Below are 144,179 nucleotides of genomic sequence, written 5' to 3'. Positions count from 1 at the left end.
GGACCGTGGGAGGAAACCGCAGCAGTGGGAGGAAACCCATGCGGACACAGGGATAACACACCACACTCCTCACAGACAGCCACACGGAGGAAACCCATGCAGACACAGGGAGAACACACCACACTCTTCACAGACAGTCACCCGAAGGAAACCCACGCAGACACAGGGAGAACACACCACACTCCTCACAGACAGTCACCCAGAGGAAACCCATGCATACACAGCGAGAACCCCCCAAACTCCTCACAGACAGTCACCCGGAGGAAACCCACGCAGACACAGGGAGAACACACCACACTCCTCACAGACAGTCACCTGGAGGAAACCCACGCAGACACAGGGAGAACACACCACACTCCTCACAGACAGTCACCCGGAGGAAACCCACGCAGACACAGGGAGAACACACCACACTCCTCACAGACAGTCACCCGGAGGAAACCCACGCAGACACAGGGAGAACACACCACATTCCTCACAGACAGTCACTCGGAGGAAAACCTTGCAGACACAGGCAGAACACACCACACTCCTCACAGACAGTCACCCGGAGGAAACCCACGCAGACACAAGGAGAACACACCACACTCCTCACAGACAGTCACTCGGAGGAAACCCTCGCAGACACAGGGAGAACACACCACACTCCTCACAGACAGTCACCCGGAGGAAACCCACGCAGACACAAGGAGAACACACCACACTGCTCACAGACAGTCACTCGGAGGAAACCCACGCGGACACAGGGAGAACACACCACACTCCTCACAGACAGTCACCCGGAGGAAACCCATGCAGACACAAGGAGAACACACCACACTCCTCACAGACAGTCACTCGGAGGAAACCCTCGCAGACACAGGGAGAACACACCACACTCCTCACAGACAGTCACCCGGAGGAAACCCACGCAGACACAAGGAGAACACACCACACTCCTCACAGACAGTCACTCGGAGGAAACCCTCGCAGACACAGGGAGAACACACCACACTCGTCATAGACAGTCACCCGGAGGAAACCCACGCAGTCACAGGGAGAACACACCACACTCCTCACAGACACATTTACATATTCTTTACAGATGGCTAGTGATAATTAACAATAAACGCAATGTGCAGAATTTCCTTATCTTTATATTTTTGAGCATTCGGAGGTACACAAGTTGCCAAAATTCGGTTTAATGAGAACAAGCACTTTTACGTGTTTTTATCTTATCCCTTGCGTGATGGAATTGTAGCTGCTGACTGTGTCCTAGCAGTAAGTTGGCACAGTTTTGCCGCCTAAGTGAATTGAGATGGAGGTCTTTCATTACGTTTTAATTTGTTTAATTAATTCCAGCATTGAGAATTCCTCACTGTTCGTCATTAATATATATGATATGGGTGATTAAAGTTCATTTTATAATATGATAACGTAATGCCCCAAGACTCCACTTAGTGGAATGCCCCTCCCCTTCGCCTTCTCACTTACTCCCACACATACACACCGCCTTCCTTTTGCCCTCTTTTCTCCTGTCTGCTTTTCTCTGTGTATATCCTCCCCTGCTAACACACACACACACACAAGCCACCCACACACACTCCCTCTCGCCATCTTAAATACACACATTTTCTCCCTTTCTCACTCACACACACTCACCCACACACACACACTCACCCACACACACACACACACACACACACACACAGGGGCCTGGCTAAATAAAGGAAGACAAAGCGTTTTTTGAGAGCACCTCAGCATAGGACAGCGCTGCGATCAATAGCGTTTCCACTATAGCTGAAAAGCTCTCAGCACTCGCCTAGTATTGGAGTGTCAGCATCCCAGCGTCAAGGAGCTCTCCCTCCTTTCTGTTTCTCTTTTTTCTCCTTTTCTCCTTCCATTTATTGTCCCTTTTTTATCATACAGCCAAAAAGACCAATCTGTGGTAGCCCTGAACTTACCTCAGCTTTGACTTCGACGTCTGTGGTGCTGTCTTCTTTAACATCCTTCTGAAAATCTACAATTTCCAGATGAATCTTCAGTTCTTGCTCAGTTAGAGGCATTCTTAAAAGACACTAAAGAAACCAACAGACAAATAAAAGAAGCTGATATGCCAGACATTTCAGCACATACTTACCTCAGGCCAATCCTGAATTTTTGTCTACACTTTTGCTGTTTTTGTAGATAATTGTATGTCATACAGTGTCAGAAACCAAAAACCTATTCAGCGAAGACCCCCCCCCCCCACAACCACCCCCCATATTCCTTTGACTATAGGGCCATGTATGCATTGGAGAAATTAGCTTCTCCAAACAAATATCCCCAAATTTAAAACCCAAATCTCAATAGCTTGTCCTTTTAACAGGACTCGTGGGCTAAGCAGGGGCTTGGAGTTTTTCTCTGTGTGCAATAATCAGAGCTGTAAGGCTCAGCAGTTCATCATGTTAACACCGTACATCATTAATAGAAAGTGCTCTTATTTGGGATCGATCCACACAGGGTGTGTGCTGATCATGCTAATCTGGGCAGGGGCCACTTATTACACAGTAATCCCTCTAGATTAAAGGGATGCTGCTGCCAGATCTACTAATGGTAGCTAACAGAGGATGGAAGCTAGCAGGACACAAAGGCCAGAAGTTAGAATTTTCCTTTAAAGTGAAGCCAGTGGATTAAATGTAGTATGAAAGAAAGTTAGCATCAAGAACGCAAGTGTGATTTTGGAGGTTGTTTTATGTAAATTGATACTGTTGTGTTTTATTAATTATGGAATTAGTTAATTCCTGAATCGGGGCGGCACGGTGGCGCAGCAGGTAGGTGTCGCAGTAACACAGCTCCAGGGACCTGAAGGGTTGTGGGTTCGAGTCCCGGGTGACTGTCTGTGAGGAGTGTGGTGTGTTCTCCCTGTGTCCGCGGGGGTTTCCTCCGGGTGACTGTCTGTGAGGAGTGTGTTGTGTTCTCCCTGTGTCTGCGTGGGTTTCCTCCGGGTGACTGTCTGTGAGGAGTGTTGTGTTCTCCCTGTGTCTGTGTGGGTTTCCTCCGGGTGACTGTCTATGAGGAGTGTTGTGTTCTCCCTGTGTCCGAGTGGGTTTCCTCTGGGTGACTGTCTGTGAGGAGTGTGTTGTGTTCTCCCTATGTCCTAGTGGGTTTCCTCCGGGTGACTGTCTGTGAGGAGTTTGGTGTTTTCTCCCTGTGTCTGCGTGGGTTTCCTCCCATGAGCCAAAAACGTTGGTAGGTGGTGACTCAAAAGTCCATAGGTGTGTGTGTGTGTTGCCCTGTGAAGGACTAGTGCCCCCTTCGGGATGTGTTCTTGCCTTGCGCCCAGTGATTTCGGGTAGGCTCCGGACCCACCGCGACCCTGAACTGGATAAGGGTTACAGACAATGAATGAAAGAATTCCATGGACTATCATGAAATAAAGCAAACAAGAAGAGTAGAAGTAGAAGCACTATTCCCATCTCAGACTGACTGAAATGGAGGTACTGATCAATAAAAATCAGAAAATATGAAGCATCTTCCACCAGATCTTGTGATATATTGTGTATATTTTCAGTCTGTGGAAAACATGCCGATGGCAACCGGAAGAGCAAGAGAATGAGAAAATAAAAGAAGACGTGTACTCTCGACCCTTCTTGGACTATAAAAACAAATCCAGCCTCTGCTTCTGTGGAAAGTTTCCGCCCGCCATTACAAAGTGTGTTAGCGACGGAGCTGCTTAGCTGTCCTTCTCCAGCTGCCGTTGTTCATTATGAGTCCAGCCACTGCCTCTATTTTCCCTTTCTTCAAGTAGCCATGTTTGGTTGGCGTCCCTGGTTCAAAGGTGCCATATTTGCATTGCATGAAGCTCCAGTGCCCCCCTCTTTTTCTCGTCCCAAAGGACACAAACCGGCCGCGTCCGACACCAGACACACACACCGCTCTGTGTCCCCCGGCCAATGGGACGACCCAGTGGGGAGCGTTCCTATGGCAACCGAGGCAGCCCATCCCAGATGGGCTCAATGTTGCAGACACAAAAAAGGGGATGAAGAAAGAAAGAAAAGCAAAAAAAACAAGAGGGGATAAAGAAAGTATGTAGGTCTCTTATTGGTGCGATTTAGGACACTGAGTATATTTTATAGGAACTTTTAAACTGCTATGGACTGTATCACTGTCTTCTCCAGTGAAGCCTAGTGAAAGAGAAAAATAGCTAATAAAAAGAATTGGAGGGGCTCGTCATGAGCTTTCCTTTTCTTTAAAAAAAGAGTCCAATTACAATATATATCACTGTTAAAGTTTCTGAGCAAATCGTTCACCCCTCAGTCCTTACAGTCCTTTAATGTGAAGCTACCAAAACAGCCTCTTGTTTGCCCCTTTAAGCTCAACTTATTAGGATTGTTTCAGGATTATTTCAATTATTGTCTCATTGCTACTTCTCAAATGAGGCACAGTCGGCACATTCCACCAATGAGAACAGACGACTTATATTAGCCTTTAAAGGCATTAAAGTTGCCTGCTTATTTCTGAAGGAAAAAGTGAGTTTGGAGATTGATCGTGTAAAAATGAATTACGATGCTCTTGGTTCATGAACTATGTCAAATATATGGATCTCAGGGAAACGGTGTATAATAACGAGAAGCAGGATATGGGCCCTTCCTAAAAATGCAAAAGAACTCAGAAGTCAGAAGTGTATGAAAGGCAAACTCAGTTTGTGCTCTCGGTTCAAGTGTGTGTGATACGTCTCAAAGACTGAAGACACATGAGCTACGGATGCTTTTTGTGTGTGTGTGTGTGTGTGTGTGTTTGTGTCTGTCTACAGAGGTTTTCAGTTGACTTTGCTGTCTTTTTTTGTGGTGCAGCACTGTGTGGATTAACGTATAGAAACCTGGCTGATGCAATGCATTGACATAGACACATGAGTGTAGAATCAAACAAGACTCAAACCTGCAGCCCAAAAAAAATCAGCTTTGCTTACCCTGACAACGCCTCTTGCGCACTCTCTCTCTCTCTCTCTCTCTCTCTCTCTCACTCTGTCCATCTTAATTTCCGAGCCAGCGATGGGCTGCTTATTGTATGTGCTGAGAGGCTGGTTAGTATTCTGAGTCCGACATCAACAAGGGAGAGAGAGAGAGAGAGAGAGAGAGAGAGAGAGAGAGAGAGAGAGAGAGAGAGAAAGCAATATTATTCACATATCCATTCTCCATACAGAGGGGTAGAAAAGAATGTGCTTCTTCTCTTCACTGCTGATACTTATCCTCCTAAATGAGTTTGAGAAGAAGAGAGAAGAAAGACAAAAATAAACCATTAGCCCTCTCTCTCTCTCTCTCTCTCTCTCTCTCTCTCTCTCTCTCTTAAAAAATATAACGCCATGCAATATAACAAGAGAATGAATAATCACACATCTCCATTGATTTTATGCATAAGTCATTGACTACAATTTTTGATATTGATTATGACAAATATGACGCATCCGTCGCCGGCTGCTCGGCCGCATACTGAAGAGGCTCGTTTGTGCAGTTTAGCTTTGCTGGGTGACTGGATGAGACGATGACCATCAGAACCAGCAACGTGACGTGGCCATCGGTGAAAACCAGTGAGTCCGACTGCTTCTACCTATCGGCGCTGCTGATGACAGACGGAATGCAAATGTGTCATAAAGGAGCATTGTGATGTCACTCCATTGTTCAAACCAATCAGAATCATACTTTCAGCAGCACAACACACAACTCTCAGCGAGAGTCAATGTTTATGTATCTGCGTTTGGCATGTCCGCATGTTTGTGGATGTGTTTGTGTTTGTGTGTGGCTGAGACTGTGTGTGTGTGTGTGTATGTGTGTGTGTGCATGAATATAAATGCTCTACGAGCCAGGAGGAATCTGAAGGAGGGGACGTGAGAACCTGTCTGCTGCTGTTTCCATAGCAACCCAGCCAGAGCAGGGCCAGAAAAGTGTGTGTGTGTGTGTGTGTGTGTATGTGTGTATGTGTTGGGGGGTTGCTCACAGCTTCTGGAACATGGATGACTCCAACGGAGAGAGAGAAAGATGGACAGAAAGAGAGAGAGAGATTTCCTTGCACTCTATAAGTGCTTAACTAGAACTGTTATACTATTGTATTAACTGTCAGAAATGTTTCATCTCAGTCTGCTATTGGCTCCGCTCTGTGCCTGCTAATGAGATACTGTTACAGTCGCAACAGTGCCATTCCTATGGAGCATTTGGTACAGTGCGCTGAAAGCATACATATTGAATGTCTATGTGAATTACAGACTAGAAACTTTCCTGAAAACAAATACATTATTTGGGGAAACACAATCCAATCCAAGATCAGTCCGAATATTTGTTCCCTCCTAATATTTCCAGTAGAGTTTTTTTGATCTGAGCTTTTGTTACAAAGTAAACATACTGTTTGTCACTAGCCATTCACTCTGTCTGCAAAGGACTAATGCTAAATATTAAGCTCCATTGCAGCTGGCTTCAGAGCTACTATACGTGATCAAAGATGAGATTTGCGATCTTAATCCAGTACAAATCTAAAATGCCTCTTGTTTATACAATTTAATGGTACGAGTGATTTGCTTTTTGTAATCGGCTGAACCCTAGCACTGTCAGTAACAGTAATCCTCTTCAGATCTACCACACACTAATGCAGTAACCAAACCTGGCGTGATTCATGCTGCCATTGTTGTTGAATTGAGTTGAACATCCAGGCTACGATGTTTTAATAAGAGTTATTTGAGGCGATTATGTGGAATTGGTCTCATTTGAATAGGCTAGTTAAAAATATCCTTACATATTCTCATTAGAAAAAACACATCTAGCTTTAAAAGTGTTTCACACTGCATCTGTGTTTCCAGTTTTGCACATTTGTAGCATTCAGGGCATTGTATCTACGTTTTGTAACATTCTTGAAACATTTGCCATCAATGTCCATGCAACCACACATTTGGTTTGTATCCAAATATGAACATCTGTTGACACAGAAACTGCAGTAATGTCTATTAAGGGCCCCATGCTTGGCCCCTAAATGCAAAAATCTCTATTATACAAATTCTAGAATGCTATATTTTATATACTGTATTATAAATATATATGTTTATGAAGGTGAAGTACACAGAATTCTTCAGATTCATCTGTTTTATACCGGTATTACACAAGCAGTCATTTCTGACTGTACTCGTGGTATTTCTGGTATATCCAGTGAACGAGTGTCATAAATAGAACGGGATTTTGCAGATGTTGGTGACTGAAGCATGTCGCTTGTACAGAAATGGTGGGAGGTGGCGTGGATAAAATAAACATAAACACACCACACGCACCATGCAATGAACAAGAGTGTGGGCGAGCGAGTGTACATTCATTTTGTGTGTGTGTGTGTGTTTGGGCATGATCAAGGATTATAGCCTCGCACACTGTCCCTCCAGCTGTGAGGCATTTGCTGTGCAGCTGTGAACACACATGCGAGGGTACTCACACACACACACACACACGCACACATTCTACGAAAGCGCCAAAACAGAGACGTCACGGTGTGTCAAGCTGTCGAGGGGGAAAGCTGCTTATCCTATAAATAGAGGTGGATTTCTTTGGAAATAGGGAAAGACCAGGCTTCTACCACTTTGTGTCTTTGCGTGCACATTAATGATTGACATCTCCATACTTTCTTCTTCATTACCATGCTAAAATCATCAAAGGACATACTGGCTGGAAAACCACATCTATTATCTTATTTAAAATGGTACAAAAACGCTTTACACAAATATAGTAAATGTATTTTTATCAGTTGGGAAAGCGTTGGTGCAGTTTAGGTCAAAAAAGGTGTCTTCTTTAAGTCAATACAAAATAAGTCGGTGGAGAATCATAACAAGGGCAGATGTTTCGTACAGGTGTGCTGCATGACACAATTAAGCTATTTACATCCTACAGTGCTCTGTGGCATGTGCATTTACAAATGCGAAGGAGGCCTAATTGACCTTGATTATGGTTCACGATTGCAAGAGGAAAAGGTCTAAGTGATTCTAAAAGAGGAACCCATTATTGGGGCACTCTGTCAGTCACTAAGGCTGAAATGTGTATATATGGTTCGTATAAGTATTGTAGCATGAAATGATATAGAATGCTCTGGAGAAGCTGCACATGAGCTTAAGGTCACCAAAGGTCACCATGATCAATGCCGCTTTGCCTAGAAGGGTCAAGATAAAACTTGGAATTACCCTTGCGACCCCGCCCCTTGGAGCACCAGTCAGTAACTTTGGGAGAAGTTGGACTTGTTTCGTGATCCACAGTCAATCCTGGCCTCAGAAATGCTGTGGCTGAACCCTTAAAATCGAATCGACAAAGAAATATTCCCACGTCTAGCCTCACATGATACACTGGGACCACAACACCCACATTTATTAAAAAGAGTCAGTGTATATAGAGTAGAATGTGTGTGTGTGTGTGGTTCACTGAAACAAAACAAACACCCACAGCAGTTTAAACATTTCACTGGGAGTGTGTCCTGCACAGGAAAGTTAAATAATTCACCCTCACTCACCACTGCTGAAGTGGCAAGAGCCTGCTTCTTCTGCCTCTTCTGCCTTGGGCAGTCAGAAACACACACATACGGCGCATGTGCACGAGCACGCACACACAAAACAAACACCCACACACAGCAAAATGCACACAATTTATCAAACTCCCACATCACCCTCCTTCAGCTCTCTCCATTCATTCTGCCAACTTGGCTTCTGTCTTATTCTCTCTTTCTCTCTCTCTCTCTCTCTCTCTCTCTCTCTCTGTCTCTCTCTCCTGTTTGGGCCTTGTCACATACAAATGACAGTCACATGATACTAAAGGGCAAGAGAGTAAAAGTGTATTTGAGAGAGAGAGAGAGAGAGAAAGAGAGAGAGAGAGAGAGCAGCTGCATTTTGGGGGCTAGTATCAGGCTTCAGGCCCCTGAGCTTAGTTGCATTCACCCCTGCACACGCACACACACACACACACACACACACAGCATTCCACTTTTCCACTTCAACCCACATTTTCGTGCACCCCCCACCACTTGTATTTCCCAAGCAAGGGCTACAAACCTTACTCTCAAGGTTTCACTCTCTTCTCTCTCCTGCTCTTTTTTTAATCTATTTTATTTTAAGTCCTCTATAACTTCATTCTCTCTCTCTCTCTCTCTCTCTCTCTCTCTCTCTCTCTCTCTCTCTCTCTCTCTCTCTCTCTCTCTCTCCTGTACACTCAGTGCTAATAGGAATAGATCGGCTGATCAGAATTGAGACTGATGTGCCCTGACTTCTCTCAGTACCCCTGTCAGTCACTGATAGTCCAAATTAACTACCTTTGGTCAGAATCTCCTATTTTTGCTGATCCAGGACCAGCATTTTCCACCCAATCCCTGCCATTAACCTCTATAACAAACTGTGAAACTGGGCTGAAGTCAGTGCACAAGGCCATAGTCTGCTACCACTTCATTAACCTAAAAACGAGCTGCACAGCTGCCCTGTGAACTGCCTGATTAGAAACAGCTTCCAGACATAAAATTCTAAAGTAGAGACCCACTTTGGAAATTTTAAGCCCATCCAAAACAAGCAAAAATTATTTTATAAATTCATGTCTTAGGAATTCAGAGAGGGTTTCTCCATGCTGAAACACAGTGAACTGGTTCAAGTGTGAGGCAACGTTTAAGCAAACATGGTTGGGAGTGGTCGGCAAATACTGAAGTGTTTAGGTATGCTTACATGGCCTACAGTAGCCTTAATCTACGGTATACAGTAATATGCACACATAGGCTGTAAAATGTGGTAGCTAATGGTTACTGAAAGTGCAGTAAACAAACAGGCATGTGAATATGTAACAGTAACCTCTAAACCAACTGTGACACATCTTTATAATGTCTATATCATGTTACTACAATTATAACAGAACTGGCCTATGGCCTCCACAACAAAAGCATGAAAGAACAGCAGAGGTGGGCAGTAACTAGCTCCACTTACTCAGTATTTCAAGTACTGTCTTTGTACATTTGAATTATATTACTACAAAACTCATTCCAAGTTAGCCATAAATATTTTGTTTCAGTTTTACTGTACTGTTATTGTCCAAAGACCTCTGCTTTCAGATTATGATTATGTAAACATGGGTAAAGCGAGTCATTTATGCACAAATATTTCACAAAATGACTTTATAGATACAGATGAATGGCAGCTAAAAAGCTAATTTTATGCTAATAAATGCTATGCTAGTAATAAGGAATTCCACTATAGCAGTTATGTTAATAAGCAACTTAAAAAAATTACATTAAGATGGTTCTTAGCCTCTCTACCCATCTCTGAAGGACAGACTGGAAGGGAACTAATTAGGGAAACGATTCTAATTTTTGTCATCTTTCTCTGAGAGCCTCTTCATTGACAAGAGCATAGCTTAAAGTGCTGTTCGAACAGAGGCTTCATTGTGGACACTTGCAATCCTTACCCAGAAAACGGCGAAAAAGTAGAATACAGGGACACTGAATAACTGTCCTATCTTTTTCCTTTTTTCTTTTTCTCCGTCTTCAACAAGATATACTCTAGCCAGACGAGGTGGAATCCAAGGAATCTGTTCTGGTGCCAGGAATACTTAGAGCAACACATAAATGTAAAAATGGTTCTTTTTTACCGTAATGGAGTTTCCATATTTCTGGAAGGCAGATATCAAAACAAGCACTGAAATAAGGGATTGTTGTGTAAAACATCTAGGTCCATGAGTTGTACCTTAAGAAAACTCTGCTGTCCCAAGTCCTTGTTTTTTTAAATGATAATGTTAAATATTAAAATAATATTGTGATGTCTAAATCATTATTTATTCATTCATTATCTGTAAGCGCTATCCAGTTCAGGGTGGCAGTGGGTCTAGAGCCTACCTGGAATCATTGGGCGCAAGGTGGGAATACACCCTGGAGGGGGCGGCAGTCCTTCAAAGGGAAACACATACACTCACACATGCACTCACACACTCACACCTACGGACACTTTTGAGTCGCCAGTCCACCTACCAACGTGTGTTTTTGGACTGTGGGAGGAAACCGGAGCACCCGGAGGAAACCCACGCAGACACAGGGAGAACACACCACACTCCTCACAGACAGTCACCCGGAAGAAACCCACGCAGACACAGAGAACAAACCACACTCCTCACAGACAGTCACTCGGAGGAAACCCACGCAGATACAGGGAGAACACTGAGCAGCACTGAGGTAAATAGTTTCACAGGGGACATTTTTCATTGCTGCATTGCTAAACACGCATGGAACGGAACGCAAGTTGTTGAGCGCGGTGAAAATGGACAGGGGAGGTTCTAAACCAGAAGTTGTATCAGAAGTTGTAGAAGAAGATGACCAAGAAGAACTTTTGCCAACAAATGGAGCTGTGTCTGTTGTCTGGAGGCAATTTGAGTTTAAAATGTCGGACGTGGACCAAACAAACACTTGCAAATGCTGTGGAGCTAAACTATCAATAGTATTATTGCAGGGAGTTGCACATTGTTGCTATTTATTATTATTGTTATTATTTATTTGTTTAAATATTGTTATTTAATGAAGATATTTGGGACTTCTTCAGTGTAATACAACCATTGACACGCCCTGGCTACTTTATATCTAAATACCTCTTATTTGTTTAAATATGTTATAAATTAATGAAGGTAATGTTTTCTAAAACAAACAAGCAAAACTGGTGAGAGATTGATAACATTAACAGAATGTAGCTGGTTTATTTAAGTTGCAAAAATTAGCCTATAGTTTTGAAGTTGTCTGAAAAATGTGTTAAATAAAAGGTTTTATATTTTCACTGTAACTGTGATGCCATATGATTTCTTCACTAATTTAGTGCCACCCTCTGAAAACTGATTATGACTATGGGGCCATGCAAACCTGTATTACATGTAAAACTAATGTGGAAATATCTTTTTTGTACAATATACATCTCTCATAACAGTGGAGTAGGGTTCTCTTAACCACTGTACTGCATAAATTCTTCTCACAGTCAATGCGGTTAACGCGTCATGCATGGAAAAAAACCTCAGTCAAATACCGTGAAGCCGATATAATATTGAAAAATACTGTGATATAGAATTTTTTTTTTTGGTATCTTGTACCTGGTTCGTTTTCCATTACCACAGCTCCTACACAAAATGTACCTCATAATGTTGCAAAACAACATCTGTAACAGAAACAGCAGGCTTTGGAAACCACAACATAGGTGAAGGAAATATGAAGTATTGTTAACTCATTGTATATTCATATGTTGTTGTTTCGGGACTAAACACGCCTCCATGCATCAGTTCAGACAGTTCAGTAGAGTTTTTTCATTCCTTGTTGTCCCTTTTAGCCATGCAGTGGAAAAGCACCATAACTGCCCAGCTAGCTAATAGACCCCCACATTAGCTATAGCATCACTTGGAGTGAAGTGGAGAGGGAGACCCACCTTACCCACCCAGTTCTGCTGTCTGAAACTCTAGGGATTGAGCTCTCATTCTCTTAATGACAGTTGCACCATTCAGGGGCCCATTTTTTTTGTTTAGATGTATTTTTTTAACATATTTTAATAGCTAACACGAGAATTAGGAAGAGCTAAACTTCAAGAATGTTAATAAACATGAAATAGCTCCCGTAAGTGAGGGAAATGTAGCATAGGGAGGATTTATTTGTTTTCATGCAACATCTTGAGCCATTTTGTGGAGCCAGGCACAGAAGTATTACAGTAATCTATTTGCAGTGAGCCATTGTTGTTGTTGACAATGTTGTGTTCCCATTTCAGTGTGTCTCACAGTGATGACAGCTAATTGATTCTCTAACTACAGGATGATGGATTGCAGTTGCGTTGAGGTCAACAGGTTTCCTCGCTGACGCTTATGAGCTGATGGTGTTGCCATTGACAGTAATTGCAATCACACTTTGCTAGTCAATTGTGATGAATGTGAATTTGACCAACAACAACAACGTGTCCTTTAGTTTTTGAAAAATGAGTGTGTACTACAGTGTGCTGTAACAAGAGAGCTGGTGTGGATGATGGGTGGCATTGTTCTCAAGTTTTCTCTGTCTTTGGCTTGTGTTTTGTGGGCATTTTATAGACAAGAACATCAAATATGTAATGTGGTTTGAGTTTCTTGATGTCTAGGATCTGTAGGCATGTCAGGGAATGCTGTCCTAATGGTCAGAGGAGCAGGTTTGGGTGTGGGAGAAGTAAAGGAACAGCGCTGTCTCCTTCCTCAGCATCCATGGCTGAATTTCTCCTGAGGCAGGACACCTTACCCCCAAGTGCTCTCCAAACTGCGGATGGCTGCCCACAGCTTCATGTGAGTGGGTCCTCATTGCCCCTAGTGCACTAGTGTTTGTGTGTGTGTGTGACACAGATGAGTTAAATGTGGAAGAAACATTCCATTATATGTTGTACGGTGACAAGTAATTATGTGTTCATTTATACAAGATGAGGTTTTGTAGTACTGATTAATGAAAGATTTTCAGTTTGAAGTGGGCTTGATTATAGAATGCAAAAATGTAGTGTTAAAATGGTGCACTAGATGTTTCTGGCTAAAGTGTGTAAACAAAGTGTGTCCCTGTTACATCAGAATGAGCAAAGTCCTGAACAAGTTGTTTTGAACCCGACTCAGATTTTATTAACAGTCATGAAGTTACAAGGCAACTCCCAAACCGAATTAATAACGGCCTAAGAGTTCAGCATGAACCAGGTTTGTGTGTGTTATGGTACGATAGCTAGGTAAAATTGTAGTCAAAGCTAATTGGAATAACATTTTACAAAGTTTTTTTTTTTGAAAATTACTATAGTTACAAGGTGCAGGGTCCACCAAAATAAAGACTCGTGTGCAGGATTCAACTTGCTCCAGCTCCAATGAAACCACACTGGTTAGCATGGCTACTGATCTTTTAAGCCTATGTATTATCCACATGTGACAGAAGAACTCGGGGTTCAGGCAGAGTTTCAAAATGGCTGCCCTCTAGGCATTATGGCTCTGACTGACAGGACTGTGTGGGTGGCTGCAGTTGTCACTCAAGCCTGTAGGCCAGAGTGCAACTGCTGAGGTTCTGAGCCATTCAAAGGAGCGTATCATGGGTTAGGCCAACCTAATGCGGCTTTTTAACTGTGGTGATTATGTTAAGTTTGCGTTTATTAAGTGTGAAATATTGAAAGAAAACAGGGGATAGAAGCGATTAGCCATATTCTGTTAGCAGCAGACGGTTGTTTGTTTACACAGTTACTTGTGCAGTGAGTTAGTTGCCCATGTTAGCCTTCCTTTTGCCTCATGAGCCTCTGGTAGTCCTTTTGAGAACAGCCTTGTAAGGCTAAGCATGAAATCACATATTACACAATAAAACAGGTATTTAAAACCAATTAAGTACAGGCTCTTTTTTGTGTGTCTGTGTTTGTGTATGTGTGCACAAATAGCCATTGTTAGTGAACGGGTGAACAGCTTGCTCGCAGCTTGGAATCACAGCGCATTGCTTGGCTTCTGATTACCATGGCAGGAACGGCAGAATGACGACAGAAATAGTGCACAGAGGAGACATTTCAGAAGCTCAGAATGGAGTCAACTGACACACACACATTGAAATCGAATAAGATTAGGAGGGAAAGAGGCATGGGCAAGAAGGTGAAACAGTAATTATGTGTACATGAAAAACAAAAAGATTTTAAAGGGCTCTTATGACTGAAAGCGGAGAAGTGTGTAGCTGCTTCAAAATATAATCATTCCTCAAATCAACAATTCATTAGAAACCAGTCCCTTTCTTGCTTCTTATATAATCCGAGTAATTCCAAGCATATTAAGTACTTCCAAAAAGCTAAGGTTTAAACTAATCAGTCCATACCTTACTCCTGCCTCAGTTGTTCAATTTGTGGTGCACTTTTTCTTCTCAAATACACTTCATTCATTCATTCATTCATTCGTTCATTCATTCATTCATTCATCCATCTGTATCCACTTATCCAGTTCAGGGTTGCGGTGGGTCTGGAGACTTCCTCACACATTCATTCACACTTTTGAGTCACCAATCTACCTACCAACATGTTTGGAGCGTGGGAGGAAACCCACACGGATACAAGGAGAAAACACCAAACTCCTCACAGAAAGCCACCCAGAGGAAACCCACGCAAACACAGGGAGAACACACCACACTCCTCACTGACAGTCACTCGAAGGAAACCCATGCAGACACAGGGAGAACACACCACACTCCTCACAGACAGTCACCTGGAGGAAACTCACACAGACACAGAGAGAACACAACACACTCCTCACAGACAGTCACCCGGAGGAAACCCACGCAGACACAGGGAGAGCACACCAAACTCCTCACAGACAGTCACCCGGAGCGGGACTCAAACCCACATCCTCCAGGTCCCTGGAGCTGTGTGACTGCGACACCTACCGAGCTGCCCGACACACTTCATGACAAAGCCAAAAACCTGTACATTTTCAAAGTATCATGTAAACTGTATGAGCTTTGTTTTGTTAAATTATACCAATGGGTTATGTTTACTTTTCATTCAAACACTACTAGCCTATAGGTTAACAGTAGCTACTCAAACTGTATGTTCCTTCTAATCAATTTCACTAGCACACACAGCTTGTTGGTTTGCATTGGGAATGTTTGGGATTTCCTCTCTGGTGAATCCTATCTAGTTAGAGTTGTGTGTCTTCATTTTTCTGTGTATTTATTGGTTTTTGTCATTTGTATATATTGTTTGTTCTAAACTTGTCCCGTTCTGTTATCTTTTCTTCTTTAACATGCTGCTCTTTTGTGTTTCACCGTGAAGAACGACATTTCATCACAATGTTTACAAGTAATATTGAGGAATGGCAAAAACAACTTGGCGTATTACGTCAGTTCAGTGCGTGGCATTGTAAACTTGTATGTAACAAACTTCATGTTTGACATGTTGAAAATTAGAAACTCCAGTGACATTTGTGGGGAAAGGTACAGGGTCTGGAATCTTCTTGTGGAACAAAAGCTTCTTCTGAAAGTGTAATTTATTTTTCCCTTTGAGAAAAATAGTTCTGACCTGCATTTCTAAATATGAACATAACATAGACTATAGAATGATGAAACAAACTGGTAATTCACCTATATCAGTTTTAAAGGCACAATAAAAAATAATGTGTCTTCTTAAAAATGTGTAAGCAATGGAAACATTCATGTAAAAATGATTAATGGCTTTTTTTGACCCACAGGGATATGATAAATAGATCCCAAAGGGGAAAAAATAGACACAAGGAAAATGTAGGATGTGGCCCCTTTAAGACTGTGGCTAAATAACTCTGAGGTACTGGTAATTAAGAGAGACCTAGAAGACTGAACCTAGAGAACTGAGCTCAACACAGTTTATTCAGTCTCTCTCTCTCTCTCTCTCTCTCTCTCTCTCTCTCTCTCTCTCTCTCTCTCTCTCTCTCTCTCTCTCTCTCTCACTCTCTCTCTCCTTAACATCTTTGGAACTCCTGTTACCATACCAACAATGTGCTCCATTCTGTGGTCAGACTGGGTTGTGTGGCAATAGCCTTAAACCACTGTATGCTACAACAAATAAAGCTGAACTGAATTAAACTGACCTACCCTGCACACTACACATACAGGCACACACACACACACACACACGCACACACACCCACACACTGTGCGCACACACATAACAAAGGATGTGTGTTTTTTTTTTATATTGATGCTCATCCATACGTCCTGATGGGATAATTTTCCATTATGTCTTATGAAATATAAGAAGATTCCAGGGAGTAACTGCAGTATATTTTAGTTGTAGTTGGAGAAGTAGTAAAATTGCACAGTTGTACACAAATTCCGCAGAGGTCTTTCAGCTGTGCAAGCAAAGTGCTTCTGAGGCTCTAATAGATCAGTTTATATTCAAAATGTTCAAATGATCAGATTCGTATCAAGTGGTGGGTGGCAAAGTGGCACTGCAGGTAGTGTTGCAGTCACAGGGCTTCAGGGTCTGGGTCACTTTCTGCAAGGAGTGTGGTGTGTTCTCCCTGTGTCTGCATGGGTTTCCTCCGGGTGTCTGTCTGTGAGGAGTGTGGTGTGTTCCTCCCACAGTCCAAAAACACACGTTGGAAGGTGGATTGGCGACTCAAAATTGTGCATAGGCGTGAATGTGTGTGTGTGTGTTGCCCTGTGAAGGACTGGCGCCCCCTCCAGGGTGTATTCCCACCTTGCACCCAGTGATTCCAGGTAGGCACTGGGCCCACCGCCACCCTGAACTGGATGAGCGGTTACATTTTAATACAGAGTCTGTTTCCTTTTGTAAAGAACCTCCAGTTATCATCAGCAATGCCATGGTAACTGCACTGCTTGATGCCTGGAGAAGTAAAGCATGGTCAAATGGTATATGCATATGAGCTAATTCTTTGCGATGGACTGGCACACTGTCCAGAGTGTGCTCCTTCCTTGCTCCCAGTGATTCTGTTTAGGCTGAGGATATATATTCAAAACACCCACACACCATCTTTTCATTCTTCAAGTGTTCATTTGAGTATTTTGCCTTGGCCAGATTTTGAAACCAGAACTTTTATGAACCCCTGCTAGTCACACTCTCATTAAACAAATGTAGAAGCAGTGTGCAGTATACATTAGGAAAGAGATGTGTGAATATTCTCATCCTTCATTGTTAGTCCTTTGTCTCTTTGTCCTTTGTGGGGGGGTTGTGCGTGTGTGTTTTACTTCACCATGTGAGCCTGATGAGCCGATCAGTGCCACCGGCAGAGACAAAACCCTAACGAGAGCCTGATTCATGAGGGCACACACAAGTGGGAGTTATAGGGGAGGTGAGTAGAGAGTAATAGTCCCAATACTGTTCCTTCGATAAGGACACTTACCCGGAGTGTGAAAATCCACACTGATGCCACTGAACATGAAACTTTTTCTTTTCCTTCCCTTTATTCCAGACTGTGTGTGTGTGTGTGTGTGTGTGTGAAGGGGGTATGTGTGACGTGTTTTCCTGTTTACCGTTTCACTGGGTGGGTAATTTGTGCAGTCATCTGGCTTCTCTCTCTCTCTCTCTCTCTCTCTCTCTCTCTCTCTCTCTCTCACACACACACACACACACACACACACACACACACAGAACCTCCCTCTCCTTCTCACCCCTCATTCTGCAAGGAGAAATCACATTTACACTAAATCAGTCCACTCCAGCTGCTGCCCTAAATAATAGCCACCACCAGTTGTTTTTTCTCTTATTTTTCTTATTCTTGTTCTTTTCTTTGTTTCTGTTTCTCCTTTCGTCTATCTGTCTCTCTCTCTCTTCATTCTCTCCTAGCGCTCATGCCTCTCTCCTCTCTCTCACCCCTTTTGCTTCTCACTCTCTCTCTCTTTCTCTCTCTTCTCAAGAAAAATGAGGGAGGTAAAGAGAGGAAAGAGGGAGGGGGTACAGGCAGCACAGGACAAAAGCTAAACTGGACCAAAGGCCAGAGAGAGATACAGGATCTCCCCCCTCTTTCTCTCACATTACACCCGTGTATTTTTTTTTTGAGAGAGAGAGAGAGAGAGAGAGAGAGAGATAAGGAGATTGAAGTGAAAAAGGAAATAGAGCAGGAGTATAAGGAAGATGAGGGAAGAGAGGGAGGGGGTGAGGAGCAGAAAGGGAGAGTGTGGTCTGTGTGAGGAAGACAGAGTGAGTGAGTGAGGAGTGAGAGAGAGAGAGAGAGACGGAGAAAAAGTCGGTCAGGCCCCCTCCTCAGCAGGAAAAGAATGCAGGGAGGTGGAGGAATGTGGAATGGGTCTCATGGGAGGTGGGGTATAGTCGAGATGTAAACAGTGTTTGTGTGTGTGTGTGTGTGTGTGGCTTTGTGGCTTTAGTTGGTTTTCTCTGTGTTACTGTAGCTATGTGTAACTGTAGCTGTATCGTATTGGCTATGTGTGTGTGTGTGTGTGTGTGTGTGTGTGTGTGTGTGTGTGTGTGTGTGTGTGTGTGTGTTTGCGCTCTGTAGGTAGGCCAGTTCTCAGGAATGGCTCCCCTTCTCTGATGACAGCTTTGGGCCTATGAGGTAACATGGAAAAGTACCAAGATCTTATCTTCACTGATCTAGGACCAGCTTCCCCTACCACAGTGCCAACCCTCCGCCTTCATAGGGATATAAGACTCTGCCCTCGGATCTGTTAACCCATAAAACCAGAGTGCAGGAGCCATACATTCTGCAACAAGAACCCACATTCTAATGTTTGCAGTTATTTAAAAAAAAATGACAAGCCAAAGAGTTAGTGACATTCAGGTTTTTTTTTATTTCACTGTTCAGAGCGAACATACATATAGGGAGAACATTTAAGAAAAGTGTGAATATGAAGAGTGGTTAAGAGCAGTGTGTAAATGATGAGTGTTTTAGAACAGTGTGAATATGACGAGTGATTTAGAACAGTGTGAATATAAGAGTGTTTAAGAACAATGTGAATATGAAGAGTGTTTAAGGACAGTGTGAATATGAAGAGTGTTTTTAGAACAGTGTGAAAATGGAGAGTGTTTAAGGAAAGTGCGAATATGGAGAGTGTTTAAGAACAGTGTTAATATGAAGAGTGTTTAAGAACAGTGTTAATATGAAGAGTGTTTAAGAACAGTGCGAATATGAAGTGTTTAAGGACAGTGTGAATATGAAGAGTGTTTAAGGACAGTGTGAATATGAAGAGTGTTTTAGAACAGTGTGAAAATGGAGAGTGTTTAAGGAAAGTGCGAATATGGAGAGTGTTTAAGAACAGTGTTAATATGAAGAGTGTTTAAGAACAGTGCAAATATGAAGTGTTTAAGGACAGTGTGAATATGAAGAGTGTTTAAGGACAGTGTGAATATGGAGAGTGTGTAAGGACAGTGTGAATATGAAGAGTGTTTAAGAACAGTGTGAAAATGGAGAGTTTTTAAGAACAATGTGAATATGGAGAGTGTGTAAGAACAGTGTGAAAATGGAGAGTGTTTAAGAACAGTGTGAGTATGAAGAGTGTTTAAGAACAGTGTGAAAATAAAGAGTGTTTAAAAACAGTGTGAATATGAACAGTGTTTTAGAACAGTGCGAGTTTGGAGAGTGTTTAAGAACAGTGTGCATATGATAAGTGTTTAAGAACAGTGTGAATATGAAGAGTGTTTAAAAACAGTATGAATATGAAGAGTGTTTTAGAACAGTGTGAAAATGGAGAGTGTTTAAGGAGAGTGCGAATATGAAGTGTTTAAAAACAGTGTGAATATGGAGTGTGTTTAAGAACAGAGTGAATATGGAGAGTGTTTAAGAACAGTGTGAATATGGAGAGTGTTTAAGAACAGTGTGAATATGATGAGTGTTTAGGAACAGTGAATATGAAGAGTGTTTAAGAACAGTGTGAATATGGAGAGTGTTTAAGAACAGTGTGAATATGATGAGTGTTTAGGAACAGTGAATCTGGAGAGTGTTTTAGAACAGTTTGAAAATGGAGAGTGTTTAAGAACAGTGCGAATATGGAGAGTGTTTAAGAACAGTGTGAATATGAAGAGTGTTTAAGAACAGTGCGAATATGAAGTGTTTAAGGACAGTATGAATATGAACAGTGTTTTGGAACAGCGTGAATATGAAGAGTGTTTAAGAACAGTGCGAATATGAAGTATTTAAGGACAGTATGAATATGAACAGTGTTTTGGAACAGTGTGAAAATGGAGAGTGTTTAAGGACAGTGCAAATATGAAGTTTTTAAGGACAGTGTGAATATGAAGAGTGTTTTAGAACAGTGTGAATATGAAGAGTGTTTAAGAACAGTGTGAAAATGGAGAGTTTTTAAGAACAATGTGAATATGGAGAGTGTGTAAGAACAGTGTGAAAATGGAGAGTGTTTAAGAGCAGTGTGAAAATGAAGAGTATTTAAGAACAGTGGGAATATGAAAAGTGTTTTAGAACAGTGTGAATATGAAGAGTGTTTAAGAACAGTGCGAATATGAAGTGTTTAAGGACATTGCGAATATGAACAGTGTTTTAGAACAGCGTGAGTGTGGAGAGTGTTTAAGAACAGTGTATATGAACAGTGTTTAAGAACAGTGTGAATATGGAGAGTGTTTTAGAACAGTGTGAAAATGGAGAGTGTTTAAGAACTGTGTGAATATGGAGAGTGTTTTAGAACAGTGTGAAAATGGAGAGTGTTTAAGGACAGTGTGAATATGGAGAGTGTTTAAGAACAGTGCGAATATGGAGAGTGTTTAAGAACAGTGTGAATATGGAGAGTGTTTTAGAACAGTGTGAAAATGGAGAGTGTTTAAGAACTGTGTGAATATGGAGAGTGTTTTAGAACAGTGTGAAAATGGAGAGTGTTTAAGGACAGTGTGAATATGGAGAGTGTTTAAGAACAGTGCGAATATGGAGAGTGTTTAAGAACAGTGCGAATATGAAGAGTGTTTAAGAACAGTGTGAATATGAAGAGTGTTTAAGAACAGTGCGAATATGGAGAGTGTTTAAGGACAGTGCAAATATGGAGAGTGTTTAAGAACAGTGCGAATATGAACAGTGTTTAAGGACAGTGCGAATATGAAGTGATTAAGAACAGTGTGAAAATGGAGAGTGTTTAAGTACAGTGTGAATATGGAGAGTGTTATGGACGGTTTGAATATGAAGAGTGTTTAAGAACAGTGTGAATATGAAGAGTGTTTAAGAACAGTGTGAAATTAAAGAGTGTTTAAGTACAGTGTGAATATGGAGAGTGTTTAAGAACAGTGTGAATATGGAGTGTGTTTAAGAACAGTGTGAATGTGGAGAGTGTTTTAGAACTGTGTGAATATGAAGAGTGTTTAAGAACAATGTGAATATGGAGAGTGTTTTAGAACAGTGTGAATATGATGAGTGTTTAAGAACAGTGTGAATATGGAGAGTGTTTAAGAACAATGTGAATATGAAGAGTGTTTAAGAACAATGTGAATATGAAGAGTTTAAGAACAGTGTGAATATGGAGAGTGTTTAAGAACAGTGTGAATATGGAGAGTGTTTAAGAACAGTGTGAATATGGAGAGTGTTTTAAAACAGTGTGAATATGGAGAGTGTTTTAAAACAGTGTGAATATGGAGAGTGTTTAAGAACAGTGTGAATATCGAGAGTGTTTAAGAACAATGTGAATATGAAGAGTGTTTAAGAACAGTGTGAATATGGAGAGTGTTTAAGAACAGTGTGAATATGGAGTGTGTTTAAGAACAGTGTGAATGTGGAGAGTGATTTAGAACTGTGTGAATATGAAGAGTGTTTTAGAACAGTGTGAAAATGGAGAGTGTTTAAGGACAGTGTGAATATGGAGAGTGTTTAAGAACAGTGCGAATATGGAGAGTGTTTAAGAACAGTGCGAATATGAAGAGTGTTTAAGGACAGTGCGAATATGAAGTGATTAAGAACAGTGTGAAAATGGAGAGTGTTTAAGTACAGTGTGAATATAGAGAGTGTTAAAGAACAATGTGAATATGAAGAGTGTTTAAGAACAGTGTGAATATGGAGTGTGTTTAAGAACAGTGTGAATGTGGAGAGTGATTTAGAACTGTGTGAATATGAAGAGTGTTTTAGAACAGTGTGAAAATGGAGAGTGTTTAAGGACAGTGTGAATATGGAGAGTGTTTAAGAACAGTGCGAATATGGAGAGTGTTTAAGAACAGTGCGAATATGAAGAGTGTTTAAGGACAGTGCGAATATGAAGTGATTAAGAACAGTGTGAAAATGGAGAGTGTTTAAGTACAGTGTGAATATAGAGAGTGTTAAAGAACAATGTGAATATGAAGAGTGTTTAAGAACAGTGTGAATATGGAGAGTGTTTAAGAACAGTGCGAATATGATGAGTGTTTTAGAACAGTGTAAATATGATGAGTGTTTTAGAACAGTGTAAATATGGAGAGTGTTTAAGAACAGTGTGAATTTGAAGAGTGTTTTAGAACAGTGTGAATATGAAGAATGTTTTAGATCACTTTGAATATGGAGAGTGTTTCAGAACAGACTAATCAGACCTAATTCAGTTTGTATAGTTTGAGCAACAGAATTTGCAAATTCCAAGAACCAATCGAGAACTGAACTCTCTCCAGCACGTTCAGCAGTAAGCCGTGTAACAACAGGATTATAATAAGCAATGTTCTTCATTTTGTCCACAATAATATGAGTATTAAATGAACCCAGGACAGAGAATCAGATTGTGAGCTGAGAGTATCTTCACACCCCTAGTGAATCCTAGAGTTTTCATTTTCTTCATATGCAGACATTGGTCCTGGATAAATATGGCAAAGATGGGATATATAAAGATATATAAGTCTGGGTGCTGAGCCTCAGGCAAGGTTGAGCCAAGGTAGACTTTTCTGAGAGGTGAGGGTGTGTGTGAGAGCACAGTTTTGGGATTTGCAGGGGATTGAATGTGCGAGTGTCTGATGGTGTTTGTGCAGCGGTGGAGCGGTCAATAGATATTAGACTCAGGTAATAAACAAGGCAATAATGGGAGAGACAGTAGGAGCTGTGTGTGTGTGTGTGTGTGTGTAAAAGAGAGAGAGGCAGAGAGAGAGAGCATTAGTGTCTTTGAGCATGGGTGCCCTTCCCCCCCACTTGTCCCTACTCTGTACGCTCGCGGTTGCATACGTGTGTGTGTGTGGTGTGTGTGTGTGAGGAATATTTTTAGCGTGTGCTCTCAGTGTGAGAGGGTGTGCTGGTGGAACTCTGTCCCGGTGTATTTCGGGAACAAACACCACAGTTAACCACTTAACTAGCTGGAGTTCACACACACACACATACACACACACACACACACACACACACACACACACACACACACACACACACACACACACACACACACACACATATATATGCACATACACAGGACAATGAGGTTTCCTAAAAAGATTTGAACATTTTAACAGTGAACTCTTTTAGGGCCTTAGTCTTGTACCTACCTTTTGCAGCGCTGAGGTGCATCTTTAATGGCTTGCAATTTTTTGAAATCCATGTGAATTGGGTTCACTTGAGTTAATTTTCTAGGCTCCGGACCCACCGCGACCCTGAACTGGATAAGTGGTTACGGAAATTGAATGAATGAATGAATGAATGAATGAATGAATGAATTTTTCATAATGCATATGTGTCCTAAGGGATCTAAGATTAATTTTTAGTGCTTTTTAGTGTTGCTGTGATTTTGATACATATTTGAGATGCACATGTTTCTAGAATTTTCATTCTAAATGCTCGATTCTCGGTCGTCATTCTCGATGCTGACAAGAGGTAAATAAATAACACCAAACTTTCATAACCTTCCAGACTTTCTAAGAACATTTTTTTAGTGGAGAACCCAGAGTTTCCTGGATAACCACAAGGATATTTCAAAGTGCTATAGTATGCTAATAGCCTTTAACCATGTTGGTATGAATCCAGAACAGTGGTTGTGATTGTTTTGCAACACAGAAAGCCTGGAGACATCCAATTACGGATTTGCTTGTTGTAGGATCAGTATCCCCAGCCTACATCCCAACCTTTACAACTGCAGTAGAGTCTGCAAAACTGGCCTGAGGTCAGTGTGAAAGGGCAGACGTCTACCAATGACACACGTTGCTCTCTACCAGCTCAAGGCCACGGGAAGCTTGTAAGCATTAACCTTCGACCTCATTTCCCTGGCTATGCTCAGAATGGTTAATTATGCGGGTCTGGTCAAGCTCTGAGTGTGTGTTTGAGAGGGAGAGAGAGAGAGAGAGTGAGAGAGGCCACAGACAGACAATCAAGCTCCTTGCAAGCTCTAAATAAGCACTAAATCACAATGATGTCGGAGCAGTCCATAAACAGGGTCACTGCAGGTCACTCGCACTCTAATATACATTTACAGAGGTCCTCCGGCCCTTCACCTCGACCCACGCCGTGTAGTGGATCCCTCATTCGCTGCTTCGTTTCCATGGCGAAACTGGCCCCGCCTCCAGACACGCAGGCAGCTCCCTGCCGCTCTGTTTACATCACATTTGCATATGGACATATCATTGCCTCTTGTCACTGTCACAACAGACGAGTCGGGCAGTGGCTACAGTGCCAGTCCTTAAACACACACACACAGACTTCCTATTGTCTAACATTGTCTGTTGCATTTGATAAAGTGTCATTAAATCTCTTTGCTTTGATCTGATAAAAGAGATTTGGTTATGATATGAGCATCTGTGAGACTCAGCAAAATCCTCATTTATAAAGTGCCATATATTGGATTATTAACACTTAGAAGCTTTTAGTGTTGATTTGCTCTTAGACGTGAAATGATACACTTAGTCCATGGTTTATTTGATACTCTATCTTCACGAAACAGTTTTGAATTCTTGAGAGAATATTTTTGAATGAACAACAATGATATGTCATTTTGTTGTGGAACTACTACGACTTGAGAGCTTTGAACAGCTGAGCTGTTCAAACATTCATTCATTCATTCATTATCTGTAACCCTTATCCAGTTCAGGGGCGCAGTGGGTCAAGAGCCTACCTGGAATCATTGGGAGCAAGGCGGGAATACACCCTGGAGGGGGCACCAGTCCTTCACAGGGCAACACATTCACTCACACACTCACACCTACGGACACTTTTGAGTTGTCAATCCACCTACCAACATGTGTTTTTTGGAGGACACCGGAGCACTCGGAGGAAACCCACACGGACACAGGGAGAACACACCACACTTCTCAAAGACAGTCACCCGGAGGAAACCCACATGCACACAGGGAGAACACACCACACTCCTCACAGACAGTCACCCGGAGGAAACCCACGCAGACACAAGGAGAACACACCACACTCCTCACAGACAGTCACCTGGAGGAAACCCACACGGACACAGGGAGAACACACCACACTCCTCACAGAGAGTCACCTGGAGGAAACCCACACGGACACAGAGAGAACACACCACACTCCTCACAGAGAGTCACCCGGAGCGGGACTCGAACCTACAGCCTCCAGGTCCCTGGAGCTGTGTGACTGCGACACCACCATGCCACACTGTTCAAATTGAACTGCTGTTAAATATCATAAACAACGGCATGTTGATCCTCCTGGATACATACTGTCACACATTTGCTTGATGATGTCACAATGACACATTGTATGGTTTCTCCAGTTCTTGTGACACTCTGTGCCAACAATTGTTCTAGCCATAATGACATTGGTCAATTTGGATTGGATCTGTAAGGTAAACTAATGAAATCATTGAAATTATTGGACTGATACTTGAATCAGTAATACTTTCTTGAACAGCAGTAATCAACAGACTAAAAATGGTATTAGTATGAACATGTATTTAATGCCTTAACTTCAGCACGAATAGGTGAGGCTAAAAGGCAAATATATGTAAATGCATTTGAGATGTCACAGAAACAGCAGATTCACTGAGGGTTATTTTACATATATGAGCTGGAGAGTCTGGTGGGGAGAATGGCCCGTTTTGAAACTTTGACAATGTTTACACACTGCATCAAACTCATTTAAAAAGGGGAAAATTGACAAGGATTTTTATGAAATTAAAAAAGGGTAATTATCCTTATATGCTCTCAGCATTTCAGGAAGGCTTTGATTTTGTTTTCTAATTTTTGTGTCCACAAGAACACAAGCAGCCATCAGTATTCTCTCAGTGAGACACTAAAGAGTCAGTTCCACAGCCTGCAACTGAAGCCACTAATGACATTTCAGCCGCGCCGTCACACTCCCTGCGTAGCGTGTGTGTGTGTGTGTATGTGTGTGTGTGTGTGTATACACAGTCTCTCTGTCTTTGTTTAACCGTGTAGGTATGTGTGTGTATGTGTGTGTAAGTGTGCACGAGGGGGAGGAAAGACATACACCAAGTCAATACTGGTGTGCATAGCTGAAGAGGGTTTGGAGAAAGGTATTGATTTCCTAATTACACCCCCCCACACCCCCACCCTCCAAACGCCACCCCCCCCACCACCTCTTAAAAGCCAAGTGCAGCAGCCGCTCTATAAAAGCTGCTAGAGAGGAGAGAGAAAATAAACCTCATTGATATTCAAAAGCTTCTTTATCAGGGGGATGGAGCGCTGGCACAAAGTCAGAGCAGAGAGAGAGAGAGAGAGAGAGAGAGAGAAAGACAGAGCAAGACGGAGAAAGGGAGCGAGCGTTTGAACATTAGGACAAACGTCCAGACTTTCTAGGAAAAACAAAGAAAAGCAAGGGGACCATAATGACCATAACATTATGACCAACTTAGCAGGTATGATTTGGGTGATGGACCGTTCTCAGTGCTGCAGTGACACTGACGTGGTGGTGGTGTGTTTGTGTGTGTTGGGCTTTGTAGGATTGGATCAGACACAACAGTGCGGCTTGAGTTTTTAACTCCCTCAGTGTCACTTCTGCACTGGGAGTAGCCCACCAACCAAATGTATCCAGCCAGCGCCGTCCAGTGATCCGTGATGTAAAACTAGACCACAGCAAAATGTGCAGCAACAGATGAGCTACTGTCTCCGACTTTACATTTATAAAGTGGACCAATGAGGAAGGTGTGTCTAACAGAGCGGACAGCGAGTCGATACTGTGTTTAAAAGCTCGAGTAGCACTGCTGGGTCTGATCCACTCATGACAGTGCAACACACACAAACACACCATAATTACGTCAGTGTCTTTACAGCACTGAGAATGATTTATATATATATCATTATGTTGATGTGTGTGTGTGAGAAGTTTTCATTTTAAAAGCCTAAATCTCAACACTATCAGTCAAATTATCAAAACTAACTAACTTTTTAGACACTTATGTTCAGTAAAATCTATATTTTCCTCTTTTCTTACATTCAATTTTACATTTAAGTGTCTGTTTCTTTACTGGACACTAAATAAATACATTCTCTCTCAGTTTTTGACTTTTTGACTGTGATATATGTCTGACACCTTGTCTTGGTATAAAATCAAATGTGTGAGTGCACAAGTTGTACATGTGTGGTTTTAAGTAGGACCTTGTATCAGTGAGGGGTGGGGGTGGTAAGTATTAGAGCATGTGTCTGTTTGCTGCACATTTGCTGTGTTAGTGCAAGTCTCTGTGTGTGAGTGTGTGTGTGTGTTAGCAAGTTTCTGGCTGTGCTATGGGTTCTGGCGACACTCCAAGCGGGTCGAGGGGCCCAGCAGAGAGCAGACTGTTACAGAGCTTTTGGGAGGAGCTCAGCTCCCCCCTTCTATCGTTTTCTCTCTCTCTCTTCTACCTGCCCCTCTCTCTGCAGGACGCCTCACTGTTTTCTCATTCTCTAAAGAGGAAACTCGACTGCCAAGCACTTCCCACACTTTTTTTTTTTTAATTCTCCTGACTACTGACTACTACTCTCTACCCTTCCTTCTGCCTTCCTTTACGAGCCGCCTCAGTCCGCCTCCCACTCTCTGATTGGCAGGTGCTGGCTCGGGGATTGCTCATTGAGAGGTAATGGCTTCTAGATTGCTGTGGATGGAAGCCAATGTTTAAGCTAAATAATCCAGGCTAATGATCACACTTTTCCCCCATTATTTATGATGCTCCAGCGTGCTACTTTCGGCTCTGGTTGGCTGGGCTGGCCTGATGACCCACTGACTGAGTGGCAGCTACGCTGACTGGGCGATTCTGCCCTCTCTGCTGAGTCATTCTGCTTGTAGCCAAGTTTGGAAGCATTCTTTGCTGATCCAAGACCTGTTGGCACCATTTCTGACAGACTTTAAGCTGACGTAGGATGTATTAAGCAAGATGGTCAAAAAAAATAAAATAAAAACGTCCTGGAAAAGCACATTATGCCTGTGTTCTCAAAGTGCACGGATACACACTGGTATCTCATAGTTAGCATTTTCCAGAAAGCTTGGATAGGACCTCACTTAACCTGCACAGTGTATCGTTTGCTAACTCTCGTAGTGACAAAAGACTTTGCAGAGGACTGCAGTGTACAGATGAGTTCAGAAGAATAAAATCCCATTTGTATATAATAATGCAGGCAAATCACATACGTGTGGTTTAGTAGATTGTAAAGCATATGAACACCAAATATGGAACAGTATAATCATGTAATTGTATTTTGTGCATAGTGCACAGCGAAAGTTGTGACCCACACATGGCCAACTTCACCTACCAAAGTTCCATCCATTTTACGTTAATTAACATGTGAAAAGGGTGAATGTAGTAGTTTATTGCTGCAGGCGCTCTTGGCATTTGCACTGCAACCAAGCATCATAGCACCAGCTAGACTACCCCACACCAAGACAGTGCTGACATTGTGAGTAGTAAATTATGTCCAGTACCAATTAGGAGTATATTGGAGCCTCAAGGCCTCAGTTGCTGAGCCATATGATCAATTCAGTGAACGGTCCCCGCCATTACATACAGCGCTTCTAAATGTAATTGGGACTCGTACGATATCTGCTCCACTATGAGACTCCAAATTAGATTCGCCCACTAAAGTCATCCAGTCTTGTGACGATAAAAGAGAAATTCACTCTAGTAGCTTATTGGCTCAAGGCAGGGCTGATTTCTGTTATTTATATACTAATATACCCTACGGTGTCCTCCTTCTCTCCATCTCTCAGCCTCTGTTGGTAATGGCAGGAGTTGGGTACACAAAGCATGTGACTTGGTTACTTCAATAAAATTAGTCTAAGCACAGTGTACAGGGAACTGTACAGAGGAAATAATGTGTATTGAATTCTCTGCACTGAGGCTTGCTATGTAGATCTGGATACGTCTTACAATGCCGGTGTTTTTTAAGGGTAGCACAGTGGCACTGTCAGACAGCTCCAGGGTTCTGGGGTTGTAGGTTCTAACCCCACCTTGGGTCACTGTCTGAGGTGTTTTCCCTGTGTCTGTGTGGGTTTCCTCCAGGTGCCTGATGAAATGATTACAGAAAATGAACAAATGTTCTTTCACATTTTTTTGACAGAAACTTGTGGATTCTTCTTAAAAAGGTTCTAACACTTGCACACCTCATTTAAACCATCGACTGAAATGCACGTTACAGAACCAGATGTGGACCTTCTATAACATTGCCTCAAAGAACCCTTTTTGGGATCTTTACGTCTGAGTGTATTTAAACACTCATGGTTATGCACGGAATCCTTGGAGATGCAACTTGTCAAATTAAGTGCTTGCTACTTTGTGGTTGTCCGCACATTTTACGGTTACAGCAGCCAATCATCTTCTTGTCAAAATCAGAATACTTTCCGGTCTTTTAGCAGGCTCTTGTTTCAGATTGTTTTCTGTTAGAGTGAGGTGAAAAAGAAGTGTGTTCATGTCTTCAGAAATCTCTACCCACTTTGACTGCTCACCACACACCACAATAGCTACCCTAAGAACCACAAAACACTGGCAAACTACAACAGACTGGTAGAGTAAAGGACAACTTAGCTTTTTAAATCTGATTCCAAAAGATGCTGGATAGGATTGTGGAATTTTTAAGCCACACCAATATTTCAGTCTAGAAATAATGATGAGTTTAGGCTAATGGCTGATAACTCACTTGCATTTTGCTGGTAGTCTTGTTACCACATTTAATATACTGTATATAATATAATAACGTACAAAACTTAAATTAAGTAGTAGGTCGAATAATTCCTTAATTGTTCAAGGTTTTAAAGTCTTTAGGTTTTGCTTAATCTTCTAGTAAATGAGTTGCACTTGAGGTTGATAGTAAAGGTCAGAACACTTCACTTTGCATAGTGTGTACTGAATGAATAGGAAACAGTTTGAGATGAAAAGGAAGTGCATAGAGATGTTGGTCTAAGTGATAGTTTAACGTTAGCTGTAGTTCGCAAACGTTATTCAGAATACAGTTTGCTTAAGACTTGAAAGGTTTTCTTTACTCCACCTTTTGTACGTTAGCCAAGATATTATTACTGATGTTTACTTATTTAGTTTTGCTCAGGAGCTGTGAGGATAATAAACATGGACAAAAGAATGAAAACACCTTAGGCTGCTATTACTGTTCCGAGTTATGCCATAAAGGCTTTCATTTTCCCATTTTGTGGATAAGAGAATCTATTCAGAAACCATAAAAGCAGGTCTATCTGAGATGATAACACAGTTTGAGGCAAGTGTGATGAATAAGGCATGCAGTTTGTACAGTGCTAATTGGTCTACATAAGGTTCCATTATTTATTCACTACATTAGTCTCACAGCTCTAGTACAAAACTAAAAAGGCAAATATTGGACACCACACACGTCTTGGCTGACTGACTATGTTTGGGGTAAGTGTAAAATGGTTCTTTTGATTTTATTCCAAAAATATTTTTTTCCCCTTCTTTTTCCCTTTTTTTAAAAAAAGGTTTTACATGATTTAACTTGTTCTAGAGTAGATGTAATTGGGCCGATGGATACATAACTGGACACAGAAAACCTCAATTATTAATGTTTTTTTGGTTGTAACAGGCATTAATTGATATCCATCCATTATCTGTTACCCTTATCCAGTTCAGGGTCATGGTGGTCCAGAGCCTACCTGGAATCATTGGGCGCAAGGCAGGAACACACCCTGGAGGGGGCGACAGTCCTTCACAGGGCAACACACACACTCACTCACACCTACGGACACTTTTACTAACGTGTGTCACAGGGAGAACACACCAAACTCCTCACAGACAGTCACCCGGAGGAAACCCACGCAGACACAGGGAGAACACACCACACTCCTCACAGACAGTCACCCGGAGGAAACCCACACAGACACAGGGAGAACACACCACACTCCTCACAGACAGTCACCCGGAGGAAACCCACGCAGACACAGGGAGAACACACCACACTCCTCACAGACAGTCACCCGGAGGAAACCCATACAGACACGGAGAACACACCAACTCCTCACAGACAAGTCACCCGGAGGAAACCCACGTGGACACGGGGAGAACACACCACACTCCTCACAGACAGTCACCCGGAGGAACCCCCCGTAGACACAGGGAGAACACACCACACTCTTCACAGACAGTCACCCGGAGGAAACCCACGCAGACACAGGGAGAACACACCACACTCCTCACAGACAGTCACCCGGAGGAAACCCACTCAGACACAGGGAGAACACACCACGGTCCTCACAGACAGTCACCCGGAGGAAACCCACTCAGACACAGGGAGAACACACCACGGTCCTCACAGACAGTCACCCGGAGGAAACCCAGGCGGACACAGGGAGAACACCTTGATGTTCATGTGTCTAAATCTCAGTCTATGTTTTTCAGTAAATAATCACTGCCAGTTCGATGCCACAGAACCATTGTTGCTTCTCCAAATAACTTACATCAGTAATGCTTTAAAGTGTGAAGAACCTTTTAAAATGTAAATGAGAGTTTATATGAAAGATTTATAGTTATTAACAGGTTTGTTAGAACCTTAAATCCAGACTAAAGGCAATTTAGGAACCTTTACCTTGAAATATGTACCAAGAAGTCATCCCTTTATACCATTTTGAAATGTTCTATATGAAAAAAAATATTTTTGAAGGAAATACACCATTGTTCTTCACTCCGGCGTCTGGGATTCACCTCTGTCTGGAAAACTGGCCCTTTGTGTTTCTAGCACTGAATGATAGATGGCAAAAGGGACACCTGCATCTTTAATGTGATATAAGGGTAGTATGCAGGTATACTTTGTGCCAAGGATCCACCAGCATATTCAGACAAAAACCCAGCTCAGTACATGACATCTGCAAACCTCCCTATCAACAAAGTTGAGGGTGGTCTGGTCCTAACCCACAGCTGAAGGAATAGGAGATCCATTCCTGCGCCAAGGGGAGGTTGTAAGATAACATCTCATGGCTTGGGAACAGGCCTTAGTGGTTGCTGAAAGACCACTGAGTAGGTGTTGGAATGCTACATGTTGTTTAGGATATCTGCTGCAAGTCCATGCACACACTGACTATTGAATTACTGCCATAATGCCTATTAAAAACACTTTGTGGGTTATGTTACCATACAAAGACATTTGAGAAACAAATATTTGAGAACTCTGTAAATATGTGTAGGTCTGGACTAGTATTTGTAGCATTCCTTATGTATTGTGTCTCCAATGGTTGTGAATGTTTGAGACCAGTCACATCTGTGATTACCGAAGTTCTTTGTAGGTGGCAACACTTTTGGAACTGTTTTGCGCAGTATTAAATGCATGTTTAAGACACAAATCATGGGTCAAACATAGTTGCTACAACACCTTTAGATGGCACTCATGAGTAATATTTGTTTATGGGAGCGCTAGATCTTTCTGTCATCAGTGGGATGGATTGGCTGACAATAGGTGTTGTATTAGCTGCAAACAACAAACCAAAATTATTATAAATTTCCTGATTGTAACAGGTGTAGCCAAGACATATTTGGTTTTTGTGACCTTTAAATCCAGTATAGCTTAGTAATGGAAGCACACACCACACCAGCTAGCACTGTGCAAATTACATGCAAAATTCATTGCTCATGCCCACTGTGAACTGTGTCATGCTGTAAATAAAATGAGCTTAGAGAGACTGGTTTCCACACTAAACAACACACTGATATCTACACAAACGTACGTCCGTTCATATCTAAAAGCAGTTGTATGAGCCGTACTGAACAATTAATATTGTCTGTGCATTTGTCTATTGGAGTAAATGGAAAACTGTCATATAAGTTTTTCACTGAAATATTTTCTCATATGAAATATTGAAGTATGCGGTGCCTCAGTAATACACATGATTCCGACTTTCAAAGAGTGTGCTGAGTATTTATTGAACTGTGTGTGTATGTGTGTACCGGAGGAAGAGAGTGATGTTTTCTATTACAATGACTGAGTATCCAGCAGCGAGGAGAGAACGAGCGAGGGAGAAATCTGAAGACAGAGAGGGAGAGAGTGGGAGAAAAGACGGAGGGAACAACTGAGCTATGAATGCTGCCAAAATTGTAGAAAATTAATTAAAGGAAGAGTGCAGTCCCAGCAGAGGGAGTTTGTTTTGCTGTGACGTTTGTGCGGAGTCCGAAAGATCTTGTGTCCTGTCGAGGCGGATATAAACATGGCCAAAAACAACCCCAGCCAGTCCCCCTCTCCCGAAACTTTAGCCAAGAACAGAAACTGTTTAAAACAACCCCCTAAATGCAAGAGGTGCTAAAATACAGCAACGAGCTACAAACCCCCTCAACAGATGCATGGTTCGCATTAATATTTAATATGTTCAATTGCCAGCTAAACGTTATTCACACACTCAGGTTAAGTGAATGTATGATTTAAATTTGTAAACAGCAATTACACACTAATTCATATTGATCCTCTTTATTTTGTAGTTGCTGTTGTTGTTTTTGTTTTTTTATTCATAGCCTCAGCATGCTGAATAAATTATGGGGGCCTGTTTAAATTGATTGTTATTAGAAGGCTTGCTGATGACAAGCTAATTGATGTCTTTTCAATTCATCAGTGCATTTCATTCAGATGATGTGATAGTAATTGATATCTGACCCCGGAACAGACACAGGGAGAGTGAATGAGCTCTTAAAAGAGGAAAGGAGAGAAGAGCTAGAAGAATAAGAAGAGGGAGGCCTTAGAGCAGTGTTTTGGGGGAAGATAGATCACATGCTTAATTTCTATTAAAGGCCTTTCAAAAAAATCTAGGAGTGTCTGCATGCAGTAGTACATTCAGATCAGCCACAAGATTAAAACCACGTAGAGGTGACATAAACAACACTGATTATGTTGTTCCTGTGGCACGTGTCTAGGCACGGGACATGTTACACAGCACTGAACAGTCAAAGTAAAACAAATGGACGAACCCTGAGGATCTGAGCATCGTGAGCCAGTGCCTAATAGTGATTGTCATAATGTTTTAGTCAGTACATCTACAAAATGGCAGGACTTATGGGGTAGAATGAGTGTACAGTGGTGAGTATCTACCAAAATGGCCCAAAGAAACACAACCAGTGAACCAGTGACAGGGCCATGGGCCAGGGCCAAGGCCACCTTTCTATCAGAGCCACCATCATCTCTATTAGCAGTTTGTGCTAGGGTAGCGCTCCTGTTGGTTGAGACCAGATGGGCAAGCCTGGGCTCCCAACACACATCGGTTAAGCACACAATACACTGGTTGTCCCTCCTTGAACCACTTTTGGTAGGTAGCCAACTGCAAACTGGGTACACCCCACAAGACCTGCCATTATAAACATGCTTTGACAAACATAATCTTCACAATTTGGCTTTTGTCAAAGTTTCCCCGATCCTTACGCTCGCCAGTTTCCTGGCTTCAAACACAATTACTGCAAGACCTGACTGTTCAATTGCTGCCTAACAGATCCCTTTGACAGGTGCCATTGTAACAAGATAATCAATGTTATTCAATTCCCCTATCAGTGGGATTGACGTTGCGGCTGATCTGTGTATGCCTTTCCTATAAATAGTTAGTGGAGGAGCGAGCTGAATACAGTATTTTCTCAAGTCAGAAATTAGTTTCCTTTGTATTGTATCAACTTGTGTTATTGGTAGGGTAAGCAGAGCTCTAAAACTCACAAATAAATAGATATATCTCTTTAGACATCGGCATCAATCAGTTTTCCAGTGGACTTCAGGCCGCAAGACTTATGGCTCATTGGCTGCAAGCTTCAGGACATGAGCGCTGGCCAGCAGGAGTGAGAATAAAGCAGTCTCACTGGCCGTGTCTCTTTTCACTTTTGCTACGCGAATGTCACCACTTGCTGGGGTGTGAAACATGAAAAACATGGAACTAGTGTCCTGAAGTGGCTTGATGCACTCTGGGCAAAGTGCTGGCCTTTTATTTAAACTAGTCTTTTTCTTCCCTGACCCAGACTGTAGTACTCATCACTGAAGTACTCTGTAAATGCCTGGCCTCTGTGACCCACTTCTTGGACCTGTATTCTTATGGACAGTGATGATTCCTTTTTAAACTTTGATCCTAACTGGCTGGAATATATTCTGAAATGTTGGGTAAATTTCTGAAATATTGAGAATACACATTTCCCAGTACACACTTTACAGATCAAATCACTTTACAGCAACACCTATGCTTTTTATTTTTTACCTTATTACAGACATGATTCTGTATTTTATTTTAGCAGAGAAGTAAGCTCAGCCATTAAAGCCAAATACTTTAAAATGTTACCGTAAAAACACATCATTTGTATTGTATGCATAGTGTGACAGTCAATGGTTTCTTGTAATGTTAGGTGTCATTTTGTTCATGTATCTGCCCACATTAAGCCTCATCCTTAACTGTACTTGTTACAACATAATATCTTGTTTTCCTGTAATCCTTCCTTGAAGTGTGTTGACTTAATTAGGGTGACCAGACGTCCTCTTTTACCCGGACATGTCCTCTTTTTTAGACTTAAAAAAATGTCCGGGTGAATTTCACAAACGTCCGGGATTTTGTTTTTCTAGAGCTTACATAGAACTTCGAGAAGCGTTTCGTTCACAAACTAGTCCCGCCCTCCCCTACTCCGATTGGTTCACTTGAGTGAGAAGGGGGCGTGGTGAAGTAGCCTAAAGTCTTCTGATTGGACGGTCTGACTGTAGAGCTACCGTTATTGGTCGATAACTTTCTCTGTAAACATTTAATTGGTCAGTCTGCACGTCAGTAGTCCTTGTTTACGTCAGGCAAAGCTCATGTACCTACCCTCATATTGAGCAGCTATGCCGAAACGTAAACGTAAAAAAAGAAATTCCCATGTTTTGTGTAGCAACTAAAGAACCTGAAGGCACACATAGGTTCAGCTAAGCATACAACGGCAGCGAGGGGCGAAAGCTCAACATCGGTTTTAAAATATACAGATATTGCCACTCAGACTGGGTTAGAAAGGATCTGTACTTATATGCAGACTGGTCTTTATTGGTGAAGATTCTTTTCACATAGAAAACATGAAAAAAGGAGGCCTTAAGCTTCTATAGCCATTTTCCTCTATGTGGCAACACTCCGTTTGCTGTGCTTATATGAAAGATTCTTCTGGAGGCGCAACAGCAAACGTTTTCATTCCTCTCTACAGGGGAGCATTGTTTGTGTGTATTAGTTCTGGAGGAAAATGGGAGGGAAAAAATAGATGCTCTGTTTCCTTTTCCAATGTGTTCTGGGGACCTGGCTTGAGAACCAGAAAAACGGGTAAAAATGGCTAGAGCAATTGCTGGGAAACGTCTTGGGGAATAGAGTATACCCTCAGATGGAGGGAGGAGAGGGAGAGAGAGGCTGAGGTTGTAGTTGTTTTTAGCTCTCTTTCTGCTATGACTGTCTCTCTCTCTCCCTCTCTCTTGGGTGGTTGTAGCAGTAGTAAGGGTTCATGTTCAGGATTAGATTGCAAACAAATGCAGTTAATCCCTCGAGTCTCACCCCCCCACCATGTCCTGCACATTTAATATGCTGCACAACACACATTTTCTCCTCTACTCACACACACACACACACACAAACAAAACCACTTATATGGACCCCTCTGTTACTTTTGCTGGTGGCAAAATTAAAAGAAACATATTCTCTTTTTCCCCTGCTTTTTTATTTTTTTTTTTGTGTGTGAGCACTATTTCTGGCTTGGACTAAACAGCAATATCTTGTTGTTTAAATAAGTAAACACCTTGCCTCTGTTTTGCTTTGCTTTGCTTTGTATAGCTTTTATTTACAAAATCCTATTGCCTTTTTTTAAACCATAGCTTGTTTTTGCTTCTTGAAACGTTTCTGTTATAAAATCATCTCTGAGGAATAGGGTGATGTTAGGATTGTGTTTCTCCGGTAGGTGCTGAAACAGAGGAGGGGAAAATGATTTTCTGTGGACTTGCTATTACTGTGTGCATGAATGTTAGTACCCTTATTCATTAGATGTGTTTGGGTTAATGTTTATTAGATCATTACGGTAACACAGTTACAGAGTTTAGCCTTATGATTGTTCATGTGCATATGATTGCGTTTAAGGTGACCTCATGTTGCAGTACAGTACAAACAGAGCAGGTATCACACTCAAAATGAGAGTAGTAGGCTATCACACACCACATGCCATTTTCCTCCTCTTTTACCTTCCTCAGGGGGGAATGCACTGTTTGTATAACACTTCTATTTCATGGTAGGCTTTTCTTGAGAGGGAATGAATTTCTCAAATCTGATTGGCTAGTGAAAAAACGTTCTGTATAACTGCTATAGGCCTGACAAACTGATTACACAATCATTGCCTAATATCCATTATTTAAGTTGACAGCAATTAATTTTTAATGCCATTAGTTGTTTCAGAATCATATTGTATAACAAGCAGAATGAGAAATTGGTGTATTTTAAACCAGTTTGGCTGAAAGAAAAATAGAAGCAGAAAACACATTCAGATGGGAGATCTGGATCTGCATGTGTGTGCAACCTAGGATGTTGTTTTTTTTTGTTTTTTACAAAAACTATTTTTGTATACTTGCAGAAAGTGTTTTTTGCAAATACTTTAATGACTACATAATTAAAGTGAAGAGGATGTTTAAAATTCTTTTTTGATAACAACTAAAATTGACTTGTATTTTTTTATTCAAATATGCAGTTATTTTCATTCATGTACAAAATTCTAGTGCTCTAAACATATCATACACCTGTAGGCTGATACCGCAGATGTATATTAGTGGTGATATGCAGATAAATAGCAATATTTTAGGGCTACAATTCTCTAGAACCGATATAGCCAGTTAGCATTATTCCATATTGACCTTGGATCGCTGCTCCCGAATGGACTAAACCATTAGGGGGTCGAAAGGGGGGGGGGGCCCTCTCACATCTGCAGCTATTGTAGGTAATAAAAAAAGTCTAACGCTAATTTCTTTTACTCCATATTTCCTAAAATGAACTACAGATACTACTCTTTGTTAAAACAACCTTGGCAGGACATTTCGAACTTTTCCTTTCCACCTTAAATGGATCAATGTTTGAATTAGAACGCGAGAATGTAACGTTAACTGCTTCATCGTTTAAGGTGGAACGGAGCATTCTAATAAGAAGCTGGCTCACACGGTGCTGGTATCTCAGCAGCATTGAGAAAACTGTCCAGAGCAGAGGAATTGCTTTGGACGAGTGCCTCTTTCGTCTCAAATCGCACGGTTTGAGAGCCATTCCTCTCTAAACATGAGGGGACAAGTGTGTGCGCTGTGACACGAAGCCCTGCCGTTGCTGCTAAATGAATAAATCACGCTTTCTTGTTGGTCAGGAGCTACTGCCACAGGGCTGCAAGCCTGCTGCAACATTACTTGATCTGTTGCTATTTATAACAGCACGATCTTCGCCGGGCTGGTATCACCTATCTGTGGCTGTTGAATACATTGCCGACGCAGATAAACAAACAAATAATAAAAAAAAACGTGTGGACGCGTTCGTTTTAATGAGCTGCTGTTGGGCTGTATACATTTATCAGTGGCTCAGGATCACAGCCATTCACAAAAGCGTGTGGTTCTCTTTCTCTCTGTAGCAGTGAAGCACCCCTCCCCCAACCTTTGGCGAAACAGGAACAACTTCTTTGAGAGAGCGAGGAAAAAAAAAAAGAAAAGGGCTCCACAAGTTTTGGGACGTCTTGGAGCAGACATGTAGCCCTGCTCGGGGTTTTTTTTCTAGTCGGGAGCTGAGATTTTTTTTTAGCCGTTGGATTGAAGCTGGCCTTTTGTTGCGGAGAACTGCAGTGTGTCCAGCGCCTTCAGTCTGTTTTTCTTTTCTTTTGTGGAAAAATAAGATGTGTTTCTCTCCTCGAGGATTATAATCAACCGCTGGGAAAGCTGTGTGGAATACTTCGCCCCTCTTTCTCTGCAGAGAATAGATTTCATGGAGAACCCACTTTAGTCTGGACTCTTCTTATTTTCTTGTTTGTGTTTGTGTTTTTTTTGCGGAAACCTTTCGGAATGGAAATACGTGTACACGCAGTCGGTTCACCGCTGGCTTGGTAAGGGGTTTTCGCTTTTCGTTTAAGCGTTTCTTTTTGGTTTAACTGCTAGCTGTAACTTTTTCCTCCGTAAACACGTCTGGCTTCGCTCCCGTTCAGCTCCTCAACCTTTAGCTGCCTTCACGTCCCGGCGGAGAGCTGTGGGTTGTGTCCCCCGGTGAACGAGGTTTCCGAAGGAGGACGTTAATAGACCTGGCGTTTAATGGAAAACACGTTTTTCCTTCTCTAATAGACGTGGTATTTATCAATGGTGCTGTTTGTGTAAACCCCAGCGACGTAGCTAACATTTTTAAATGACAAAAGACGACTGTTGAAAGTGGTCTTTTAATGAATTTGGACCGAAATGACTAAATAAATCAGTTCGGTTATGAAAAAAAACCCGAACTAAGGCTCCACATCCAGTTTCTTAACCCCTGTAACCCTAGACTGGTTTTTAAAAATTAGAGCACGAGTGTGGAGATTAAATGGGAACAAAAATAACCAAATGATGAATATTTACAGACAGTTAATGTCTGCAAGTCACCAAATACGTATTCTAAAACCCATAGGTTGTGTTGGAGTACAAGTGAGAAGCTATTTCTTGACTCTTTAGTGTCCAAGGCCCTCTCTGGAGAGAGTAGTGTGCTAAGTGTAGCCCGGAGAAGGCAGTAATGGCTGGATGCTAAAGGAAGCTCGCCCCGCCGTTTTCCCCTTTCCTCGTCTGCCTTGTTCTTCCACAGCCACCGTGAGAATAAAAGACATCCAGACTCAATAAACCCAGTGGAATCGGGGGTTTAAACCGTTCAAAACTGCCGTTCTGTGTAATTATCGGACTGAACTTCTCCCTCTTTTCCTCCATTCTTTTTTTTTTTTCGTCCCGCTTGGAGAATCCCTCAGGTTTTCAATAGGAAGTTGATTTGAGGCCATTTCTGTTTTTTTATTAGTTATCGCTCTCCGACGCTCTATAATCACCGAAATCCGCATGTTTTTAAAAAGTTTAAATTGTTTTAACGACTTCAGTACAAGTCAAGAGTCAATAAACCGAGTTTTTAAAGACTCGGACATACTCTGGGAGCTATCTACCTCTCTGAAGAACTAACGTGGGTTGACTGAGGCTAAGTAGTGCGTTGGTATGCTATTGCTAACCTCTCGTGTTTACCGTGCCCTAACGTCTACCGTGAAAGACACATCCAGGCATTTTCCTAGATTAAGTGTCATATCTTAAAACTGACGCAGTCCTGAAAGAGTAGTTTCTTGCCTGTTGATTTTTGGGGATTTCTTGTTAAATAGCCAAAGTTGCTGGCTTGTGTGTAGTCTTGTAAATTGGCCACTTTAGTGAAGCATAGTCCAAACACCCCAGCTCCAACTCTGTTCTGTGTAAATTACAGGCGTGTGTTGCAGCCTCCAGTCATCATCTTGGTTTGGTTTCCCCAAACAAAAGCTGCAGCACAAAACTGACCCAGACAGTCACAGCCTACACAACTTTGACTTCTCATCACATGGTGGAAAAAAAGACTGGACTAAAGGGCTAATTTCTGCACCACTTTGGCTCTATCACCTACATCAGGTGATATAGCTATAAAAGGGCATTCTGGCCTAAAGCAAGAGTTCAGTATGTACCTGTGTTATGCAGTCAACACCTTCTCATCCTTATTGATTTGACTGAATATATAGTTTAATTGCTTTCATGTTTTCATCAACCATTGGTCAATTACTATAATACCTAGCATTTTATAGGTAAATAGCAAATTGGCAGCCATTAGGAATCCTTGTGGTAACAACCAATCCTGACTGCAACTCTAGCTGTTAATCAGTAGGCTAATGAAGCCAGCCAGTAGTTATTTCACTCCTGATATCACAGAGGATTTTGCACTGCGGTTCTGTTTTGACACACATTCGAACACTTGCAGCCTGAGAGTTTGACCTAACTAAAATGTCTACGTTATCAGGTAGCTACATTGTTAAACATATGGTTTTGTTTTTCCCCTCTGAGGAGTGTTTTCTGTTTTTTGTGTAATGCATTCTCTCCAGAGAAAGTACTTTTTGAATACAGGTATTATATTGATATTGTCTGTGTTGTCTCAGTAACAAATAACAACAAAACTCACAGCTTGAAAGCCGAGGTAGCTTCAAAATGTCCAATCACAAGGATGTTTCTCTAGTGTTCAAACCCAAAATTCCCACTGTAGTCTCTAGGCATTGGTTAAGCTCGTTCTTCTAGTTCAGTGAAACTACATGTGAAAAGGTGATTTATTTATTTGCTTTAAAATTGAATCCGTTTAAAGGTCAGCTTGGAGACAAGTTGAAAATTGAATTTTCCTTTTATAAGAAACCTATTTTAATGATCAAGTGATTTAAGCTTTTTAGTATCTTCTCAGTTTGCATCATGCACACTTCATACATACATTTCCCACTGACTTAAAGCAGCTTTAATATACAGAATGGTATTGGTAAATGGTATGGAAACTGGTAGATTTTGCCCCAGACTTTTTTTAACAGTTCATTCTTATTAGACTACACAAGGTTTGGGCGTTTATGAACAAAACCATAAGGACTATCTTTTTCCTTTGGTGTGTTTGTGTTGCTGAATGGAATACCCGCTGCACCTATCCACAACATGAGTCATGTAATTGCTGCCATAGCTTTTGGTTTTGAAAATTAGCATGTGGTGGAATGCATTAAACGGGTTTGACGAAGGGGGTTCCCTAGGGTTTTCTACTCTTTGCTCTGGCTTATGTCCTACAGTTTGGAGTTTGTTTGGCTGCTGTGTGCAGCATGTTTGTCATACATTTTTGGATTAAATGAGCGTTGGTGTTTGGTCTCCTTATTTTTAAAAGGTTTCTCTATATCCAGCATCTCTTCATGTGCAGTGAAATGTGTGTAAATGTTTTTTTTTGGATTGTTGTGGTAGTGAAGTTAAACACTCTCTCGTTTTCTCATATTGTTACTGGGGGGTATTTAAAAAAAAACAAAAAAAAAGTATTTATAATGTCATGTTGTGATTAGTGCCTTAGCTTGGGGCTAACATTATCATTTGTTCATTTGTTTATTTATTTATTTTTTGCACCTTTAGAAGCATTTTAACATCTTACATTTGTACCAGAAAAAGGTGAAAACACCGTTGGACGTGTACATTACCCAGTTCTGAAATTTTGCCCTTTTATAGTTGAATGCTTTATAATTTGAGATGTGATCATAGAATATATCATCAGTTTGAAATATGAATTTTATGAGTTGTCTAACACCTTGATTTATAGTTATTGCTAACCACTGGCACCTTTCATTTGTTCAAACCTGAGAAACGCAAATATTTTGATGCAGGTTGTAATGCCGTAAAATATTATGTTGATTTATTCTTGCCTTATTGTCTGCCCGTAGAGAGAAATGGCTGATTGTGCATTTATTTTATTTATTTATCTATTTATTATTATTATTATTTTTTTTTTTATCTCTGCAGGTTTATGTATGGATTTGCTGATTGTCTCTTGAGTGAGAACCCATAACCAATGCTCTGAAACTCCCCCCTGGACCCTATTCCTTCAAACACACTGTGTACACACACTGGTGTAACCTACTGGGAAAAAGAGGTGGCTATATATACAAGCATACGTACGCGGAGACACAGACTGTAAGGGGATCTATTTCTTCAGATGAGGAGGAGCCGAAGATTCTGAGGGACCTCAGGGTCATTCAAGGTAGGGTTACCATGACAACACACTCGCACACGGTAATACGCTCCACACGGGTCTAAATATTTTTTATTTACATACAAACAAAGTTCAGTAGAGGAGAAAGTAGGTGATTTAACGCAATGTTTATGGATTAGGTGGTGGTGTGTTTTCGTAGTCCTTGTGACTGTATGCATGTGACATTTACATTGTCTGACCACTGGTGGCTCATGGCACATTTCTGATTTGAAACTAATTTTAACACTAAATGGTTCAATAAGAAATATATTTTTGGTTCGAATGTGGATATTTATACGTAGGAATGTTTAGGTGAATGATCAACCTAACTGTTTTACATTTTCCCCAAAGTGAAATCGGTGAAACAAGACGACTCCTTGTTATTGTACTGGATGTATATGGCTAATGTAGGTAGTAAGTAATAAAGGCTTATGTTCCTTTTGTACAGCACCAAGATATTTGCTTAAAACCCTGTCAGGTTAGCAAGTCATGTCATTTACCTTTGCTTATATGAATGTTAGACACTGTTTGACATGCTGTTTAGTTATGTACCAAAAGGAAACTCCAGGCTGAATGTAAAAGTGAAATTTAGGACACACTCACCTGTAAATAAACAAGAACAGTTTACAGAAAATATAACTTTTTAAGATGATCATGTTATGTAAATGAAATCAAGCATCTTTGACATCAAACAAAGGTTGGTTATCAAGGCAATGCATTTTTCATTTTTTACTACTATCTTGCACGTTCACAGTGTTTATGAAGTCTTTTCAAAAGCTGGCTACAGATGGCATCAGCAGTCCCCAGCTGGGACTTTTCTGACTGCTGCTGTTTTGCTAGGTTCAACACGTCCGGTGGGATGTGCTTTTTCAATGGTGTCAAACCTGTAGTAGAGCAGATACTGTGTGTCATAAATACCTCTCAATAATTGACATGAGCCAAGGTTATAAATCACGTGTCTAATGTCCCTTGTAGAAAGTGTGAAATAGATACATGTGGCCAACTTTTTCACTGTTGCTGCAGCCAAAACTGTTGGAACTTGTCTGAACGAAGGCAATGACTGACTTTTTTACTGTTCTGTATTATCAGTGCCATTTAATATTTCTAAATGCAGTTTTTGGCATGTTGTTTTAGCCTATTTCTTCTTTTGTTTTCATTAAAAATAGTTTTAACAGAGAATTTATTCTCACTTGATACTGTTACGTTTTAAAGGGGATATATGGAAAAATAATTCTCAGTGCATTAGCTCATTAATTTGGGGATCTGTCAACCGTCATCCCATTTAGGTTTTTTTTATATCTGCCTTTGTCAGTAAATATGGCATTAAACAAGCATTTCTGATTTTCTGAGCCTGTGCAAACACTGGAGAATTGTCTTGCTGCTTTGTCTAAATATCTCCAATCACAGCGTGGGCCTGTGTTTTCGAGAGCACCAAGAGGATGTTATATGGAGCAAAACAACCACAACTGGTATGGAGAAATAAGAGTACTAATTAAATATGGAGAAGAAAGAGAATTAAGTGAATAAGGCTAAAAAACAAATCTTCTGCTCCTCACTCCTCGTACCTGGCCAGTTAAACTGTGACTTATAGTGAGAATGTGATCAGAATTCCCTTATGTACAAAAATGAAGCTGGGTTTTTGAGGAAAACAATGGAAAACAGGGATTTGCTTGTTTTTATTTGACTCAATTTCCCTTTGTTTTTATGTTTTGTGCTCTCTTACTCTTACACTCTCTCATATTTGGCTAATGTTAGGAGTATTCAATGTCATTGTTTTGGCTGTGGTTGCTCTTTGTGCTGAGGTGAATGATGCTGACTGTCTTGAATCTTTGGGCTACAGATAAACAAAACATGGTCTAAATTTTTAAGGGTTGTCAGATTGTGTGATGAAGATGTAGATTTTAATACTTCTAGTTTAGAAACAGAACATAGTGTGAGGTTTATTACACTTTGTATTACATTTTAATGTCTGCATTGTCTATAGATTAGTGTTGCACTGACACTGACATCATATCGGGGTTGACACCGATTCTGGTATTTAAACAGTGTCTGTATTGTCTAGAGAGAGCACCGATACCATGGGAGTGTTGGAAATGACCCACTACTCACTATTCCCTATATGTAGTACACATGGCACTTTTTGGGACCCACCCCATGAAGCAGATGCTGACGTGCATGCACGCCACTTGATGCAGCTCAAATTTAAAGTCGGGGCAGATGATAAACAGACTGGATATTTCACACTACATGACTGTTTTTGTCGATTTATACAGAGAATGGAAAAATTTCACACACACTACATGACCTCAAACTCCTCAAGCAAACACGTAACTCATGTTTCCTAGGAGACAGATAAATATGGACATACAACTATTGTTTGCGCTGCTCTTTGTGTAGATCGACAAAGATAAAAAAAAAATGAATAAAAATGTCTTTGGGTTGTGGATGTGTAGACTTGGTCAGCGCGGTCTCTATGCACTGCAGCGGAAGCTTGAGATTAGTAGAATAGCACATAGTTTTGGCTATATTCCACCTTAAATGGTTCAGAAACAGTGGTAGCCGTAGCGCTCGCCACAGTGTTACGTTATTTAAACGGAATAGAAAATTTGAATAAAAGCTTTAACAACGTGTTGTGTGACGCTCAGTGTTTTCCTACAGGTAATACTTATTATTTGGGGACATGTGCATCCAGCACTATGTAATGTCTTGTAGTTTACCATAGTTTTATTCTTTAATTCGTTCCCCAGTGTAGAGTTCCACCGCAGGCGCTTGTGTTTACTTTCTGTGCTCTGTCCTCATTGGCTGTTGAAAGGACTCGTTCATTCTTGAGTTGGCGGAGAGTTAACACTATGTGATCACGCCCAAAAAAATAAAATGCTGCAACTGGTCTGAAATGCGATTTTGAGGCAAAAAAAAGTAGTGTAACCCCAGCTTAAGGCATGCCAAAGGACACTTCATTCAAGTAACCACAAAGAAGCACGCTAATACAGTCAGCAGCAGTCCTTAGAAAGTGCATTGCACAATCGTGACAAATATCCTCATGACAGTGTAAAAAGCTGTTCAGTCAGACAATACTATGTCTTCTTACTTGTACTTGTTACTACATTGTGGAAATATTCCTTTTTTTTATGGCTCTGAAACGTAACATCTTTTAACGTGCAGATAATAAAGAAGTAGCTGTTGTTTATTAAAGCTTACTATATCTTATTAGCAATACAGAACACTGCTTTAACAAAATTTATAGGCACCTATCTAGTAGTTAAGACAGATAGAGTTGGTATCAGTACCAGTATCGGCAGATACTTTAACATGAAATATCGGTATTGGTATTGAAAGGGGAAAAAGTGGTATCAGTGCACCCCTCGTTTGTATATATCGGGCATCTTTCTATGTGTACAAATATGTAAGGACAATTGTGGTATTAGCAGATATTTACTTCAAAACATTGGCATCAGAGAGATGTTTAGATTTGACTAATTGCAAACTGAAATGTATTAATGCATTTAATGTAATTTATGATGATTTTTGGAATGCAGCATATCAGCACTGAAGCCATTCAGTAGACCAGATTACAAGATGGCACATGATTTGGGGACAAATGCAGCACTGGGTATCTCTCTTCTTGCTTGTTTATACTTTTACTTGTTAACCAGAAGCTTTTCTGCTTAAGTCATTGTCTGTAGATATAGAAAATAGATTTTATTTGCACTTACATGGTCTGAAGTCTCTCTGAACACCTTTGAATCTGGTGGGAATAATTTGATTGCAGTCTCAATACTATGTCCTCAGTGTGTTTCCTCCATCTTGCTTTTCTTGTGCTGATGTAAAAAAAGCTTATTCAATAACTGAAAGATAAGGAGGCATCAAAATGTGAAAGGCAAGTGCTGAGTCCAATACTAATGCATAAACACAGATATGCTACATCTGCCTGGCTAAGCATTATAAAGATGTATAATATTTATTTTTTTTATACTGGATTACTGACATGGTAAAGTGAATAATATACAGATAGTTTAGCGCCTTTTAAAGATGTTTCACTCTGTTACAATATTCAATAAAACAAAATATTGTTATGCATGTTATGGGTCGTGATGATTGCAGAAGCACAATGTTATTGTTTTCAAGTCAGTATCAGCAAACTGCTGCTTGACGTGTAGATTTGAAAGATGTCAACTGTTGCGCATTATTTGTACTATAAAAGATGATTACACATTGGTCATTCTTGCATGTGGTTAATTTCTGTAAGCATTATGATGTTTTTTTGTGAAATACTATCCCTGTGGGGTTGATATTATGAACAATACGAAGAGCTTAAGGTCTTGCACATGTCTGTATTTGGACGGATCGAGGTGTGTATGTGTGTGGGGGAATGTGGGCAGTGCAGACAGTCCCTGGCTGCAGGTCAGTCCCAGGGCCTCAGCCTCTCCCCTGCCTCCATTCATTACTGTCAGACACACACACACACACACACACGTTCTCTCTTGCAAGACAGAGCTGTAAACACTGCTACCTTCCTACTTGCTTCACCCGCCACTAATGGTCCTTTATGTGCTGTGTGTGTGCATCCTGGATGGTGCGTTATTCTATCTGTGTGTGCATGCATGGTGGGAGGTTGTGTGGTGTGTGCTAATTGCTTGCAGTTTCCGTGTGACAGCGAGCCTCATTTGCCTCCATGCTCTTTGATTAGCTACATCTCTTCCATTAAGGTGTTTGTGTTTAGGTTGCGGTCAGCAGTCGGCTTTGGTACAGCCGATAATTAAAGGTGATTATAATTAATGTGTGGGAGGGAGAGCTTTATTAACCCACCGGCTAGAGTAGGGCTTAAGTTCCTGCCCTTTAACAGCTCAAGTCAGTGCTTTAATCATTGGATTTCCTTTGTTTGTACAATTTCTGCCTTCGTTATTTCACCCACCCATAACCACATAGCCTATACAAGATTTCCTCTTTTCTTTTTTTTCAAAATGACATAAATGTTTTCTTGGGCTCAATTAAGCCAGCATGGCAAAAACTAATTAAAGAAACAGACTTATCAGGTTTTGCTCATAATGTGCAGTCTTAAAGGTCGGTGTAAGTCTAAATGGCTAGTCACACTAAAATTAACCAATTTCTGCTGGAAGACTGGAAATTCCACTCATAAAGGCTGACTCAGGCTTGAAGCAGCTTTTCAGGCTGTGATAAATTCAGTGCGATCGAGCTACAGGACGGTAGGGAAGACCAGCCAGGAGGCTTTGCTCAGTAACCCTGGAGGGGATTTTAATGTCATAAAGGAATATCATAATGTGTTCCTCAAGGCGGAATATTTAACGCAAAGTTGCTTTATGTTAATGTGTGTTTCTTGCATTAGAAAAGGTGACATTGAGTATGTTTTTAACTGCTGTGTGTGCGAGGTAAATGACCTGACCATGCTTGACCTACAAATGTATTCTGTTACAAGGCTACACAAGCTTTAATTAATATTTTCTCTTGGGCCTCAAAAGGAGAAAGTTTGGGGACAACCGTGTTCAATAGAATATGGATATATCACAAGTTAACAGGTTGGAAAAGACCACCCCCCCTCCCCAACCATCTGTGATTTACAGTTCCGATCACATTTTCTAATAGTGCTGGGCGATATGAGCACAAATCAGTATCATGATTAATTGTACATTTTACAACGATTACGATTAATGAACGATTTCGTTTTTGTATTTTTGATCCTCATAGTTCAGTGACGAGGTTTGTGCTGTAAATATGCTCCGGTATTAAAGCTGGGATGATTTGCGGGGAGCTTGTTCCTCTCGTATTCTGAGCACTGGTTATATTTGGTGTGCGATTGTGCTTTGGTCGCTGAAACTCTCAGCGTTTACAATTGACTTCTTTTTGTTCAGTGTCATCTTAATTATAGTCAAAACACAGCACGTCCAAACCACAGACACTGTGTTTTATCTTTGGTACGAGCTACTCAAGTCGCTTGGTTGGCCTTGGCATTTAGGTTGTATGCACTATGTTGCAGATAGGGGCAGAATCATGACTGCAGCATGGTGCAGTATTAAAGGGACAGTACATAAATACATATTGGGGACATGACAAAAAATTTAAAAATACAAATTGATATAATCTATAGACAAGATTATGTCAATTAAATGTTCTGAATGTCGATTACGGTTAATTTTCTATTAATAGCCCAGTCCTATTTTGAATATAACATTTAACATTAGTACATATAGAAGTTGTCTGAGGAGTCACTTAAATTTAATGTTCTCGAGATGCAAAAAAGACAACATATCTTAGTCAGAGGGAACGAGATGGAGGGGAGCTAGACTGCCAACAATTAAGAATTCTTCATCTCGCTAGCAGCAATGCAAAGGCAGCAGTGTCTAATTTGTGAGCTCTGTGCTGCACATTCTAGACAGGTATACAGAATATAGCCAGTAAAGGGTAACGTCTTGGCCGTTTATTAAGAACTGTAGAGAGAGTTAGGTGCACACCCAACTCCCCAAAATCACATTTGTTTTTTTCCGACGCAAAACTGCAGCTGGTAAAATTATGCAGTGTCTCCGCAGAGGTTCAAATGCTTCTTGGATTGGTGGCAGATGCAAAACACCAGTGAGTTGTGGACCTGCAACCATGGGGACATGGAGCTGCGATCAGTTCCAAGAAAAACACAAAAATGCATGATGGGTAAACAGCACTTAACATTACTGCCACCATTGTTGTGGTTTTCAATGTCCACAATTCCAGTTAGAGATGGTATTTTGAGTTGAGTTGGTACCATACAGTGGAAAAGTGATGCATATCAATTAAGGCAAACTGTCTTTTAAATGTCTGGACTGTGATAGTTATGAATGTTAACAGTACAAAAACAGTTTGAATGTTAGCCATGGCTGCTGCTTGCCAGCATGTTTTATTCCTCCAGGTCTCTCAATGGTGACCAACTGACCCTGACCTGGCTTAGCCTCGCCTCTTCCCTGGAGCACTAGGCCATCTGTCCCCATCACTGCAGCCAAACAGAAGCACTTTAGGGAAAGAATTTTTTTTTTCCGCCGTCTTACAAAATGTGGTGATTTTAGCTGGTTGTAACTTAATATTAATTGTGTGCTTCAATGTGCACTAACAAAGCTGTAGAACTAGCATCCACTTCTAATTAAAGCGATGATATAAAATTAAGCTAACTGAATTTTCCCCTTACTCCCAAAGTAGTTTATCAGTCAAAACATTGTCTAATTTAGCTAACAGATAAAAACACATGATAATCAGTTAGCTTGTGCAAGCTGGCTTCAGCTGCTGATTTTTATATGGCATACTGTTGTGCATTTTTATTATGCTCTATGTAGAACCCTGTACACAGTGTAGTTTATTTGGATGTCTAAGAATTATTTTCTCCTGGGCTCATTTTTACCGCACTGTCCTGTGATTTTAAGGTGGAGGGAGGTGGGGTGGTTTCCCACTCTTGTCAAAAAGTTACATATTGCAGGTTGTGCAAGGCTGAACCCGGAGTAGCAATGACACTACTCCGGGTTGCAATGACACTTAGTTCTGTTCTCCCTATCACAGTTCAGTTCAGTGGAGCATAACAATCAGCATACAGTTTGAGCATGCTTCACATTTTTAACTGTATTTGCATTGATTTATTGATAGTTAAAAACCTTAAAATCCAACTTGAGTATATTGCTCCAGTGACACACAGTTCATGTCAAGTCTCAAATCTCTTATGGTTGAAAAACATGAATGCTAATACATCACTGCATTGTTATTTATTATGAGTTTAAATCATGTACTGTACTGTTTATTTTACACACTACAATATCAAATCTGATCAGCTGTATGATCACTTTTAAAACTATATTTCAATGCAATGTGTAGAAACCCACAAAAAGTTTACAATTCTATTTTTCTATTTTTTTTTTTCCTGCTCTACAAGATCCATGGAGATGTTTGTGTATAGCATCAGTTGTGATTAATTATTACCTGGCTGTGTAGCTCACGTATCTCATGCCTAATGCTTTTCAGTGTTTGAACAAAAAAAACTATTGTAAATGGAGGTCTGTGCAGGACTATGTTTTAATCCCGCTTTACGCGACTGAGCAATAGAGATTACTGCGCATGGCGAGGTGCCTCACGGAGCACGTCTGATGGAACGAAAAGAAAGCTGTGTTTTGCCACGTGTGCCCCACGTTCTGACTCTCACGGAACTGTGGAATAATCACAGAGAGAGATTTGTGTGTGAAGTCTCACCTGGGGAATTAGCACTTGGCTGAGTGCGCTTTGGACAAGTTTGGGCTGCACCACTGCGAGTGGACCCCTGTTCGTAAGTGAAAAAAGTTATTTTCTCGAGTCAATTTTCCCCATTTTAAATAATGGAAATTAATGTGTTCCAGCCCCCTGAAAGTCACCCTTTTTGCTCTGATATATGTTTATAAAACCCTCAAATTAGTAAAAAAAAATACATGTAGCGTTACTAGAAATACAGTGGAAACAGTAATAAAAAAAGAAAAAGTTGTAAGTTGTTACACATCGCTACCTTGAAGACGTGACGACTGGCTGGAGGAGTAACACAGGCACTGGCTGTATGACGGGAGGTGGGAGTGGGTGGAATAACAGAGAGTAGGCGGTGAATGTGGGGAGACGAAGCGTAGATACGGCTTAACTTAGCTCGAATTTCGATGTCTGTTATTTACAGTAATGCTAAATTGCTAAAGCTACATTTTAAGAGCTACTAATTTTAAGAGCTCACTCAAGTCTGGGCGCTGGGAGACTCGCCTATTGGGGTCAGTGGCCATTTCCAGCCGCCGGCTCGGTGGAGGCTCGGGTTCGTTTCTAGAGTCATGGTTCGTTGGTGGAGGCAAAAAATATTCAAATGCCCGGTTCGTATCTTGGAAAGTTTGTTAGTATAGGCGTTCGTTAGTATAGGCGTTCGTTAGTAGAGGTTCCACTGTAATTACAAATAAATAAGAAGCCTATAGGCTAATACTATAACTAAATATCCAGCAAAATGTGACCAATAATTATTTAAAAAAATTTATTTTGTAACCAAATTAAACGCCAAAAGGCTCAGTTCCAGCGGTTGAATTTGCTGCTGCAGTGTTCAAAATATTGATATCTGTGACTGCGCACATGCACTTTGTTGCATATGGCACGGAAGGAACTGAACGCTAGTCAAAAAAACAAACACGAAATATATACATATACATTATTACACACAGATTGTTCACAATTCCCAGTTGAGTCTGAGTCACTTGAAGGTGAGTCTCAAGTCCGAAGTCACTGTTTGTGCGACTTAAGTCAGAGTCTCAGATTCGAGTCCATCTCTGGTTCCTGTTAGTTGTCTTGTTTTAATGCTGGTATCATCTTCCTTGTTTTTTTAAATCTAAATTAGCATTTTTTTGGTCTGCATTTTCTTTCCTATTTAATAAGATACTGGAATAATTCTGATGCTCTTCTGTATTTTAATTCCACCTTCATCCATTCTTCCTTTCTCAAATAAGCTTGTTTGCTAAGGAGAGGCAAATTTTTCTCTTTCCCAGTTTCCCCTGGCTCCATTTATTAAAAAAAAAAAAGCCCTGTTGGAGGGTTGGCAGGAACGTACGTGTGTGTGTGTGTGTGTGTGTGTGTCAGCCAACCTCTCTGGGTTGTGGAGAGGTCCAGCTGTGCCAGCGTGTTTCCTCCATGCCAGGAGCAGGTTGTGTCACTTCACCAGTGTGCCAGCAAGACTGTGTGTGTGCGTGGCATCTTTGCCAGCGTGCTAAATGGGCCAGAGCTTAACCGATTCTGCTGGACTTCAAAGTGTGTGTCTCTGAGTATGTGTGTGTTTAATTGTAAACACTGCTGTCTCTTTATAGAGGCCATTGCTGGAATGAACCAGTTGGCTCAGTAACTCCTGCCAGCCATCGTACTGAACTCTTTCTGTCTCTGTGTCTTTTCTCTGGGTCATTCACTTTATGGTTTAAGGAAAACTCTGTGGAAAACCTTAACCGTCTTGGCCATGTCTGAACACATCCCCTCTGTTCCCATGATAAGTTTTGCTGATACTCTGTGTGTGTGAGAGAGTGAATAGAGCTTACTGTCATACGGAAAAATCATAGCTCCTTTTTTGATGTACGACTCTTTTCCCGGTTAAAGAGCATAGATTTTCATTAATTGTTGCAGGCTAGTATTTCATCATTCTATTTTCCAGTACTGTCAGTGAGAGAGATCGTGAAACCGAAACCTGTCTTTTCATCTAAGGATTTGGAGACTGTCTTGTTTTTTGTTTTCTCGTGTATTGGCTCTTTTACCTCCCCTTTACCTGAGAATTTCAGTCAACGTTATCTTGGTTAAGCTGGTCCAGAACACAATGGCTAGGCATCCAACCCGTTCTTGCTGCCCCACACTGGCTGCCAGTGAGAGACAGAATTCAGATCAAGGTTCTGCTATTTGTTGCCGATGTCTTTTGCACACTCTTAATTTCAAGAGATCCACAAATCAGTTGCTTTTAACTGTCTTTGCACTTGGTTGAAATTTAAAGTTGATTTTTTTTTTTTTTTTTGTTGCAGCTTTCATATAGACTTCTACGACAGACTTCTTTGAAATCTAGTCTGAAATCCTACTCGTTTTCGTAGGCGTTTTTTAAGAATGCAAATTCTTTCTGCTCTTTCATCTGCAGATTTTCTTGTTGTCATTTGTTTGTTTTTCCTTTGATGTTTGGGTGATACTTATTGCCTTTTTAAATGGGTTGTAAATATGAAGGTGACTTGACCGGACTTGTCATATAAATGTGAACATGTAGTTGTCAGCCCCTGGTTTTAAACAAAACCAGGCTCTTACTTAGTGTATGTTTAATATTGACCTTCAGGTTCTAAATAATCACAGACTAATGTCTCGTTTCATTGGTGAAAAGAATGTGTTCTTCTTCTGTAATATTGCAATGATATACACCGTGATTCTGACAGACAGTGGTGAACTAAATGCTGGTGTGACATGACTTAATTTTGAGGGAGATGTTGCTTATTATAAGGACATATCCTGTGTAAGACACACATGAAAGGTGTACAAAACTGTAATGTCTGTTTTGGAAATTGGATTCCTGTTTGTGTGTGTGCGTGTTATCGCACGTGTGCACCCTTACGTGCCACTGCACATCACCCCTCTCACCAGCTGGTTGTCTGACATCATGTCCGCACGGCGCCAAGCCTTTGGCAGACAGTCCTGGACTGGGTGTCTGTGCCAACTCTGGTAGCAGAGCAAGAGCTAGTGCTACATGAGTCCCACTGACACTTGACCAAACAAAAGAAAATACTCAGCCAGGAGTATAGCCATGTGGTGAGAGGGTGTGGGGAGGAGGAGTGAATACTTGTCTGCTATTAGGGTCACTGGGTTCAACCGAGGCCTGTGCAGTTTTCAGCAAATGTGTTTGGAAAATCTCCGGGCGCAGAGGCTTTATGAAGCAAGCAGACGTGAGGATGAAGGCACTGGGAATTCTGTCATCTTCGGCATGTTACACGGAGGAAGTAACTGTAAGAGAATGAGAGGGAGAGAAAGTGGAGCAGCAGGGTAGAAGCTGCTTTCCACCTTTTTTTTATGAACTGCTACACCACCTGGGAGATTTTCTTAACGTGGATGGTGCTACATAAAAACACACAATTTAATGAAATGCTTCAACCTTCTGTTTAAAATTTTGTCACAGTAAAACAAGTGGCACTGACTGTTGCATAACTCCACAAAGGTTGGGACTGGCGTATATATATTGGTTGAGGATGTGTGTTTATTATAAAAATTTGCTAGTTGGTACTTTGTAGGTATCACAGCCTGTGGAGGAATCCAGTGGTGGGTGTAAAGTACAAGTAAAACCTCCTCCGATTATATAATTGTAGATCTTCAAAATGTTGGATTATCCTCGTTTGGGCCGTGTACACTGATTAGATTTAATATGGGGGAGAAAATTGCCTTCAGCTATACATACCTTCCGTTTGGGTGTTGAAGTTTGAAATGGCATGGTCATATGAATATGGATAAGTACGCCCCTTGCGTAGCTATTATATGTTGCTTGGCCTGGCCATCTACTCTCTTAGATATGTTAAAAATTGTGAAAAGAATTTCTTGTAGAAAGATTATTTTTGATGCAATGTGTTGAACTCTATCCAACTCGTAACTACTATACCAACAATATTCTGAATGCTCATTTGTTCCATATATAGTCTATATCAATAGTACAAGGGACAGATGTTTGGACATATGGACTAGCTTGTTAGGATTCTGACTTAAATTAGAGTACATGTTTAATGCTTTATGTAATGACATCAGAAGATGCATATATGGATACCCAAATCTTGGTTTGCCAATACTGTCTGATATTAAGAGTCCGTGCATTTATCAGTGTTGTTGAAAATAGCTCATTTCTGAAGTCTTGAACAGTATCATATTCTTAGCTCACACATTACAGGAACTACTTACTAACTTTGGTAGGAGAAACTAGTTGTCAGAGTCAGTTATAAGATGCTGACGAGTGTTGTAATATTTTGCTTATGTGTTTACACTTGTTGTCAATATAATCAAAGTGGGGCAGGCTCTTTGAATTATGGTGAGAGGGCTAGGAGTACTGAAGGGAATCTAAACACAAGAATGCACAAAATTTGGTAGTTGGAATTCTTGGAATAGGTAGGATCTGTAATTGATCACAGAAGTTATCTTTAGTTGTAGCTTTATTATCTACACTTACCTAGATGCAGATGCCATGGGAGCATGGAATGGGAGGCCACTTTCAAGGCCGCTTCATGCCTGTGCTCTTACTCACTCTCCCTCTCGCCCTCACTCATTCACACTCTCTTGCTTGGCTTGGTCTTGCTGGACATCAGGCCGTGGGGGTGCATGTGTTTGTCTGGAGATGGCTAGACTGGGAAGAGGAGGAGGTGATGATGAAGATGAATGTTGGCTGTCCAGTGGCCTGACAGCCTCCACAACACAACTCTAAACTGCTGTCAGGCCACAGCCTGATCTGTCAGTTTCTCCTCTTTTAACTGACACCATGCACAACTCCTCACCTTTTCGCCTGCGCTCATTTCCTCTGCCCTTTCTTCTCTCCATCCCTAGCCAAAAGCTTTTTGATACTTCCTGTAAAGACAGAGTTTGTCCAGATAAATAAAAAAATAAAACAAAATCTTCAAATCAAATACATGTTTACACCAGTACTATTGGGGCTTTCAGTTCCATTCTGATTGGCTACATACGTATTTCTGCACAGCAAGTTTTTGTGACAGATTTGAAACAAATTCTAACTGTCTGCTCTGTTCACCAGGATAATGATACTCAGAGTAATAGCTTGTCTTTGAAATTCACCACAATGGTATTTTTCAAAGTAATTGAAGAGATTTCTTTGAAGCATAATGTAGCATTGAAAAAAAAATTAAGATATCCTCTCAAACTTGCAGATGGATGCAAGTGTGTTTGTTTTGTTTGGAGTGTGTCATTCTGACTGCACTTTTAAGTGTTTTTTATTTATTTATTTATTTTTGTCCATGTTAAGGAAGTGCATCAGAGACTGATGAAAGTCAATAGATTTAGCTAATACCCCATGGTTTATCCCCAGTTTCCAGTTAATTAAAAAGACAAAGTTGATGTAACACTGTGGTAAACATGCCAGCAACACACCAGAAAAAAACACTGAAACAGAAGCATCCGTGTCCAGATTTGTTTATAGTTACAAAATTAATTCAAGTTGGTCAGTGAAAACATTGGAAGCATTTTCTTTGTACATTTCTCAATGATTCAAGAGAATAACCAAATCAAAGATTGTTAGCCAAATCAGATACTGGGCGGCACGGTGGTACAGCAGATAGTGTCACAGTCACACACCTCCATGGACCTGGAGGTTGTGGGTTCGATTCCCGCTCCGGGTGACTGTCTGTGAGGAGTTGGTGTGTTCTCCCTGTGTCCGCGTGGGTTTCCTCCGGGTGCTCCGGTTTCCTCCCACAGCCCAAAATTGGATTGGTGACTCAAAAAAGTGTCCATAGGTGTGAGCGTGTGTTGCCCTGTGAAGGACTGGCGCCCCCTCCAGGGTGTATTCCCGCCTTGCACCCAATGATTTCAGGTAGGCTCTGGACCCACCGCGACCCTGAACTGGATAAGGCTTACAGATAATAAATGAATGGATTTGTACTTTTCAGGGTGTTCATGAGGAACTGTTGGAATAGGTTGTCTTCTGTCTGTCTACGCAACCATTCTTATCCCTTCATCTCTCTTTCCGCACCACATTTAAGAAGAGCGTGCGAAGAGAGAAAGAAGGATATTCTGTAAAAGACATGTTCTGCTACTGTTTTCTCTTGCTCACACACACACACACATTCTGTCTGTCTCTAGCTAAACTGGTTTTTTGAATGTGTGGAATGTTGTTGTGAAGGTGAAAATATGCTGGAAATTAACCTATGTGCACCTTCTCTGGCCAATAATTTTTTTTTTTGCCCTCCCCACAAAACCTTTGTTTATGCAGCCGCATATGTCTGTTATGCTGTCATGTGATTAGGTGTGGTCTGCCTTGTGTGCGTGTATGAATGAGCCATCACCTGTCTGATTCTTACTGGTTAATGTTTTTAATTGGAGCTGTAATATATTTAGCATGCTGCTAAGGTTTTATTCTTAGCTCACGGGCACTTCACAGAAGCGAGGAAAGACTTAAGTTATATGAATTAAGTCAAGTCATTAAGTGTAATGTTTACCACTTTCACCTTCCCTTTCATTAACACTTCTTTTTTTAAATAATTTGGCAACTGAGGAAAATCTCCACTTTTTTTTTGTGTCTTCAAAACAGGTTTATATTTACTAGGGATGCACCGATACGACTTTTTCAGTTCCCGATATTGATACATATAATTCACGTATCGGTCAATACCCTAAATCGATTAATTGAATGAATGAATAACCCTATACCTCAACTTGTGGGAGAGACTTGGGCATAAGGATTGACTTAAACATTACTAACAAAATATTAACAAAATATAACAAATTAACCCATTCTTGTCTGCTTTTATTTGTCTCATGGCACCTATAGTGTCCAGCTACTGTAAGTCAGCTTTGGCTAAGGCATGAACCATGGCTTTACGTTTAGATTTATTTTGTTTGAGTTTTTCTTAATGGCTCCCTATCTACTTTTCTCCATATTACTAATTATACAGTGCACTTTTATCAGAAACTATATTCAGGAGGGTAGTGAAGGATTTCCGACACTAACTCCTGCAGGTTTTTACCAAACAGCGCCGTGCATTATGGCCAGATCTAGCCTCTGAACCTGGTCATTTAGATAGTCACTTCACTTTGCTTTATTTGCAGGAAGTTGTAGAAAAACTCATCTTGAGTTGTTTGTTGCTTGTCACTACATCACAGCTACAAGCCTCTTACTTCCCCAGGATTTTCCGTTTTGCCTGTAATTCTTTTGGCTGTTAATGTGACGAAAACACACATACACAGACATCATGAGTGATGGCTGGGCATGGTGTTAATTATGTGCTTCATCATGAAACTGTTAGATGACCATTTACCGTTCTGTATTATTTTTTCCTTCCAGAATGTGATGATTCAGCATCTTTGTGCATATTGATGGATTTGCATTATCCTGAATCCTTCTGCAGATGTAGGTTGATTTGTATATTGACAGTAGAAGGAGTGGGATTTATTGCTCTTAACTGTATTGAATTAAAGCAGGATTTGTGATTGTGTAGTGCCTAGTGCAATTTGCCTTTTCGCAGAATGATACAGTGAGGAAACATTTTGTTTATTTAGTCTTTAATTACAAGACTGGATAAGTTTGGAGACTGCACTGAAAGGAAAAATTTGTTTCTCTATTAGTTTTGCATGGTATACTGATACTAGAAGAGTATCTCAATACATTGTCATTAAAAACATTACAATACGCTATATAATTAGTACCAATACTTTAAGAATAAGTGTGTTTTAAAATAAGAGCTGTATTTCCCCTGCAGCTCTTTGCCTCCACTCCCTCCCTTAACCCTGATTTTGCCATTAGTTTTAACAACTTTTCAGGCCTTCTAGCGAGTTATTTAAAATACAAAAAAAAACAAAACCTGACTAGCACTAGCGACTTTCTGTACAAACCTTAGCTACTTTTTACAGAAGAGATTTGCCAGTTGCACAACTCATTAGAACACCAGGACTGACCGTGAGCGGGAGATAAGGCTCTCTCTATGGTTATTCTGATCCCAGAGATGGAGCTGCGGGAGACACTGCTCCCTCAATGCAGCTCCTCTACTCGAGAGACAGGAATGCAAGGGACACTGCAAAAGTCAGTCCGCACAGATCAGCATGAGCTGCGAATGTGCAAAAAGCACTGCCAAAGACACATTTTCTTCTTTTTACGTTGAATCGATTACTTTTTCTGGAATCCTGAACAGAGATCACATAATTGATTGAGTTATTCCGCTTAATTCAAAGGGTAAAGTCTTATGAATGTATGACACGGGCCGGAGGTGCGATTGGACCCAGAAATGGTGAAACGTCCCGCATGGTGCTACGCTTAATAAGTAGGTGTCAGTGATTATTGCCTACCACCCTCTGCTTGTAGAGAAAACACATTACTTTTCCCTGTTCGGCATTGAGAGGTTTAGACAGTTATCGTATCAAAAGTCATAATTGGTATTGTGACAACACTATTCTCCATACAGAATTCTTTCATGATCTCTAAGGATTAGGTATTTATTTAATTTTCTCGTATAGTGTTTTAATCGCTATGGTGTTTTGTATACAGGCCGTATAACTCCGTTCAATGCTGTGACTAGAGAAATAAAAATAAATAAATAAAAAATTAAAATGATCAAAAATGTTTTTACTGCTTCAGATAAATTTTGCTGTTAACAGCACATGCCTTTCAGGATTGACAACATAGATTTTCTTCTGAAATGTCTCTATCTTGTTGGAATTGCTGTCTAGTTGTTGTTTTTGCATCTGTTACTCCAGTGTGTAATGAAACGATTGATTCTTTATACAGGAGATCCTCGGGTTACGTCAGTCCCGAGTTACGATGTTTTGTGGTTACGACACATCTCCCATTAACTGTATAAAGCCTTGTTTCGACTTAAGTGGTTTTGAGTCGTGAACGTCGTAACGCGAACTTCGTGTTTGGTGTGCGCGGCGGAAGAATATACGGTTACGTGGCTCGGGGCCGAGGAGGATAGGATAAGTGCTTACAGTATGTTATTTACGTACAGTATGTAGGTATGTTCCGACTTAAAACGAAAATTGTTTTACGACGCGACATAGGAACGGATCAACGTTGTAAGTCGAGGACCCACTGTAGTCTTAAAATGATGAAATGATGAAACTAATGAATAGCTGGTTGATTTCAGTGTTGAAATACTGACACCTTAAACTCTTAACTGAGTCTTTTAGTGTTCATATGCATCTGTTTTGTGGAATTTATTAATTTTTTTTTGTTTTTGTTTTTTTTGTTTTTTTATATATATATATATATATATATATATATATATATATATATATATATATAGCAGTTGCCTGATTTATTTATTTATTTATTTATTTATTTATTGATTTTAAGGTCATTTCTTTGTTTATGACATACCTGTATTTAATGAAGTACATGTCACTTCTGAGTTTTGCCCAGTGACACGGCCTTTCTTGGTTAATCCATTGGTTCTTAAAGCTTTATGTGGCTCAAAAGGGGAAATATGAACAAGAATCCGACTAACCTTTACTTTGCTGCTGAGGTCTTCCAATGACAGTAAGTTTAACAGCCAGTCCAAGCTTTGAAGATTGTATTCTCCTCTGGGCAAATTTTGCTTACTTCCTGCTTTGAATTTTTAGAGTTTTGAGGTTTGTTTATGGAGTGTAACAAATGTGTCTGCTATGGCTTTTTGCATGACACCCAAAAATCATGTCTGCTCTGAAATGCTGTTTGTTTATTTATTTATTTTTGGTTTATTAATGTAGTAGCACTGTTGGTTTAATCTCTCCCTCTGCCTCACCTGTGACACTTTCTCTGGGTTACTACCTGGTTTTGTGTGTGTAGCCCTCAGGTGCTGACTGTTGAGTAATCCACATGAGACGCTTAGCTGAAAGTGGGAGAGAGCAGCGCATATCTGATTTCAGAGTTCTCATGTGTCTGTGTGTTGAGGTGTGTGTTGTGCTGTAGTTAATGTTTGCCCATATGTAGTCTCTGTTCCTACTGCCATGAAAATACTAAGTTTTAGAAGTCCCAGAGATTAGTTTGTGAAGTTAGAAGTTAGTTTTGTTGTAGAGCTGGTCTTACCTTCAGTGTTCTGTGTATTGTAGTATCCATATAGCTCTAAATACACAAAAAAAGAACATTTTAAAATAACATTTTTAATCAACTATAACCGTTTGTAGGTAGCCACTTGTCATTGTATGCTGTCCTTTTTAGGTTGTCCTCAGCTGGTAAGTTGATATTTGCACTTAAGGTTTGAAGACCGTGAAGATGTTTGTTTATTGAAGCAGAAAAATGTTTTGATGAAACCTGTAAAGGTTGTTGCAGAGGGAGAGTTACCATCGGCTTTAGGCTTGCTGAAAGGTGAAACTTTGTGCTAATAAGACTAACATTAGCAGTGAACATTAGATAGCAGTTGGGAATTTGAGTCATTTGGGATACACCATCAATAAATATTTGTCAGAATCGCTGCAGGCTTTAAATGATTTGCATGCTTTGCTTATTTTATGTTTTTGTCTACTCTTGGGGTTGTTCACAAACACCAATAATATATGCATTTAAACCTGACAGGCTTACTCCATTTAGAGGCATTGTTGCCATTGCTTCATCAGATAATTATCAAACCCTTTTATAAACTGCACTCTTGAACCCTTGAGGTGGTGCTTTATGGCATATGTAAAAACCAGCAATATGTAAAAGCACAGATATTACTGCAGAGTATTACAGTTTGTATTCAGATGATTTTATGAATTCAGTCATTGAAATGCATATTTAGGAATATTTTCGTCGATTCTGGTTATAATAAGTTCACTATAAATAAAGTCTGTTATGTCATTGGTCACTGGTTGAGTCTGATATGTCATTACATAATAATAATATTAATTTAATATATGGACCAACAAAATGGTCCAGAGTTTCTTTGAATACATTTTTGTTGCATATATTTCCAATAAACTTCAGAATGATTTAATACGATAGCCACCCTATAAAGGTATTTTCTCTCCTTCTGTTTATCTGTCTCAGGTTTTTGCGTGGTGTCCAGTTGCAGTGCAGAGACAGCCATGGCCACGGCTATATCGTGACACACAGGGACATGGTGAGTACTGCCGCTGCCACCAGCAACATGGCCGACATCTCCAGGGCCGTGTCAAACAAGGGTCCCTCTGCAGGGGGCTCTGGTATGAGCGAGCGAGAGCCATGTGTGAGAAGGGGGAGGTGGTGGTGAGAAAAGGAAGGAGGAGGGAAGGGATAAAGAGTGCTTCACTGTGTAAAGGAGATTCTATAGTCCTTGAGCGCACTCAACCAACACATGTTTTCGGTTTATCCAGGTCCCAGCACAACCTTAGCCAGGTTTTCAGTGTTGTATAATACCAGTGTGTTGGCAGTGATCTTATAGGAGCTGAAAGAATTTGTTCAAAATACATTTGTCTTTCCTTATCACGAAATATACAGTCTGTCAGATAGTATATGTTTAGCTGACTAGCTTTTTAAGCTTTTTAATAACAATGATCAATGCTCAAGGGTTTGTCCTTGTTTTCCTAGGTCAGATCGCTTCCAGGTGGATTGTTAAGTACAGTGTTCCCTCTTTTATCGCGGGTGTTACGTTCCAGGACAAACTCGCTCTATAAACCCTCCCCCACACTTTTTTTTTTTTACAAACCTTTCCTATTCCCTTAATAACCATTCCTTTCCGAGAGTAAATATACACTATTTACTGTACTTCGTAATATTTTATGATTTACAATATTACTTTAGTGTTAGAATTAATAATTTAAATATATTTTTATACATTTTGGGTTTTAGCGAAGTGACGAAGGACGACTGTAATCTGAAATAGGACAGACACGCCGATCTATAGCTAATAGTTTGGTTTTGTTAATTGGTGCGGTGTAAACTTTCATAACTCTTTAGGTTCATCCTTCTCAAAGCTCCAGTGCAAATAAAAATGAGCAGTTTTGACATAAAACATGAGTGGGCTGATTGACTACGTTGGTGTGAAAGCTGTAAAACAAATTTTTTATTTTGGAATTCTCTCTGTCATGGAAATCAGAGCTGTTAAACTGAGGTAAAGTGTTCGAACAGAGAAAGTGACAAAAGCGTGCACCCAAAGGTATGTTAAATTAGAATAGACCCTGCTTAAGGCCTCCGCATACTCAGCAATCCAAAGACTGAGTGGTTTACATTGGGAAGGGAAAAGAAGAACTTGGTGCATGACAGAAAATAGATGACTTATGGAAAATCTCTAAATGCTTGGCCGCCATGTCTGTACTAGGCTATATGCCGCCTCTCTCCATTGCTGCGAGAATTCTTTTCTACTCTTTCCTGGCTATGCTTGAGGACACAGTTCAAACAAGGCTGGAATGAGCGGCTGTGCTTGTTCTGTGTCTTTGTTGAACTTTGTGCACAGATCTAGCGTTTGTACACACACACATACACACAGATGGCTACAGCAAAAAGCCCTAGATTACACAATTTTAGAAATTAAACCTCAATGTTTTTATCACAGTAATTGAAATCAAGAGTATTGATTGGGAGGTTGGAACCAGGTTTGCTGCAGTAGACCTACTATTCTGGGAAGTCTTGAATCTATATAGTGGACTAATAGCTGGGAGAACTTGAATGCCTTCAGCCATAAGAACCTCAGTGAGGTAAACTACTGATGATGCATGATTAGTTTTGGTCAGAGCTGGTAAATTTGGCTCCTGAATTTTACAATCGTTTCCAGAAAATTGTTTCAACTTCCGTGACACCTATGAGGCTGGCTTGATAAATGGAGAACACAGGTTGGAATGAAATCCTGGAGAGGATTTTAACTTTCACTTATTACTTTTGCCACATTGTGTTCACCAAAACACAGAATTACCGTGCTCCATCACTTCTCAGAACACAGTTCTGCTGTTCCACAGGCCAGTCTTGTGGGAGCTTATTATGGTTTTGGTGATTTTGGATTTATGCAGCTGCACAAGAGCTTCCAATTATATAGACAGTGCTTTTATATGAAAATTATACAAGAAAATGTGAGGGGAAAATGTTTACTATCTTGTGGTGATCTAATCTGCTCCTTTAGCCACAAAAGATTTCTACATTAATAGTTGCACATAATGAAGAAAATAGTGCTGTGCATAGTAATTAATCTTCACCTAAAATGGCGTGATGGTGACAAGCCTATTGGAAGCATTAGGCTCTGAATCTCAGTTCTGATAGCATTGTGTGAATACTTGCCCCATCATGTATAGCACCAAAACAAATGCTTGAAAACGAACTGAATGTCCTACAGAAGGCTGTGTTTTAGAATTAGAATCGCTTTATTGACCACTGTGCTTGCACATAGAGGAATTTGTAGCTGATACTGAGGTGAGTTTGGGCCTTGTGCTTTGGTTGCAGGAGGTTAGCCAGTGGCCATTTTGTGGAATGTGCTCAAGGAATCTTTCTAGAGTCAGCCTCACTGGTTGACCCATGAAGTCGAGCTGATCAGAATGCATTGCCTCTGTTGATATGAATCCTGCTCCGAGCTCCCTAAAGCCATAATTATAGTCCCAAACCCGAACTCGTCTTTTTCAGGCCCACCAGGGCACGCAAACCTGTGGGAGTTGGTAGCATGATGGAGCAAGCTTTGCTTCTGTTTTAGTCTGTGTCCCCCTCTCTTGTCTTTTTCTCTCTGTGTTTTTCTCTCTCCCTCTCTGATCTTTGCTGTGTTCTTTTTCTGTCTTTTGCTCACGTTGATTCCCCTTTAAATTGCAGTTAAGTTGAAATCCCTTAGACGCTTAAGAGCGAGCAGAGAGTAGTGAGCGAGAGAAGGCAGCACAATTGGATTTAGCTGGAAATGCCATTTACTATATACTAAAGGTTTTTATCTATAGTTTCTACAGTCCAAAACGTTCAGGCTTTTTATACGACTGTCTGGTCATTTTTGTACTGTGGAATATATCCTTGAAATTGTGATTAATGTGGAGTTTAGCAAAATGATTTTAGTACTATCAGTATTTCATGAATTCTAGTGTATCATGAAGCCAAATTGTATCATTACCTAATCTTTAACAGATTCATACCAATAGGGAAATGGCTTAAAATCGTTATCCACAGGTTAACAGACTGGTCAATATCATAGCCTGTATACACCATTTTGCTGATTATCAGAATAAGGACATGAACATGTTTCCGTTCTGTTACAAGTGGGTTTTGTTATCTATGTGATTATCTGGTGCAAACATGGATTAAAAACAAACATGCACACACATATACTGGCTCATACTTGCAGCGCATGGTCAAGTAAATCCAGACTAACATGCTTCACTGTTTTTTTTTTTGTTTTTTTTTTGTTGTTTTTTAAAGAAGCATGGAACTAAACATTTGCTTCCCACGCGAAAGTACTAGCTTGCTAACAGGTGGCATACAAACCAGTATGGAGAGCTTGAGCATGTACCAGTACGTCCATGGTGCCTGGCACTCATAGCTGGCTTTACAGACAAGCTTCCAATCAGTCATGTCCATGTGCGAGTAGGTGTTGTAGCTTCCCTTCACACATTTTTAAGTGCGCATACAAGACTTAAACACGAGTAAGACTAACACTAAAAAACTAATTTGCTTATTATCAGTTATCCTAATTTCACTAATCAATTGTATTTAAACATTGGTTAATAGAATCATCAAATAGTCATGTCCGCTTAGTTGTAATGTAATAGAAAATAAGAGCTTCTCTGGTATCCAATTTTCATGCGGTATGACAAGTTGTGGGTATTTCTATGAGATTGATGAGCTGTGACTGTGTTAAGAAATGTGTTGAGTCTTTTTAACTGTAGTTCATAATCACGTCACACTATATTGATCTAAATAGATTTTACCTTTATGACACTTGTGCGGCTCAACCTTAATCTTAGTGTGTTTTCACACCTATAGTTTGTTTGCTCTGGTCTTTATTCAATTCACGAGAATATATTCTTGGAGCGTTTTCCCTAAGTTTAGTTTGTTTTCACACAGCGATAAAGCAAAGCACACCTAAATGTGTCACAACAAACCACGTGAGAACATCCTCTTCTCTTATTGGTCAGACCTGTATGGGGCTGGAGCAAGAAAGTTCATGCAGGAGGAAGCTCCTATGTTGTGGAGTCGTACATGATGCAAAACACACCTGGCTGTGGGAGACATTTGGCTCAAATTTGAGAAATTCACTTGATGTTTGGGTCGGATCGAGGATGCAACACATTCTCACCACAAACAGACTGCTCTGGAGTTCGTTTTGTGATCGAACCGAGACCACCAACTCTCAAAGGTCTCAGTGCGGTGTGTTTTGTTCGGCTTCGTCAGATGTTTGATGTTAATTATGCAGTAAATAATTTAATCTTAGTATGCAATGTAAAATTTTAAACATTAAACCTTAAACAGACACAGAATAAGCACATGCATTTTGACGATTGTTAGTAGTGTATTAACAGACATATATATCCCCTTTGACCCGTGCCTGTGCATCCCTACTGACTGTTGATTTAAGTTCTTCTCTTGACAAAAGAAAACAAATAACAGTACATAAGGTTTTATTTTATTTTCACATCTGGAAAATAATAATCTTAAATGGATGCCCAATTGCAACAATACGTTTTTGCACACTATGGGAGAGCATGTGCCCAGCGTAAGCCTGGGTTGACCTGGTAGCAGACGTTAACCTTGATATGCAGCGTAATATACCGAGAATTTCAAAAATGACTTATTTATCAACAAAACAATTGTTCTGTCTCCAGTGAATATATAAATATTAGAATCTCGCCAGATATTTACTCCAATGTGTACTCTAATAACCAAATCTGTGCACACACACACACAAAACAGCAGACAGATTAAACATGCATATTTATACACACGAATGTGTGTTGTTTATTGTCGTTTGCCTCGTGAGGGTTCCATCACCCTGCAGCCAGTCAATAATCCAGAGACTTTGGGCAGACCCATGTGCCTGCGCCTGCGCGTGTGTCTTCTTTTCCCTGCAGGCAGCCAAGCACAGCAGACAGAAAGGGGGAAGGGGTCTGTGAGAGAGAGAGAGAGAGAGAGAGAGAGAGAGAGAGAGTAGTAGTTTCTCACTGATCAGTGGCTTAGCTTCAAAATGGGATTTACATAATATGCCTGGCCTTTTAAAAACTAGCGCAAACAAAGAGGATATGGTGGGTGGGTGTGGGGGAGGGGCGTTTATTTATGGTGGTCTGTTTGGTTAATGCCAGCATTGGCCAGCTCACTTGTCTCACTCTTGCTCTATTTTCCTCTCTTTAATTCCCTCTCCTCTCCCTCTAGTTTATTTCTACTTCTACTTTTTTGCACATCTTCCAACAGAGCTTTAAGTTAAGATGTGGGCTGTGACTGTGATTCTAAACCAGTAGGGTTCTAATGATATTTTGTTTTCAAGATTTTATTTTGTGACATTTTTGGTGTTCTCTTGGTCCTTCAGATCTCTAATTAGACTTCCTTGATTGGTTTGGCTCCGATAAATGCAAGCTCAGAAGGAGATTTTCAGTGCCTGCTGCTCCTGACCTCTAAAGGCCAAATTATCAACAGATTTTATGTCCCAGTGAATACATAAATATTGAAATCTCACCACGTATGAACTCCATCGACACGAAACATGATACTGTTGTAGAACTACAAACAGGCAGGCAGATAAAAGTCAATTTAACAAAATGAACACCTAGATCTGTCATTTGAGCCTGCTTTTGTCTCTAGCATTTACCTTGCCCCTCCACACTTTTTATTCCAGTAGGATTCACCCTGATGTCTAGTTTTGATCACTGACTGGTGTATCCTTGGAAGACATTAAATGAGAAGCAGAAGGGTGTAACAGCCAAACAGTTTTAAATTTCCGCACTCTGTTGTGCAGATTTAGTTTGTCGATGCTTTATTGAAATTGTTACGTTCTTATAGGTCACTGTTAAATCTCGAGAGAAATTGTATGCCTCCCACATTTCCTCAAGCCGCTGGATGATTGTGTTTAAGGTGAAGAAGTGAAAACAATTTGGAAAGGCTCAGCCTCAGATAAGTCTCTGAAATAAGAAACGTATGAATATGAATGTCCTTTTTCTCTGTTTGGTTCTAAGGGCAAAAGGCTTTCAAAGTCAAAGCAGCTTGGGGTTTTTATGCGGCTGAAAGATTTTTTTTTTTTTAATGTTGATGCGACACTAGCTGAATGCGTGTGCACATACACGCACGCACAATTTGCCTCTTTGGAGTGGGGGTTTGCAGCCCTTAAGCAATGCAAAATGGAAGTGGGAGTCAGGTCTGTGTGTTTATTTTGCTTTAACTGAGTAACGGAGGCAGGACCTTTCCCTGTAAACAGCCCATTACACAGTTCATAACGCAATATTGGCCCTGTGGCACACGAGGATGCTAGGAGTGGTATGTGTGGACGAAGGCATGAATACTACAAAAATGGTCCTGAGCATTAAGACAGCAGGTATCGACAAGTGTATATTCACATAGTGAAAAATGTTAAAATCCAGTACGTTATTACATATTGTTAGATGTGAACTGTAAGTTCTGAAATGATAACGTTTTTGTAGTTTTTTAAACTCATAAATCAATTTTTTCATAAACTGTTAGATGAAGTGGGGAAAAAAGTGTTAATTGTTTTTTTTAATGATAATGGCATGCTGGTTTAGGTAATTGTTTCATATTTTTGTTGTTACTTTCAGTGTGATTTTGGTTCTGTTCAAACCTACAAGTTCAGTTTGTAAAGATCTGACTCATCTGTCTCTGTAAAAAAGCATGGGGTCATTAAAATCACCACAAATAACAATGCATATTTGTGTTTTGTGTGAAAAATACAATATAGTAAAGATAGATTTGGTACTTTACCAAGTCTTGCACAGTTGTTAGGAATCTCATTTTCCCATTCTCTTATTATTAGCTATTTTTCAGTTTCAGTTTTGGAAGATCACACGCTGCCTGTCTACTGCTACCCAGCCATATGTTCCTGGTAATTCCATGTAGCTGTGCTGTGGTCTGACTATGTTCCAAATGCCTCTTTGTAGACATACCCAAGATGCCTCTCTGCAGCTCATCCTTAATGTGACTTGAATTGAGTCGTATAGCAAGCATCCTAATAGGAAGCGATTTTTGTGATTTAATAAGGCAGCAAGCACTTTAACTAGGCATCAGTGTTTCATTGTTTTAATGAACATTTGAGTTGTTAGTTTCAAATGTAATGTTCTTGCTGCACTGTACAGTCTCACATTACTTCTGTTTGTTACATTATGGTCTGATCCTTATGACCCAGCAGCAATGAGAAGGTTTAGTGAATAATCACATACACACATTTTCCCCTCAGTGTAATCAAAAACCTGTTTGATGTTAGAAGTTTGTTGCTTTAGTTTTACACTGCAGCCACAAGTCTACTGTAGCTAACAAGTCTTATACTCCTTTAGCAGATTTATGTGCTTTCCTATTAGAACCTTCTGTGACACAAACCAACATCATTAAGCTAAAATCAGTTAACTGACGAGTCCCTTCTAATTTAGTTAATGCAATCCAATAAAATCTTTTAGCTCAGACTGTGTGGTAACATTTATAACACTTGTAGTACTAACGGACTAGCAAATGAAGTACAGAACAAGTTCTGTTCACAAAGCTTGTTCGCAAGTTGCGTTTGTTTGCAAGACCAGCAGAGGAATCCAGCATTGAACTTAGCCTATGGCCCATAGCACTGTATTCACTTTAAACTATAATAAAGTTTCTGTCGAGTCAACTTGGTATTTGAACAAGAAATAAAGTTTATAATAAACTATATTGTTACCTTGAAAAAGTGGAACAGCTGGCACACAAGGATTGGCTTTAAGTAGCTTCTACATTGAAGAGCACTGACTGCATGTGAATACTGTACTTCTACGGCTCTTCTGTACAGGTTCACTCAAAGCGTGGGATCCCGAATGCTGCCAAACGACAGACACGTAAAGTAACCTTTATGTGCTGCCACCAATTGCACTTTTAAATATAAACATTCCTATGTCCATTTTTTTAGAGTTATTAAATTGAGGGTTTGTGAGTAGTCTCGTGTTTGTAATGCAGTAAATACGTGTTGAAGAACATGACTCCTCAGCCCAAACTTTACTAATACAATGCAAAGAATGTTTGAATGCGTTAGTATTTAACTTTCAGTCACATTTGTAAGCATTGTACAGTCCTAGTAATCTGATTTTTAAAAACACACACACTCTTACAGTATAGCATGCAATAATGTATATGTTCCTCAGCAACACCTTTTCCTAGCTTTTTTTTTCCCCCCCTAATGTTTCAGCCAAATATATAAACAGATGCCCTCAATGCAGGTTCATTAGATTTTTATTTTTTCTGCTTGACATAAGGTGCATTTTAGAGACTTGTGACTAGACGAAAGGCACAAAACTGTCATCATTTTGTGGAAGTATTTTTCTTGTTTTTTCTTTTTTTTTCAGTTTTGAAACACATTGGAATGCTAGTCACAGAGTTGACAACTAGTTGTCACATGACATTAATAGCAGCTCTCAGACAAATAAACAACATATATATGAATGCGAGAAAATGGTTTCCCTTTAAAAGGTTGTGTCTTTTCTGGCTTTGATAACGCCAGTGCCCCAGTGTTGTTAGGAAACCTTACATTGTGAAATAAGCCCTGTGAATTTAAAGTAAAATGCATTTGCGATATTAAAACAATACTCACATCATCACTGTCTAACGAATAACTTGTATCCCAATTTCTTATGGATTTTTGTTTTACTACTTCAGTTGAATCCAATTGTCCTTTACACTGTGTGTAAATTTCACGAGGAATGGATCAATAGAAATTCTCCAAAATTCCTTGGAATACAAATAATTTTATGTAAACTTCCATTTAAAGTTAATATACCTCTATCTAGCTAATATCTATTTTGGAGATTTCCACTTCAGCCTGTGTTTGCTTATCCAATTCCTCAATATGTTCAGTATTTAAATATACATTATTAACAGCATCTGTCACTGATCGATGTTCATTACAGGGTGCTGCCGTTAGTTTAATGCACTTGCATTCTAAAGTTAGTTTTAAAATATGAATATTGACAAAGCCACGAGGTTTATGTCTGACAGTGATGTCAAGTTTCTTATTTGTTTTGCAGATTTTCAGTGGATTTTTTTGTATTCATATCAATATAGGAAATGTATTGCACTGACCGAAACTAAGAAATATATCGTGATATAAATGTTGGTTGTATCGTACCGCCCTATTTTAATGCAAACAAACACGTTACAGACTAAGTTTAATTGCCGGTGCAGTGTTAAAACAGCTCAAAGGATGATACAATCAGGTATGATTTGGGTTGTGGTCTGTTCTTAGTGTTGCAATGACACTGATGTAGTGGTGTTGTTAGTGTGTGTTGTCCTGGTTGGGGTGGATCAGGCACAGCAGTGCTGCTGGAGTTTTTAAAGCCCTCAGTGTCACTACTGGACTGAGAATTGTCCAACGACCCAAAATATACCCAGCCAGCAGCATCTATGCAGTAGCACAAAGATCGTTTTAAAGTTGTGTATGTCAGGGGTTTATACACTTTCTTCTTTAGTTATTTCAGAGCAGCAGAACTATTCTTTTAGAGCAGAAATACCCAAAGAAAGTTTTGTGTTAATGGGAATAATGATAAGACCTATGAATAAGAAAAATTCTGATGCCATTTTTATTTTTTTTCAGGCCCCCTTTTGCACTTTGTTATTTAGTTGCTAAGTCCAGTGCACTTCCCGCTTCATCCACTCTCACCCCCAGTCTACACAGGAAGTGTATGAGTGTTCTGGAATGTTTGTTCATGTAATTTGGGCTGGAGTCCACGCACACGTCCCAAATTTCCCCCTCTTCACCTCTAGTCCCATTAGTCCACGTTTTCCTCAGTGTTGCTCAAGGCCTGGTTCGCTAATTAAAATGGCTTATATTAAAACACACTCGCTAATAATGATGGCGGGACCCCACTTTTTTTTTTTTTTCTAATATTGATACCACTTATATCAGTCTCATATTCCTTCTTGTTAAACAACGAGGCGTTTCACCATCCCATGTTACTGTATGTGTGAATAGGAAACAGTAGTTTACTGTTTTGGAAATATTACTGTTTAGTATAATGTCCAATACACCAAAGCTAAAAGACATTCTAACTCGGTTGTTCTCAGTGATATCTATTTAATTTTTTATCACGGATTTACTTTAGCAGTTAAATTCATATTAGAAGTACTTTCAAATTTATTGATGAGACTTAAAGTGCTTTAATTCACTTTATCAGACTTTCATCTGTCAAACTTTTGCATCTAAAGTTGACTAGCTTTTTAAACAGTATGAATGGTTTCAGAAATTGGTTTAATAATTTTTAGAAGCTTCTCATTGTCCAATTATTTCATGTAAGGATGAAGTCCTAGCCCTTTGGGTGAGTGTTCTATGATCAGATAAATTAAACTAGTTAGCAATTTGAACAGAGAGATTTATGGAAGAAGAGTGGTACGGTTTTATTAAACCAAAGAACACCAGAGTATAAGCATCATAGTGTGGGGCTGCTTTCCTGGGAAAGGAACTTCAGAAAGTAGATGGCGTCATAAAGAAGGAAGATTATTTACAAATACAGAAACAAATTCTAAACTAAATCTCAAATCTTGTCCCAAACGGGTCTTCCAGCAGGACAATCATGAGCATTCCCCCAGAACTGTGAGAAAATGACTACTTGGCAAAGTGAATGCATTGGAGTGGCTATTGCAAAGTCCTGCATTTTATATATAAACTTTGTGGGGTGTTTTGAGCATTGAGGACAAAAGAGTAACTGAAAAGAAAATGATTGTAAGGCTTCCCTAAACATTTGATTCAAGTTCCGAAATTACAAAATCCAAGCCACCAAACACTTACCAATGTGTATGTAAAGGTGTGATTATATTGACAATGTGATAAGAATGAATCTGTTAGGTATTATTTTGAAATGACTTTGTGGACCTAAGGTGCCTTGGACAAATAATTTGAAGCTTTTTTTTTGTGCAGCACCTTGATTGCTTGAACTTGATTGCAGTTTCCTAACTCTCATCCATCCATCCATCCATCCATTCATACATACATGCATATATGCCTACTCTGTTAGACACTATGAGTCAGTTACATAACAGGAACGGCTATTTTTCCACATACTCACTAACATTTAAGGACTGCTGTTGTGCTTTCATCAACGACTTTGGAAGAATTTAAAAGAATATTCTGGATGGATCAGTATATTCACCACTGCGGCATCGGGCTGTGTGCCATTTCAGCCTAGATTTGTTACCACATTTAGTATGATTTACTTATTTAATATCTAAAATCCTGTTTACTAGTCCTTACTGACATTTGCTTATTAATGATGTTTAGTGTCAGATTGGCAGCAGTCTGTGTTAGAAAGTTGTGCATGTGACAGTGTGAACTTGTATTTCGCTGTCCATAATGACCAATATTGGTATGGATGGTTTTAAAGAATATAGGCTAAGAAAAGTAATCATGTTACTGGATTTCTTGTGAAACACATCTGTCATAAACAAAAGCCTTAGCTCTGAATGTTGGCTTAGTAGTGCGGCCGAAATTGCTCTGTATGGTGTTTTACGTAATCAGACGGATGAAATCTGTTGCACTGTAGTTCCTGAACAGTTTTTCCTCTTTTGTGTTGAGTTGAATCTGTTCATTGATGTTATTAATAATTATAGTATGTTGTTCCTTTGTATTAAAACAGTAGCCCTCTGCAGCATGTTACAGTGCATTTCCATGGGTTACCATATCACTTAGTTTGCCATATGAAAAGTGTAATCAGCAAAAACTGAAACATTAATTAAGGAGCATATCTTTCCTTTATTACACTGATATGGATGGAGTGAAAATGGAACAAAATTAACTCCATAGCTCTGATCATTTTTTAAATGTAGTCATTTTCTGATTAATTGAAGCTTCATTTGGATTTTTGTTTTTAAATAGTTTGGCCTTCTAGCTGTTTCTTCTCTGGCTCTCTAGTAAACCTCCAACACCCCCTAAATGAAAAAAAATATATATAAAATCCTTTTCTCTCTCTCTCTCTCTCTCTCTCTCTCTCTCTCTCTCTCTGTCTTTTTCTCTCTGCACCCCCTTTCTCTTGCCTGTTAGCTCCTCAATGTTTTGTGTGTGTATCTTGAGGCTTTGCTGCTTCAGGGTCTCGTCCATGTGTGTTGCTGTGGCAACGCTGTCGGTGGGTGTGTGTGTGTGGGTGGGATGGTGTGTGTGTGTAGTGCAGTGTCTCTGGCTGTGGCCAGAGGAAGAACTTTGATGACTGGGCTGTCTGCTAGTGCTAGTGCCGTTCAAAAAAGCCTCTCTGACTGCATCTCCGTGTGGTCTCTCAGTTACACAGCAGTGGTGTTTGTGTTGTTGTTGGGGGTGGGAGCATGGCGTTTGTGCCATGAAACTGCTCTCTGAATTATAGCAATGGCTCTCAGCCTTTTCCCTGAGGCACTTTACCCGTTGGTCTAATGATGCAGACACTATGTGTATTTCTGATCGTATATTTAAACATTTTTTATTTTTAAATAAAACAGCAGGGGTTTAAGTGGTGGTGTTGAACTCAGTGAAAATCCTAAATTAGTGATAATGCTTGACAGTGTGTCTGGGCATGTTTGTGCAAGCTATCTACAGTTTACTAGAATACAGCACTGTTGGCTTGAATGCTGCACTAAATGGATGTTGCTAGGAAATGAAGTAAACTGCAGTGCTTCTTTTAATCTGTGTATTAGACAGCTGTAATGACACACAGATTTACAATGCATTATAAATTATGATTTTATGGGGCTTTTTTTGCTGTGTGTTTTAGTAGCACCGTATGCTCAATCTTACAAGTACCTTTTGACTAACAATGAATACAGTCTGGATAATCCTTCACAGAAAAAAAAGAAATTTTGTTCCCAACCACAGATTAAATCATAAAATTCATTCATTATCTGTAAGCGATTATCTTATCCAGTTCAGGGTCGCAGTGGGTCCAGAGCCTCCCTGGAATCATTGGGCGCAAGGCAGGAATACACCCTAGAGGGGGAGCCAGTCCTTCACAGGGCAACACACACTCACTCACACCTACAGACACTTTTGAGTCGCCAATCCACCTACCAACGTGTGTTTTTGGACTGTTGGAGGAAACCGGAGCACCCGGAGGAAACCCATGCGGACACGGGGAGAACACACCACACTCCTCACAGACAGTCACCCGGAGGAAACCCACACAGACACAGGGAGAACACACCACACTCCTCACAGACAGTCACCCTGAGTGGGACTCAAACCCACAACCTCCAGGTCCCTGGAGCTGTGTGACTGTGACACTAACCTGCTGCGCCACTGTACCGCCAAAAATCACAGAATCATCATGCTTACTCAAGAACGAAACTGAAAGTGGGGAACATTGCTTTATCTAATCAGGCAATCCGGCGACAGGTTTCAATAACGAGACACGTTTTACGTCAGCCAGGTTGAGCAATTATCCCTATTGTTGGACCGCATAGTTTTTATGTTCATAAAATACAGCTGTGAAAAGAGAAATTTGATTTAATGTCCATGGAACATAAACTTGTATCAAAAGCACATCCACTGATCTGTACACTAATTAGTAATGGTCATACTCACTTATCAGTCTAAGGGAGGTCATAGAAATAACTGACCTGAAATAAACGTTTGTAATTTATTTATGTTATGTTAGTGATTATTGATTCATGTTCCAGTAGTTTTAAATCTTTATGCTCTTTATGCTAACAAAAAAGAATCGGGATCGTGTGATTTGTAATATGATTAGTAGTGAGAGTTGTAGTAGTGTTAGGTTAATGGTTACCAATCTCAGCCAAGGTCCAGTCATTTGTTTGGTGATATTGAGAGAGAGAGAGCACAAGGGAGAGCACTTTTAAGTGTGTTCATACCTATGGTTTCATTCTTGCCCTGTCCCCTGAGGGGAGACAAGGAGCCATTTACATCATTTGTGTATCTTGGACGTCATCCTGAATATTTTCTGGGTGACAACAGAATCTGACAGTGCAGCTTTGAGATGTTTCTCATGTTTAGAACATCAAGTCTTTTTTTAAATCTGCTGTCTTAGAAGTTGATTTTGATCTACTGCTTTTCGTGATATTGAGGATTGAGGTGTGTGCTCTGGGGTGATCAGTCCAATGACAACATGAGCAATTTTGTTTGACTTGTGTTTGTTTGTTCATGTATTTATTTGTTTACTTATAATGTATTTTTTGCCCAGTTTCTTATTTTTGTCTTGACTGCTTTATATATTTTTTATTTATTCCCTTTCACTCATTAATCTGTAACTGCTTCATCCTGTTCATGGACAGATTCTCATTTTCTCTCTCTCTCTCTCTCTCTCTCTCTCACCCACACACCTGTGGACAGTGTCACACAGCCAGCCTTGTGCTACCTACATTTTTTCCCCCTCTTCCTGTAAAGTTACTATTCTTGTAGATGCATGTTTTTCATTGGACAGTAACGATACGTAAAGTCAGAGATAGTTCACAGTTTGTGTTGGTCATCCTCAGCGGTCAGTTGATGCTGCCTACAGGGCACTGTAGGTGGACATATGTGGTTGGTGGACTATACCCATCCAGCAGTAACACTCCATCAGCACTGCTGGGATTGATTCATTCATGCCAGCCATTAAAACACCGTCACTGCAGAGCTGAGAATGATCCATCACCTGAATCGTACCTGCTCTGTGATGAAATGGGGCGAAAACATATTGAGAGCAACAAATGAACTGTATTAATTGTAGAACTCTGTATTGCTCCTGTATTGTCAGTGGAGCCGAGAGAATGGAGGGTGGGTTTAGAAACAAGGAATCTTCTATATGGGACTTAGCTCCATTATTCACCATTGGTCACCATTTAATATAGGAATCACACTCGGCCACTAATATACTTTGTCGACGCTAGTAAGATGCCATACAATCTCACTGACTTGCCCTTTGTGCTAGACTAGGCCAGCAGGTACAAGCTATTACTCGTCAGGTTTCTGTGCAGTTTTGTTGACTCATGTTGATTCTGCTAGCAAGCACCGGGGTTGTGGCAGATTGTGTGTGTGGGTTTAATGTCTTTTGTGCTGATTGCTCTCTAGATATATAGAAAAGCTGCTTTACAGAAAGGAGCTGTGTCACGCAGATATCTTTCAGAGACAATGGCTCAACATCAGGCGAATACCAGCTTATTGCTTGTTCATAATACGGAGCGTCATAGAATTCTGAACAGTCATTTAATGTTTTCCACATGCTGTTCGATGTTGTAGTCTCTAAAACAGCAACCATACTTCAGTTGTAGCCATGTTTGTAAGCCTATAGGAAGCCTTCAGGCACTGATTTGGCAGTAATAGTGTAAATAATTTCCTGTTTTTGTAACTTTGTCACACTTACATGCTGATTGCTGAAGGCAGTGTGGAATCCCATGTGATGCTTTAGTGGGATGCTACATTTGTAACCTGATGCTGGTTGTATGAGCATGTTTGCTTGTTTTGCTGAAGAGTAAATATGACGGAGCCAGTCATGGTATGGTGAACTAAATTAACATGTACAATTTAATTTTGACCTTCTTAATAGCTTCCATTAAAGCAGCACCTGGTAGTATTTTTAGCTTCATTTTACAGCTTCAAAACCATTGCTTCACTGACCTGTAATAGGGAGAATAGAACCTTTTTGCTCTGTAGCACTCAGCACTGCAGGAACCGTGCTATGTAACTTCTAGAGGAGGGTCGTTTGTAATTGGGGAAGTTTTGAAGTTTAAACATCTCTTTTCTTTGTGTGTACAGTGTGGCCAGGGGCTGTGAGGGCTCCGTGGGGAGACTCCAGGCACGCCCGCACGGAGAATGCTGGAGGTGCAGGAGGAGCGACCAGCAGCAGCAGCAGCATCAGGAGCAGCGACGGGTACAGGAACGGCCAGCGGAACGGCATCCAGCGCCACGGCCAGGAAAGAGCGAGCCAAAGAACGGCAGGAGGAGGGCCAGGACTGCAGCGGCCCTGCAGCAGCCACCACCGCGGGGCCCCGCAGCGCCCGGGCTAAGGCCACGCCCAGCGCGGCGCCGCCTCCGCCCACACACGCCCACTCGCACTCTCACACACACGCGCACGCACTCACGCCCAGCCCACACCAGCACACAACTGCTTCAGCCTCGGTAGCTCTGGGACTGTCGTCAATGCATTCCAGCAACCCCAAAGTGAGAAACTCTCCATCAGCAAACACTCAGAGGTGAGAATCCTGTCTTAAAAGAAGAGAGGCCAAAGTGTCTTGCCATTTAATCAGGCATTGTTATATGATCAATTTAACACTTATATGTAAAATTATTTTTTATTATTATTGTGTTAGTGTCATACTTCATTTCAAAGCACATGAACACATTTTTGTAGTTTACATTATATCAACCGTTCTAAGTTCTGGCCCGAAACCCAAGTCCTTGCACTCTGTTGCTTTGATTCTTCTTTCATAAGGGCACTTCTCATTTTTTGATTGTTTAACGCTGTATTAGATTAAGAGAGACCATTTTAGTTATTCTTATTTCTGTGCCTAAAATTCTCTCTTTTTTTTTTTTTTTTAATTAGGCTTATTGTATGCGTAAGTAGGAAATTTTCAATTGCCAAAAGTGGTGGATTCCGTTAAACCCAAAAATAAAGTAGCTCCCATGTTGCCCACAATTCCCTCTCCTCCTTAAAAAGATGGCTCAGTGAGAACACCGCCACGTAAGCAGGCTCTTGTGGACAGGAAGGCAGGGCAGGCAGAGGTAACAGTGGCTGCAGTGTGCTTTGATGAGGGAACAGTACCCTGGAGGAACTTCTGGAGAGACTCCAAATATCTGATTCAACACCCGTGGAACTGACCCACTCAAGTCCAGCCAGAACCCTTCCCCAAGCCTGCCAGGCTCCTCCAGAGCCAAAATGGCCACCCCTTGCTGACTCATGTTTCTGGACCTGGTTAAGGAACAGTCGGCTGACTTGCCAGGTTCCTGCTGGGCCAGTCTCGCGCTGATATTCATGGCCATACTGGAGCAGGTCTTGTTCTTATGGTCATTTTTGGCTGCATTTCCTTACATGCCGGCCATTTTGGATGTAGATTTAGTGCAACTGCCAAACGTTCTGTCCGGTATTTCAAGCAATTGTCAGTATTGAGTTTCCACTGCCTTCGCTGGTCTACTGAAAAGTTGAATTTGTCTGTGTTTTCTCTGTGTGAGGGTTTATAGAGTGCTGTATTTTGATATTAGCGCATGGTGGTCTAAGAGAGTCTCTTCAATTTTAGACTGCTAATAGAACTTTCCTTCCACCCTCTCATTTGTGTTTATACAGTACTGGCCATGGGTAAAGCAGAACGACCAGCAGCCACATTCGATCCATCACGTTTACAGAGTATCTTTGAATTCAGCTCAAAATTGCCTTGTCTTATTTATTTTTTAAATCTGTTCCTGGTTACACAATTATATGCTAGATATATAAGATTAGCTTATGCTAAAATGTTTTAAAAACAAAACTAGACCATGCTGTTTAAGAATCCATCACTTATTGGTTACCTTACCTTGAGATCACCTGCAGCAGATGTAAACACAACAATGTGGCTTAGCTTATTAACTGCACTTTGGCTAAGGGGAAGTCTGAATACTAGATTTTCACTTGAATGTTCCCAAAGTTTTACTTGGAGGCATTTGTTCGTGCTAAATATACTGAAGCTAACTGCCATATGTTTTTTTTTTCAATTCAGTCGATTACAGATGTAAACCTTGGCACCATGGCAACATGCTGTTGCATATCCGAGTTCAGGTTAGCTGCTGGCTGATCTGGTCAGACAGGGTACTTCATTACATATTAACTCAAAGCTTTGTCAACTTGAGAGGAGGAGAACAGGTTTGGTACATGAGTGTGCCTTGATTGCGCTTGGTGCGTCATTTGTGTGCGTCAGGATTTCCCTCTGAAACTCCTACGAGATGTTTCTTTAAGGTGGTGGGAGAAATGCTATGTCATGTGCAGCAGGAAGCAAGCCAAGGTTCAGGTGGAGATGGAATGCTGAGCTGAGACAGAGGTTCCTCATTCCATCCTAAAATAAGAACTCGTCAGAAGGAACGACGAGTAGAATTCCTTCATATTATAGGAGCCGTTCACTCTGAACATGCAGTGTTGGTTTCTTGTCCGTTCTTCAATATTGCACAAAGCAATCAGACCAGGGTCTGTAAACTGTAATTGTTGATTTATTTATGGAATCAATGGCCAGTAGTGAGGTAGAAAAATGTTTACAGTCTCTTAGGCTCATAATGATGTAAAATAGGTGTCATTGGGCTAACAAATTATATTTTGTTTTATTGCATTACATATTGGTGTCCTGGCGTCTCACTGTTTTCTGTCTTCTTTTTCTCCAGCAGTCCTAAATCCAAGCAGGAGGCCATGGTGCGCTCACCACCCGTGATGTCTCCCTCCAGTGCCGCCCAGATGGACTCCAAATTGCCCAATCAGGGAAAACAAGGAGGTGCTGGAAGCCAGTCGCAGCCATCTCCCTGCGACCCCAAGTCACTGGGTGGAAGCCACACGCCCAAGGGCCCTCAGGGCTCCGTGGGGGGAATGGGACTAAAAAATGGACAGGGCCTGAACTCAGGCAATGGGTCAAAAAGCAAGATCAAGAGAGAAAGAAGCACTTCGGTTGAATCGTTTGAGCAGAGAGATACAGGGACGCCCAACAACGAGGGGGACCAGAAAGGTAGGATCAAAACATCCTGGTTTCATCTGTCTGTGCAATACCTTGGGGAACAGTACAGATAAGGCCCTGAATGATGTTCATTTTTCCCAACATTTGATTTGGAAGATGTGGATTGTATGCACATCCATGTTTCCGCAAAAGGGTTTCTTTTTGTAAAGGACATAAAAACCAGAGTCTGTGAGTTGTTTATTGTCTTGGAAGTTATTTATTTATTTATTTTTAAGTGACAATATTACAAAGGAAAGTTCTCCAATCTTTTCACTAAACAAATTGATAGTGTTTTGTATATGGAAATAAATGTATAATTTGATACATGAAACACACTCAAAGTTGGGATGGGGGCAACCACTGTATTACATCACTTTTCATTGTAGTTAATCATCAGGGAACAGGGGACACTAATCATTGCAGTTCTGCCAGTGTGATTTTTGCCTCTTCTGGTTTGATACAAGACAGCTGTTAAACAGTTTGTGGTTGCCATTGTCTGAATCTTTTCTTCATGATGCGCCATAGGAACCCAGATACTATATTGTAGTGTACCGTCGTTGTCCAATTAAAACACGTATCTCCATGTTTGTGGATTTTTAGTTGACGCATTACAGGTGAAGGGGGGGAAGAAACTTAACTTTCAAAGTTACTGTTTTGGGAGATACTTGTTTTTAATTGGACAGCGATATGCAGAATGAGAACTAGGAAAATACTGCTGAAATAAATGTGGACATCCTAAGAAGTTAAGTCGCTTTGATGCCAGCACATCTCTAAAAACCCAATGTTTGCCGTCACATCAGTTGCATCTTCTCACATATGTAAGTCACCCATGCAGTGGGCACTGATATACACCCCAAAAGCACACACACATACCATGAGAGGTGTTTGCATTTGCACCTTTTAGCTGATAACAGTCTGGAGGGTCAAAATTTTACTTCAGTCTTTCATGCTCTCTGCTCACCCCTGGTAACACAGAAATTTTTGGACCCTGAGGAGCTGTATGTGTGAATTCAAATGACCAAAACAGCTGTACCGGACATTACCCGAAGTTTATTCTGCCAGTTCCTTAAGTACACAATCCGAGTAATATCTGAGTGAGTCCGTGTGTGAATAGAGCTGGTAATGTTCCAGAGAATTCAGAGTGAGTTCATGCTGTGCCTCCTGCATGTGCTACATAGGCACTGCCCGATTCCTAAATCACACAGAACATTTCCAGCTGTGAGAACACATCTGACATGGAAAATCTTAGGCCCTGCATGTGTGAAAGGGCAACACCAGAATATGTCTTAACCTGATTCTCCTGATGTTTTCCCAAGGCTTGAGAGGAGTTTGGGGCCAGAGATTCAGGTTGTTTTTCATGATGCATATAGGCAGACTGTGTTAAATGAAACAGTTTCCCAAATTACTGTAGAGCCCATGTGGCTGCATTTATCACTGTATCAGAGTAGATGATGTGCAGGTTGAGGGCTTGATGTTCACGCTCCTTCAACAGTGATCCCTGGCCTTGACCTACACGGACAGTGTGCTTCAGAGCTGCATATATACAATATTTAATTGGTTTTCTTTATTCATTCATTTTTTGTGTGTTGCATCAATTTCAAATCAAAATTTGTTTTTTATGAAATGTTTACAAAATTAATCTAAGTTGGGAAGCTAAAAAGTCTTTTATTTGTATCTTTATCAGTTACATATAAGTTCTAGAGAATTAGACATCATGGCTTTCTGTTTTATTGCATTTTAATGCCCCCCCCCCCTCATGTATGATTGTTGTGTGCAGAGATTACCAAAGGCCAGCAATTTCGAAACGAAACACTGCACTTGTACTGTATAAGGATCACTTGATAGATCATCTACAGAAAAGAAAGAGGAATTTCTTGCATTTTTGTTTCTCTAAAAATGAATCCCGCTTCTTTGCTGTGATGCTGGGAATCTACCGCTGTATTAATATTAATGTCACTCTTCTGCCAGCTAATTCTCAAACACTGTCCTTTGCAATTTACAGTATGTCTGTTTGAGTCTTCTCAGACTCCGGTGCTCCCAGAGTTGTGCAGGCTAGCATAACTGCTGGGAAAGAGGAAGGGCCATTGTACCCACCTCTAGAGAGTAAGACCAGTTGTATTCTCTTGGACCCCTGATCTCAAATGATTTAGGCATGACTGGGGTTTGAACTTTGCACATCCACGTGAATATTTGCCCATTTATTTTGCAGGTAATAGCTTGCATAGCTTTATTTGTCTTGTGTTTTTAATATACAAGGTTACTGAGAAAGAATCTGTTCAGTGTCTTTTTATAAAATCCAGTTTCTGGTCTTCCTTTTAAGATAGATACAGACAAACCAAGACTCAGATGTAATATGTGACATTGGAATCTCATTTTCAGACTAGCTGTTTTTTGGTGTTTGTGTATGTGCGCTCGCGTGTGCGTGTGTATCTCCTACTGTCCTCAGGCACAGCGCTCAGGGCTGTAGTGCTGCATAAAGACATCCACACCCCCGTATGTCTCCTAGTGGAAACATCACAGTGTAGGTTTGGGGGTAGGAAGCGCCAAGGAATATACCATCTCTGTTGCTAAGAAAGGGGGAGTGGGGGCTTTTTCCCCCCCTCCCCTTCCCATTTTATTTTTTCCGTCTGTGTTTGTCTGTCTGAAGGACCCCTGCTGGTGGTTAATGCTTCTGCATAGAGATTATTTGCTGTATGATTGTGGCCATTTTCATTGAATTTGTGTTGAATATGTAATGCAAATTTGGCCAGTTATTTAAATTGAGAACAAATACAGACAATTTGGATTTTATATGGCGTTGAATTCACTGTGCCTAGAGCTTGCCTGAGGTGCACTGAAAGCAACAGCTTTTAAGAGCAGGACAGGAGGTAGCAAAAACTTGACTGAAATGAACTGCCTACTTGCTTGTGTGTTGCCTCATAGGTTAGGTCCATGTATGTTTGCTTTCACTGTTGGGTGTTTGCTCATGGTGTTTGTTTGCTTGGACACGATGTGTATTCTCCACACCAGCAAGTCTTGTTGTATCACTCCTCTTTATTTAAATTCTTTTATCTTACTCATAGTCAGTTTGCTGTATCCTGGTTACAGCTTTGCTTGTGTGTGTGCAGTTTGCAGACAGATGGTCCTGACCAGCAAGGTAGTAGAGCAGCAAGGTCATGAGTGGAGACAATAGGAGTTAAACTTCCCAGAGGTGGTAAAATGTTCAAAACAGCCGTGTGTGTGTGTGTATATATATATATATATATATATATATATATATATATATATATATATATAAGGCAGGGGCATTCAAACCCACCCAGACCTTGGACTTGAATCCAGTTTCTTGTCCTTGCATTTGTCATCAGTGGGAAATATGACAACAAAGACCAATTTTCCAGACATTAATTAGGCTTAGTGGTGGACTTAAGTGCGGTGGCAATTGTGAATTGCTGTTGTAAATTGTGAATTTTAATGTATTCTAGGTTTAGGCTTAATCTTATTTAACATTTAACATTCACATTAACATTTCAGTTATGTTCCAGTTAAAATCTACGGCCAAATGGGGGACCAATCGTGTAGCCTTTTTGTTTTTGTTGTTCCCAACAAGACATGCATTAAGAATTTAACTAATGTAAATAATTAATATCCTGTGGGTAGAGTAAATTTTTTTGATTATTTAAACTTCTACGGCTAGGTTCCTGGACAACAAAGTATCAGGAGCACATTTCCTGATGAGTGGGCCAAGACCATGTCTGATTTACATCCTATGAGAAACAAACAGATTATGAACTGAAACATATTAGAATAAATATTTCTGAACAAAAGTGTTCCTGTGAAATGACAGTCTCTCGCTCACTCTCTTTCTCTAGAGCTGGGCAGCAGGGCAAAAAGGTTGTGTGTTGCTGAACGACGGCAGCCCTACAGTGGAGCCGACTGGTGTTCGGGTGGAGAGAGTGACGAGGATGACCCAGGTTTTTTCAGTAAGTTGCTGGCTCAACATTCATAAGAATTTGTTTTAAAACATGGAACATCGGATGTCGATAATGTTATTAATTCAGTAACAACTTCAAGATTTAACAGCTATCAATATCGTCCACAGGATGTACACACAACTCTTTGTCCTTTTCCCTTTTTTCCAGACTGTAACGCCAGTGATATAAAGCCGGACCCAGGTGCCCTCTCAGCGTCCACACCTACCCACAATGCAGTTGGAGGACAGAACACAGCATCAGAGTTAGGCAGCAATCAGAAATCTGGGTCAAAAGTTGTTTACGTCTTTACAACAGAGATGGCCAACAAGTAAGAATCGTCCCAGTGACACTATTTAAGGGTCTTTTACCAAATTAAGTGTCAAAGAAACCCGCCACATTCCTTTTTCAGAATGAGCCCCACTCTGTTCTTTTTGCAATGACTTGCTCTGTGTTGGAAAGGTGGGAAATGTGAGCAATGACGGTGACATGGTAGCTAAGACTGGAGAAACCTTCAGATCACAATCAGCAGGATGCCAAATGTCAGTGACAAGACGTGTCAGGGACTCTGTCACGCATGCTGTGGCCATAAGGAGGGTCTCCCACTGAGCGGCGTGTCATTACAGGGCTGACATTACACGGGAAAGGCGATGAGTCTGGTGTCACAACATTGATTTTGACTGCTCGTCGTCTTCTGTTGCCCATGTAATAATATATGTGCAGTTGTGAATAGAATCACACAGACAAGCACACGGATATTTATATACACTCAAATGTAGTTTACCAATTACCTCCTTAAATGGTTGGGTTGGAATGATAAACGCTAGACCCTTAATTAGAAATTGGAATTTAATGAGATGCTTCAGCTGTGTTATTTCAGTGTAGTAAAAATGTTGTCCTCAGGCATAGTTGTTAGTCCATCAGCAGCAACTACCAATACTCATGCACTGTGTGTGTTCTTGTCTCTCCAGGGCAGCGGAAGCAGTGATAACAGGCCATGCAGAAAATATTATAGTTTATCACATGAACAATATCTCCAACAGCAAGGGTGGCAAGCCACAAATCCCCCTGGTAACACAATATTTTATTGATTATTTCAACAATAACCAGTGATTACGTTAGTATTAATCTTGCTTTTCTCTTATGTCTGTTTCAGAACAATCAGCTTGGACCCCACCGGAGTGACCCTAAACAGCAAGGGGCAGCATCCCAACAACAGCAGTCATCCTTTTCCTCTGAGCAGAACCACCAAGCAGCCTCCAAAGCAGTGCAACCGGGTCAGCCCCAGCAGCAGCCTCCAGCGCAACCAGTTCAACCTCAGCAGCCAGCCCAAGGGGCTAAACCAGCCAACCTTCCTCAGGATGGCCCATCATCAGGGGGCATGGACTCAAAGAGCCTTCCCAGCAGCAGCCCCCAAGATGGTGCTGGATCTCATGATGGTAGTAATCCAGCAGGGACTCCTGGTAGCCAGGCTTCCAACCAGCCTCCAAGTGCTGGTCCTCAGCAGGGCTTCCCTTCCCTTGACCTGCCCAAAGGAGCAGATGTTAAGCTAACAGCCCAGCACCAGCAACAACTAGCTCATGAGATAATGTCCAGCATGGGGGACAACCCTGAGGGACTCTCCCAGGAGCAGCTGGAGCACAGGGAACGTTCCCTACAGACTTTGCGAGACATCCAACGTATGCTCTTCCCTGACGACAAAGACATGGCTGCTATGGGGCAAGGAAATATGGGCGGACCCCCACCCAATTCCGCCATGATGGATGGTGGACCCAAAAAGCCTGAACAAGGGCCACTTCAGGCTATGATGGCTCAGTCCCAGAGCTTAGGGAAAACTGGTGGTCCTGGAGGTCCACGGCCAGATGGTCCTCCCTTTGGGCCAACAGGACCCAGGGACATGCCTTTCTCCCCTGATGAGCTTGGGCCTCCTCCTCAAGGACCAGGACCCATGAATTCGCATCCAGGACCTGGTGGAGAGCATGGTGACCATATGACACCAGAGCAGATGGCATGGTTGAAGTTACAGCAGGAGTTCTATGAGGAGAAGAAGCGTAAGCAGGAACAACTGCAGCACAGACCAATGGGAGACATGATGCTTCACCAAGGTGGCCCAAGGGGCATAGTGCGAGGGCCACCACCACCCTACCAAATGAATCCTGGGGAAATGTGGGGTCCTGGGGGTCCAGAACCATTCCCTGAGCAGATGAACATGGGTCCCAGAGGAATGCACCCACATATGCAGAGAATGCCAGGTTTCTCTGGAATGATAAACCCAGAGATGGATGGTGGGCCTAATGCCATGCCAAGACCTGGCATGAACTGGCCTGAGGATATGCCCAAGATGGGGGACGGAAGGGGGTTTCCACCAGGTCAAGGAATGTTTGGAGGACCTGGAGGGCGAGTGGAAAGGTTCCCCAACCCACAGTCAGTACAGGAAGCTATGTTCCATCAAGGCATGGGTGATAAACAAGGTATGGGATTACCACCAGGCATGGTGATGGAAATGAACAGGATGATGGCAACCCAGAGACAATTGGAGCCTGGGAATGGGGGTGGCATGATGTTTCCCAGAATACCAGGGGAAGGTCCTATGAGCCCCTCTTCAAGAATGGAGTTTGTAAAAGGACTGGGGCGTGACATGGGTGACTTCAGTATGGGACCTGGTAACATCAATATGGGGCCCAATATGGGGCCAAATCCTCAGATGATGCCCTCCAAGATGAGAGAACCACCAATGAACATGAGTCCGGAAGAGCTGATGAAGATGAGGCAAGGGGGAGGTCCCATGCCTGAGAACATGGGCCCGCAGCAGAAGATGATGCAGGGACCTCCCTTTTCTGACCAGCCTCACCCAGGTGATTTTAATATGGGACCCAACCGACAGTTTCCTGGTATGGGTCCTCAAGGACCTGGAAATCAAAGAGGCCCCAGAGGTGAACCACCCTTTCCCCCTGATCAGAGAGGAGGCAGTGTGGGTGGGAATGGTCGTCTTAGCCACATGCCCCCTTTACCACCCAGCCAGCCTTCAAACAGCTCAGGGCCTCCGGCCAACCAGAGGAACATGGGCCGCAAACCTTCAGACCTGAGTGTCCAGTCTGGCCCGGCCAACTCACCCAACGTCAACCCCCTCAAGTCTCCCACACTGCGGCAGGTCCAGTCGCCTATGTTAGGCTCGCCCTCTGGTAACCTTAAATCTCCACAGACGCCCTCCCAGCTCGCCGGCATGCTCAGCGGACCCTCAGCTGCAGCAGCGGCCGCAGCAGCTGCAGCTGCTTCAATCAAGTCTCCTCCAATGATGGGTTCAGCAGGGGCATCACCCGTCCATATGAAGTCGCCCTCGCTTCCTGCCCCTTCCCCTAGTTGGACGTCATCACCTAAGCCGCCCATGCAGAGTCCTGGCATCCCTCAAAATAACAAACCTCCACTCAGCATGACCTCGCCAAATATGATGGGCAATGTGGAACAAGGTACGGCTGCCTGCTGTTCTAATCTTTACCTTTCAATGAAGCAAGGTGCAGCATAAAGCAGCTGTCTTTGGATAGACACAAGTCTCTAGTGAGATTGTCTTTTGTGCATGGTCTATTACACATGTAGACATATCCTAATAGATGTTATTATGCATGTCATGGTTTATTACTAAAATCCTCTTTCCTCCAATCCTCTCCTATCCAGGTGGAAATGGTCCTCCTTCCGCACCTCCTTCCAGTAGTTCAGGCAACCAGCCTAGCTCTATGAACGTTCCAGGAAGTCTTCCGTCCAGCAGCCCTTACACTATGCCCCCAGAACCCACGCTATCGCAGAACCCTCTTTCTATCATGATGTCACGCATGTCCAAGTTTGCCATGCCTAGCTCCACGCCCCTCTACCATGATGCAATCAAAACTGTGGCTAGCTCAGATGATGACTCGCCACCCGCACGATCGCCAAACCTGCCATCGATGAACAATAGCATGCCTGGTAAGAGCTTTCTAACCTTGGAGTGAATATGATAACTGGTGACTTGGTGTCCACAACCTTGTACATTATAACATAATTTATGTTTTATATTGTTTTTCTTTAAACAAAATTTCAAGGCTGTTTTTTTTTAGTCTGAAGAGTAATATATCTGTAATGTTCCAGTAAGAATCACATTTGACCATGTTACTGCTTGCAGGTATGGGTGTGAACCATCACCAAGGCCATCCACGTATGATGACTCCCAACTCCTCGGGCCCTATGCCTTCACTCAGCCCCATGGGCATGAACACTATGGGCTCCCAGCCTCTTTCACATGGCATGCCCAATCAGATGCCCTCACCCAATCCTATGGGCCCCAACATGCCACCTCACACTGGGCCTATGGGTCCTGGCATGATGTCCCATGGCATGATGATGCCTCCCGTCGCCCAAGACCCAGGCATGGGCAACAACCAGATGATGCCCCAAGGTCGTATGACTCTCTCTCACAGAGGACAGGGCTTCCCCCCGGGGCAGTCACCACCACAGCAGGTTCCCTTCCCTCACAACGGTCCCGGGCCCCAGGGCGGCTTCCCACATGGAATGGGGTTCCAAGGAGAGGGTGGTCCGATGGGACGAATGGGGAGCATGCCCCACGGGCCTGGAGGAGAACCGGGAATGTGTAAACCCAACACACCGGGGAGCCAGGAGTTCAACAACATGCCAGGCGTCTTTAATGACTCAGACCTGCACGAAGTAATGAGGCCGGGAGCCTCAGGAATCCCTGAATTTGACCTCTCGCGCATCATCCCTTCAGAGAAGCCCAGCCAGACTCTATCTTACTTCCCCCGTGGTGGCGATGCACCTGGAGGCAAGCCGCCTCATCCTTCCGGCCCACCCGGCTTCCCCCCCATGCAGGGGATGATGGGAGAGGGCAACCCCAGGATGGGCCTCCCCATGCAGGGCATGGGAGGCCCCCCAGGCCCAGGCCACATGGGGCCACAGGACATGCCCATGGGTAATCCCGGGCACAACCCTATGCGGCCACCCTTCATGGCCCAGGGGATGATGGGGCCCCAGCACAGGATGTTGTCTCCAGGACAGCAGCCGGGCATGATGGGAGGTCCGGGCATGATGCAGGGCAAAGAGAGGCCAATGTACAATCATCCTGGCCCAGTGGGCTCACCCAACATGATGATGTCTCTACAAGGGATGGGTGGCCCACAACAGACTATGATGATGACTTCTCAGATGAGGCCTCGCATGGCAGCAGACATGGCAGGGATGGGATTTAATCCGGGCCCAGGGAATCCTGGGATGATGTTCTGAGCTGCTAAAAAGGAACCAACAAGCCTCTGCCACAAATGAACGCGCAATCTGGATACAATCCTGTGAAATAAGGATTTTTTTTTTCTTTTTTATAAACAAAAACAAAACAGCTGTGTGTGGCTGTGTTCTTGTCGGACAGTCTGTGGGAACTAGGACACTTGTTGCTTGAACGCACCTGGGTAGGATAAGGATGATGTATTTACACATACACCCAAAAACGGACACCTGGATGTATACAGAGGGGGAAATCCTCACCCTTGAGAATGGACATCATTTTGCAGGTGGAGTGCTACGAGGGGCTTACTATGACTGCACACTACAATAATATGCACTCCACTCCATTTAGTCCAGTTTTGGCTCAATTTAGAACATCAGGAATGTATTTGGATTCAGAAAAGACATACAGTAAGGTCTTTTCAGCCTGATACTGTGTGGCTGTAATAAATTGATGAATGGCCACATACACAGCAAACAGCAAACCAAGTAAGGATGACCTGAAAGTAGCGGTTTATTGTTGTACTTTTATATAAAACAAAAAACAAACGAAAAAAAAAAACATCAAAAGGAGGGAGGTATCTGAGCAAATGGTTGGAGAAAAAAAAAAACAAAAAAAAAAAACTGAATGAACATTCATGGAAACCATCAAAAAAAAAGTCAAGGAACATTTTGTCACAAGTTGCACCGTCTTGGCTGTATGTTTACATCTCATCGCATCACTCCCCTCCAAGTCCTGAAATGCTCTTTGTATGTGTGTACTGTACTTGTGTTGTTAAAGGGATTTTACCAGTGACTTCTATAGTTTTTTTTTTGTTTTTGTTTGTTTTCTTTTTTTTTTTTGTCCCCCCCCCCCATCTTCATTTGTAAAGGGGAGGGTTAGGGGTGGCTGGTGTCTGTTGGTCAATACGGTGCGACAAAACACCACCACAAAAATACTGTGTACCGTGAGGGCAAACAGAATATTTTAAATTTAATTTTCTTTGCTACTCCCGTGTATGATAAAACCAAACTAAGACCTCATACAGATCATAGTATTATTAAAAAAACAAGCACAAACAAGAATTAACTGTAAAGAATAAGAAGTGTTTTTTTTTTCTTTCTTTGCTCTTTTTTTATTTTTATTTTTTAAATTGTAGAGAAGACACTTTGACAACAGTCAGTAGGAGCAGTAATCTGACGTATGCCGTCTTTCTCATGATCCAGGTATTTCTGTAAGGGATAAAGGTGAGAATGGGGGACACCGGATCCCAGCTAACTGCCTCACTGCAACACCCTGACACTAACTGCCAGTCATGGTGTCTCTCAAAGATTGTGGGGAAAAGAGCAACTCAAACACTAAAGTTACTATAGCTAATGGCTATACAGTGCAGCGCTGGATTACTGATGGGTGGCAATTTTTCTTTTCTTTTGTAGAAAACAAATGATAAAAAAACAACAGAAAAAGGTAATAGGTTGTCCTCATGTCCCCAGCCCTCCTGTGTTGATGCTTGTCATGTGTAACTCCATTGAATTTGGTACTGAACCACTTCCTAAGGCTGGGCTGTGGTGTTGGAAGACAAATAAAATATATTGTTTGGTATAAAGTGTCAGGCAACCCAGTGTCTTCCTGTTCCAGTTTTAAATTGTCTTACACTGCCATCGTGTGTACGTTTATGAAAGTGCAACCTGATCTGAATTTCTCACTGGCGCTCGCTCGGAGTCAAAACACATCAACGCCTGTCTGTTTAAAACCACTTGGAGAACTTAATGAAAGATTTGATTAGGAATTGAGATTAGGCTGTCAGCAAGCCTTGTTCATATTATAATTATTTAAAAAATGGCTTTTGTATGTGCTGTAAAACCAGTTCAAGCTCTATAGGCTGCATGACTTAGAAATCACCACCTTTTGGAAACGTGCGTTAATTAATAATTCACCAAGGCTTTTGTGACCCTTCTCTGGTTTGTCAAGGGAAATGCCCGGTTTGCCAGCCCTTGCTGTGAAATAAGGCTGGAAAACTGTCTCCATCCCATTGCACTTTCCCCCCTCCGCTGGTCTCAGACTCCAATGCTTCTATAATTACCCAGCATTCCTTTGGGACACATGGTGGAGAGGATTCAGAGCTGCAGGCCTAATTTTAGGACAGGGGCAAGATTGTTCAGCAGCTGCAGAAAGATGAGCACGTCTGTTTATTTCCCCACTTCAAGTGGTCACAAAACATCAGAGCAGTTTTTCTGTACCCTCTAATTAGAATTTAAAGGGGTGGGGGAAAAAGGTGACTGCGTTATTTTACACCCAAAGCCGAACAACAAAGTATGTACGGGATTGATATGTCGCCATCTGGTGGTAGAAATTAGTGCATGCAACCATTGAGTACAAAGGTTAGGAAAGATGATTCAAAAAGACATTAACACATCTGAGTGTAACAGAGACATTTATATTCAAACAAACTGATATCTGAATCTTAGATTTGTGAAGAAAAACATGGTCATCTTTTAAACGTTTCTTTCTGAAATCTACCTGAAAAAGCACAAAAGTAAATGTTTTTTTTGTTATTCCTAATACTTATTTCAGCTGTAAATACATATTGATAATTATAATATAAGAAAACACTTCTAAAATTAGAAATAGTGCAAATTATGTCCCTGCCACATGGAAAGCACAGAAAGAGCACTGGCTTTGATAAAGAACATAAAAATTATACATAAAACTTCATATTGGAAAAAAAAATACTAATAATAATGAAGCATTGTAGTAATAAACAGATATAAATCAGAATTTCAGCAATGATCAGTTTCTGAAAAAAAAGCAACATTTATGAAAGCAAATTCAGTTTAGGATTAAGCACCTTTACAATTAAAAACAGGCAAGATATTGGACAGCAGTAATGCCTCTCTGGAGCGACAGTCTCTGTCTCAGTGTAAGGGTACTGACAGACTTTTAGTGAGTTCTTGTCTGGCAGTGATCTCTGTCACTGAGGGCATGTCTGTGCCACTGGGCCTGTGCTGCGTTGTCCCATCACAGTTAACGGCCCTGGTGACGCTGCTATCTCAAGGCCTTTTATTGCCTCTCTACGTAATTAGGCATGTCTCGCACGTGCAGAGTTTCAAGGATGTTCAGCCTGCAACAGTTTCCCCGCTGTTGGTCAGCAACTGATTTTAAAATGTCGCAAGGACACACTATATCACTATAAACCAGGTTTAAGGTTTCCTTCTTTTCTAGCTAAGTAAATGGAGCCTACATTCTGCTGATTAGCATCATGTTGCACTGAAGTATTAATCTTAAATTCTACCCCTGGTCAAATAATGATGGAACCACCACACTTTGAGGATGTTTAACCAGCTTGATATGACTAAAAAATTTTAGTTTGATCGCTGAATATTATGGCTTTCTGAAACAGACGTCAAACAAGATAAATTATTTAAATGAATTGCATGTTTTCTTTCCCCCCCAGATCAAAAACCATTACCCAGTGGCACGGTGGTGCAGCAGGTAGTGTCTCTGTCACAGCTCCAGGGACCTGGAGGTTGTGGGTTTGAGTCCCGCTCCGGGTGACTGTCTGTGAGGAGTGTGGTGTGTTCTCCCTGTGTCTGTGTGGGTTTCCTCTGGGTGACTGTCTGTGAGGAGTGTGGTGTGTTCTCTCTGTGTCTGCGTGGGTTTCCTCTGGGTGACTGTCTGTGAGGAGTGTGGTGTGTTCTCCCTGTGTCTGTGTGGGTTTCCTCCGGATGCTCCAGTTTCCTCCCACGCGCCAAAAACACACGTTAGTAGGTGGATTGGCGACTTAAAAGTGTTCGTAGGTGTGAGTGTCTGTGTGTTGTGAAGGACTGGCACCCCCTCCAGGGTGTATTCCCACCTTGCGCCCAATGATTTCAGGTGGGTTCTGGACCCACCACGACCCTGAACTGGATAAGGGTTACAGATAATGAATGAATGAATATAAAAACATTATGGAATCATTTTGTAATTTGCATTTCTAAAATAAACACAAGCTTTAAAATGCTAGTCTGCTGTTTAAAGGAAGTGCATACAGAGCTTAACAAGCTGTTCGCTAGAAAACATCGTCCCTACAGGAGGGATGTCCATTGAAAATGTGGAAAATTTAAAGCTCCTTCAAGAATGTGCGCCAAAATGTGGCGCAAGTGTAAACACGTAGGAAATGTGTGTATATATATATAAAAAAAAAAAATATGGAAGAACAAGGAAAATGCCAAAGTATCAGGGCACAGAACTCAAAGCATTATGCTTTAAAAACAGAAAATGCCCAACAAAAAAAAGTTGAAAAACAAATGAGCAGAAGCAAGAGTCAAGGATTGTGACTGAAGTCTGAGAAATCTATGAAATGGAATTAACAGATGGAAAAGAAGCTGAACAGAGGAAACTAAAGAGCGGGGTGTGGATAATTGTTTGAAAATGACATTAGTGACGAATCAGGAATCTGCAATGGCCAAAGAGAGATGATGAATCTTTTGTCTGGTGCAGTTCTAATGAAACACATAAAGATGACTGCCTGACGACAATGATTACATTTATTTGTTGTTACATTTATATAGCAGCTTTCAAGATACCCAAGGATGCTTTAGAATCAACAAATGCGTACAGTGTACTCTCGACCAGGAACGACCGTCCACCTGGAGGACTGCATCAGGCACTAGGATTTCACCCAGGACAAAGCGCCAATCCATATCTAAGCACATACATATTAACTCACAAATACAGGGGATATGGAAACTCCACCCAGATAGATCCCAGCGCTGGGAGGCGAACATGCTAACCACCAAGCGACCATGCCACCCTGTAAGGACTTGTATGTTATGTAAATGTACAGGAAATACTAATCATCCCTTGATATATCTGTGCCCAAGATATACATTTATATTTTGGACTCTTTTCTCTTTCCATTAGAATTAGAAAACAAACCGGCTCACTCATTGTAAATCTAATATTAGTCCATGACAAGTCTTCACTGTTGATTGGTCAATCACTATTTGAGAGAGGCGGAGCTAGTTCCATGTAGAATATAGTTTTTCATTAGAGAAGCTTTTGCCTCAAAGAATTCAAGCCCAATGAGGAGCAGCACAGAATGAACTGTTATTTCTTCAAATTTGTATGCTTAAAAATAATAATAAAATGTAGTCACACAGCTCCAGGGACCTGGAGGTTGTGGGTTTGAGTCCCGCTCCAGGTGACTGTCTGTGAGGAGTGTGGTGTGTTCTCCCTTTGTCTGCGTGGGTTTCCTCCAGGTGACTGTCTGTGAGGAGTGTGGTGTGTTCTCCCTGTGTCTGCGTGGGTTTCCTCCGGGTGACTGTCTGTGAGGAGTGTGGTGTGTTCTCCCTGTGTCTGTGTGGGTTTCCTCCGGGTGACTGTCTGTGAGGAGTGTGGTGTGTTCTCCCTGTGTCTGTGTGGGTTTCCTCCGGGTGACTGTCTGTGAGGAGTGTGGTGTGTTCTCCCTGTGTCCGCGTGGGTTTCCTCCGGGTGACTGTCTGTGAGGAGTGTGGTGTGTTCTCCCTTTGTCTGCGTGGGTTTCCTCCAGGTGACTGTCTGTGAGGAGTGTGGTGTGTTCTCCCTGTGTCTGTGTGGGTTTCCTCCGGGTGACTGTCTGTGAGGAGTGTGGTGTGTTCTCCCTGTGTCCGCGTGGGTTTCCTCCGGGTGACTGTCTGTGAGGAGTGTGGTGTGTTCTCCCTGTGTCCGCGTGGGTTTCCTCCGGGTGACTGTCTGCGAGGATTGTGGTGTTTTCTCCCTGTGTCTGCATGGGTTTCCTCCCACAGTCCAAAAACACACGTTGGTAGGTGGGTTGGCGACTCAAAAGTGTCTGTAGTTGTGAATGTGTGAATGAGTGTGTTGCCCTGTGAAGGACTGGCACCCCCTCCAGGGTGTGTTCCTGCCTTGTGCCCAATGATTCCAGGTAGGCTCTGGACCCAACGTGACCCTGAACTGGAAAAGCACTTACAGATAATGAATGAATGAATGAATAAAATTTATTGCACTAGTTTGTTGCACAATGCCAGAATGTTAAACTATTAAACAGAAATTGTTGTGTGAAATTATCTGCATTTAATTTAATTACTACAAAAGTTAAAAACCTGGGTAAACATCCTCTAAGTGTTGTGATTCCATTTTCCCCCTGTGGTTGTAGACTTGCTTGTGTGGGTTGTGTGTATAAATATTTAAATATATGGCCAAATTCAAACTGCTTACTAAAAGTTTTAGACATGCAGTTAATTTTATGCTAATATCTAAAATTCCATTTACTTGTTTCTTTACCGTTGTGTAATGGCTTTGAGGACAATTTTAAAAATGATTTTTCACCAAAAATCACTTTAAAACTTGACTACACTGCCAGATCGTCTGGCCTTACTCTGCTGCTCGTCCCGCTGCTCTTGCTGTACCTCCGCTTGTCTGTTAAAAATCCATTGCTTAGCAATGTGGGTGGAGCACAGGAGGTGGACGTGTGTAAATGATCCTGTGAGAAGCTCATTTTGAGGAAGTCTTCCGCCACCAGGTTGTCATCACAGCGGTGACGTTCTGTAGCCATGTTGACTGAATTCTGTTGGAGCGCCAAGCGGTTGTTGAAGGGTGGGCAGCTGGGGTGAGGGTGAGTCTGTAATGAGCGGACAGGCATTGCAGGCGTAGCCAAGCATTCATTAAAATCTGGTGGTGGGGTGCAGGCTCGATCTGGTGTGGAAGGTTCTGGAGAAGCAGCAGCCATTGTTGAGAGTGTTCTGGATCTTTGTTTCTTTTTGGCACGGTAATCTTTGACGTACCTCTTGCACTGCTTCCACGCCAAGTGATACAGCTCCAGAATACTCAGAAAGAGTGACACTGCCGCCACTGCCAACATGAACACGATGAAGACGTTCTTCTCCGTTGGCCGGGAGATGTAGCAGTTTACTGGATGCGGGCATGGTGGGCCCTTGCACAGGTACAAGGCTTGGAGGAAGATTCCGTAGATCATGTACTGCACCACAATGAAGACTACCTCCATCAGGCTGCGGATAAGGATGCTGAGAATGTAGGTCTGCAGCAGAGCCCCCCTCAACTGCACTTTCCCTCCTCCAAGCTCATCTTTCCTATGATCCTCATCTTCCTCAGGGTACTTCTCCCCAACTGTGCCTAGGAGTGGGCAACATTACAAAATTATATCACAATAGTTTTACATTTTCATAATTCACGATACACATGATCAAACGGGTTAAAATCAGATACAATATCCATGGTACAAAGTCAAGTTGAAGAGGATTCATCTCTTTGAATTGAATTGGGCATTGTTGGACTGTGATCAGAATGGTAAGTAAATGTCAAGTCAGAACTTGACTAAGCGAGTGTTGTGGTGGTAAAAAAATATTCTACATAAACATATATATATATAAACTTCTCTCTTTATAAAAAAAAACTTCTGTGACACAGTTTGCTCCTAGGAACTAGAGGGAACCACCTTTGAATGCTGCCCTTGTTTTTTTGGAGCAACAGGTAATGTTGCATGTTGTTCTTCCATTTCCAGATTGTAAATTAAATACTTTTTATACTTTGGTGAGAAGCCTGTAAGATCCTTAAAGATATTAAAGAACAGTATAATTTACAAGGCCCCTCATTCTTTATGTATCTGTGGCCCAGATCTGCATTGTGAGCATAAAGTTTGGCTTGGGACTTTAACTTATAGGTCCAGCATGAAGAGTACAAATCCCAATAAACAGCTATGCTCAGCTTCTGGCATTAATAGCTCTCTTGGGAGCTCTTGGAAAATGTTCTGTTGGTTCTAACTATCTTAATCTGGAAGATTGGGAATCCTTTATGAGTTGTGCCAAGGGAGATTATTATTTTATCTTCAAATTTTTACATAAATTCTACCAGGAGGTATTATTTGCATTTGACCAAATCTTCAGAATGAAATCTGTGCACATTAGGGGAGTTGGGATCCTTTCAGTTTGCCATTGACCTTACAGCCCTGATAGCTTATAATATTCCATGCTCAGCATCTATATATTTGTTAATGACTTTTCTTGTTAAACCACTATGAAGGTGAGAGGATATATTATTGCGGAAAATATCACTGTGGTGGAATCCTGTTGTTTGTGCTCTTCGTTATTTCATTGGAGCTCCTGTTGTACACAGTGCTCAGCTGAACTAATGATGCTTGATAGATGATACTGTAGGGGCTTTTAGCCTTTTCCACTTTACGGCCCACCTCTTTATATTTAGAAAGCATTATGGCCCACACGGAAATAAATGAGAACTTTTTTTTGTAAAATGATTTTCGTCTTTTATTTCTCAAGTAATGACACTGAATACTTGAGAACAGGGGCTTGAACCACCACTTAAAAGACATGTTGTTCATTTATGTTTAATCACAGAAACAAAAATGTGTAAAGATAATTAATAAGTAGAAAAGTGATGAAACGGATGACTTTTAACACTAGAAGGGCTGAGCACCGGTCATATGATTACTGTGATGTCCTACTTTTACCCTGTTTCTACTTATGAGTGCCAAGCTCCTGTACTTAAGAACTGAAGGGAAGGGGTGTATTCTGAAAGAAAAAAAAAACAAAAATATAATCCAAAAAATGGCAGCAATTCGTAAGCTTGGTGGCTGCAGAAATAGTTGTATCTTCACTTAGTAATGTCACTGCAGTATTAACTTTCTAATAGAGACCTTGGCCAAAGTTGAGTTATCATACAGCTTAAGTTAAGGTTAAGTTCTTCGGCTTCTCTAGATTCTCCCATCGAAGCTACTGGCCTTGTTTTGCCTGTGGTGCTGCTGTGGCGCCCCTTGCCTCCTCTTCCTGCTCATAAATAAAACTAGTCATCATTTGCCTTCTCTCTGCTGATGTAACCTTACTAAATGCTTTCCACCTGCTCTTCAACATTGTACTTGACCAATCACATCCCTTAGCTCTAATGAGCACCTGGCTACCTGCATGGCCAATTTCTGATTCCACTTCCTCCCTGCTTTTGTGACTAGTGCTTCTGCTTTTACCACTGCATTCTTCAATGCTGACAAAATCATCTCGTGACTCACCTTTGCACTCAACTAAACTTGAGTAGCATTCCAATATCCCTCTCCCATACCATGCCACGCTAATTAAACACTGCGACACCCCTAGCCACTTCCTTATAGCCTTGTTCATAACCCTTTCCATCCTCTCAACGTCTGTGATTAAAATATTATAAACTGTCAATGGCCACCTAATATGAGGCAGTAAGCTGCCGACACCACAATTTCAACTTCACTGGCAAACATGATCAATGCTATTAACAGCCTTCACCAGTTCAGATTTTAGTCCCACAACTTGCTCTGTATCATTTAGCGCTGCAGTATATCATCTACCTTAACTCTTCACTGGTCTCTCCAGTACCGTAGGAATCATTTCGCCTTCCATCAAAAAATTTTCCTGTACAAATTTTTCCTTGACTATTGACATACTTCCTGATTGCTTGGTTTACCTTTTAGCCTAGCCAAACTTAGATTATCATTTAACTTCTCCAGCAACTGCCGTGTGCAAATCACATTAGTCGTTAGCATCGTCATGTCATCCATGTAAGCCCTAATTGGGGGGAACCGAGTACTTTCTTTGCTGTCTGAATCTGAGGCCAGATCATGCTGCCATGTTCCAAACATTCTGCAAAACCAGAAACCCCTGCCTTTTTAACTGATGTATCAATTAATTTATTTGCTTTCAAATAAGCAGCAAGTCTACATGCTGTTACACTAAAGAAAATCTTACCCTCCGTATTAAGAAAACTTATGAACCAAAGACCATGCCCTAGAACAATTCCTCACTCTGTTAAGTTTCCTGTGTAGAAAAACTATCCTGCCGTCTCGCTGTCACCTCCCTTTCTTCCATGATTGTTTTCTCCTGCTGATTGACCATTTCCATTTCCACAGCAAAGCCTCCCAGAACTCCAAACCATTTTTCTCAGATTTCAGCGTCCCCTGATTCAGTCTCAGTTTTGTGTGTGGTCTGTGTGTGCAAAAAATGTAGACGGCTGCTACATTAAAGGAACACTAAGTAGGATTTGTTTTTGTTGCTACTGTGCACCCCCTAATGTAATTCTTTTTTACAGCACTATGCTGCAATTTATGGGGAGGGGAGCTTGTTTCTTACCATCTTCCAAAAGTTACAGAGTGCAGTTTCTGCAATACTGAGTAGCAACAGGCTCTGTTCATTCTAATACAGGTCAGTGGAGAATCACAATGATTTTGAAGCTGTAATTTTAAGGTACAAATATTACATAGTGTTCCTTTATGTTCTGGTGAAGTTCATGCTGTACTCAGAGAAGATCATTTGTCGTTCATCATCACAAACTTTATCATGATAACAATAATAATATCACTTGCCCACCTCCAATTTCACTTCTACTTCCTCCTCCTCCTCCTCCTCCATCCCCCCCACCTCCCTGGTCCTCTTGTTCCTTCTGCCTCCTCTTCTCTTCCATGCGGACAGTGTGCATGGCGTGGCCCATGTAAATGAGTGAAGGTGTGGAGACGAAGACGATCTGCAGCACCCAATAGCGGATGTGTGCGATGGGGAAGGCTCGGTCGTAGCAGACGTTCTCGCAACCAGGCTGCTCCGTATCGCAGGTAAAATCCTCCTGCTCGTCGCCCCACGAAGACTCTGCTGCTGTGCCCAGCACCAAGATACGGAAGATGAACAGGATGGTGAGCCATACCTTTCCCACTGAGGTGGAGTGCTCTTGGACCTCTTCCAGAAAGTTCCCAAGCAAGCTCCAGTCAGCCATAAACACTCACTGAAGGGATGCAAAAAAGACATGATTTCACATAAAAAATATTGCTCCAGCTTAGGTGTGTCTAGTTGGTAGCCCTGTCACATGATGTAAACGAGCTGGGTAAAAGTTTGTAGGTAGCTTGAAGACTTTTTTGTTTTAAACATCTGCTAAAGAAACATAATTGGATGGTTCAACACTCTTGCAGGATAACACTAACTTATTATTTATACTATCTAACATGTAATAGAGGGCAGCATGGTGGCGCAGCAGGTAGTGTCGCAGTTACACAGCTCCAGGGACCTGGAGGTTGTGGTTTCAACCTGGAGGTTGTGGTGACTGTCTGTGAGGAGGTGTGTTCTCCCTGTGTTCACATAGGTTTCCTCCGGATGAATCCGGTTTCCTCCCACAGTCCAAAAACACACGTTGGTAGGTGGATTGGTGACTCAAAAGTGTCCGTAGGTGTGAGTGAATGTGTGTGTGTGTGTGAGCTGCCCTGTGAAGGACTGGCGCCCCCTCCAGGGTGTGTTCCCGCCTTGCGCCCAATGATTCCGAGTAGGCTCTGGACCCACTGTGACCCTGAACTGGATAAGGGTTACAGATAATGAATGAATGAACATGTAATAGAACCTGCACTGCACTAAGCAAGAGAGATATGTAGGTCTCGGTCCAGACTTTAGATGCCTGAGACACTTTGATTTGACAAATCATTTGAGGCATGTCTTTGAAATCCCATTGTTTAAAAATATCAAAGTGTGATGCAAGGTGGAAAGTACAGGGATTCCTATAGTTGGCTAATTTCTCTGATTCAACTTGTTAGTTTAGATAGTTCATTGCCAGGTACAGAGGGGGGACAATGACATGCCTGCTAATATACTGTATAACACCAATGGATGACCTAAACAGAATGATGTCGGAGATCAATTATCATATAATCTGGCAAAGAATGCACACAAATATAAATTACATCACTGTATCCCACAGAACAGGTCAAGATTGAATTGCCTTCACTTTATATAAAATGAAATACAGTAGCCCCCATATTTAGACTTCATCTTTCATGAACTTTGACAATTAATTTTGTTACTACTTCCAAAATAACATGTTATTTGTGTCATAAAATTTAATTTGTTTAAGATTGTGTATACAGCACAACTTTAAACTGATGGTAGAAGAATTCCAATCAGTCTGTAGCAAAACTACTTTAAAGCCCTCAAAGGCTGGGACAGATTTTCTCACAGCATAACAGACTTTTGACTAACACAGATAAGTGTGGCACAAGTGTCTACATACATTTTGGGGCCCAGTGTATATGCTTCTATTCCCACTGTTATTCCACAGTGTGTAGAGCCAAAAAATAAAAAGTGGGGTCATGGATGTTAAATCAACCACAGAAGCCTATCAATAGACAGTGGAAGACTTTGGGCACGTTCAGTCTGTGGATGTGCTACATTCCCATGCCCTTTTTCCTGAAGGATACATGTGGCTATTTTTAGCACATATAATACATAAGCTGTGTATTTTGTTTGTAAAGCTAGACTATGTCCATTCCAGTGTTTGTGGGAATGAATGATAAATGTGCAGAAGCGGGCATTAATAGCTGTGTGAGTGTCTCTGTTTGTAATGTACCATCTATAACCTTTTCCCATACACTCTAGTGTTCTGAACTATGGGAAATGGACTGTCTTTTGGAAAGTTTTTAAGGAAGTCTAAGCTAAAAATAAATATGGAAGTCATTCCATCATACTGCTTATCTCTCTTTGGCTCTGGTTTTGGGGGTAACTGTTAGACCCTTCAGAACTGAGGTGGGTTAAAATAGTGTGCTAAAAATAACTGTAGTAAAACAGTAGTAGCATTAGCTGCAGTGTAAATGGAGTTACTTTGTAGCAACTTGCTTCAGTAGGTAATTAAAGGAGCAAACTAAATGGGACTACCAAACAATTTTTATGAATATGAATTTTTAAAAAATATATTCTGGAAAGTGCAACTGAAATAATAAACAGAACCAAAAAGCTTTGTAGTCTGTGAATAAACTGTTCATTCTTCAGATCTCTCTGTGACCTTTCCGCTCCAATTTAAACTGTGCAGCAATGATATTCTGGTACCGGCAGAGCTTTCAATTCCACCTTAAATGGTGCACAAATTTCTATGTGAACCCAGCAGAATGATCCATTTCACCTTAAATGGTACGCATTTTCCGTTGCCTGCAAGTTTTCATTCCACCTTAAGCGGTGATTATAATGTGGCACAGGTAAAATTGTTCATTTAAATAAATGCTGCACTGTTTAAGATTGAATGTAAAATTCTCATACATGGAGCAGATGAGGTTTAAGAAAAGAAAAATAATGGCAAATTAAGTAGTTCACAGTCTGTAAAAAAATAAAATAAAATGAAGACAAAGAAGTTTACTCTTGAGAGACCTAGTTACAAAATGATGAAATCATGACTGGGAATGCAGCATATGTGTGAGTGTGTGTCGCTCTTGGAAAGGACTGGCGCCCCCTCCAGGGTGTTTTCCTGCCTTGCACCCAATGATTCCAGCAGAGGCGATTGCTCTAAGACTGCAAGGGAAGCTCAGCTTCCACTAAAATGTCAAAAAATAAGTGATCAAATATATACTGTTGTGTGTACATGTCATTGAATAAATATGCAATACAACGTGCTCAACTTTTGTTCAGAATCAGCTTCTTATCGCTGGTAAAGACGCGGCATTCCCGCAGCTTCACGGTCCTTTAAACAGCGTCCACAGTGTTCAATAGCGAAGCAGCGAAGTGCAGCGAAACGAGACGAGTCATTGGATAAATGCTGGCCTTAGTCCCGCCCATTGGACGCTCAGTGTCTCTGGGGGTCTATGGGGCAATGGGCCGGCCTCGGCTGGCCCGGACGCTCAGCTTCTGCATGGTGATTGGATGATCTGTCTGAGGCTGAATCCCTTTTTGATTGACAACGAAATGAGCGAATCAGCGATACTTTAGTGTAAAGATCCATGGGAGCATTACATTTTCATTCTGTTTTGAGTTGAACCAGACTTTCTTAATCCTCTTAGCGGCATTTTCTTTGTTAAAAACGGCTAGTGACAAATTGAGCTTCTATTTCTGGTGGGTTTTTTTGTAGCTGCTTGTGTTTGGAGACTGACTTCTATCACAGATTCTGAGCCCCTCCGCCGTCACAAAGCACTCACAGGCGGACACACTTCATATGGGCCAAGCCCGTTTAAGCAGTCTAGCTCTGATGGCCATTGAGAGAACACTAGTCAAGTCCCTGGAAAAGACGCCTTGTTGGTACGACAGGGTCACAGATCATTTTCTTGAAAAGGAATGGAGGGTAGAATTTACGTATATATAAATCGACACATTTTATGATGTAGGCGGAAATTGAGCTTCCCCTCCTTGAAAGACCAGCATCCGCCACTGGATTCCAGGTAGGCCGCGACCCTGAACTGGATAAATGTTACAGATAATGAATGAAAAATGAATGAATGACTGGGAATAATAGCTTGCTATGGAGCTACTATCTTCATTCATTCATTGTCTGAAAGCACTTATCCAGTTCAGTGTCAAGGTGAGTCTAGAGCCTACCCGGAATCACTGGGCGCAATGCGGGAACACACCCTGGAGGGGGCGCCAGTCCATTACAGAGTGACACTCACTCACATCCACCTGTGGACACCTTTGAGTTGCCAATCCTCTGTCGTTACCACAACGTGTTAATCTTGTATCTAGTCTAACTATAATACTTTAAAGAATAAGTTCTAATAAAAGTTTCTAGTTCTTAAAAAAATACTTGAAAGACGAAGACGACCTCTTGGAAGATCAGCAGGTTCTTTATTTGGAGAGCAATCACAGAAGGCCTCCTGCAGAATCACTCACAATGACATACTGAAAACCACACTTTACATACACTTTTTGGGGTGAGATCATCTCGTCCCTCCTATTTTTTTAATTAGGTTGCATTCCATAGAACCCCAATTAAATGGTATCTCCTTAAGGATGCAGTATATCATAGGAGCCCAACTAAAAAGGTATCCTTATCTTCTAAGGATGTCGTATATCATACCGTACCAGACAATCTCATGCTACATCATTCTCCTTTTTTTCTACAGAGTTCAGGCCTGAGTTATAAACTCAAGTATCCCTTTGACCATTCTAATATTTATTGCCATAAAACTTATTTGTTTAAAATAATTCTCATGTCTTTATATCATTTGTTTATTACAGTCACATGTTTTCTATATTATTTGTTTATTGCAGTCACATATCTGTAGATTTTTGCCTCTGGGGAAATGTCCCATGCCTGATCTATGAATAAGTGAATTCTCCATCACCTCCTAACAACGTGTGTTTTTGGACCGCGGGAGGAAACCCACTGCATTGCAATGCTAGATCAACAATGTCATTTTCATAAATTATACCAGGGCTAGTGCTTATACTTACTTATCATGTCAGCAATAATGCTAAGGCTAGCCTGAATTCATTCTTTCTCTCTCTCTCTTTCTCTCTCTCTCTATTTCTCTCTCTCTTTCTCTCTCTCTCTCTCTCTCTCTCTCTCTCTCTCTCTCTCTCTATATATATATATATATATATATATATATATATATATATATAAACAGAAGGTTTAGATCTGCACTCTCAAGGGAGCCCTCTCAGGGGAGCTGATGGGAAGAATTTGCAAAGACTGCTCTCAGAAACTCACTGGCATCAACATGGGTGCATAGATTTCCATGTGAGGGGCAGTCTCTAAGTGGGAGGTAATGAAAGAAATGTAGAAATAAGGAGACAGGACTGTTTACTGCTCTCTTCTTGATGCTCTTGTAACTGCTCTTCTGTTTACTTAAACACTGAACAACGTGTGGACGACACAGACTAACAATCCAGCTTCTAAATCTACCCATAGAAAAGACTTATTCTCATTTTGAAATTTCACCATTTAGTGCATTAGATTTAATATGAACACTTTTCTACATAACTGTTCTGCATGGATCTGTTGTAAGACCTACAGTTTCATGTCAAAGCAACCACCTTCACAGCCAACGAGCCCCACTACAGTTTGCCAGTGTCATAGTAAGCACAGAACTATGTATTTCTGAAAGTTGTAATAAAGGTTTTCCCTAAATATGCCATTTTGCTAGATGGGAAAACAAATCGTAGCTGTCCAAACAACAACAACTCTGATGATTTTTGGTGAGAACCATGTTTACTGAGGAAAGCCACTGTCCTTTATGTTATATAAAATATTTCATGATGAACGAACCTTTGCCTTTTCATGTAAAGTTGCCATTTTAGAAATTCATATTAAATTTTTTACAGAGAGGATATGAAGAGCAATGAATGAACAACAGCAACAAAGATGAGAACCCTCCAGCAGACAGGCTGAACCCTGTAGCACGGAAGCCGACTCTGGAGACATCATCTGTGGGGTAAGAGTCACCGTTCTGCTCCACTCCCATGGAGGAAGCAATTTTAAACAATATAATTTCCCTCTTACACGACACTTAAAAGGAAACTGGCAGGGATCGAGACGCCAAGGCCAGAAAGGGCAATGCTTAGCACTTACAAACAAGAATCCACACAAATGTCAGACCTCTGTTTAAAAACAGCTGTTAACAACAAGGCTGAGTCATTCATGTTGTGAACAATGGAGTACGACTCAAGCTATTCATGTCATTTAATGCTTCTTTTACTGCCTAACATTAGTCTAACTGATGGTGGAATTCCTGCCAAATTCCCACCAACTGTATACTTCCTGGAGTGGACAGCAAGCTAGTACCTAAAATAAATCTGCATATCATTAAATATTGCTATTCTTTAATGTAGACCCCATATAAACCAATATTCATTTTTTCGAAAGAAGTGGCTAAAGTGTAAACAGTATGAGAAAGCGGTTTCCTACATGAACCAAGACCAAGAGAAACCAGGATGAAATATGTTGCCCTTAGTCAGCTCTCTTTTGTTGATGTCCTTGGAACCAGAACAGCATACCTATGAGTTTTATCCTTTTGGTGGACTTTATGGGAGGAAGGGAACCAACCCTATGCCCGTCTCCTTGTGTTTACCTTTTGGTAAGAGAACAATGCTCTTTTTTTGCAGTAGGAGAGTCTACAGATAAAGATGGGGGCTGTGAAACCCTACGCTACAGAGAACTGAATGGGGCTTGGCCAACACTGTTGGAGAAAGCAGCCCTTTCCGTTCTGTGTTTGTGTTTGGGTTTGTCATGCTGCAGTAATAATCGACACAGTCAAGGGGAACACTCAGGTTTCAGGGGCATGAGACCATGTGGGATTGGAAGGGTCTGATTTACATAAGAAATGAAGTATAGAACTTTAAATTGATCTTGTTTCCCATGTGTCTTGTTTTATATTTTACAGGCTTTTTTCCCCTTCACTTTTAAGTTTCTCAGTAATCACAATGTAAACTGAGTTACTTTTATGTTAAGTGTAATTTTCCTTTACACCTGATTATGAATAATCTAATTGGTCTTGAGCAGATCAGCTGTTAGTGTTTATTATTATTATTATTATTATTATTATTATTATTATTATTAATGCCGCTTAGGTTACCAATATAGAACTCAGAACTTAAATTAAAACATTTAAGGGAAGTCTGTGGAAATCTGGCCCAACCAAAGACAGTTTAATTACTCACAGTAGGAACACATGTACACAGTGTTTCCTTCATGACTGAATTTAAAACAGACTTTTGCTTTGGCTTTCTAGAAACCGCTCAACTGCTCTCACTTGTTCCAGAAAATTATGGGCTGGGTCTGAGCTGGCATGCATGGAGCGCGCTTGGTACTCTAATTATTTAGCAACTATCCAAACCCTGTACGTAGTAATGTGCTGAGCAGCAGAATACAGGTTATCATTAGGTTTCTTAGACACAAATACTCCTTAACTCTATAAACCATCTTTGCCATGAAGAACCTGGAAATGCAAATAGTGCTGAAGGTATTTACTTAGGAAATGGACCTGTATAAGTTACAGTTTCAGAACCAGCCATGAATTGGACTTTTATCTTCATAGACGTTCAACATATATAAAAGTGAATATAAAAATATATATTAAAAAAACTAATGATATATATATATATATATATTTTAAAAAATATAAAAAATATATTTTTATTTTTTTTTTTTGCTCAGGGTACTGGGAACTGCAATCATCTAATTACAGAGCCACAGCATTATACATAAAGGGAGCCGATAGTATCCTCAATCCTCAAAAATCTATTTATTTGGAGAGTTATGGGGGAAAATATTTTATTATAATAATTTTTTCTAGTAAAAAGAAATATAGAAAAGGCAACTATGGAAATAATTGTTTCTACTCAAATTCTAATATAAAACAATATACCTTTCTAAACAGTAAATGTTCCAAAGTTGTTCACAGTTGTCGTACAGCTCTGTGGAAACCTGTCACAGGTGTTAATATGGGTCCACTTGTGCTATCACAGACCTGTATCCTGGAAGCCCTTTTGATCTTGAAATCAAAAGATGGGGACCAGGTGATACGGCATACGAACCACTTTTTCTCGACATTGCTAACCAATGCTCTTTGAACTTAGCAACTGCCGCCTCTGGATTGTTGATGGTTGTTTTTTTGAAATTATGCCTTAGGACCCTTCTGGGTGCCAGGCGTTCTCATTCTTAAAGGCAAGACTACCCCGTTTCGTTTGAGTTTCTCACTTAAGGAGATCCTCCTAGTCCAGGAGTTTGTGGTAGCACAAGCAGAACAGTGGAACCCACCAGTGAAAAAACCTTTGATTAATGTAGCGTACGATTTCTCCACAGAAGCTGTTTCGATTAATTTATTTTAAGAGTGTAACTGATCTCAGTTCAGTGGCTAAAAGAAACCCCTGGCAAATATCCAGTTAATACAGCTGTTTCATATTCAATTTTAGTGACTTCTCCAATGATGATCCCAGAACTGTTTTACATTTCATACCAGAGCAGTTTGAAGTAAGGGTTTGTTTGTGCCCCATATCAGTGTTGGGGGGCAATTGTGTGCATGAAACATCCCAGTTTTCCCACACCGGCCTTCACTTTACCAGAGAGCTTTTACTTGCTCCACTACCCTCGTAAATATTTACATGGCCCTGTCCTAGTGTCCCAGCCCTGAGCCCCTTTTACAGTAAAACAACTGTACAAGGAGAAGAGCTGGGGTCTGATGAAGCTTGCGAGAAGAAATGTATTTGTGTGGGGTGCCATGTGCTGAGTTTCGGTACGGCTTGTTTCAAATAGTAGGAGGGCATTTGTTTATTAATTACAGTAAAAAGTGCACAAGGCTAAGCTACTGAGCTTAAAATGTGTTAAGGGATTTGCCTCACACAACACTAGGTCAGGCACATTTTTGTGTTTGTGTGTGTGTGTGTGTGTGTTGCGTGTACTGATCACCCTCTTGGGAACCATTATAATATAATGAGCATCTATTTCCAGATATTCGCCTGTTCATTCAATGGCAATTGAATACAAAAACAATCTTAACCACAAGGTTGGGAAGGTAGATTACAGCTCACCGGAAGCTCACATGAACTTTTTCATGCTCCTGCAAATCCTGATTATGTTCTAAAACATTAATATTCTTCACCCTTAAACCTTTTTATTATTCTTGCTCAGTTAAAATGTAAAGGGTTGAAAGAGTGACACTGTAATAAGGTTCATGTTTATTTAAAGTCAATATCTACTGTTTGTCCTGGTTTATTTAGTTTATTTTATGTTGCACTTTGTTTGCACTTTATCTTAATGCTTTTGCAGTTGTTTATGCTTTTAGACCTAATGCAGAGCTCAGAGTCACCAACGCAATAGCAGTAACTAAGACAAACATTGACAGGTTTATATTAGATTTATAATGTATCAAGCTCTGGCTTTCTTTGTAGATGTTCTGTAATGTTTGCTTCTACTTCATTTAAGTCACATGTCAATAATATTACAGCCTGTGTAACCTATGTAGGGCATGCGCTACTTCCAAATTATACATTTAAGATAATATGTAATAATTACAGATATGACAAATATCAGTGTTTTAATGGAACTGCTCAAGCAGCTGATTAGCTTGATTTGTAGGAAGTGATTTTTTTGCTTTCCCACATCAGGCATCCTTTATAAAAATTATGTTTCATTCAGTCATTCATCATTTGTAACCACAGGCATCCTTATCAGGCCACTGCGGGTCCAAAGCCTACATAGAATCCATCAGCACAAGGCAGGAACACACCCTGGACAGGGCACCAGTGCATTACAGGGCAGAAATGAAGTAATAATAATTAAAAATCCATATGTATACAAGCAAAAACAAACACAGTAATACTAAAACAGGACATAAATTGATGAGTTGATGTTTTTGAGTTTAGAACACATTTTATATATTGCTTTTGATCATCTAGCATGCATCATGTTAGTCAAAGTATTTACTATTAGTAAAAATTAATAATAAAGCAAAGAATAATGACTCTCTGTTGCGTAAATAATAATGTTTTTCTGCATTGCTTAAAGACAATAAAAACATTTTAGTAATTTTAGTGAAAAAAATAAACGTTTGCCCCTGAGCTGCACAATGTGTATTATACTACTACTACATCACAGCTCACTTAATTTTAAATTATAAATATGTTTATATAATTTTAGACTCAGTCTAAAGTTGCTGATGTAATAAGCACCTTTTTGAAATAGTGCTGTACACTATAGTGAAAGCTTAAAGTACAAAGTATAATGAAATACATGAATGTTAAGGGTTGATGAATATGTATATAGTGTTAAAAAACATTAACTTTAAAGATCAAGCCATGCTTGATGGTTCATTTTTGAAAGAAATCTACTCTACCTGTGTGATCGGCTTGTCTCTCTTTTTTTTGTTTGGCCGATGGATCCTTCTTAAATATCAGACAGCTGGCTTGATGTCTCTATCAGGTGACTCTCGTAGCCCTCTATGAATGCGTGGTTTCTGTCTCAGTGAAGAAACTGCTCCAGGCTGCCTCACGTTTTGGACTCAAGCTTACGTCTCTGACAGTAGGCTGGTAATGAACTTCAAAGACCCCCTGAGCTTGAGCTGGTACCTCAGTAATGACTCTATTAGCTTCAGTATAAAGTGGGGGAATAGCCTGAGATTAGTACCTGGGGCACAAATCACCTGATAAAAGGCAGACAGAATAAAGTAGATGGACTCTCTTTTTGTTCCCTCTGTTATTGAGTTTGATCGTTTGATGTCTCTCAGGAGTGGGGCCCAGGGAATTAGCGCGACTTTGGCTCTTGAGGCAGTGAGATTGACACTTCTGATGGACGTGGGTGAAGGCAGTATGTCCTTCTTCACGATCGTTCTCTGCTGATACACCGGTAGACTGCTTAGGTCTTAGTGTTAATGTGGGTGGATAGTCCACTCTTTTGCTTTCTTCTTCTCTCTTTGTTGGCAGAGGGATAAATGTCTTGTAATCCTCAGATTGATGGACAAGGCAGGCTTTCAGTTCCTCACTGAGGCTGAAGATGGATGTCTCACTTGTTTCCTTGGAGGGATGAAACCTCTCTCTCTCTCTCTCTCTCTCCCTCTCTCCCTCTCTCTGAAAGTTGGACTCCTTCAACCTGAGCAAAGAGGAAAAGACAAATGTTCCTGATGTACCTGATGGCAGTTTTTTTTTAATTTAAAAGCCAGAAAGATATCTTTTCCACTTTGTCTTTGATTTCCCTGCTCCAGGTCCTCCTGTTGAGTCAGTGATCGTATTCACTTCTTCTCTCTTCAGTTTGGAAGCTTTCTTCTTTCTCCGCTCTATGTGCTATTTAAGTAATGTGTCCTCAGCTGATGAGTGGGGACACAGACTCATCTGGAGGAGGACTTCCAGCATAGCATGTCTCTCCAGCCAGTGATAAACAGAAGCAGCTGCTAACAGCTCGAGGATCGGACCACACTTGAAAGTGCACCCATAGGCATTAGAGCATTGTAAGAAATACCAACAGCCTTTTCCTCCTCCTTTGCCCTCCCTCCTTAACTCCATGCCTTCCCCCCTTTCTTGTCCTCCTCCTTCCTCTCTCCAGTTGCAGTGCCACCCCCACCCCCCAACACACACACACACACACACACACACACACACACACACATACTCCGCCTGTCTGACTGATGCACTATTTTAGTTTAAGCGAATATCTCTGCATCAGGAAAGGAAGTGAGGTTTGTATTGGGAAAACAATAGCAATTCTACCTAGGGTTCCCTGTTCCCGGGTAATTACATCTAGCTTGCCTCGTTTTCTGGTGCTACATACTGAGGTTACTTCAGAGCTGCTTTAAGGTGGTTACTAAAGGTGACGAATGTCCAGATAACTAGAAGATGAATTGTTGCTGTTTGTTGCAAAATATTGCAAAATACTTCAGCGTAATATTTTCACACTAAGTGAGACCGAATCACACATCAACCAGAACATCTTAACATTGCTGCCTCAAGCAGACTTTCTTTGTTGGCGAGATGTTTTTAGCTTGTTCAAGCTACTAACAGCTGGAAAAAAAATCTTCCATACAACAATTGTGTCTTTCATAAGTCTCTATGGATTGTTTGAGGGTTGGCTCTCAAATCAAGCACATGGTGAGTCCACAGACATGGCCTTTGGTGCTGTGGAGAGGACAAACTTGCCATGTGACCCCGTTTGCTCAGGGCTGACAATCATACATTAGAAATGCAGTTTTATCCGTAAATTTTCTGTTTGACCTCGTCTTTCATGCTTATCGTATGATGAGTGTGGCATCTCTGTATGTGCATCTTGTAATGACCTACTCGTCTTTGTTATAAAAGCTTAATAATGTAATGTTTGGACAAATTTGTGACGTGTTTCGTGATTATTCACGCGTGTATATATATACTCTGCAATTATAGCCTAGATAAGGGAGATCAAGAAGTTGTGTGTTTGTATTTGACCACAAATTGCTCATATGACAGCCACTTTCCAAGTCCAGTTATAGTCTATCAGCAAAGATATGTTTTTTTTTTCTTATAATATTTTGCTTCTTTAGATGTACACTGGTGCTAATCATTTTCTGTAAATACTAAAACTATAATACATTAAATCATTTAAAACATATCTTATTTAAAGAAAATAACTCTACAAACATCATTCTATCTTGTAACATAGGAAGAATTGGTTATTTTACTTTTTAGTTTTTCCAGTCATCATAATTTTAATGGTGTAAAGTTGGTAAACAGAGAGGAGCAGTGCACTCCAAACTCTTACAAGCACAGCCATTAGTTCATAGGCCTTTTAGTTCCTCATCTGAATTACAGCATGCTTTATGTAAATCATATGTAAATGAGACACTGATAGGCAGAGTTTGATTTTATTGCTCAGAAGCTGATTCATCAACTGTGCTCCAATCTTCACTTGGTTTCTCCTTGTATGTAAGTTTAATAAATCAGATGATGCATAGTTGTTATTTAATTCAGTGCAGCCAAATATGTCTTTGTATGACGACAAAGAGCAATTAATATGAAACTGTGTAGATGTCCAGAGTTCTTCCATCTGGTGTATGAATGACAGTGCCAGTGTGCTACAGTGCACTAAATATATATTTATTTATTCCAAAAAACGAGGCTCTGGTTGCCTAAAATGACAGCCAACTTTGTTTAACTACAGAGCTATGGGCATTTTTTTATGGTTCTGAGTAACACTGTTCTCTCAAACTTAAAAAATATGTACAACCTTAAAAAATATATTTACTGAATAGATTTGTTTGACAGTTGCTTAAGTATTAATAACATTAATCATAGTGCCACACTGAAGCAAAAAGCAGAATTTAAGCAGAAGAAAAAAAGTATGCCTTGGGTTAAGTGCAAAGCCTCCCTTATTAAATTAGATTATTTAAGACAGACATGCATTACAGAATGACAAAAGGAGCTCAGCAAAATGGGCAACGTAGAAAAACCCAAGCTGTAGAAGTGGTTCAAATTGCTTTCATGCATTTTATTTTTACCCAAATCCTTATAAATGACTGCTTATATGCCTCCTCTTGCTGGTGGATTGAAGTGTGACCATGGCACTCATACTTGTCATCAGCAGCCCTGATGACCCAACACACCTTCTTTATCATGCTTCTTCAGTCCTGGTCATACGGACCAAGATAAAATGCCTTCTGCTTCATTTGGTCCCATCGTCAGCGAAGGCGTGAACAATGCTGGCCCAGCCATGTGCCCAAAACAGGCTTGAATGGAACAGAGGAGATGTTATACAGCTAATGTGCAGCTAATTAGATTCCCAGGGATACAAAGAACTGACATACTCTATGATCATTAATACATGCATATATACTGTTTATTTGCTTGTGATTATAATACTACTGACACATCATCTTGAATGAGACTTGCACAGTACATTTATATGAAACCGGTTATGAGTATTGGCATGTGCGCCTTGTTAATGTACCCAAATCCAGCATGTGCAAAAATATGCCATCCCCAGCTTTTCTGATCATTCACGAACCCAGATGACCTTACTCCTCTTTCTCTGTACAGACAGGTCTGGACTTGTTTGTTGTGTTCAAAAAGCAGACTTTTCTATCCTTTATTTTCTTACCACTCTGTTTGCCCTGGACCTAGACCTCTGTGCTTTTGTAGCAGGTGAGCGGATTATTCTGCTCAAAAGCTAAACCAAACATGTCTTTAATATCTCTGATGTTTTCGCAAATTGGACAAACAAAAGAGAGTGACCCCTTGGTGTCTCTACTTGTCTCACTCAGTGTGTTAGTGCCACCATCCATTGGAGGAAAAGATGACAGCCTTCCATGCTCAGCAGAATTCTTTATCCCAATCGTCTCCTAGTTGACAATGGTTCTGCTGATACTTTAGATCAATGACCCTCTCCCAGTCACATCTGAGCCCTGTTTTAAGATTCAAAGGTCAAGGGTTAAAAAAACCTGGGCAAACATTTGTTGGACACGGACCTGGACTGTGCTAACACAAGCTGTAATTGTATAGCATTCAAAAATAGCTGCTTTTTCATAAACACAGCATTTGCATTTATGTGTTGTATCACAATTTCTTATCGTCTGTTGTAGTCTTATTCATAAGAAAATAACATGTACATTTCTTTCTTACAAGTACTTTTCTGTGTTTTCTCAGCAGGAACCTACTTACTGTGTATCAGTGTTGTCAGAATTGTTTTGTATTTATGAATGTGACTCAGAAGCCTCCATTTGATCCTGGAATATGAAAAATAGTTCCACCTTGGGTTAGACACATGCTAATGAAATCCATCCTAATCCTAATTAATGTAACCCACCCCCAAACAAACACACACAAAACAAACTGTCTATACTTAATTGCACTTTTGAGATGTAAACAATGTAATCCAACGTATGTCATCGATAGTTAAGACTCTTTACATGGTTTATAATAACTAGGAGTCACTATGTCTACAAAACAAATAAAACTGTTATATTAACTCTCCAACTGGCTAGAGAACCTCTGATTGGTTCTATTAATAACAGTTTAATAGTGGAACGTTAAAAAAAAATAATTTTTGTGGGGATAATTTCCTCATTCCTCATTAATTAATAACAGTAATCCTACAATAAACAGACATATTGTTTTTAGAGATCAAATTCATAATAATTTCATATAATATCTGTCTGTGTTGTAGCTTTTAGAGACCTAATCTTTTCTAACACCACCACTCTTAATAGTTTTGCCACAGTATTTTTTCCCTAGAACAGCGCAAACCAACAGTGAACCACTCTGGATGCATTTGTTAAATTCATTCAGAAGCATAAATACAAAGTTTTACTCTAACACTTCATAGGCTGCAAGGGCACACTTGCTAAGCAGGGACATATGGCAGAGATATTTTTAATTGTTGGCCTGATGGGCAGATTTTTTTGCAGTGTGATAACTGAAGGAGAGTGTGAAATAAGTCATGGAAAGCAAATCACCACACCCTATTTTTGAAGAGCGTCCTGGCCATGCTAAATGCTAGTGTGTGATAGCGACACCCAACAGAGCAGGGTTATCGCCTGACAAAGTGTGTCCCCATCACTGGTTCAGTGTCATAGACAAGGTTGTATCTCATCCCTGACAGAATGCTGGCCTGGAGAGGCTTCCGGAAAGAGGACAACCTTGAATGTGACAACAGCCTGCTAATGCTTAATTTCTGAATCTGACCACAGGAACCTGGGAGCCCTGTCTCATTTTAAATGGCTTTAAATTATTGGAGGCCTTGAATGGTCTACCTTCACATTGAATATCTCACTCCTCCTAATGTTCTTATTGTTGGAGTGCCTTGTACTTGTTCTCTTCGTGTCCCTCTGTGACTTTATACACTCCTTTCCTTTCAACCATTGTATTGCCACGGGCCTCTTTTCCCTTCTGCACCCTAACCCTTACAAACTCAGAGAGGAAGGCCTAGATCCATTTCCTGTGAGATTGGAGGGAACAATTGATTTCTGTTACCCCACCTCTGCCCCCTGCATAGAATGGGATTGGGAATACACTAAAGAGTGTTGAGGCCCAAGTATGTTATTCAGGGTGTGGCGGACAAACTGTTTGTCACTGTGCCTCCACCACCATGAGTGTTTGTTTTTGTTTTTTTAAAGCTAGTTGCTACATTTGCTGTAACTCAGCCTGGTCTATGTTGTTCAACTACTTTAGAGAACAAATGACAATATAATGAGTCTAATCTAACTGAATAGGGGCTGATTGCAGGTCATTAATCTAAGACGCAATTAATTTATTGCCCTATTCAGATTGAATGCCTTTCACCTGTGGAAATGATGTAATATAATTATAACTGGAGTACCTGTGATTTTTGTTCAATTTGAACAGACTATTTCAATGAGTTTCCCAGAGTGTGCGCTCCTGTATCAGATAAGATTCAAGAGCAGTGAAAATAACCCCAGGTTGATGAAGTGTGAATTGACATGCGGGGGAATATTCCATCATATGAAGTGGTAAAGGGGTTTTCGTGGGTTTTCTCCAGAAGAAAGGCCCTAGAGGAGGCAATAAGTGATCTAATGTACAGCACAAATCAGACAAGTCATTCAAGTACATGGCAGACTCCTTAAAACATGGCCTTCCCATACAGAATGTTTATGTACCATTTGTTCAAACATTTTCTGAGAGTGTCTTTTGCAACAAACTCATGAGGCACAACACTGTATGTTGTGTGTATGTTCTTTGAAGTGACGGCAATGCATATATCAAGTAGCCATTCCATTTCTGTTATTTACACCAAAGTTTCTTATCCATTGAGATTATATTATAAACATTACTGACAATCTCTTGTAAACCGACATTACCCCAGTTCCCCATGTAAAAATAATCATATCCAGCTTGATTTATTAATTTAGACATATTTCAATAATTAAGTTTTGTGCAGGCATCACAGTTGTGCTGCAGGTGGTGTCACTGTCACACAGCTCCAGGGTCTTGGGGTTGGAGGTCTATATATACACCTCAGGTATGTGAGGAGTTTGATGTTTTCTCTCAGTGTTTACATGGGTATCTTCCAACATGCCACAAGTACAAGCTAATGCAGCTGGACTGGCTTTTCAAAACTGTCTGTTGGTGTGACTGTGCGAGTGTGTGATGCCCTGTGATGGACTGGTGCCAGGGTGTGTTCCAGCATGGTAACCAGGGATTCCAAAAAAATTAAACTGATATAAATATTTACCTTCCTTGAAAAGTGTATGTAAAACCCAATTTAGCATGGACTATAAGGATAAATGTGTACCTTTAAAGGAGGGTAAATTTTACATTGACTGGATTGTACAGTGTCTGTAAATGTGGAAAAGTGCTTGTTTATTATAGTTTTCAAATGGTTTAAAAACACTAATTAACAAAAAGTGTACTAAATGCATATTTCTTTATTTCAGTGTACTTTGTAACTCTGCACTCTGCACCCCAGGGATGGTTTAGATGGTTTGTAACACAATAATTGCTTTTATGAAATGTATGAAAATAATTAATTAGTGGTCCATAATGAATGGAATTTTTGGTTTATTGTGTTTGATAATATTCATTTATCAAGTAATGTATGGTCACATGACCAACAAGTCAGAGTGTTCAGGCCTGAAAAGACATGAGTGGTATAATCTCATTCATGGGCACAGGCTTCACGGACATAAGGCTGCATCCACGCTCTCCTGTCCTCAGTACATCACATGGAATGGATGTGGACTGAATTGGGTAAATCCTCCTTATTGTAGCTGGTATCTCTGGTATGCACAAAGAACAGTGAAGAGAGAGACCCACACTGGAAGCATCAAAAGACTAGCCCTGGAATAGAGATTAATGGGGATTACTGCAGGAGAGAGAGATGAGGGAAATTTGGTGTCACATCCTATAGGGAATTGTGTGTTAGTCTGCAGCAAGACTTAGAATCAACTAATCTACTGTTTAAAAAATATCACTGGCATGTTTTTGGGGTCGTAGCATTTAGACAGGCCCTTTAGAATCAGAAGCACAGCTTTGGCAGGTTTTCTAAAAAAAATTTAGTTAAATAACAGTGTTTGTATATTTGCAAAAAGGTCTGCAATGGCAATTATCTACGAAATGAATTTCTATCTCTGCATCACTGACTAGTAAACGTCAAGAAGCATCTAACAAGAACACACTGGCCACTTGCCTATAAAGCCACTTTTATTTACAGAATTAATTACAGATAAATGATATAGTCTTAATTCTTCCTAGCCACCAAAGCTAACTTCACCCTAACCCTATGTAATTTTTTAGGGTAGTCAGCTAATTTGTCTCTCAAGAGCAGGAAACGTGTGGCGCGACGGCATGTAGGCAGATCGCCGTAAGATAACTTTTGTTTGAGGGATGGTCCTCTGCTTAACCATGGCCTGGGGCCTGCTTCATTGGCACAATCTGAAATCATGCATCAGTGCGTACGGTCAATGGGCCCAACGCGTTTCATCATGACATCATGCCTTTGTGTGAAATCCCTGCACCTATTCACTACTCTGGTGCTGGCTTAGGCTATTAGCGCCGGCAACATCAACAAGTAGTGCCTTTAAAGAGAGGCTCTAGGGTCAGGCTACCATGGGGACAAATTTGCTAACTGTTAACAGGCTTGAAGAATCAATACTCTGGAGTTACTTAGTGTGGAACTAATGGAGTTATTAACAGTTTTTCCACAAAATGAGCTTCTGAAAAACACACTGGGGCATTTGTGAAGTATGTACTGGGTTAATTGATTTAATAAAAAGGCTATCTTAGCACGTAGCTAAGTTATATAGCTGATAGAGATGACATATAATGGTTTGAATTTGATTCAATGCTGAGGTCTAAGCTGATTATTAGGGAAATTCCAGAAATAGCCACTGATGTCAATTCTGCAGATATAGTATAATATTTTTACTAAGATGTATTACTAAGAGGCAGTAGTTATTTCATAGAAATAAAGAGCTGTTACTCACACACCCTTGTGACACCCTCAGTCAAGTGCTGAGGGGTCAGTGGGTTCACAGTGTAACTCAGTGTGTACTAATGGTAATATATGTGTTTGAACTGTATGCATGTGGTTGAAAGTAACTGCAGTACTGGATAACTTTATAATTCTTTCAGAACTTCACCACCCTTTTCAACACAACCACTCCAAATTAAAATGTTCATGTACTGTGCTGGTATCTTCCAATGGAAAATGTGAACAAATTATGTCACAGCTGAAGCGTTCTCTAATTGGATGAGAGGATATTCATACAAATGAACCTAAGAGATGTTTCTGGACCCATTTGACCTGCCTGTTTTTGGATTTTTTAATTAGAAGAAAATTTTCCTTTTTGTCTGATATATAAGTGGAATTCATTAAGTGGAAATTGATTATAATTTTTTTTTTTTTACAAGCAGGCATTAGTCCGACTATGCAGCACATATTTAAGTTGCAACTAAACCATGCTTTTACATTAGGCCATATGTTTGGTTGCCTATAGTTGGAGTCAGACAGCTATACGTTTTGATATTCAATCCAGTGTGATGAATCCAGTGGTAGAGAAATAGAGAAATAGAATGCAAAAGGAGAACCTCAGTAGGGCAAAAAGTATTCAACACTATATTTATAACAGGTCAGACAAAAGTCCTACAAATTTTAATTCATGTAAAATCCATCCCTGATAGTTTTCTCCTTCTCCAGTTTTGAAGGGTAAAACTAGTTGTCATCAGGGGCAACTTGTCAAATGCATGACAATTGGTTGCTTCAGTCTACATCATGATGTTAGGGGTCAAATGAGATACTGCAAAAATAGAATTTCACTTGCTGAGACTGTAAAAAAAAATAATTTTGTCTACTATCTAACAAAAACAAGCACATACAACAAAGGAAATACAATTCCAACTGACGCAGACTCAAAAGGAAATGCAATATGTCAACAGTTTTTACACAGAAGTTCCTCTTATTTCTGTGCATAGTATTTCATTTGACAGTACCATTAACAGATTTAATTTTCCACTTGAAAAGTCCTCATTTAAGTTAAATGAATGACCTGAATGAATCCAAACTATTTTGTTCATAACATTTGCGCTGAAACATATTTTATTCACACTAGAACCTGAAGAAAGCAGAAATATCTAGATCTAGTTCTATGTGTTTATTTTCAGACCACTAGGGTGAACAACCCAAAGCAGTGCCTCCCTTGGTAATTACTCCTGTTAAAATATATAAACATTATCAACATAAGAATCAAGAAAATTATAAGTTAAACTTGACACTCCCAATGTATGGCACGGTTAAATGTTAACAGCTTGATACGTTTATGAAAAACATATTTAAAATGTGCTACTCATTAACGGTGTATGATTTTTACAGTACTATAATTGCTCTCATTCCCAACAGCGGTGTCACATACGTTCCCATTTGTGTGTTTGTGGATCCTATTGTCCTGCGCGTCACCATTCGTCGCCCTCTGAATAAAGGCTGTCTGGCTCCCAGCTTAAATATTGCAGCAAACTAAAAACCAACCATCAGACCGGATTCATTCACTTCTGCTCAGTGGTGCGACAAGTAGTGGGGGCCTTAGGTGGGAATCAGAGAGCAAAAAAGTTCACTTCATATCGCAGGGTGCCAAGTGAAGGGGGAACACAACTACTCTGGAGCTCTGACTGTGGCAAGTTGCCCATTTGATACCATTAACCTATTGCTGCTTGTTCCAGAAAGATCGTTTATGACCTGGAGCTGTGTGGTGGTTACAACTGTGGGGTATTTTTGTTTTGGTTTGGTACTTTTTAAACATAAGCTTTTCTTTGGTTGAGATGAAAAGTTAGGCTAAAGTTTTGGCTAAAATTTTGAGACTTTGGATGTGATTTTGCATGAGTGTGAAGACATGAGAGGCCATCATTAGATTGTGGTGGTTATTTGCTGGTTGTAGTTACCTGTGGATGGCTGAATTTTTTAAACCATGTTATAAACCAATTTTTTGTAGCATTTTGCATCTTTTGAATTTTTGACCTCACTCTTCTGCTCTAGCAGCTCCTAATTTCCATGTTCCAATATTCGCTGTTGTCGGATCTTACAGTTTATTTGGAATAACAGACCTTACTCTAACACTACACTTTTTCTCTTCCCCAACATTTACAGTGCTGATCATCGACCATGGGTGACTGGAGCTTCTTGGGAAACATCCTCGAGGAAGTCAACGAGCACTCAACGGTGATCGGCAGGGTGTGGTTGACAGTACTCTTCATTTTCCGAATCCTGATCCTGGGCACGGCCGCTGAGTTTGTGTGGGGTGACGAGCAGTCGGATTATGTGTGCAACACGCAGCAGCCGGGTTGTGAGAATGTGTGCTACGACGAGGCCTTCCCCATCTCACACATTCGCCTGTGGGTCCTCCAGATCATTTTCGTCTCCACACCCTCGCTGGTGTACGTTGGTCATGCCGTGCACCATGTGCATATGGAGGAAAAGCGCAAAGAGCGTGAGGAGGCCGAGCTCAGCCGGCAGCAGGAGGCCGGTGAGGAGCGCCCTCCACTCGCCCCCGACCAGGGCAGTGTGCGCACGACCAAGGAGACCAGCACCAAAGGCAGCAAGAAGTTCCGCCTAGAAGGCACACTGCTGCGGACCTACATCTGCCACATCATCTTCAAGACACTCTTTGAGGTTGGCTTCGTAGTCGGCCAGTACTTCCTCTACGGCTTCCGCATCCTGCCACTCTACAAGTGCAGCCGTTGGCCCTGCCCCAACACGGTTGACTGCTTCGTGTCCAGGCCCACAGAGAAGACAGTCTTTATTATCTTCATGCTGGCCGTGGCCTGTGTCTCGCTCTTCCTTAACTTTGTGGAGATCAGCCATTTGGGCCTGAAGAAGATACATTTCGTCTTCCGCAAGCCAACACGGCCACAAATCGAGGGGCCTGGCTCATCCGAGAAGCCCTCTATGGCTGTGTCCTCCATCCAGAAAGCCAAGGGTTACAAGCTGCTGGAGGAGGACAAAACCACCTCACATTTCTTCCCACTGACTGAGGTGGTGGGCATGGAGGCCGGGAGGTTGCCAGCTGGACCCTATGAGGCATTTGCAGAAAAGACGGATGGAGGGGCATCAGCATCGCGGGAAGTCCTCTCCAAGGTGTATGACGAGACATTGCCCTCCTATGTCCAGACGACCATGGTGGGACCAAGTGGAGCTTGCCGAGTTATGCGGGTAGATGAGGATGACATACCTGCAGAAGCTGATGTGGAGGCCAGCGAGACGATAGAAGACACGAGACCACTCAGCAGCCTGAGTAAAGCCAGCAGCCGAGCGAGGTCAGACGACTTGACAGTATAAAAATGTAGAACTGGATAAGAAACGCAACAATAGCAAAGTGTTTTCCTACAGATGAGAAACAAAGAGAGAGATGCCTTAAGACAACTGTGATAACACCAGTTTGTTATTTCAAAAATTTAAGAGAAACATTATTGAAAAAAAAAACATGCCGTGCAATTTTTTTTTTGCCAGAAAAACTTGAGTTCAGCTTTTTCTTTTCTTTTTTTTATACAGCAGTATTTTTTGTACTGTTTTTATCAAATGAATTGAAAAAGCAAACTAACCAAAAGTTAAGAGAGATTCTCATCAGTAGGATCCATATAGTGAGGAGAGAATAAGGCGTGTTATATATTATCAAAATGAGAAATGTGCTGTTTTTTAAAATCACATTTTCTATCCAGATTTTAATGATCTAAGTAGTTGACTTCAAATGTTTACATTTTTTGGATTAGCCATTTAGCTAAATGTTGTATGTGATGATTTATTACAATTATTGTTTTGATAAGCAGATTATTTCTGCAATGCTGTCAGGGTAACATCATTTTCACCTCAATAACTCATCCAAATACAACAATTGATCAGTTCATCTCTTTTGTTTTCTGTTGCGTACTGTATATTCTGTAATATCCAGCTTGGCTTACATGTTTGTGAGAGGGGAAACAAATGTTAATTGATTCATTGCACAGTTGTGTATGCTATAGTATACTATATATATATATCCATATATCTATATAAAAGGCATGACCACTGGATAAATGTTAAATGTGTACCATAATACCTTATGATTTCCATTTCATCAAGTTCTAGATAACGGTATATTTAGTTATAACTGCGTTAGCCATGGAAATGAACCTGGGCCAGATTGTTTCTAGTCTCTCTGTGCATGCAGCCATGATGCTGATAAAGATCATGCCCTATCAGCACAATGTATTGTTAAAGTAGAGACAATAAAAAAACAGCCATTACAGACAACCCGGCATCCTTGACATTGTTCTAAAAAAGCCAAAATTTTTTCCCCAGTCAATTTCTATGAGACATATTTTGCTGAGTGTGATTCATCCTGCTTTACAACCAAATTATATAAAAAAAACATGTTTTTTGGGCCCATATATATTCTAAGATTTTAGATTATAATCTTTTTCCTGACATTTCGTTAATGTCTTTGCACATTCTTGTCACTGTTTAGACATTATTTGCTGTACTTCCTTAATTATATCCAGTTATCGCTCCCTTTTTTTTGCTGCTCAAATTGGCACAAACATCCCTCAAATGGACACTCTTCTTTCTCAGAGTTAAATGGAACTGGATATGGCCCAAACCTTTACAATAATTACAGTGAATAATTACAGTGTCAATCAGTAGAAATTAAAGGTAGTACATATGTTCATGTTTGTAGGTTTTTCAGCATTTTTACTGATTTTATTTGCATTTTATTTGTTTGATTTTCCAAAAACAAGAAGGGGTTGCCTGTAAATGTCTCAAATGTAGGGTTGGTTTTCTTTAATACAGAAAAACCCTAAAACTGGACTGAAAAGTAATTCATACTAAAATCTACGTCCAGGTATGAAGCTTAATCTGCACATGAAAACCAGCCCAAGTTTAACACTTGAATCAAAAACTACTGACTACACTGCCTCTTGGGTCTCTATTTAAGTTGATTTGTTTAATATAACCATCACATTTGCTCTACATCCCTGACTTTACCTACAGTAGAAACAATTTTCAAAAGTATGTGCTAAACCCATTAATAGATTTTGTCTCTCACATCCTGTTTTGAGGTTTGTGTGACCAAAGCTTAAGACTTCTCAAAGTATGATAAGTGTTCTAAACTGAACTGCTTGATTTATATCCTAATATCACAAATTATAATGACCAGCGGACTCTGATTCTCGGTTTGTCTTCTGACACACTCATGTGTATTTACTTTTCTAAGCAGGTCATAACTATAACCACTGTTAATCACAAAAATAATATTATTTCAGCAATAAATGGCTAAAAAATTATTTTGACAACGAATCCCATTTATGTTGAAGATAACTCCTGGAATGTGATGCTCTGCCATTTAAACCATTACCTTACAATCAAGAATGTAGGTAAGGAAAGTCTTAATCTTGCCATTAAGAAATCCTTGCAGAGCCATCTAAAACTTCTCATCACAAAACAGAATAAAAAGCTCATCATAGGGTTCTGGGTGTTTGTAATGTTATTAACATCTCACAAGTCCTCTTTACTTTTTTAATATCAGATCTTTCTTTCCTTATCCTAGCTCAAAACAGAGATCCTTTACTAACCTGTGATAGATTACTGCTCATTATAAATTGTATGAAAAAGTATCATTATTTGAAATGTGGACATAAATAAAAAGGTCATGTGTGGTCAGAGAATAAGGTTGTATTGTTGTGGTTTGTTTTGTTTTGCTTGTTTTTTTTTTTTTAACCCACAAACAATATAGTAACCACAAACCTTCAAACATCAAGCATGTACAAATCTGTTTGAGTCAAAAAAAAGACACCTACAAATCCAAGACATTTCTATTTCATCTTTATAATTTTTAGAACGCTTATGAACTTATTTCTGGTAGTAAATCTTTTAAGCCCCAATCAATGCTCCCTCCTAGCAATTTGGAAGGTGAATATCATTATACCATCAGCCCACATGAGTTACCAACTACTGAAGTAAAGCGAATATTTGCCCTGCTTGTCAGTTAAAACTGATCAGCTGACTTCAAAGCAAATCTTCCATTGAAATTTAAGTTTTTTTTCCATCTTCTGTAAAGTTACTATTTTTGCAGGTTCATGTTTTCATTCAACAGTGTCGATATATAAAACAGCTGCAATGGCAGTTTGTTTTTATGTTACAGTCAAAGCATTTAAATGCTTCAATTCCTGTGGTTGAAAATGCATAGGTGTAAAAAAAAAAGAACCCCACCATTTCCTCTGCAGCAAACTGCAGCAAAACTTCCTATTTAATATTTTTCATTATAAGACAGAGGACTGAGAACGTACAGCAGCTGTGGAGCTGTAATGAACACAGGTAAGCTATGCATCCATATATAATGCTGCATATATGTACATTTGCTGCCTTAACATGCCTGACAGCTGTGGATGTACCTTGACGGATGTTGAGAATAGCGATATAGTGTATTAAACTATACTAATATATATTTAATGTTTTATGACACAGAATCCTTATATTAAAAAAACATACTTTTTTTCATGGACATGCCAGGCAACATTACAAATGGAACAGGAAACAAAATACAACAAACTTGGCAGTATTTCTACAATTCTTCATCGTATGTTTGGCCTCCTCCTCTATTATGGTTCTGCTCACATATCTGATCCTCCTTTTAAACAGGATGCACACATGGTGAGTTGCAAATATAAAAAATAAATGAATAAAAGTTACAACTTTCGTGAAATATGTAGTCATTTTGAATTTTGCCTTTCTAGGGAAAGTTCCAAGATAAACTTACCGTACTATGATGAAGAGGTAAGACATTGGACCGGCCATAAAAATTCTGGCTTGCTACTCTTTTTAGATGCTGGTGCATTTCCTTTCAAAACTAGAGTGTAAATGTGTACGTACTGGATGCTTTAATGTCATGACCAGTCGTGTAAAATAGTTTTGTCTATTGTGGCCAAGCAAAAATAAAGCATCTACCACCACATGTTGTTGGCAGTGGTGGTGGAATTTCATTTTTGCTTTAAACAATTGTCACACCAACAACAATGAACATACCAGAAAACCACTCTTTACATGTTTTTACTCTTTACTATTTTTACATGACAATTTCTCTGGACACACTTAACACACAGATTACAATATAAACATGTATGACAGTATAAATATTTTTATATTTTTATAAATATTATAAATATTTTTATAATGTGGTCCTATTTAAGACACTGAATTCAAATGGCCAGCACAGGTCGCTCTCTGGCCTAGAGTGGCTAGTCAAAATATGGGTGTGTCTGAAGGAGTCATGTGATACCTCTGAGGTGTTTTTTTTTTTAAAGTCACCATAAATGAAGAGAATAGACATCTGTGGTCATATTTAAGACACAGAATTCAAATGGCCAGCACAGGTTGCTCTCTGCCCTAGAGTGACTAGTCAAATTATGGGTGTGTCTAAAGGAGTCACATGAGACATATGATAAGTTAAACGTGTAAACAGTGTGTAGTCCTACTGGACCTGCCCACTCTGGGCAAAGCTTAAATCATGCAAGTCAGAAAACTCTCCCAAATCACACTCAGAGAAAGAGGCACGATGAATGAAGAGAATAGAGATCTGTGGTCCTATTTAAGACACCGAATTCAAATGGCCAACAGGGCTTGCTCTCTGACCTAGAGTGGCTAGTCAAGTTATGGGTGCTTCACAAAAAGAGGCAGATTGTTTTTCAGCCAGTTTTAATATGATAACATTTCCTATCAGATGACTAAAGTTCTCAAAGATGTTGAAGAAATGGTGTAATCTCTAAGTCCCGCATCTCTTTTTAAAGTCACCATGAATGAAAAGGATAGAGAGCTATTTAAGACACCAAATTTACATGGCCAACAGAGGTCGCTCTCTGCTCTTGAATGGCTAGTCAAAATATGGGTGTGTCTGAAGGAGTAATGTGATACATCTGAGGTGGGTTTTTTTTTTAAGTCACCATGAATGATAAATTTGGGCTGTCCAGTTTGCCTCACCCGCTCAAAAGAGCAGAACGTGTCAACAGTGGGTAGTCCTACTGGACCTGCCAACACTGAGCAGAGCTTAAATCATGCAAGTCAGAAAACTCTCCCAAATCACACTCAGACAAAGAGGCAGTTTGTTTTTCAGCCAGTTTTAATATTTTAACATTTCCTGTCAGATGACTAAATTTCTCAAAATGTTGAAGAAACGGTGTAATCTCTAAGTCCCACATTTTTTATTTTTTTTAAAGTCAACATGAATGAAAAGAATAGAGATCTGTGGTCCTATTTAAGACACCGAATTCAACTGCCCCACAGAAGTGGTTCTCTGCCCTTAAATGGCTAGTCAAATTATGGGTGTGTCTGAAGGAATTATGTGATACTGCTAAGGGTTTTTATTTTTTTAATTATGAAGTCACCATGAATGAAGAGAATAGAGATCCCTGGTCCTATTTAAGACACCAAATTCAAAGGGCCAACAGAAGTGGCTCTCTGGCCTGCAGTAAGGCTCTGTTCGCCTCTGACTCGCTCAGGGTGCTCTTGGCTTTGGAGAACCAACTAGTTTTCTCAACAATGCTGACTAGAGATAGGGTGACCATTTGACTTATTTAGCATATGAACAGGCAAAGCAGGAAGGGCCACAACAGCTCTCACTTTGGGACCAGAAGACCTAATTAATATCAAAGGAAGTTTATTACTGAGTAATCAACAACCATCACAGACAAAGGGAACTAGTCTAAACATGAAGGTGACAGAACTCAATTTCCACTGAATTAGAACTTGAGTGGTATTTACACATAGACTGTATTCAGACACAACTGACATCACATCCTTCAGGAGGAGCTTAGGGGAAGGTGGTATTGTCAATCTATATATGCTGTGTTTTTCTACTACTCAATGATCAGTCCAGCTCTGCTGAATCCACGGTACATCATTGTATCTTGCAACTGCTTGCTGTAATAAAGTTTTTCCATTTTTCATCAATTTTGAGAGACGTCCCATTTTTCCTACACAGGTTTGAACCATCAACCTTCAATATGATGGAACATTTCCTTATGACTGCACAACCAAAGACACTTTGAAACCCCTCAAAGTTGCATACACCATCCACCAGGAATCATGTATGGCTGGGGGCTCTGTTAAAAAAAAGGAGGAGGTGGGAGCAAACCCCTATCAGTTTGGGGCAAGTGGCTAAATGTCAGGTAAGTACATGAAAACATAAGTTGCACTCAGTGAAATGACCCACAGAAATTACACGATTGATCAGCCCTGCCAGGTCGTTTGGGCTGGAGCTCCAATCAAGCAGATAGCTTCCTTATCTTATCTATTCCACAGCATCACTTTAGAACATTTTTCAGGAACAAACCAGCGGGTTGCAACATTAGGACCAGAATGGTTGCAAACTGATAGCAGACAGGAGCCATATGTTTAGAATCAGAGAGCACAGCAAAATTTGTTAGAGGTCTAAGACCGGCCGTTTTGTTTCTGATCTGAAAGGAGGTCATACAGGCCTGATATCTAACTTCATAAATATATTAATGGTGAATTTTCTGTTGTGTTTGTGGCCAGATGGGGATATGTAAATTATTTCCCAGCATCCCTGTGTTTTAGTTCATATGCCATCCACCATGAGCACATGATTGTGTGTTCTGTTCAAAAAGGAGGTGTGAGCAAACACCTATTGGTCAGGGGAAAGTGGTTCAGTGTCAGGTTTTGACTTGAAAACACGTTTTGCACTCATTCAAATGATGCTCATACTACATTGGAATCCTAAATGGTTGCTATCAGATAGCACACAGCATCTCTAGAACCAGAGAACTCAGCAAAGTATATTAGATGGCTACCACCAGCCCTCCACATTCTGTTCTGAACAAGGGCCAGACAGGCCTGATTTCTAACTTCCTAATAATCACATTGATGTTGTTTTTCAGGCCAGATGTGGATATGCAAATTATTTCCCAGCATCCCTGTAGCTTAGGAATCTGCTAGATTCCTTGCACTGATCTATGGATGATTTGTGGCTTGTATTCTGTATAATCATGTGCTCAGTTCCAAATTGAGAAGCTGGGAGAAATCCCAGACCAGAGGAGCCAGGCACAAGCAGCTGAGTATTAGGTCTGGTCTAGAAAATACAATTTGCATACATTCAAATAAACCTGAAATATTAAGCTTCCAATTCACCCTGATACATAGATCTTGTGCAATACATCACCTCCCAGACAGTTTTTCACTGCAGCTCCAATAAAGCAGATAGCTTCTTTACCTATTCCAAAGCATCAAAATCATGTTTATGGTGAATACTCAGTTGTATGAGGCCAGATGTAGATATGCAAATTACTTCCCATCATCTCTGTGTTTTGGTTCATACACCATCAACCAGATATTTTTGTACAGATATTTTTTTTATATTTGAGTTTGATACAGATTTGAAAATACACATTTGTTAGATTGTATTGAATGTATTTTCTAAGCTCAGTTCTAGAACATCTGTCTGAGGTACACCATAAATATGTCATTTTCATGTGGCTTCAAATTGGAAAGTTTACACAAGTAATCCACTCTGACCAGCACATAATTTATTTAACATTGCTTATTTTTCAAAATTACATTTAATATACTCAGTCATGTTTTATTTTTGAATAGTGCTATAGGCCAAATTTCAGACATGTAGGAAGACCTTGGAATGAGAAGATTGAAGAAGTAGAGGGATGATAGGGGATATACTGAGTCTTTAGGACATGAAGGAAATCCTAACAGGCATAGTGGGAAGATCGGAGATGTAGATAGATGAAACATGAGCTGTAGAGGAAACATAGAAAGAGTAGTGTGGACATATAAGACATAGGCAGTCTTTAGGACATGTAGGAATGCCTAGCAGACATAGTGGGAATATAGTAGAGGTAGAGGCTACAAAGAAGTAGTAGTGAAGACATATGAGGCATATGGAGTCTTTAGGACATGGTAGGAAATTCTAGCAGACATAGTTGGAATATGAGAGATGTACATAGACAAAATGAGACATAGGCAGTTTTTAGGACATGTAGGGAGACCTAGCAGACACAGTGAGAAGATATGAGACATAGAGGTATCATAAAAGAAGTAGTGAGGAAATATGACTAGGACATGTACAAAGACCTAACAGACATAGTGGGAATATATGAGACATAGAGGCATTATAGAAGCGGTGAGGACATAAAAGACATAGGGAGTATTTAGGACCTGTTGAAAAACCTAGAAACATAGTGGGGTTAGATAGGAGACATAGAAGGATAATTAATAAAAAGTCTTTAGGACATGTAGAAAGAACTAGCAGACATAGTGTGCAGTAAGGAGAGGTAGAGGCAACATAGAAGGAGTAGTGAAGACATGTCAGATATAGGGTGTCTTTAGTAGATGTAGGAAAATCTAGCAGGCACATTGGGAAGATAGGAGACATAGAGGCAACATAGAAGAAGTAATCAGGACATTTGAGACATAGAAAGTCTTTAGAGCATGTAGGACGAACTAGCAGGCATAGTGTGAACATAGGAGACGAAGAGGAATAAACAGGAGACATGGGGAGTTTTTAGGCCATGTTGAAAGACCTAGCTGACACACCTAGCAGTGGGAAGATTTTAAATGTAGAGGGATAATTGAAAAAGTACTGAAACAATACCAGGCATATGTAGACTTTAGGACATGTAAGAATACCTACCAGACATAGTGGGAAAATAGGAGACATAGAGATTCTTCATGACGTGTAGGAAGAACTTCCAGACATAGTAGTGTGAAACAGATATAGGAGAAAAAGAGGCCATATAGAGAAATAGCGAGGACAAATCATATTGTTACAGAATAGGATGTAATGTTCATTTTGTTATGTTTTAGCTAATTTTATTTGTTTGTTTTATTATCCTCTCATGCAAAGGAATGTCAAAAATACTAGTGTGTTTATGTGCAAGTCGTACTGAGCTGGGTTTGAACCAACAACCTTCTGTATGATGTAGTGCCTTACCACTGCGCTACCAGAGACACTTTGAAAGCACAAATGGTTGTAAACTGATTGCAGACTACTGCCATATCTCTGGAACCAGAGAGTTCAGCAAAATTTGTTAGAGGTCTAAGAACGGTCATTTTGTTTCTGATCTGAATGGAGTGCACCGTCTACCAGATTCCTTGTACTGATCTATGGATGGTTTGTGGCTTGTATTCTGTATGACCATGTTCTCTGTTTCAAATTTAGAACCATGGTTGAAAAACTGGTTCTCCAGTTTGTGCTCCAACTGGACATGGATATGCAAATTACTTCCCAGCATCCCTTTGCTTAAGTTTGTACATGAGGAGGTTTGAACAAACCCAGAGCCTAGAAGTCAAGAATAAATGGCTCAGTGACTTTGGATTTGAAGACACAAGTTGCACTCATTCATATGACCCTCAGATATTAAACATCTGCAATATATCACCTCAGAGATTGTTTGGGCTGAAGATCCAATGCAGTAGATAGCTTTATTAACCATCCACAAGTTTTTTTTTTTGTACTGATCATCACAGCTTTGATTTGATCTGTCTGTTCTAATTCAAGGTGACAGTCACAGGCTTGTGGGTGGTGTTTTAGGGCTTAATACACATTTGAAAATACAGATTTGTTAGATCGTATTGAATGAATTTTTTTAAGCTCAATTCTAGAATGTCTGTCTGAGATACAAAATTGTTATTTTCAGTTACATGTGTGGCATCAAATTGGAACCTTTACACAATAAACCACACTGACCAAATATATTTGCATATATCTAACCTTGCTTATTTTTCAAGATTGTATTTAATATACTTGATCACGTTTTATATTTGAACAGTGCTATAGGCAGTCATTGGGACATGTAGGAAGATCTTATAGACACAGAGGGGAGATAAGAGATTTACAAGCAACAGAATAAGTGAGGACATTTGAGACATAGGGAGTCTTTTGGATATGAAGGAAGACCTTGCAGACATAGTAGGATGCTAGGAGATGTAGAGGTAACATAAAAGTAGTGATGACATATGAGACATAGGGAGTTTTTAGGACATGAACAAAGACCTCGCAGACATAGTGGGAAAATATATGATATGTTGATGGATAACAGGAGACATAGGAATTCTTTATGACATGTAGGAAAACCTACTAGACATAGTGGGAATATAGGAGATATAGAGGAAATGCAGAAGTAATGTTATAGCATGGGGAGGTGGGGTGATGGACCTGAGTGCAGAGCTTTCATTTTGTTAAGTACTTAATTTGTTTTATTATCCTGTTCTTCAAATGGAAATTATAAACACTAACATGCACGTTGGATTGAACTAGATTTGAACCAAGAACCTTTGGTTTCACAGAGCAGTGCCTTACCACTGCACTAGTTAGGGTGCTTAAGAAGGCTTGAACAAGAAACCACAAAAAAAAAAACAAAAAAAAAAAAAAAACAGGGAAACAAATCAAGGAAGCAGTGAAAGTCAGGTTGCTCAAACAAAGGAACTTGGATAAGAGAAAGAAAACACAAAACTGCCCTTGATATAGACATAGGGAGTCTTTAGGACATTTAGGAAGTCCTAGCAAACCTAGTGGGAATATAGGAGATGTAAAGGAATAATAAGAGACACAGGGAGTATTTAGTAGAAGTAGGAAGACCTAGCAGATAATAGGGATTCTTTAGGACATGTAGGAATAAATAGAAGTCATAATGGGCAGACAGGAGATGTAGAGGCAATGTAGAAGAAGTAGCGAATACAAATTAAACATAGGGAGTCTTCAGGATATGTAGGAATTCCTAGCAGACTCAGCAGAATATAGGAGACATAGAGGCAGTATAAAAGAAATAGTCAGGATATTTGAGACATAGGGACTCTTTAGAAAATACAGGAAGACCTAGCAAACATAGTGGGAGGATTTGAAAGATTTAGGGATAATAGGACGTCTTAGGGATTCAATAGGACATGTAGGAATAACTAGCAGACATAGCAGGAAGATAGGAATCGTAGAGGCAACATAGAAGGAGTAGTGAGGACACTCAGAGATAGCAAGTCTTTTGAAAATGTAGGAAGACCTAGCAGACATAGTGGAAAGATAGGAGACGTAGAGGGAGTACTGAAGACATAGGAAGTTTTTAAGACATGTTGGAAAACCTAACAGACATAGTAGGAAGATAGAAGACATAGGGAAATTTTTATTTTCAGTATTGTGAAGAAGATGCTGAAACCCGCGTGGGTTTCCTCCCGGTGCTCCGGTTTCCTCCCACAGTCCAAAAACACACGTTGGTAGGTGGATTGGCGACTCAAAAGTGTCCGTAGGTGTGAGTGTGTGAGTGAATGTGTGTGTGTGTCTGTGTTGCCCTGTGAAGGACTGGCGCCCCCTCCAGGGTGTATTCCTGCCTTGCGCCCAATGATTCCAGGTAGGCTCTGGACCCACCGTCCCCCTGAATGGATAAGCGGTTACAGATAATGAATGAATGAATGAACAATGAAAAAACAGCATCTTAACAAGCCCCAATGGACTGCTCGTTGAGAAGTTAGCCAATGTCTTCTGACCTCAGTCCAAAGCTCCTCCGTTTATATAGGTTGGTTGTTTTTGTGAAACTAAGGTAAACATATTTACTAAGGTAAGCATCTTATTCACTTAATCTTATCTGCCTTGTACTGAGAGAGGCCTATCTCTAGTGAGTCCTGGACCTTTAGACCAGGGACCCCTGATCTAATTATAACAATTCTTTAAAGAAATCATGTGGTATTTTAGACACATTTGCACATGTGGCAAATCTCTATGTACAATAAATTATACTCAATAACTTATGCATATGAGGACATTCAATTATAAGTCATTTATAAAATATACATCACCATGTAGAAAGACCTAGCTTTTTTAGGGTATGTAGGGAGAACTAACAGACATGGTGCATATATAAGAGACTTTGACATAGAAGAAGTAGTGAGGACATATCAGACATATAGAGCCTTTAGGACATGTAGGAAGACCTAGTGGATATAGTGGGAATATAGGAGATGTATAATATAAGATTTAGGGAGTCTTTAATACGTTTAGGAAGGCCAAGCAAACATAGTGGGAAGATAGGAGTAGTAGAGGGATGATAGGAGACACAGGGATTCATTAGGACATGTAGGAATACCTAGCTGACATAGTGGAAAGGCTGGAGGTGTAGATGCAACATAGAATAAATTAGCTTTAGGGTTAGTATTACCTAATCCAAACCCTACCAGTACTGTACTATACCCTGGGTATACTTCCAATACTCTGCTGCACCCTGGGGAATCCTACCTGCACTCTACTGTACCCTGTGGTACCCTGGGAGGATGCTACTGCACACTGGGGTACCCGAGGTAAACCCTACTCTACCCTGAGGTACACTTGGGGAACTATATTGTAACCTGAGGTACCCTAGGAAAACCCTACTGCACCATGGGGTACTCTACCTGCATTCTATTGTACCCTAGTGTACCCTAGGAGAAACCTAGTGTACCCTGGGGTACACTAGATGCACTCTACTGTGCCCTAGGGTACCATAGGAGGACCCTACTGTAAACTGGCGTACCCTAGGAGAACACTACTATACCCTAGCAGTTCCCTACTGTACAGACGTGAACACAAATTTACACAAGAGCACAAACACAGACAAGAACACAAGTACAGATAAAAACACAACTACAGACAAGAACACAAATACAGATAAAAACACAACTAAAGACAAGAACACAAATACAGATAAAAACACAACTACAGACAAGGACACAAATACCAAAAAGAACACAAGTACAGATGAGAACAGAAATATAGACACGAGTACAAGTACAGACAAGAACACAAATACAGACAATTATACAAGAGCAGACAACATAAATAGACACAAGGACACAAATACAGATGAGAACACATATACAGACAAGAACACAAATACAGATGAGAACACAAGTACAGACAAGAACACATATTGATAAAATGCCTCAGACTTACTCCTGATCAATTTTGATGGACTCCTTCCTGTTACCCCTCAGATGTTTTAGAACCAGGCAAAGACCACAATTACCAAATAGTTCTTAACTCTAGAACCAAAGTTGGGACTCTTATCCTTAACTTTATTCTAGGTGAAATTTTCAGAGAAAAGTAAGGTTTCACTTAAATATGATTAGATTAGATTAGATTTATTTAGATAAGATTGCTTGCTTTATTCATTCATTCATTATCTGGAACCGCTTATCCAATTCAGGGTCGAGGTGGGTCCAGAGCCTACCTGGAATCATTGGGCGCAAGGCAGGAATACACCCTGGAGGGGGCGCCAGTCCTTCACAGGGCAACACAGACACACACAAACACATTCACTCACACCTACAGACACTTTTGAGTCACCAATCCACCTACTAACGTGTGTTTTTGGACTGTGGGAGGAAACCGGAGCACCCGGAGGAAACCCACACAGACACGGGGAGAACACACCAACTCCTCACAGACAGTCACCCGGAGCGGGAAACAAACCCACAACTTCCACAACATTAAAGCTTCCTTATGAGGTGAAGCAACTGAAAAGTATTTCTGGGAGAAGAAAGAAAAGGGAAATGGCTCAGTTTCATAGTTTGGAAGCCTACCATTTGAGAATCAGTATAGGAGAAAAATGGGGTATAGGATTATTTCCATGGTATGGTGTGACATTTTTAGCAGATCATATAGATAATATTACATACACTTTACAAGGGATTGCTAATGAGACAATAAGAGGGTTTCAGTATTTGTCAAATACACAAAAAAGTCATAGATTAACATTGTTAAAACACGACATGGCTCTGGATTACATTTTAGCTAAGCAAGGAGGTTTATGTGTGGCTTTGAATCTAACAGGGGATGCCTGTTATACCTTGATTCCGGATAATTCTGATAATATCACTAGTGTTATAGAAGCATTGAAGCATATAAGGGAGGCGTTTGGTCCATCGAAAGGAGCTGGATGATCTGTGAATGCTTGGTTATTGGAGAAATTAGGACCACTAAGAGCAATGTTGGCTCAAGTTTTTGGAGCAGCTCTTTTAGCATTGTGTATAATGTTTTGATTTTGTACACTGTTGTTAACTTGTGCAAAAGCTATGATTTTGAAATGGGTTGGAGTTGTACTGCCTGGAGATCAAGTACAGATGCCATTATTAAGTAGACCCGACTCAGACAAACATGAGGAGGAAATTTTGGAAAACAAACTGGTGGAGAGATATCCATTTTGAATATCCACTATTATACTTTTACTATTCAATTATGACATAATTCTATTATTTTTTTAGGTTTATTATTTAGTAATCAATTATAAAGGTTGTAGAATGAAATATAAACTGTAGCTTATAACACATGCCAATGTATTAGCATTACTATTATTAATTTGTATTTGATGTTTTTATTCGCATCTGTCATTTTTGCAAAAGATACTGGCTGTTGTTTCTTTCTTCCAGAATAGAAATGGGGGAAGATCACTAAGGGTGGATGGTTGTTCAAGATCTCTGAAGAGCTACAGGGATCCAAAAACTCAAAAGAAGACAATAAAACAGAAGGACTTTGAAACAGAATGGTGAAAGCTTGCTGAAACTCAATATGTCATCAACATCACATCAGAAGACAAAATTGCTGAATAGCTGTAGTGTGATACAATTTATGTCATGTGTATCTATTGAATTGTTTATTATTAGTAATCTTTGATATTGATAGCCCATTATACGAGTGATATTAAAAATTGTAACAACTGTTTATTATGATGACTTATAGACTGATGAAATGTAATCTGCCTAAGTGTATTGAAATCTCAGGTGTTTTTGTTTTTTCTGATGTCCCATGGGTCGACCAGCCGGAATTTGGACATTGGTTTGATTTTATTTTCTGAGATTTCTATACACATTTACTTAAGTCAAGCTCCCTACACAAATAGAGTACATTTAATTGGATTGGAGTACAGTATGTGATCGCCTAGGGCAGAGGGATCGTGAGAGAATTTTTCCTGTCTAAAATGTTTGAAGGATTTTCAAGAAGATGACTGCCTGGCAGGTTTTTTTTGCTATCACACTCCTTGAAATTTTGCTATAATCATAATGCAAGTAAAGCTAAAACTGTGTGTAGGGATGTATCATTTATTTGTTATGGCATTACATGTATGGGTTGCTTTAATTTTACGAGATTTAACAGTCTCATAAGGGAGGAAATGACGTATATTTAAACATAAGGCCTTAAGTGCAGTATTAAGAAATGTTCACTGTTCTGTATGTTTAGACGTATGCTCTGTGTCTGTGCTCCAAAGAGAGAAATGTTTAGGTTAAGCTGTCAGTGAGGATAGGAGACTATACATTTTTACCCTTCCCTTAGTCCCTTGAATTTGCAAATGTAGATCAGATTCCATATTACCATATTTGGAAAAGTTAAAGATCATAAAGATGGAAGTGCAAGCCAAGAGCCGAGAGAAACCAGAGTGCTCGCTGTACTGGACACCTCTCTCACAGGATCCTTAAGAACCCGTAAGACACTGTTTCTGTAAATAAAGATGTATTTACACCTTTAACTGTGTCTGCGGAGATTCTTTTCCATAACCTGTCTTCACAATACAGCAAATAAACAACAGGGGAGAGGAATGTTGTCCCATTATTGTCTGATGTAAGATTCTGGATATTTGCTGGATTAAGTGTTTCAAGGTCTTGCTAAGTTCCATCTTCAATGTGGCTGAATTCAGCACCAGAGCTGTAGATAATCAGTCAATCAAATTTTATTTATATAGTGCTTTTCACAACAAAAAGTTGTCACAAAGCAGCTTTACAGAGATCTATGTCCAAGCCTTCTATGAGCAAGGAAAACCTTTGGCATGAGGAAAAACCTTGGGAGGAACCAAGACTCATACAGGGAACCCATCCTCCTCAGGTCAATTCTAGAGAGCACAACAAATAACAAAAGAGAAGTAAAAGTGAACTGACTTAGATAAAGGAGATATAGTAAAGTGAAGGTAAAACATTAGTGATATATGTGTTTGAGGAAGGTGGAGGTGGTCACTGACACTGTGGAAGGGTATAAGCAGGTGCAGAGTTAATCTGAGATAAAACAGCATCCTTGCAATGCCAAGCATGATGCTGAGGATGAGACAAGGCCAAGATCTTACAGGATACACAGAGTCAGGGGCTGGATCAGGGAAACATCAGGAGAACAGCAGGAAAGGGGCATCTCAAGGCATGAGAGAGACAGGAGAAAGAAAATCAGACAAGGTGTAAAAATAAATGTGTTAGTAGGTTCATGGTAAAGCAGAGGCAAATTTGCTCTGCAAAAAACATCCACTAGCCAGACAAGAGAACCCAGCAACAGACAGATAAATAGGATTGCAGATAATGTATTGTCAACATGTGAACTGCAGATGGAAGTCAGAAATTTATTTTATACATATTCTAAAGGCCTTTTCACACCAAGTCTGACACGTTTTTTGGCTCAGCACTCTGACAGCATGGGAAACTGTTGGAAGAGGAAGATTAAATGGACTTTCACTGTAAAAAAAATATTGTAAATTTTACAGTAAAATACTGGCAGCAGAGTTGCCAGCCATTTACTGTATTTTTACAGGAACACCACTGTAATTCATTCATTCATTCATTCATTCATTATCTGTAACCACTTATCCAGTTCAGGGTCGCGGTGGGTCCAGAGCCTACCTGGAATCATTGGGGGCAAGGCGGGAATACACCCTGGAGGGGGCGCCAGTCCTTCACAGGGCAACAGAGACACACACACACATTCACTCACACACTCACACCTACGGACACTTTGGAGTCGCCAATCCACCTACCAACGTGTGTTTTTGGACCGTGCGAGGAAATCGGAGCACCCGGAGGAAACCCACGCAGACAAGGGGAGAACACACCAACTCCTCACAGACAGTCACCCGGAGCGGGAATCGAACCCACAGCCTCCAGGTCCCTGGAGCTGTGTGACTGCGGCACTACCTGTGCCACTGTGCCAGCCCCACTGTAATTCAAATTTACAGAATACTACTGTCTTTGTACTACTACTGATTGCCACCCCGACAGGCTCCGACAACCTTGCAGCCACAGCTCCGTTCAGCCGCCTCAACAATGGAGGTCTGGAACATGGCCCATTCCGACTCAATGTCACCGGTCTCCCCCGAGATGCAGTCGTAGCTCTGCCGGATGTGGGAGTTGAAGATCTTTCTGACAGGTTCCTCTGCCAAACGTTCCCAGCAAACACTCAGCACATGTTTTGGCCTGCCAGGTCTGTCCGGCATCCTCCTCCGCCATCTGATCCAACTCACCACAAGGTGATGATTAGTTGACAGCTGAGCGCCTCTCTTCACCCGAGTGTCCAGAACATATGGCCGCAGGTCAGATGATACGACTATAAATCGATCATCGAAATGAGGCCTAGGGTGTCCTGATGCCAGGTGTACTTGTGGACACCCTTATGCTCGAACATGGTGTTCGTAATGGACAAATTGTGACGGGTACAGAAATCCAATAACTGAACACCAATCGGGTTCAGATCAGCGGGGCCGTTCCTCCCAATCACGCCCCTCCAGGTCTCACTGTCATTACCCACGTGAGCGTTGAAGTCCCCCAGCAGAACAATGGAGTCCCCAGAATGAGTGTTCTCCAGCACTCCCTCTAGGGTCCCCAAGAAGGCATGGTACTCTGAACTGCTGTTCGGTGCATAAGCACAAACAACAGTCAGAGCCCTTTCCCCAACCTGAAGGCGCAGGGAAATTACCCTCTCGTCCACTGGGGTAAACCCCAACGTACAGGCACTAAGCCGGGGGGCTATGAGTAAGCCCACTCCTGCCTTACGCCTCTCACCCTGGGCAACTCCAGAGTGAAAGAGCATCCAGCCTCTCTCAAGGAGATTGGTTCCAGAGCCCATACTGTGTGTCGAGGTGAGCCCAACTATATCTAGCCGGTACCTCTCAACCTCGCGCACCAGCTCAAGCTCTTTTCCCACCAGAGAGGTTACGTTCCATGTTCCAAAAGCCAGTTTCAGTAACCGAAGATCAGAACGCCAGGGCCCCCGACCCTGACCGCCACCCGATCCACAATGCACCAGACCCGGATTACTACCTCTCCCACAGGTGGTGGGCCCATGGGAGAGTGGACCCATGTAACTCCTTTGGGCTAAGCCCGGCCGGACCCCATAGGTGAAAGTCCGGCCACCAGGTGCTCACCAAGGAGCCCCTCCCCCAGGCCTGGCTCCAGGGTGAGGCCCCGGTAACCCTACTCCAGGCAAGGGAGGCTGTGTCCATGCTTGTGTTTTATTCATCCGTGTCTTTATGGATCACTCTTTGTCTGGCACATCACCTAGGACCAATTTGCCTTGGGAGACCCTACCAGGGGCTATTGCCCCCGACAACATAGCTCCTAGGCTCACGCAGGCCCGCAAACCCCTCCACCATGTTAAGGTGGTGATCCAAGGAGGAGCAATACAATGTTTTACTGTAAATATTTAAGTGTACAGTAAATACTTTCAGCAGGTTTGCCAGCCATTTACTGTCTTTTTTCAGAAACAGTAACTTTTTACAGATGAACACTGTAATTAGAAACAATATCCATATTACCTCAAATTCTTTATGTATACTGAACAACACCTGCATGTAATATATAGTGTAGTAGGATTATGGTGTTACTATTAAATAAGAAAAACAATTCAAAATCTGCCAAGCACGATTAGTGTAAAAATACTATAACCATTACATACACAAAAGCCCAAATATACATTTAGTTAGATTACAGAAACAGAAAAGAGAATATATGCAAAATGTGGACAATTAACATGTCTCAAATCATTTATATTTTTACTTGCTCTTTAGATTTTTGTCTCTTATGATGTTTTTTCACAATATCAAATTACTTTCCCATTATTGCCCTTGAAGGATTACAAGAAAGATGCCCATATCATTATAATAAATTATTAAGTTATATTACATGACTTTTGATCTTACCAGATCATGCAAATAGTGACCGTAATACATCATGAACATTTTAATAAAAAAGAATCTGAATTACTAAAACGTTGTATTTCAAATATTGTACCCTACATGTTACTGATCAGCAAAGACACACTTAGAATCAATTTTGCATTGAACATGATTCTTCAAATAATATTCTATTCAAAGTCCATCAGTTTATTTAAAAGTGAGGATAAACATGGATGCATGGTTCAGGACTTCTTGGTTGCTCTCCACCCCCAGGGATTTGTACCAATAAGGAGGCATCTATTAAAAAAATAATATAAAATATAGTATGAAATAAAGTAAAAAATCCATAATTAGTAACATAACATGTGGAAATAAAGGAACAAAAAATTTGCAATAAAAATTGTATACAAAAAACTTCGAAGATACAGTAAGGGGAAGATCAAATGACGTCATGGGCAGGAAAATTTTTAAAACGGTGTCTGCAAACAATTAGAGAAAATGTTAGAGATGTGACACAACCCAGACAAAATATAATGATGAAGCTGGCCCACAATATGGATTTTGCCATATTTTCAATGCCTATATAACACAACATGCAAAATTGGCAGATCAGCATGGCACATCAGAAATAGAAATGGGGTGGCCATCAAAAATAGTGCTTCACATCAAGTGCTGAAGCTTGTGGAAAATGTAGGGAGCTTCACTATTATAAAGTTTAACGTTGTAGCTATAAGTGGGCAATATAATATCATTCACAATAATTCTGGTATGTTTTTTTAATTCAAAACACTTTTGCCATGTAGCGATATTGTGACATAACTGCAAGCTTCTAACGCAGGTGCGTGAAAGTGACTTGAGCTCAGGCTAGAACTGGGGGATATATCACAAATATTGATATATCCCATATTACTTTTTACACGATTTTGAAAATGACCATATTCATTATATCGAGTATGCCTAGGATACTCATGTTTCCTTCATACCAGCGTAAGTATTCAGTCATTGGGAAGGAGGCATTGGCTCTGATTTGGGCTTTGCAGCATTTTGACGTGTATGTGGGAGGAATGTGTGGTTCCCTTGGTGGTTTGTTGTGATCATAACCCTTTAACATTTCTTCATTCTTTGCAGAACCCAAATGAGGCTGTGAATAAACAAGAGGCAATTTTATGAAGTAATGTTACTGAAAAGCCTTCAGAATTTTTAAAGATCTTAAAATGAATTTTTAGTCGTCAAAATATGATCAAAACAACGAAACATTTTAGGCACTTTTCTAAATTTAATTTGGAATCTTCTTTGGACTCTTCAAAGACCCCAACCTCTCCATAAGGAAAATTATTAATTTAACTGAAGAAAAAAAAAATCGCATTATCTAAACTTAATGGCAACATTCTACATTTTATTTTCCTTGACTAACTAATCTCATGCACCTCTCCAAATGGATTTTTACCCTCACCAAAACAGGAAAAAAGTTCTGTCTCCCCTAGATTTATTCTGATATTTAGTCTTGTTTCTAACCCAGTACCCTTCTCCTTTAATGCCAGACGCATTGGAAGGATGGATCTTTCCCCGATTGGCTGTAGAGTGAGGCCACTCCCCTCCTGTGATTAAATGGTCTCAGTAGGGAAAGCGCAGACAGTGAAAGGGAGCTAAGGTTTGAAAACATATTTACTGTTTTGATTGTTGTTTATTTTGATTGCTGTTGCCATATAAAACTGTCTGTCATCTCTCGTGGTGTCTGTTAGGCGCTGAAGGTTGCTTCCTCTTCTCCTTGTTTGAGCATCGCCCCTGATTGGTCTACAGACTTGATGGACATGTCGTTAAAGCTGAGAGGCCTAGCTACACGGCCATAGCAGAGATCCATGGGGCACTTATTTAAATTATTTATTTTAATTTGGTGTACTTTATTTTGAACTATTTTCTTTCTTTTTGCAAGTACTCTTTACACAAACATGATGATTATTAATGAGTGAAATGACGGAAAGACTCAAATTAAGCACTATGTAAGCACTGATATGCTTTGTGTGTGTGTGTGTGTGAATCGTTTGTGGGCGCTTCAGGCTTCGTTGTGCCACAGTTTCCAGCCTCTGAATTTAAGCGAATTTCATTAATTATTTTGATTAGAGCAGTCCATTTCATTATCCATCCATCCATCCATTATCTGTAACCGCTTATCCAATTTAGGGTTGCGGGGGGTCCAGAGCCTTCCTGGAATCATCGGGCGCAAGGCGGGAATACACCCTGGAGGGGACGCCAGTCCTTCACAGGGCAACACAGACACACACACATTCACTCACACACACGGACACTTTGGAGTCGCCAATCCACCTGCAACGTGTGTTTTTGGACTGTGGGAGGAAACCGGAGCACCCGGAGAAAACCCACGCAGACACGGGGAGAACACACCAACTCCTCACAGACAGTCACCCGGAGCTGGAATCGAACCCACAACCTCCAGGCCCCTGGAGCTGTGTGACTGCGACACTACCTGCTGCGCCACCGTGCCGCCCCCATTTCATTATATGAATGTATAATCAATATTCAATATTCCTTGGTTATTTATTTGTGTGTGCACTATTTTGTACGGAATTCTCACTTTCTGGTCAGATTCAATTTTAGAGGCAAGAAACCTTCAGCATAATCATTAAACTAATAATTAATTAAAAATGATTCATTATAGCTAATCCTGCTATA

The 144,179-nt window shown here is 40.7% G+C and overlaps 3 protein-coding genes across 5 annotated transcripts; 2 read left to right on the top strand and 1 right to left on the bottom strand.

Moving 5' to 3' along the window:
• Positions 1-38,861: 38,861 nt before the first annotated feature.
• Positions 38,862-92,052, top strand: bcl9 (BCL9 transcription coactivator). 3 transcript variants are annotated; one of them, XM_066661093.1, is made up of 11 exons: positions 38,862-39,771; positions 43,208-43,445; positions 62,602-62,674; positions 78,359-78,795; positions 80,948-81,279; positions 85,119-85,229; positions 85,389-85,548; positions 86,189-86,288; positions 86,374-88,684; positions 88,890-89,174; positions 89,371-92,052. In XM_066661093.1, exons 4-11 carry the CDS (start codon positions 78,416-78,418, stop codon positions 90,480-90,482), a joined length of 4,791 nt encoding a protein of 1,596 aa, XP_066517190.1. In that variant the 5' UTR covers positions 38,862-39,771; positions 43,208-43,445; positions 62,602-62,674; positions 78,359-78,415; the 3' UTR covers positions 90,483-92,052. The 3 variants fall into 3 exon arrangements, with proteins under 3 accessions (XP_066517190.1, XP_066517188.1, XP_066517189.1); XM_066661091.1 differs by having other exon boundaries at positions 80,945-81,279; XM_066661092.1 differs by lacking the exon at positions 38,862-39,771 and adding an exon at positions 41,167-41,362 and having other exon boundaries at positions 80,945-81,279.
• A 4,732-nt stretch (positions 92,053-96,784) lies between these two features.
• Positions 96,785-111,158, bottom strand: gja5b (gap junction protein, alpha 5b). The gene is made up of 3 exons (XM_066658989.1): positions 110,990-111,158; positions 100,845-101,199; positions 96,785-97,566 (listed from the first exon to the last, which is right to left on the bottom strand). Exons 2-3 carry the CDS (start codon positions 101,188-101,190, stop codon positions 96,785-96,787), a joined length of 1,128 nt encoding a protein of 375 aa, XP_066515086.1. The 5' UTR covers positions 101,191-101,199; positions 110,990-111,158.
• Positions 111,159-121,719: 10,561 nt separating this feature from the next.
• On the top strand, positions 121,720-122,892 carry gja8b (gap junction protein alpha 8 paralog b). The gene has a single exon (XM_066657750.1). It carries the CDS (start codon positions 121,720-121,722, stop codon positions 122,890-122,892), a length of 1,173 nt encoding a protein of 390 aa, XP_066513847.1.
• Positions 122,893-144,179: the final 21,287 nt, after the last annotated feature.

Source organism: Hoplias malabaricus, chromosome 2, assembly GCF_029633855.1.
Source record: "Hoplias malabaricus isolate fHopMal1 chromosome 2, fHopMal1.hap1, whole genome shotgun sequence".
NCBI lineage: Eukaryota > Metazoa > Chordata > Actinopteri > Characiformes > Erythrinidae > Hoplias > Hoplias malabaricus.
This window is presented reverse-complemented; position numbering and strand designations above follow the sequence as displayed.

Coding starts and splice junctions, on each gene's coding strand:
- bcl9 (XM_066661091.1), top strand. CDS start 78,416: ATGCTGGAGGTGCAGGAGGAGCGACCAGCAGCAGCAGCAGCATCAGGA. Junction 85,230..85,388: donor GGATGACCCAGGTTTTTTCA/GTAAGTTGCTGG, acceptor CCTTTTTTCCAG/ACTGTAACGCCAGTGATATA. Junction 88,685..88,889: donor GATGGGCAATGTGGAACAAG/GTACGGCTGCCT, acceptor TCTCCTATCCAG/GTGGAAATGGTCCTCCTTCC.
- gja5b (XM_066658989.1), bottom strand. CDS start 101,190: ATGGCTGACTGGAGCTTGCTTGGGAACTTTCTGGAAGAGGTCCAAGAG. Junction 97,567..100,844: donor GGAACAAGAGGACCAGGGAG/GTGGGGGGGATG, acceptor GCCCACTCCTAG/GCACAGTTGGGGAGAAGTAC.
- gja8b (XM_066657750.1), top strand. CDS start 121,720: ATGGGTGACTGGAGCTTCTTGGGAAACATCCTCGAGGAAGTCAACGAG.